The 116,588-nt window shown below is 43.5% G+C and overlaps 4 protein-coding genes across 17 annotated transcripts in view; all 4 read right to left on the bottom strand.

The window, feature by feature from the left end:
* Nucleotides 1-227: 227 nt before the first annotated feature.
* Nucleotides 228-25,338, bottom strand: lipeb (lipase, hormone-sensitive b). 5 transcript variants are annotated; one of them, XM_077012752.1, is made up of 14 exons: nt 25,051-25,338; nt 20,712-22,045; nt 16,535-16,773; nt 15,553-15,837; nt 15,162-15,252; nt 10,020-10,165; nt 9,632-9,817; nt 9,276-9,428; nt 7,871-8,015; nt 6,822-7,049; nt 6,476-6,622; nt 5,835-6,106; nt 5,313-5,573; nt 228-4,266 (listed from the first exon to the last, which is right to left on the bottom strand). In XM_077012752.1, the coding sequence occupies exons 3-14, from the start codon at nt 16,769-16,771 to the stop codon at nt 3,940-3,942; spliced, it is 2,478 nt and encodes an 825-aa protein (XP_076868867.1). In that variant the 5' UTR covers nt 16,772-16,773; nt 20,712-22,045; nt 25,051-25,338; the 3' UTR covers nt 228-3,939. The 5 variants fall into 5 exon arrangements, with proteins under 5 accessions (XP_076868867.1, XP_076868865.1, XP_076868863.1 ...); XM_077012750.1 differs by lacking the exons at nt 20,712-22,045; nt 25,051-25,338 and adding exons at nt 19,634-19,690; nt 19,893-20,676; XM_077012748.1 differs by lacking the exon at nt 20,712-22,045.
* A 152-nt stretch (nt 25,339-25,490) lies between these two features.
* Nucleotides 25,491-28,323, bottom strand: cd79a (CD79a molecule, immunoglobulin-associated alpha). Its single transcript, XM_077012753.1, has 5 exons — nt 28,205-28,323; nt 27,012-27,368; nt 26,410-26,525; nt 26,152-26,211; nt 25,491-25,855 (listed from the first exon to the last, which is right to left on the bottom strand). The coding sequence occupies exons 1-5, from the start codon at nt 28,239-28,241 to the stop codon at nt 25,739-25,741; spliced, it is 687 nt and encodes a 228-aa protein (XP_076868868.1). The 5' UTR covers nt 28,242-28,323; the 3' UTR covers nt 25,491-25,738.
* Nucleotides 28,324-28,733: 410 nt separating this feature from the next.
* On the bottom strand, nt 28,734-77,305 carry arhgef1 (Rho guanine nucleotide exchange factor (GEF) 1). Of its 10 annotated transcripts, none has more exons than XM_077012741.1 (33): nt 76,903-77,305; nt 69,280-69,344; nt 62,750-62,827; nt 62,388-62,501; nt 56,508-56,606; nt 52,088-52,130; nt 51,093-51,198; nt 49,887-50,027; nt 46,961-46,990; nt 45,960-46,059; nt 44,342-44,402; nt 42,346-42,372; nt 41,572-41,763; nt 40,588-40,717; nt 39,503-39,514; nt 38,570-38,728; nt 37,717-37,907; nt 35,682-35,828; nt 35,514-35,596; nt 35,243-35,368; nt 34,963-35,077; nt 34,524-34,624; nt 34,360-34,434; nt 34,006-34,081; nt 33,615-33,779; nt 33,450-33,537; nt 33,222-33,332; nt 32,845-32,906; nt 32,620-32,763; nt 32,383-32,502; nt 31,877-32,031; nt 31,368-31,469; nt 28,734-31,219 (listed from the first exon to the last, which is right to left on the bottom strand). In XM_077012741.1, exons 2-32 carry the CDS (start codon nt 69,304-69,306, stop codon nt 31,395-31,397), a joined length of 3,153 nt encoding a protein of 1,050 aa, XP_076868856.1. In that variant the 5' UTR covers nt 69,307-69,344; nt 76,903-77,305; the 3' UTR covers nt 28,734-31,219; nt 31,368-31,394. The 10 variants fall into 10 exon arrangements, with proteins under 10 accessions (XP_076868856.1, XP_076868852.1, XP_076868855.1 ...); XM_077012737.1 differs by having other exon boundaries at nt 32,845-32,903; nt 33,216-33,332; nt 76,903-77,304; XM_077012740.1 differs by having other exon boundaries at nt 32,845-32,903; nt 33,216-33,332; nt 41,572-41,760; nt 76,903-77,304.
* Nucleotides 77,306-81,536: 4,231 nt separating this feature from the next.
* The window catches only part of erfl1 (Ets2 repressor factor like 1), a 49,059-nt gene continuing 14,007 nt past the window's right edge, over nt 81,537-116,588 (bottom strand). The window contains exons 2-6 of the mRNA XM_077010715.1: nt 90,956-91,051; nt 90,456-90,716; nt 87,471-87,657; nt 86,049-86,184; nt 81,537-84,596 (exon numbers count right to left, since the gene is read on the bottom strand). Coding sequence (XP_076866830.1) covers nt 83,773-84,596; nt 86,049-86,184; nt 87,471-87,657; nt 90,456-90,716; nt 90,956-91,038 — 1,491 coding nt within the window. The 5' untranslated portion in view covers nt 91,039-91,051 and the 3' untranslated portion in view covers nt 81,537-83,772. The remainder of the gene's footprint in view (nt 84,597-86,048; nt 86,185-87,470; nt 87,658-90,455; nt 90,717-90,955; nt 91,052-116,588) is intronic.

Below are 116,588 nucleotides of genomic sequence, written 5' to 3'. Positions count from 1 at the left end.
TGCTTACAGTTAACCAATGAACTCCAACCCAGACACCACTAAATACTTACACAAGTGACAGACATGGAGGATTTTCTATGCAAATAACTGGCAAAAAACGATTATATTTTCAATCCATAATGAATAGAGATTATTCATCCACAATGAAATGGCAATTGTAATCAAATCACAATTTAGGCCTAATGCATGTTGCACAGAAACAATCACACAAACAGCAGGACACAAAATGGATACCAACTGCATTTATTTCATTAACAATAAACACGGAACATATAGTTAACAACAGAATACATATTGAAAATATATAGATGAAAACACCAGGCATTTGAAAACACTACAAATGAGGAGCTTGAGCACATTCTGAATTTAGACTACAGCTATTCATGTTTTAAACTTCCAAAAGTAATCCTCCATGGTCAGAACTGATCCTAGACCAGCACTAGCATTTAGAAATGTAATCACTACCTAGCTTTTTTACTAAGTGGAATAGTGTGTGCAATTTGAAAATTAATAAGAATTATATTTCTTTTTAGTTTTCAAATGATTAAGTATTTTTGTTTTATTAGTGGTTTTGTTATATAGGAATGTATTTAGTACATACCATCTGTCATTTTCTTTCATTATATAGTCTAATATGTATACCCACTAAATCATACAAGTGAATCCAGCATAAAACCACTCAAAAATGATATGGGTTGGAAATTTATATAAAAGTAAATTTCTACCAGGTTATATTATTAGTCCAGTAAAAAATTACTTTCTATAAATTTACAACCAATTTAATTGTTTACACTTATACATGTTAGCACTTGCAGTGTTTTTAACAGGAAAAAATGTGATCACATTTAAAATGTTTGCTTTGGTATTTTAGCTTTTTAACCATAAAGTGCTTGTTTTCTGAATGTCTACAAAAATATCTCCCATCACTGAAAAAATAGTATGGGCAAATACAGTAAAGTCTCAATGACAGAGTTGATTGTTTGACGTTCTAAAAATAAAAAATGGCATGAATTTGCATTATTAAACACACAGTTGTCAACCACATCCATTACCTTAGCAACCGCAGAATGAAAACACCAGCCATGGCCCTTCTGGTTCACAGACTAAACTGTGGTAGCAAATTCTGCTTCAGTGAGTAGCCATTGCAGCAACAAGGATATACTAATTTGCTTTACTAATGCCTGAGCATATCTGTACCCCTAATTAGCAGCAGCTCAGATTTGTGGTCTAAAGTTGAGGGTGGAGTTAATTATTGTACTCTAAAGATGAGGGCGGAGTTAATGCTCAGTGATGTGAGCAGTTCTGCAGAAGGCAGTGTGCAGTCTCCTGAACAGTGGAAGATGCCTTTATGGTGGATTTAACCACGATTATAAGAATGTCACAATATGTCAATGTCATAGTCACAAGAGACTAATCATGAGTAGGGATGGACGAGCAAAAAGAAAGAGCCAGAATCAACCCCATACTAGTCCTACAGGGGCCTAGCATGTCCATCATTAACATATAGGTGTGTAACCTGAGGTGAAGTATCAACATATCTAAATAAGTCACTTACTGAGTTCTAATCTCTAGGAGATGTCGGAATGTATCTGTATAGTAGCAGCGTCAGTAGAATCCAGCAGCTGTCCATGCAAACTCCTGACAGCTGGATACATGACGGCATTAGGTTTGAATGTGCACTGCCTAATAAAACAATGGCATTCCAAAACACATCTAAAGCTGTTCAATCTTTGATTTAGCATTTTGAAGAAACAAGAAGAAAACAAAATCACACATTTGGCTTGATCAACACCCAGTTGCGGAAAGAATTTACTGCAGTTAACCGTGCACCCGAAAGGACCAAAACCTGGTTCTGAAAAAGTAACGGCTTTAAAACTGAGAAAAGTGCCGACCTGATTCCAGGCCTCTCTGCTAGCGTACACAGAGGGAGAAGCACTCATACGAGGTGAAATGGATCACTGGTTCAAGGTGGTTGAGAGATTTGGCTTAAAATATCACCTGGATAAGCAGGGACATGGAAATACTGGAAATGGGTCAGCGTGCAGAGTCTCGGGATGGAGAGAGAGAGAGAGAGAGAGAGAGAGAATGAGAATATGTAGAGGGGAAGTGGTACTATATAAACAAAAAAGGAAGATCAGTGATAAAGTAAAGTGCATAACCACTTGTTCTTGTATCCCCAACAGGAATCTTTACAATCACATTACAGAAATCAAAGTAAGTTAGCTGTTATAAGAGTCAGTATTTTGAGGCAGTACGACTCCTTGCAAGGTCAAATAAATGCAAGTTCACCTTTGCATGACTAATTAGGAAATGCATGACAGTATGATTCCATTGGCAATGGCTGAAATAAAATGTACAAGTCAAGGCACAATGGGAGACATGGCTTTCTTAGCATGAATGTCTGCAAGGCTCTGATGGTCAGTTTGCATTGACTCTGTTTTGTCTCATGACTGTCAGTCTATATCGACTGTAGGACCTTTTGGAGGTGACCGTGGGAGAGAGCCTGTAGGCTTTCCCTGTTCCTCTAATAGACACACAAAGACCCATGTGGCACTAGAAAAAAACATTTAACATCTGCTTTGTGTGTTCCCAATCACATGATGGTCACACTCAGAAAAACACTGGTATAACAACACACATACACACCCCATTAAAACCACTGACAGGTGGATAACATTGATCATGTTGTTACAATGTTCGTTTGCTGCCTAATATACCCAAACCCTTGACATGTGCCAATCAGTTCTTAGAGTTGAGTTGTCAGTCAAACAAATGCTTGCCCTAGAAAAACATAGGCAAGTGTGAGAATCCGAGTGTGACAAGAGCCAAATTATGATGGCTAGATGACTGGAGCATGTCCAAAACCGCAGGTCTTGTGAGGTGTTCCCAGAATTTAGTGGTTACCAAAAGTTGTCCAAGGAAGGATAACGGGCAAACTGAAAAAGTTAAAGCTGCCATGATGGACGAAAGGTATCATGGCGTATTTGACCGTTCTGCAGCTATGCAGTCCCGTTCACAAAGTGACCATGCTGACCCCTTACCTCTAACAAAAGTGCCTATAGCAAGCACATGAGCATCAGAACTAGACCATGCAGCACTGTATGAAGGTGGCCTGGTCACATTGTCTTTAACATCATGTGGGTGCGTGAGATGGAAGAGATGGTACCAGGGTGCCCTATAGGAAGAATGCAAGCCAGCAGAGGCAGAGTGATGCTCTGGGTAAGGCTCTACTAGGACACTTTAGGCCCTGGTATTCAAGTGGATGTGACTGGCACTTCGTCTATCGAAAGGTTGCAGACCAAATGCACGGAAGACCTACATAATATTAGGCAGGGGGTTTTAAATGTTATGGCTGGTCTGTGTGTATGTAATATATAAAGTTTTGGCTGACCTACTAAAAATGAGAAAAAAGGTCGGTAAAGTCTTGAATCAAGCAGTACAGTAACAGAATCCGAGCGTAGCAGCAGAAGTATACAAGGCAGAACACAATACTGTGTGTGTGGGTACCTCCAGTATCTCCACACGTTTTTTTTTACCCAGCAAAGCAACACTGAAAAGGCAAAGTGGTTATATTTCATGTTAAAGGATGTGCACATTTGCGCGTGCTTGCATTTTAACGTGCTGCAGCAGTCTCGAGCAGAAACGCAAGCTGCAGAATAATGGAATAACCAAGCCCACCACACACCCAACACATTTTCGCACATCTTTCCTTCTGCATACTTACAGCTTCAGGTCTCAAGTACAAAACCACATTATTGCACCATTTTACTCCTCGTTGGTCTACCGTATGCTTGCACAGTGATTACAGACCCACCTTCCTCTTTGATTCTGGATTCTGGTTTGATTTTCCACCAGGACAAGCCGTATCTGCTCATCTTAAATCCTTCAAAAATGTAAAAAGTGCTTCAATGCTTGTTGGGAGACAGGATTGGGAGACCTTTAAACAACAGCCTGTTCACCTTCTTCCTTGCTGGTTTTTTCAAGCAGTCTGGCAGGATCTCCTGTAACACCTGAAGCCCCACAATTGGTACGTTCAAGCTTACGGTGTTTACGCATCTCGGGAGGTGGGTCTTTCATGGTGAAGATGTCTCTGATTCGCTCCATGCAGACGTTGGAGGCTTCACGGGTCTCTTTGGACAGCTGCGATAGGCTAAGGAAGCCGTGTGGGAGGTCATCCACCACGCACAAGGTCACAGGCTGCTCCACATTCCGCAGGCGTTTGGCAAACATCACCGAGTCGTCCAGCATGGGGTCCAGAGCACAAGCCTGAAAGCATGCACACAGCGAGGGGCTTCAGTCAGTATTTAGGAGGTCAATCAATCATGTTTATGCATTAAAAAAAGCCACCCCTACCCAGACATCAGTGTCAACATTTTCTCCAACACATTGTCGCAGGCTAGTTATCCACCATTAAACCTAATCAACATCACACAGAGACACCCATAAGAAGGCCAGACGTGCCATTAGCTCCGGCGTGTGTGTGTGTGTGTGTATATACAGTCCCGTGTTTACTCCTGTGCATACTATAAACCTCAGAAGAATGTTTTATTAAATAAAAAGGCTGCACATTTAGTCTTCTCACAAGAACCCGAGCAGTTATGGATGCCCTCACAGCATGGATCAAACATCATGAACCACATAACAGCAGCACGTGGGGAAAAGGCACTGAATGGCAATTAAAATGTACGTTAGTGTTAAAAGGTTTGTGAACCATTATCCAAATTTCCCCATGAGGATGTGTTCTGGTTTTCATCAAGGTCACAATAACAATAAAGTGCGTCTTATGTAGTGTGTTACTGCACAAACACAAGCTGCACTTTACCATCACAGTCACATCTTTATTGGACTAGCGGTGCAAACAGCAGAGACAACTTGTGGAAAAGCTCTTATATTTAGTGGCTATAGAGACCTCCTTTATTGGCAATAACCACTCTAATCCTTTCTGTGTCCACCGCTCAGGCGGAGTCAGTGGTGGCAGATGTTGGCTCTCTTTCCTCTATTGCAAAACTGCTTCAGTTCATGTGTATTTTGGGGATGTTTACCACAATATTTTCTGAGGAGACAGGCTGTTTTAAAGAAGCACTGTATATAACCCATTCATGGGCTTCTACGCTCAGCATCCCTAGATTTGTTCATTTTCTCCCGTGTTTCTTGATTTGTTAACTTCTTACTTGTCATGGTGCATGACTGAAGCTGTGGAGTTGTCAGGTCCCGGTGTTGCGTGACTATCAACACCCACCCCCCCCACCAAACACAGTGACACTCCACCCGGCAGCCCGTGCCATGAAACTCCCCCCACCCGTGGGTCTTACCACTATGTGTACAGGAGGCAGTCCCCTTAACATTCGGTCTGGAGCCAGAAGGGGAGACATGTAGGGATTCTTGTAGATGGGCGAGGGGTCCACCTTCATCTCAGCGCACTGGTCAGAGCGAAGGGGCTCAAAGCCAGCGGGGAACTCCCGTGGAGTCTCGCAGTTTTGCTCGATTTTTGGGGGAGGTATGGCCACGGAGGAGATAGAATCCCACACAGTGGCATCCACATCCTTAGAGATGAAAAAACGTACATCCTCCATCTACAAAGAAAATGGCGCAATTAACGGTAGAGGGTAAGGACAGAAAGAGACGTCATACACACGAGCGTACGCGTGAGAGGACATGAGGGACGCATAAATAACAACTGCAAACCAAAGAAACATTCCTTAATGTTAAAGGCTTAAAGGCTGCAGTTACATGGATTCATTTCAAATCAAAATGACAGCAGCACCACAGACAGGACTGCCATTAAAACACACAGACAGGTCTATATTCATGATTTAGTGAGATTCAGTAGGTACCTCACTCTCAGCATGTGGGGTGGACCCAAGGATGGGATGTGGGTGGGCAGAGAGGTTGGTGTTGTGGTTGGAGAGGGTGGAGTTTTGGTCAAATACAGGGCTGACTGCTGTGGGTTGGCTGGGGCTTGGCATACAGTGCATCAGCAGGCCTTCACAAGTGTGGCTCTTCAGAGAGTCTGTCCTCACTGCGAACTCTGAGGAACTTGATGGAACCGGAGGGTTGGAGTCAGGGGACATCAGAGTGCCCTCAGACACACTCTTCCTCACAGTCTCTGCAAGAAGGGAGGCAGGGAAGTCTGTTAGCATGCAGGTTTTCCTACTGTGGTATTGAAGGTGAAGTTAATGGTCACAAAGGCTGAAGCTCAGATCCTCATTCAGAAAAGTGCAGTTAGTATCACTGCTGTTTTTAAGCAGTAGGAGGACCTGGGTGATATTTGGTTAGTCTGAATAAGCACTGGCGTCCAAAGCATAATGGTACCAGGACACAAGCCACGACAGTTTATAAACATTAGCCTTGGCTAAACCAGCTGGGTGAAGATTATGTTGCCAACACACACACACACACACACACACACACACACACACACACACACACACACACACACACACACACACACACACACACACACACACACACACACCTGCACTTGTCTTGCTGGACTCCAGGATGGAGTGGATCCAGTTGGATGCTCCCTGTTTCAAATCTTTGAACAACAGCGCCGTGTCCCTCCGCACCAACTCCAGGGTGCTGACCTTCTCCACCTGCTTCTCCACCCGTGTTTCCAAACCTACAGATGCGCGCACGCGCGCGCACACACACACACACACACACACACACATTAGAGCAAACATACCCACACCAAACACTGCATAACCACACACACACACAGTAATTATCGCCACGTCATGCTGGTAAATAAAGATGAGGGGGTGTGGCTTAGCTGCATAGGCACTGGCTGGGTGTGTGCGCGTGTGAGAGCGTGAGACCTGCGTAGGCGCTGAGGCAGCGGTAGAGGACGCTGAGAGGCAGGAGAGGGTCCATGAGGCTGAGGAGGCGGGACGGCGAGGCGTATGCGGTCAGCAGGGTGGCCGGGTAGGCGGCCATGATGCCATCTGGAAGGCGAACGCCGTGGGCCACCGCCCTCATTGACACGGTGATGCACAGGTTGCCCCCGGCACTGTCTCCTGCCAAACACACGCGCTCTCCTGTCCAGCCTGAGTGTGTGTGTGTGTGTGTGTATGTGCGAGTGAGTGAGTGAGAGAGAGAGATGCAAACAGGCATAAGGGGAGAGAGGGAGAGAGAATGTGTTACTGCTAATGTAGGATTTATTTACTCGTCATAAATTCCATTCAGTTTCAATGAACGTATTAATCATGGAAGAAATTATAGAATTAGCAGTTCTATCTGAAGGCTTTTACAGCTTCAACTAGGCTGTAAGGAGCCGGTGCTTATTGCGAACGTCCAGACTGTCCGTTTGAGAAGCAGGCTTCAGCAGAGTTTGATCATGGAATAACCAGAGCGTTTGCACATTGGAGATCTGATGTGATGTCTCTAAGCACTTCAGTAAGCGCCACAGAACGCAACCCTAAAGCGTGTGCGACAGGAATCTACGGGTGAGGAAGAATAAAAATGCTCAATATTCGGTAGGGCCTTGAGGTTTGAGGTCTCTCGTAGAAAAATGTTCCTCAGGTGAGATTCCAGAGAGCTTAAGTAACTTTTCCCTTCCTCCTCTGGAGAGGACTGAACACGTCAGCCTGCAGCACAGAGGCTGCACTGGTCCTGCTGAGATTTGGCCTAAATATCCAATAGCATCAGAAACAAGGTCACACACTTATAGGCAGGTGTGTGCGCATATGCCATTAGACTCCACAGGCTTTAGCACAGCTTTGAGTACTGAAACGAAGAGGAGAGAGACAAGGAGAGGAAGGAGAGAGAGAGAGAGAGAGAGAGAGAGAGAGAGAGAGAGAGAGAGAGAGAGAGAGAGAGAGAGAGATCGAGATCAACAGAGACATTGTAGGGGCACTGCTGTAACTACCCAGAAGGTTGTGGTTTTTGATGGCCCAGCAGTAGGCGTAGAAGCACTCCTCCAGGGCTCGGGGGAATGGTGCCTCAGGGGCCAGAGAGTAGTCCACGGACAACACCGGCGCCCCCAGGTCCTGAGACCAGCTCTTCAGGTAGGGCTGCAGGCCAAAACAAGGAACACAACAGCCATGGAGTCTTTATGGGTCGAAGTAGATCTCCTGTGAACAAGGTCACCGTTTCTTCTGTGGAGTGAGATTAATGTCTTTTACGTGAGAGCGCAAACATATGATTACACCGAGCAGGCTAGACACCAGGAGCAAAATCAAGAAAACGGAGCAGAAACGGCAACAGCGAGAGCAGAGAAACAAGACTTGGGCATTTCAGACACAGCACAGCATAGAACTTAATCACTGCAATAAGCAGTAGTCTGCAGACTCCACACAGAGCAAGTCAGACGTTTTTGCCCTGGTAATGTTTTTTTTGTGTTTTGGGGCAAAAGGTAAAAGTTTAAGTTGTTCTAGGTATTTTCCTCTTCTGAGGGTCAAACCTTGCTTTGCCCCATGTACCCTTTTTATACAAAACTGGTAATGAAAATGAATGTGAAAAGTGTGAAAAATTGAAAATGTATTCATGTTCACGTAGCATCTGTACATAGAAAAATATTTACAATGGCCATTTCCTGGTTTAAGGAAGGCAGTGGTGAAGGCTGCTGTGATGTGGTAGCGTGCTGTCCCTGTCTGGCCCTTATTAGCTCTGTGTGGAGTACTGCAGAGTACTGTGCATTTCAGTGATCAAGTGTTGTACTTACTAAATCACTCATATTAACCTTGCAAAATAGCAAAAGCAGTGTTAGCTAACATGTCGAGCACCCAGATCAAGATCTTCAGTCTTAACAAAAGTTACCAAGACATTATTTCCCCTTATTAAATGTATTTTTTTGTATTTGATTTGTTTACCTGTTAGTTACTTTTGTTTTTAAACACATAATAAATGTCCGTGTTTTAATGTCTTTGCCTGTAACCATATTTGGATGCACCTGTACAAAAAACTTTATATAAACAAACATTATTTACTGATTATCGTGTCAGTCAGAAGTTGCCTTACAAAGCAAAACTTGCTGAGAAGGGCTGCAGACTGTATAGATTTATCAGAGGGCAAACCTCAGAGGGCAAATCTGCTGTTGTGAGGACCAGAGCTTCAACTGAGCTCATCAGTTACGTCGCATCTAGATCAATGAGTCAGACGGAAGCAACACCAGTTCCTTCCCTGGGCCAGTTATTACTGCCTCCATCTGCTGCTCTGAGGAGCATCAGACCGGGCTGCTCTGAGCTGCTCTTGATGTGAGACTCTGTTAGAGGGAGGAGCTGACTGAAAACAAGATCACAAGCTCAGTAGGAAGAGGAGGAAAGGTCTGCTACCTCGTGTGATCTGGAGGTCTGCGCCACAAAGCCTCCTCCGTGGTAGTGCACCACAAGCCAGGGGGAGGGAGGATGCTTCTTAGCCTTCAGACCCAGAGAGAGAGAGATGGGACCGCCCTCGGAACGACACAGCGCCATCAGCTTCTCGCTGTCCTGGAGGAGGAAGATGGTTTAGGACAATATGGTTCGAGATGGAAGGGATGAGGACAGCAGGCAAGACGGAGCATGTAGACATAATCACAGTGCAGGGAGTGTAACCTCAGCCAGGAGCCTGAGCAACAACACAACACCACGGACGCGAAATTAAATTCAACAGGCTTGGACGCAGGTGTGTGGAGACAGGTGTGGGTCGTTACCTGCCCTTCCCTCAGTTCACTGGAGATGAGCCTCATCTGGATTGGGGCGTGGCCAATGTGGGCGGCCGGGGGGCAGATCGTAAGCGTATGCGTGGGGTCAGACACCAGCGGCAGGTCAAAGGGCACAGGAGATACAGAGAGGGTGCGGTTCACCTTCACCTGAGTAGAAGTCATACTGGCCAAGCCCTGACGGAGTGCACAGAGTGATCATTACTCGGACGAAGAGATTCAGATCGCCCACATTGTCATGCTTCTGCCTCAAACCATAACGTTGTCTTTACAGATTGCATAAAAGTAGCATCATGTTTAAACGCTATTCCGAATTCATTTCGAGTACTTGCGGTCTCAAAAATCGAGTACAAGACGTGTGGGAAATGTTAACCCTCACCGCCAGAACTTCGGTTTCAGTGATATTCCAAAACGTCTTCCAGAAATGAACGTCCAGGTTCTGAGTAATGCGCTCGTACTCCTGACCCCTGAGCTCCGGATCGATGGCGTACTTCCCAGAAGTGAAGAAGGAACCAGCTGCAACACCTGAGCAAGGGCAAGATGCAGAGAGAGCAGACGTAACACAGAATTAACTCCTGCCTGCTTCCCAGGCCGTTCCAACATCCATCTGTGTCGGCTGCCAGTGAGGCAAAGATGCAAGAGTGTTCGTCATGTTGGAATCACCACCGCCATGTCGTACATGTCCATGACGACTCAAAACCCTCAACCCAAATTGGCTTAATATGCAAAATCCAATACTTTTTAGATTCTCTCGTCTTGCACACCTTTGAACCCACCGCGCTGTATCATATCAGGTCTTTCCCCATTTTAAAACACACCGGATCCAGCTCATTAGCTTACTACCAAAGCCATGCGGAGCTGGATCTGGTGTGGGAGTTGGGTAAGGTAAACCCTGAAAGTGAGCAGGCCGGCTCTCTAAATAATAACTACAGATCAGTCAGGTCCAGAAGCTTCTCTTTATTATAAATGTGTAGCTACATTCTTTCACAGCACACCTTTACAAGTGAATCGCAGTAGTCACGGTGGTAACTCTGCAGTGTGTGGTTTCACATTACATGCACTGCATGGTCAATGGCAGAGGAAAACATTCCTTAGCAGCCAAAGGCTTGAATTTCCAAAGGCTTGAAGTTAAATAGGTCACAGGGATGCTACTTAATGAGACTGCCAAAAAAAACCCAAGTGCAAGATGTGACACTTTGTCATGCACAGAGCTCCAGCTGAACTTACTGACGTAGGGATGACTGGGGGAGTGGAGCAAATTTAGATGAACCAAAAGTCCTTTCATCAGTAAGGGTTTAGATTCAACATTCGTTGATCTTTCAAAAGGTTTTGTTTCACTATGTCCGCCTTGTTGCTTAGCGTGATGGAGGGGAGTCATAAAGAGGGCAGACCGAGTTACAGAAACGGAGGGGTCATTATATCTATAGCTCCTCCATGTAGATCACCTCAGAATCGCAATTATGTAATGTCTGATCCCAGTGGCCCAATGAGCCACACAGCAGAACAATGTTTGGTTGGGTTCTCACAGCACCATTTTGTTGAACCCCAGCTGTCCTAACATACGTAAAGTGTTCTAGTCGTAACCCTTTTTAATTAGAAGACTTAAAAAATACTCATTAGACAGCAGCCACAGTCTACTGTGCACTGAAAGCCTGGCAACTGAGCTACCTACGTGTCCATCGAGAGTACAGAGCAATCATGCCACACTGAAATCACAGCCCTCTGCTGCAGCTGATGTAAACAGTGTCAGAAGCTCCTGCATGAAGGTGGGCAAGATTGCTAATAAAAGTCTGTGAAGCTGATCGGACATCGGTTAGCATGTGCAGGGCAAGCAGTATGGCAGAGGGAGTCGGGGGGAGTCAGGGGGAGCGGTGTCATTGTCACAAGGTCAACTTAGCACCTCCAGAGCAGAAGATATTACTCTTTGTGACAGGATTAAGTTAGCTAGGTACTGTTCTGGGCTATTTGTAAAGTGTTTTGTGTGTGTGTGTGGGTGTGTGTGTTTTTTTTCCCATATAACTGAAGTACGTGGCTATGGTCGTTGTGTTTTTATCTAGCAAGGCACCGTTACTTGAAGAGTGCTAGGTGCTGCTACTTCTGCCCTGGAGGCCAACTGCTGATGATGAAGACAAATCTTCCGTCAACTCTTCGGGGCAATAAAGGGCAATTCCTTTAGCCAACCAGCTAGTGCTGAACTAAGTAACTACACTGGGCTCAGCATTCACAGTCAAATCTAGAAGCAATCCACAATTCATCAAATCTTCATGGGCGGCTTCACATTCCAAAATCCAAAATCAATACCAGCAATGCACCAGAGTTGGGCAGAGGCCTGAGGCTGCACTCTCACACAGATGAAAAAAACAATACAAGAACTCTGGGGTCATATGAAGAAAGCAACAATGTACTTCAATTAGCTTTAACATGTCGAACGCAACACGCAGTAAGGTACAATGTAGCAGTGTGAATTGATTTTCAAGGCAAGACAACATTCACTTCTGGATTTAGCATTTAACTGAAAAAAAAATATCCAATTCCCCGAGTTTTTCAATGAAGGGACCGAGAGATGAACAGGCACCATCATGAAGGATTTTCTTTTGAGAATGGTCACGTTTTCCTCACATCATAATGAAGTGACTTTATTCACATTTTTTTCCGTCACAAATGCTTCGAGAGGTACCATGGAAACTGCTCCATCTGCTCACTCTACATCAGAACCTGGCATACAACCCAACAGGCTAACTGACCATCTGCTAGCAGTCTCGGGAGGTCACGTCATTTTCAATCTACTGAGAGGGTGTGCGTTACGCTAATAAAAAATAAAAAAAAAACACAGTCAGAAAACCTCAGATAGTTGTTTCACCAACATAGATCATCACATTTGAGGCTGCCAGCCAATACTGTATATCTGGATCTGAATATACAGGCATTGCAGATGAATTTATTGCTCATTATAATGGATTTGTCTCACAGACACTTGCATTAGACCTGAAGAGTACTTAGCATTAATGGTCCCCTGGGCTGCAGCTGTAAACACGGCTCTCATCTCATTGGCTGAGGGGGAGGCATAGAAACTAGCCCATTAGTCCAGACTCTAGTCATTAGTCAGAACCCTCGATACAAAGCTGGAGGTACTGCAGTAGGTTCTGGACATTACTCTGAAAGCAGGACTCTAATGAAACCCTGCCTCGACAATCACCACAGCAATTACACCACTACATTTGCTGATGAAATTATGATCACAGGACGTGTCACCGACAGCGAGGAAGAGAGCGTGTGGAGATCGGTTGCTGTAGCCCTTGCCCAAGGATGAGGTCACGCTTCTGGATATTCAGAGAGACCAACCAGATTGTTGCCGGCAGAATCCGGAAGGTGCACTCTCACTCCACGGTCTGTTTACAGCGCTCCCGTCTGGACTGAGGCTACAGGCCAAGGCCTCCAGGCTCACAAACAGTTTCTTCCCGCAGACAGCCAGACTGCTGAACAGAATCTGCCAGATATTACAAATTCATCCCGAACCCTTAACCTCTGCTGCACTCTATCCATATGCACAACCTACTCCAGCCAGAATCTTTACACTCGTACTTTTAGTCTACACATTTTCAGCTCCTCAGACAACATTCAAGCCGTTAGCCATCAATGTGCACTGTATAACATGCAAAATAGCAATGCAAGCAGCCCATTAGTCATTAGCCTAGTTTTACCATCCTTCATGACTGTGGATCTATGGGAAGTGTAAATATTATATTGTTGTTTTAGAGACATTTTATAGTCTCTATTTATTGTGTCTGTGCGTGTGTCTGCGTTTGTGTGTGCTGGTGACGACCAATACAATAAATATCTCACCAAGAAAAGACATGTTTAAGACTGCAGATATAATACATCTCACCCAAAAATACCTCTAGCTTAAGGAATCACAGCTCCACGGCGGTTTTTTATTTAAAAATATCAAATCAGTATTGAAATTGGCTTACGTTCAAATGCATAATGTTGGTGTTGGATCGATACAACAAAACTCGTTTCATAATTTCTATAGAATTTCGATGACATGCATCCAAAACATTCTGCATCTCTGCACAGCTCCAAAAACAATGAAAGAGTTCTTTGTTGGTGCAGCTATCGGGAATGTCTGAAGCAATTTAGTTTAACCTCTCGGCTAACGATTCTCAGCAAACAGTTAAACTAGATCAACATGAAGCGCCCAAGACCTTCTGTGAGCGTGTGAGCAACAGCAGTTTTGTCTTCTCTAATCTCACATCGTACATCATGGCACCAACAAGTCTCTTGGATTCTGTGGTTAGTATGAACATACAAGAGTGACATTTGACCTTTGTAGACTGTTATTTACTACATGTTGTTAAGATTCCAGTTCCAGTGCTAAAATAAGTAGTAAAGGCTAGAGGTGACATCCCTGGCGTGTTCCACAATCTATACGTCTAGCCGCAGTGTTGTCTATATTTACCTTCTTTGCACCGTTTGCACACAACTGCAAGAATCCCCGTTTGCCCCGTACAACATACTGTGTTTATGTTCAAGACGGTCAGTAGTCTTCCACATCTTAGAAGGACCACAGTGGCCACTGGCCCACAACATGAACCTCTCCTGCAGTTAAGCAGAGTATTTGATTGAAACACTGCTTTGACCATCGGTGTCCCCGATGCCTGTACACCTGTGAATTCAGAGAAAAACCAGAGAAGCCACATCTGAAATAAAGTCCTAAAACCAGAGGACCATTCGGATTACATTGTAGTCATGTGACATGGCTGGATTACTTCAGTAATCATGAAACTCTGAAACTCTCACACAGAGTCTGTGGTTGTGCTGTTAGAGTGCTAATGAAAGGGCTGCTGATTACCTTTTGTGAACTCACAGAAAGCACAAGTCATGAACAAAGGCTCGCTTCTGTAGACGGCCTTCAGATTTAATCCAGCTGGACGTGAATTTAAGGTTTGGCTTCTTGTGTTCTAAAGCAATAAGTACCACACGGCCCGCCCAACAAAGACTCCAAATGGTTCTCCTAAAGTGGATTTCTAGGACATCAGGATGATGTGTGAAATGAACAGAACGTCCGTCTCATCTTGAGAAAGGCTTTTACGGGGCGGATCCAACACTGTGCTGAAGCAGGACCATAAATACTGCAGGGCGAAGAGAGGCATGCAACAATGCCCTATCAGACCCCATATTCTCCACTCCAGCAGGCCGGACTGACACAGCACACTGTGGCCACTTTTAATACGTTTCTGGCAGGACGTTTAACTGATAGTCCGGCAGTTCTTTCAGTTAGCTTTTTTTTCTAACAATACATGCAGGGGAAAAGGTTTCAAAAGATCAGTTCTCTAAAAGCAGGAGGAAAATGCAGGGCAGAGAAATCCTGTGAACTCACCATATGATGTAATAGCATCTGACTCCACTAGAGTGCAGCATTGAGCACAAGACAATATTAGAGCGCCTGTTAAGTGTCCTATTCAGTTAATTTAGGGTTAAAGTGCATGACCAGTTCAGAATGGATTTTAAAGTCACTGACCTATTCCAGACTGATGTTTCTTGTAGTTCTCTCCGAAGGCGACCAGGCCTATTGCAATACTCTGCAAACATGGTCGGATGGCCGGAGTGAACTAAGAGACAAACAAGAGGGGGTTGCAGCCCAAACGTTACTCAGCAGAGAACAGCGGTCCAAGAAAGCCATCACAACCACACATCTGCTCCCATGAATCTGTTCAGGAACATCCTGGTTCCTTTTGTACCATGGGACATCTGCATTCTTACAGTGTGACCAGCATTACCAAAAAAGCATGAAAATATATCCGCTTGTATGCAAAAAAACAAACCCATGTATTACCTAGGTATCGAAATGGCTACAATAACAGAGCAATGGATCAGACAAACACAGAAAGACAACACACACATACACACACCTGGAACCCGACACAGCGGCCATAGAAACAGGCCTTGTGCATGGAGGCGTACTCCCGCAGGAAGCTCTCGCTGAGGCCACTCTCCTCTTGGAAGAAGAGGTTGCCATGGCTATTGTCATGGAGGAGACGCTGGGCCAGGTAGAGCAGAGCCCTGAGCTGACACAGAGCGCTGCAGTACGCCTCCATCTCCCCTGCGCTGTGGGCCGCGCGGAAAAAGATGCTCCGCCTGTTGGAGGTGATGTAGCGTCCCTTGTGGATAATGTGGAGGAGACAGCAGCGCACCACCTAAGAGAATCAGACACCTGGAGATCAGAGCTCATCACTGGGTTTCGTTATGGTTGGTCGGTCAGTCAGCTAAATCCTCCAGTCAAAATCAATACAGTCACGGTCCATGAGATCAATACGGATCACTAAATTAGTACAGTCATTGAAAAGCAATGTAGGGACATTCAGTGAAATTACAAATCAATGAGATCATTGCAGTCACAGTCAGACAAAATGACAAAGTAATCAAGATCACCACAGACAAAAGGCACAGCAAATAACAGCAAAAAGGCACAGAATGTATTTCTAAAGTAGTAGTGCAGACAAGCTAATTAACAAATAAACACGTTCCAGGTCAAGCTCTACATAAAACTGTCCACAACCAAGCAGAACGATCAGGCTCAGTGAGATGCAGTTGTCAAACTAGACATTGGAGGTCTAACTTCTGAGGTGAACTCTTCTCTTGTATTTGAAAGAGGAAGAGGGGAGAAATGGTAGAAGTAACACCATTAGAGAGAATACACAGATTTAATCAGAAACTACCAGTAAATTCTCCTCAGAATCAGCCATAACGCATAAGCTTTAGTTCCTCTTCTGCTTTGGATCTGAACCACAACACAGTTCAAATGAATTTGAAATGAAACATCAATGAGTTCACATATAAAAGACAGAAAAATGAAAATAAACATGATTAATTAGACGAATATTTAATTGCTACCTTCACTAGCGAGCGGTATCCATTAGCAGGGATGTGAGGGTCGAAGTCGAAGTGGTGATAGATGGAGGAGAAGCCGGCCAGAACAGGCTCCAGACTGCGAGCATGTGCCTGGATGGTCAGCATGGCGTCCACAAGCCTCTGAGCGGCATCTGCTGGTTTCTCAGGGCCTCCTCCAAAGAACAACGCATTCTCCTCACACACCTCATACAGGGCTGTAAACACTGCTTTACTGTCCATCACTGCCACAGAAGAAGGAGACAAAACATGAAAAATATGAATCAAAGTGTGTTTGAACCATATATCAAAATGATGGCAATAAGGTAAAAAGTAGGAATAACAGACTTGTGTATGAAACATTCTAACTCAAATGTATGGACCTACAGGTCTCCATAGTGTAGGGATGTTTACTTTGCATTTACGACTAAAACATGACTTTAAAAGCATAGACATGCAGGGAGAGTGTGAGGTGTTACTCTTCAATCTACGGAACAATTTCCAATTACATCTGAACACTGGAGTGTCTAAATGATTAATCAATTTCAATCAGAAATGACTATTTGAAACGTGATTAGAAAATCACAAAGGCTGCAGTTTAGGATTTTTTGGTTATCCAGCACCTCTGACCTAGGATTCACACCACTGATCTCCAATAAAGAACTGTAGAGGTGACACAGTAATGAAACTAGTGAAAGAGTAGACCACTGGAAGTGGGTAATTACCATACTGGTAAGGACAAAACATTGTGCTGCCTCTCAGTGTAAATAAAGTTTTTGTAAAGCAAGATGATTCACTGGTTACACAAGATTACACAAGACAAATAAATTGCTATATTTTGAGATTTAAAAAAAGCAAAATTACGGATCGCACAAAATTGAATCCATGTCGTACTAAAGCAATCTTTGTAACAGAAAAACCTAATGAGCTTCAGATATAACCAAGAAAGCAACGCGTAACCAAATGTTACTAAAAACCTTAATAAAATTAATCCTGCTTTGAAACTAATTACATGACATTAATGCTTATTGGATGCCTAGGCCACTTTTTAAAACAAGGTGATGGACTTAATAAAGTATCAGAAATAGTTGAAATGTTAAATTTCTAGTTATCATTGACATTATTAATTATTGACACATTATTATTGACATTGACTGTGGTTGTAAGATTATTGCATCATTAGCAATATGATTAGATCACAGTCGTGTCGATCGTGTCAAAAAACAGGTACTAGATAAGCACGTTCCTGTGGACCTGAAAATCGTTACCACAGTCCAAAGCGTTATATTATCATTTAGTAAACTGGTGAAGTCATTTATCATTTGAACTATGTGGTGAATTAATTAAGCTCCTCGAGTTACTGTGTTGGAGTAACATACAGGGAGGGTGCAATGTCGGAGAGGGGAGTGTGTGATGTGGGGCTGGAGGGCAGTGTGTGGAGTTGGGGTGGAGAGGTACACTGTAATCGTATAGCATCTGGTGTGTGTGGGCGTGTCTGGATTACTGTATGGAGAGGGAGAGGAGAAAGAGTTATTCATCAACACAATTTCCCACAGGTGTTGCATATTACCGGATTCTCCTCTCAGAGTCAGCACTGCCCTGTCCTCATTGGTCAAATGCTTATCAGTCGTCAGACACAGACACTAACCACCTGAGTCTATGCTAAATGAGGTCTGTTGTTTTTCTCCATGACGTGATGCTCCCTGTTCCCTGGCTTACAAAATGTAAGTGTTTGACTGACCATGTGCTCGTCTCAGAATAGGCACAGTAGGGTTGGAAGACTATAAATATCAGAGCCAGGTTTTTCAGTCATGGCATTGTCATAATATTAAGATTATTAAAAACTTAGTTTGTTGACAATAATGCCCTCTTTGTTTAGTATTACTGACAATGATAATTCCTTACAAAAATGCTAATGTTACAGACCCAAACACACACAGACACAAGAACCACTAGTTTCATGACAAATGCACAAATATAAAAAAAAAATGCTGGACATTCCTTGCCGGGGGTCCAAGCACGACTGCAATTTTGCCAATATGGAATTCCTCACTTTAATAAACAGGCAAAAATAAGATAAGATAAGATAAACCTTTATTGATCCCACGAATGGGAAATTCAGTTTCCCCAGGACCCCAGTTACCCCGGTGTAAAGCACTGAGAACCTAGAGTGGTCACACTTCGGGCACCGCCGTACAGATTAGGGAGAAACATAGAGAGATAAAATTTAGGTTTGTACACTATGGACAAAAATATACTGAAACCTAAATGCTACTAAATGGAACTGTAAAAAATTGAAACTAAAGGGTTAGCTTTTGGCATGTCTAACATGGCATGTCTAAACAGCTCACCAATATTATTTAATTAAAAGTTAGACTCTAAACACGGTGTTGTAATCCAATCCAGAACTTCTCACCTTTTCCATTGTGAACTTTCCAAGGATAAACTTCTGACAGTAACACTTGCCAAGAAAGCCAAACACACTTAATGACAGGCTCAGCAACACAGATATGGATGTTCCCCTTGGCAAGCAGCAATGAACCAAATCAACCACTAATTCACCAAAACATAATACATGGAGAATGGATTCTTCTGGTGTAATGTGATCTAAAATGGCCATCATTCTATACCAGATAAACAGCAATATGACTTTTTTTTCCTGAAGCAAAGCGAAAATAGAATTCCACACAGACAGGTCAGGACTAAGGTGTTAAAGGATTATCCAGATCTTTCTCTACAGAAAAGCTACAGCATTTAGTACATCCTGGTACGATCTCTCAGCTACTCCTACAGTACAAAAGCAGAATGACACAGACAGTAAATTCAATCCGTTAGATAAATATCGACATCCAGCCAGTGTACTTGGATGATAAGTAGGCCAATTCTCCTTAAAATAAAATAAATTCCCATAAAATATATCACAGAAAGCAACAAGCAGGTTGCAAACTAAAAAATAAATTCTTCACGTATGAGGTTCTATTAAACCACTGGGAAAATGTAGCCAAACAACAAAAATTACTGACACACCAGCTCCAGTAAGAGCAACCTTTGTACTTCCCTGGAGTGTTCCATTAATCAGGTTATTCATCGGTGCTCCAACATTACCTGCCATTATTGACAAACGTATCCGGGCCGAGATACGCAAGACGAGACGGACAAAGTCTGTGGGAGCCAAGGAAACATGAAGGAGAGCTTCAGTAAACCAGTGTGTAGGAGCCACGGAAGCTGAACTCTAAACACACACCTGATATTTCTGTCCACACAGAAGAGCAGGAGACAGAAAGCCTCCAGGAAAGTAAGAAGTATACACATGCGGTATAAAGAATGTTTGTGGATGGCTCCAGAAGTGGAGCCAGGGGTTTACCCGCATCTGAACTTCAGCTGCTGGATCAGTCCGTTCCCTTCAAACAGCAAAGTCACAAAACAGAAACAGATGTGGAGGGGGACCAACTAATGGTGGTGGAATGCAAGAGGGCTTCTCCGATTGGACTTCATGCGTCTCTCGTCCTACCTCCCATAGGACATTCAAACTCGGGGCTTCTGTGATTGGACCTTCTGCGTCTCTGCTCCTCCCTCCGGTAGGATGTTCACATGATCAGCTTTCTCTCCCACCGTCCTCATTTTCCCTCCCTCACACCTTTCCTTTTCCTTTTACACCCTTGCTCATGGGATGGCTTGGTGATTTATCAAAAAACACCACACACTACCAGCTCTGCTAATTTGACTTATGACCCACTAAAGGAAGCCAAGCAGAGTCCGTTTGTGTGGCTGAACTATTCCTGGTGGTGTCTCTGACCCATATGCCTGCTAGAATTGATCAATGCCATTGGCTGGTCCATAGATACTGCTAATGACTTTCGCCCTACATGGATGAGTCAGTGTAACAGCATGCACTGTCCGTGTCAGAGTGCCCACACATCTGTCTCAAAAAAAGTCGCCTGGGCAAAAAGTCAAGCCCTCGCAAGACAAGAATAAAACATTCTAACATACTTGATACTTTAATGAGGCAGACATTCAAATGTTACAGAAAATTTTTAAAGGTCTATATAATGGTAGCTAATACCCAGGGTGTCGGGTCTGGTTGGATAAACAGAATATGTCTGTAGCATTACTGAAAATTTGCCATTAGCTAGGAAAGATTCCAAGCTCTGTTTTCCATTTAGGATACAGTACTGCCACTCACGTAACTACTGGATTTGCCCATGTACACAATTCCTTCTCACTCTGCCTGGGAGCTTGAGGGTGCGGTGAAGTATTTTTGCTGTTCCTGGCCTTGCACTCTCCTAGAGATTGAGCTCATTTCCTTGGATCTGCTGAAGCCACTCCTCCAACTTACAAGTCAACAGCTCCATGTACCACCCCCCCCCCCCCCTTACCACCAGGACAACTTTCGACACAAGGTTCCTTATTTCAGTCACTGGTATTTCTTCATATTTTTCATTTGGTTTCCATTACTTCTGTTTTCTTGATCTCATCATGAGAGGTTGGTTTGCAACTATTGTTTATATGTCTGGATCTGGAGGTCCCTCAGGATATTGGTGTTGTTGTTTTCTACCATTCTCTGCAGTTTCCTCCCATGTGGACTTGAGGGGTGTGCAGCTCACATGTCTTGTGCATGTTCCTGTACATGATCCCTGCGAGAGGGGGCACTACTTCACACATGGTTCGTCTTAGTAATTTGAGAACTTAATGTTATGGAATCTGAGGAAAGTGGGTAGAGTAGTATTAAACTGGGAGGCATGAGAGTCCAGTCAAGAGAATCCTACAGCACTACCAACACACTCTCACACACCCATAACAAGAGCACTGCAAGACATGAGGTTGGAAACATGGCACAGGTATAAATGTAGCTCACGGGCAATGTGTCAATAATGAGCTGCTCACCCCCATGCTGTTAGATTAATACCTATACATGCTGTTGGATGGCAAAGAGGATTTATCCATCATGAGTGGTTGCTTAGTTAAAAGCAGCCCACACAGACCTCTAACCCCACCCTACCTCTGCAAAGCTTCGAGATCCGATCGTACATTTTATACCTTTCACATATGATGTTGCTAGGGCAATGTGTTCGATCAAACAGTCAGTGACACACACTGCAACACCCCCTTCCCCACAGACACATACATGTAAAGTCACGTTACGGAAAAGAATTGAAGTGAGAGGATTCAGATTTATTTGAAAAGTAAAACAATGTCTGTGTTGTAAACTAAATAATCAACAGAATATTGAAAGATACTAAAAGGTACATGCAATTCAATTAATCGCAAATGTCTATAAAATGGAGAAATACTAAAATGCTAAATATCACCATTGTGTGTCAATGGAAAGTCTGTAGAAGTTACATATTGATGAAAAAAAGATGAATACTGATGCACGTGAGCACACATCCTGGGGAAGAGAAACACACAGAGCACAGGAGAGAGCCCAGTCATCATCCTGCAGCCCACCATCATCACCCGCCAGATGCCACCACCTCCTTCACCCAGAGCTCCTCACTAACACATGTGAAACAGTTACTTAAAAAAAAAAAAAAAACACAAGACAAGGATTGTCCCATCATCTGGGGTTGACGAGGTGGCCTGTCCAGTCTATTCTCCTTCCCCTAAACAAGCACAATTTTATCCTGCAAAGCTGAAAAGTTAAGGCCATTATAGGTCACGTTTGCAAGTGGAACAATTCAAGGTATTAAACTGTTCAGTCTATGGCAGTTGTTTAAGATTGCATTCTGGGCACACAATGTCACGTCTTACATACACTATATAGCCAAAAGTATTCGCTCATCTTTCATGACTCACATATGATCTTAAGTGATATCCCATTCCTAATCCATAAGGTTCAATATGACGTTGGTCCACCCTTTGCAGCTAGAACAGCTTCAAATCTTCTGGGAAGTCTGTCCACAAGTTTTAGGAATGTGTTTATTCCGATTTTTGACCATTCTTCCAGAAGCGCATTTGTGAGGTCACATATTGGACGAGAACACCTAGCTATCAGTCTCCGTTATAATTCATCCCAAAGGTGTTCTATCGGATTGAGGTCAGGACTCTGTGCAGGCAAGTCAAGTTCATCCACACCAGACTCTGCCATCCATGTCTTTATGGACCTTGTTTTGTGTACTGGTGCACAGTCATGTTGGAAGAGGAAGGGGCCAGCTCCAAACTGTTCCCACAAAGTTGGTAGCATGGAATTGTCTAAAATGTCTTGATATGCTGAAGTATTCAAAGTTCCTTTCACTGGAACCAAGGGGCCAAGCCCAGCACCTGAAAAAGAACCCCACACCATAATGCCCCCTCATACCAAATTTTACACTTGGCACAATGCAGTCAGACAAGTACCGTTCTCCTAGCAACTGCCAAACCCAGAGAACGTGCCTCCACTGCTCTAGAGTTCAGTGCCAGCGTATTTTCACCACTGCTACCAACGTTTTGCATTGCACTCTGTGATGTATGGTTTAGATGCAGCTGCTCAACCACGGAAACCCATTCCATTAAGCTCTCTGCGCACTGGCCACATGTAGTTTGGATGTCTGTAGTGATTGAACGTTGGTGACCTCTTGGCATTATGCGCTTCAACATTGTCTGAACCCACTCCAAAAATTTACGTGGCCTACCACTTCGTGGCAGAGTTGCTGTCGTTCCCAAACACTTTCTTTCCATTTTCTTACAATACAGCTGACAGTTGACTGTGTAATATTTAGGAGCCAGAAAATTTCACGACAGGTGTAATTTCAGGTGGCACAGGTGGCATCCGATCACAGTTCCACACTGGAATTCACTGAGCTCCTGAGAATGACCCATTCTTTCACAAATGTTTGTAAAACTGTCTACATGCCTAGGTGCTTAATTTTATACAACTGTGATTCCGATAATTTGGATGGGTGACTGAACACTTTTGGCAATATAGTGTATGTCTAAGTGATTTAGCAGCTCATTAGGAGTTAGGATTTATAACTTGAAAATTAAATTTCTAAACTACAAAGCACCATATTAAATGAGGTACAAATGATTTTTACAGTTCCATGTAAAAGCAATTATCTGTACAGTGGGTGAAAGGGGACAGTGAGGCAGTTTATTGGTTCAGGGTCCCACACTAGTCTACACAAAGGTGAAGAGGAAGCCCAGAACAATAGATGGCAGCCCCCACAATGCCAGCCAGCTTCCCCTTAGTACACTCTAAACAAGCTTGAGCCTTCAAGCACAACATCACAGACCAGGTCACCATGCCCACAGTTCATGTCACGTTGCTGGAGGCTCATTTTGGGGGACACGGAGTCTTTCTGTACAGGCTGGCCAAGCTGCATTTTTCACATTTTCCTTTCATCCAACATACCACATTTATGAGTGTTTCCCTTGTCCTTTTTAATGGTGTGGGGTGGGTTGGGGGTTATGCCACGTTAATCCATAAAAACATGCCGAAAAGAGTCTCACAAAAACAAGGACGTCTCTCATGAATCAGCAAACTTGGCAAATACTCGTTCCATCTCAAAAACAAGCATTTTGGAGCATTTGCCTGTACTGTTTCAGCCAGAGGTAAAACAGGACAAAGTTCAGTAAGCTGGAGCCTAGCATAGGCGGGACATGGGTGTGGGTGGGTTGCTGTACAAAGCTAGAGGTTTTTCTACCAGTAGGCTATGCCACCAGTGTGGAAGCTATTTGGCATGTTTTGTCTTGTGCAGGGTGTCCTGCTGAATCAGGACAAGGTGTGCTTGGTCTTTGTAAGGCACACTTTACAAACTAGTTTTTCGTGTACTTTGCATTGCACTAAAGGACAGCATTGCTGTATGGTGTATTCTGTTCTATTAACATTTTCACGTGTGGGCTACTTGATCTCAGTGCAACAATAGGGATTGTGAGTGTTACAAAACACATTCATTGTGGGTGGCTAGACTACAAAAACACCATGCATTATATCCCGGGTTCATTAATCCTAACACTCTAAATATTGTTACGGAAATACTGGGAGGTTTTAAATACATGAAGGATTTTAAAGAGGGGCGAGCTACTACAACGCCTAATTACAGCGGCTATGGTAAAACGGCATTCGATTCGTCGAAACCAAGGCAACGTTTCTCGCAACATGCACGTAAAATGAATCATAGGAGTATCAAATGAGTTACATCAGTGGTTTAATATACGCCAGCAAACAGTTGATCTGCAAAAAGGTTTTGAAGATCCAGGTTTGAAAAACAGTACAGTCTACCGACACCGAGACCTACAGCAAGCACACAAACATGCTCATCGTCATAATTTTACTATGGACTCATCGAATAGCTAACTATACTACAGCGCAAATCACTATAAAGGCTTTCCCTTAGTTATTTAATATTTTGTGTCATTAACGGTAAATGGAAACACTTCGATACCTGGATAAGGTTGTATTAGCATTATGCTGTGACATTCCATGTCAGCTTTCAGTGTCTTAATCTTAATTGACAGTTCATACACACCAAAGAAGTGAACAACCATTTTATCAGGCATGTTCAAACAGTACACGTCAAGCTTTGAAAAAGGTGAAAACATACCTATAGGCCCGCCTTTACGTTTTGATGAGCGCCTTCCATGTGCACCTTTTTCAAGAACAATACTTCCAGACTTCTTACGGGACGCCATTTTTAAAGTGAAACATCACTGCCCCCTCTGTTCCTGCCAGGTCATACCTGTCAGCCAGTTTTTTTTTTTTACACGGCCACACCTACGTTCAAATATCTGACCAATCACAGCTCGGTGATTATCAAGATCGCCTATCAAATTTCTTTTCTCCCCTCAAAGGGGCGTTCATTCCTGCCCCCGTGTTGCCTATGGTTACAAACGACGCTTTGTGAGCTAATTGCGCTAAAAAACCAAAAACAAAACATAACAGTTCTCGAGGGCCACATTGTGGAGCTTTTAAGTATTGCTGATATTATTTATCTCCGCGTGTGTTTGTTTATGTAGGTTTATGTAGGTCTCTCTGACAAAAAAATTACACACAACATATTTTATTATATTCACCCAATCAAATTTAAACAGTGAAAACGTTTCCAGAGCATATTATAAATCATACAAAAGGAACAAATAACAAAAACTCTAAAGATCCTTCTTAGATATAATTTGGGTCTTTTGTTTATAATGTTAAAAAATAGCATTCCCAATTTCCAGCTTTTGCTTGTTGGTAATTGATTTTCAGAACGACCATCTTAAGTAACGCCTCTACCACCCCAAGCTCTGTGGTCACGGTTTCTCCAGCTGGATGTCCCCTCTCATCGTGCCCACATCCTGGTATGGTCCCTGCATGAGAGAGCGCTGAATCTGATGGTATGTAGAGTTGCAGTCGTCAAGGTTCAGACCCTGTAGATATAAAGGGTTATTCTTAATGAGCTTTATATTAAAATCACCAGTTACACTATCACAATAGCGCCCTCTACTGTTTGTGCAACTTGCTCTAACTTGCACAAAAGTTAAAATTAAAAGCTTGTAAGGCGTAATAGCAGGATCTGGGACTCTCTACAAGATTGCATGTCACATAGGGAATGATGTTAAGAACATGCAACAAAGCTGATATAACCTAAGCAGTTAAAAAGGCGAACACAGGCCTACTGCACACTGGAGAACTGCACATCGGGGTCTGGAGATAGAAGACGCACCTCATAAATGTTTTCTTCTTCTTTGCCTTTTTTCTTTTGCAGCTCATTCAGACTCTTTGTCTGTTAAAGCAGAGTTAGGTTAAAAGTGAAAACACAAATACTTAACGAATTACTAATGGTGAACAATCAGATCCATAAAACGAATAACTTGTCAGAGCGCACAGCTCAGTTTCGCGCAGGCAAAACGTCACGTGACGGAATTATATATATATATTTAAAGCCCGTTCCGTTTCTGCACGTCTCGTGAGGTTGGCTGACCTTGCAGAGCAGCGAGGCTCCCGGCAGCAGCACGCACAGCAGCAGCAGCACGCCCTCGGCCGTGATGACGCTGTTCTTCGCGCGCTCACTGATGTTCAGCGTCTTGCGGAAAGGCTCTAAAGAGGGACACGTCGGCTCGAGCTTTATATCAGCGGACACGTTAGGGGAAAGAATGCTCAAAGGAAAAATGCATTAAAGCAGACGGTTGTCACTGAGGGAGAGAGTGTCGATGCTTGCTTGTTGCAGTTGCACGATTTTGGTGGGATAAAAAAAAGGTTTCCGGATGGAAAATATTTTAAATGTATTTATTAATAATTATTTGTAATAAATAAATGAATATTTTTAAAAATCATCTATTATAATTAGAATGGCTTATCTTCTAATGTTTGTTTTGAAACACACAAGTATTGTTTTTAATTTTAGAGATTTTATCAATTAGGGGATTATGTTGCAGTCTAAAGACTGCTTCCTGTGTAACCTCCCAGACCACTTAATCCATTTTTTTTTTTTGTTGCAATTTTAATGATGAAGCTTAAGAAATGGTGAATGCTGGCATGATGTTGACACACAAAGCAGAGACCTTTAAACCACTTCCTACTCACTGAACACCTGCAGGTAGGTGCCGGGTGTTAAAAGAGTTCCACGCAGGTCTGTATGGTTTAGGCGGCACTGGTACAGGCCGGTATCGTTGACCGTGACGTTCCTCAGATTCAGACGCATACAGCTAACATCCTTTCCTTTTTTTGGTCCCCCTACCACTTCCATCCGTTTATCCGACAGGATGTTCGGACTGGTATTGTTCAGGCTATGGGAGACCATGATGATGACCATCCATGTGACACTGAGTGTGGCATTACAGCTGTAGCAACAGTCCATAGTGGCATCGTGAAAGACGGGCACCCGTATGGACGTCTTGTCTGCCTGAAGCTGAACCGTCATACTAACTGCTTCAGCAGGAGCTAAGGGGAAATACAGAATGTCAGGCCATGGTTACAGCTAACAGGTGAATTCAGTTCACATCAACAAGATAAGCTATTGACCTCATTTCATCTATGATGCTAAGGTCTCTATCTACATGTGAAAATCTAATTAGCATAGCAGCTCTCGTGTGACATTCAGGGAAAGCGCTTACAGAAGCTCTGGAGAAGACACAAAAAAAGCAAGATTGGCCAAGGTTTTGGATGCATGTAACCCATTTATCATATTTCACAATAACAGCGAAGACATCAAAACTATTAAATAATCAAATAAAGTTGTGAACAGATACAAATATTAATTAGATTCTTCAAAGTGGCTCTGCATTCTCCCAAGCAGTTTCCTGAAGGAGAAATGTTGGACACTCCAACAGACTTTAGATATAATGTCTTAAGATTTCAATAAATATTCATTACAATTGGCCAGGTGTGACCATCCCTTTGACTGGTTCTGTATATAGAGGCTGAGATATGGTAACACTACGTGCCATCTGCTGAAGGAGATGAGCTCCAGTGGAGCATGATGGCCATCTCATACAACAAACACGAAGCACTTTAATAACCTGCCTATGAAGCCAATGAGCTACGAGAATTTGAACTATTCACTAGCTATGCACCAACAGCCTTGAAAAATAGTTCTCCTGATCATGACTTGTGTTATTACAGTAGCATTATTTTCCTGTTTGTATTAGTAAAAAAAAAAAAAAACCTCTGTGAAACTAACCACAAGCCACCTAGCCTGTGTACGGCTCATTTATTAACATTTATCCCATGATCCTAAAGAAATGGAAACCTATTCGAACATTTTAATGCCTACTTACCTGCCAAGAAAACTAAAAGGACCATTCCGATCTCCATCTTCTATGATGGTACTCATACAAGCACAGTAAATGGCCACCTAATGCTCTTTACACATTTCTGGCCTCTCCCACCCTCTGTTCCCCACCCACTGTTGCTCCGCCTCTCACATAGAGCCCTTCTTTTCCTCACTGCTTCACATGTTTTAGGTGGTAAAACTTCTCTGCAAAAGCAGTTGCACCAAAACAGACTTCCATCAATCCATCCATTTACATCCGCTTATCCGGGTCACAGGGGCAGTCCCATATAAGCATGGAGGCCCAGGTTTCCCTCTCCCCGGCCACCTCTTCCAGCTCTTCTGGGCGGATACCGAGGCATTCCCAGGACATCCGAGAGATATAATCTCTCCAGCGTGTCCTTGGTCTTTCCCGGGTCTCAGTTGTACATGCTCAAAAACACCTCAACAAGAAGGTACCAAGGGGGCCATCTGAACCAGATGCCCGAACCACCTCAACTGGCTCCTGTCTACATGTTAAGCTCAAAACAGACATGTGAATTTAAAAGGCAAAATGCTTTATTTAAAAATCAATAAGAGAAATAACAGTCATAATAAAAACAGTACCACATTTCCTTTAAAATATCTTACATAAAACAGAAGCCAAAATACACAAAATAGTTCCTGTATAATAATTTCTAAAACATGAACAGCAGAAGGGGGCCTTGTGTCACTGGTGTGACTGTAACCCTGGAAACAGCATATACATAGCACTAGGTGGCAAAGCCACAGCTGGGACCCAAAGCAGCACCATCAGTAGTGGTGGTGATGGTAAGCACGTATGGGCCTCCCCCCCCAAATGTTTTGTAGGTACATTACAAAAGGACATAAAGTCTTGACTTCAAGTTTGAGAAAGGAAAGAAAGCGTGGTAGGGGAGTGTGGGTTGAACAGCGATGGCAGGAAGAAAGGCTGTGCGAGTTTGGCCCCTCCCCCACCCCCACCCTGCAAGATGAAGAACTGAAACCTCTCATAATAAAGGAGAAGTGGCAGCAGCTTGACTAGATAAACATCAGCGCAAGTCATCTTGCTCTACATACACAACACAAAACATGTGCGTGTGTCTGTCTGCCGTCAAGCATGGTGGAGTGAGAGAGAAAGAAACTTCACTACAATCCATTTTTCCTCTGTGACATCTGAATCTTACAAACAATGTTGTACTTAAAAAGTGCCAAGCCAGAGCTACTGCTGCCCCCCAACACCCCACCCCCTTTGGATGTTACTAACGCATGCAAGTTCTTTCTCTCTCTTACATAATCAGCAATGCATAGTACATAAGGAAACAAAAGTTCATGCTCAATATGAGAAGGGAAAATAAAAAACACTGGATAGGTTCACTGCCCTCACAAATACTTGATCGGGCCGGAGGTGGAGCTGGTCTAAACCAGCCGTGTGACCTACAGTTTGGACTAAAAAGGCAGACACACGATTACAACTCCGAGCATAATGTTACCTGCTGTTCTAAAGTTACATGTTTATGGTACTTGAACAATAATGTGAACAAATACTTTCTGTAAGTGTTTGTCATGGAAACACAATCACCCACTGCTAGGTGATCATAACGCTAACTAGCATCAGTACTCGTGAAAACTCCCACTCTCAAATTCTGATGGTTGTGTTACAAACAGAAACAAATCCCACCCTCTGTGTTCCTGTAAACAACGACAACCTGGAAGGTAGCAGAAAAGACACGAAGGCCCGTTTACGGGAGGAATGCACAGAGGGAAGAACTTCAACAAGCGAGTTCGTTCCGTTCCAGGTGGCACTTTAAGCCATCGGTCCATAGCTACGCGATTGTGTTTGCATACAATCACGGCCACGCGTTAATTAATTAATAATGTTGCATCATTTCATCTATTGCTGGCTAAGGCAAAGAAAGAAGCAATCAGTGTTTGAGAGCAGGTGGAAGTTGGTGTAAGGTTGGTCTCAGCATTTACATATTCTCCATTACAGCCAGTTATCTTCATATAAAAACACAACAGCATGCGGATAATTTTCATACGTGGTGCAGTGGATCTGCTGATATACACTTGCCTCTTTGGTCTTGCTTATAAGATATAAAGGCTGATTTTGCAGAATTACTCTGTAAAATGAATCACAAAATAATCTTAAAAACAAAATAACTGCAACAACACATTCCTGAAAATAAGGAACAAATAAACTAAACAAATATCACTACATATTAAAGACTATATATCCTTTAATCTGATAGAGTATGTATAACCAATATAAGACATAAGAAACAAGCCCTCTTATCACTGCCTACCCAGAATATTCTCAAGAAGTGATAGCGCTACGGATACCGTCTCAATCACAAACACACCTGCTGGAGAAAAGATAAATCTTCAATGGTCAAGTGATCACTATCCACAGTATGCACGTGTAACTTGCAAAACACCACATACACTTTCCATATTGTTTAAAAGATTAACCAAATTGGTAACCCATGTACAATATGGGGTCTGCATCATATTTTTCACATACAGAACGCATCTCTTCCTACAGCCCCTCCGGAATCTACTTCCTCTTCCTCTTCCTCTTCCTCCACCAGGCTTTCATAGCAAGACGAGCTCACCGTTCGTTCCCCCCTCTCAGATGCATTGCACACGTTTCTTTTTTCTGTCTTCAGTGAGGCATGAAATCGATACTAAATATACATGCCACGTTCTTCTGTGTGTACAGATAGCCTTTTGCTACTGCACTACTTGGTATGCAACGTATCACATGCGGACACTGTGATTGAGCATCATCATATCAGCATAACTTTTATATCCAGGGCCTCCTCACCACTCATCCCCTTTAACTAACACACGGGATTCTATACTTTAAGCCAGACTTTCCCCACATCCTGTGTTTAAGGCGTATAGTCTTCAGGAAGGGGTTTGGGTTTGGGGGAGCGGAATGTAGCACAGACAGCAGAAAAATTATGGACGTCCAGGTAAAAAGTGATTCACCAAAGCCAACACCTCCCTCCGGCATAGTGACCTGGCAAAAGAAATGCTTGATTTGCACACAGCATATTCCATACAAGTTAATGCATATAAGGCATATGAAGTATTTTACAAATACATGCTCCTGGTACTACTACAGATCCAGTGCTTTGATGTGTTTTGTGGGGCAGTAGCTGTTATACCTCGTGACCAGCAGGTGGCGTTATTGTTCAGTTGTAGTTGCCTCTTTGAATGGTAAACTTGGCAAGTACTTCCTGCAGTCGATGATAGTCTTCCTCCACATTCTACAAACACAAGTGACAATTAAACTTCCTTGGAAGTTCGCTTCCTTACCATTCTTTAAAAACACAGACAAAAAACTTATCACTCCTTTAAGTGCTAATAAGTCATTTCTAACAGCAAAACGTAAACAATATTTATCAGTGATATTTTAAAAAATACAATAACAAATGTGCATATGAAGAATGAAGATGATGAACTGATATTTAGTCCTCAAACAAACCAGTTTATGTAGAATGCCCACACTCTCCCACCCCCTTACATGGAGACTGGCCGTGTTTAAAATAAATTTTGTATAGAATCTCTGAACCATCCAGGCCACTAGGTGTCAGTATAATGAAAGTTTCAGAATGTGAGGGCTTGTATAAAAATGACTTTCTGCTCCTTTAAATCTACAATAACTTGAGTCTACCTGTAGCTTCTTCAGCTTGTCCTCCAGACTGTAGAGTCTGTGACGGAGCACGTCCATGTGATCCTGGGAAAGTGTCGGAGGAGCCGTGATCCCTCGCTCTTCCTCTTCTCTCACCTCCTCTCCATCCGGCCTCTCCTGGTTGCTCTCCACTTCCACTGGACACAAGGGGAAAGACAGACACCCCTCCTCAGTGGTGGCAAAGACCATAACCAGTAATAAAAACATGTTGGGAAACAATTTTTAAATTTCTTAACAGGAATACTGTATACAGACCTTGGAAATAGGGTTAAGAGTTTTATAGGGTGCTATAATATTGTGGACATCAAACTTTCAACACCACACATTCCACGCTCGACAATACACAACACAATTTGATGTTCCAGAATCACGTTTACACAACAGAAACTGAAGATTCAAATGACATTCCCACAGTATTCCAACAAATTCCCAGTATTTCCCAACGATTTCCTAAGAATATGTGCATACTGTGTTGGTGATGGTGATACCTAGTGATTGGCCATCAGTCTCCTTGTCCTCTTTCTCTAAAGATGCTCCATAGTCTCCGTCAGATTGGGCGTTTTCAGATGGCCTAATATCCCCTTCCAGAAGCTTCTTCATGGCCATCACTGTGGGAGTAGCACATCATGGGTGTCCTGGGTGTGGTACTGACCACACATACTACACACATCTCCTTCACAGTTGTGTGGTGGACTTATGTGAAGAAAAAGATCAACTGCACTGACCTTCATTCAAAGCGTCATTGGCCAGCTTCTCTGGAGGGGCGTTGCTGTGGCCAAGCGGATCAAACCCATTGGCTGCAAGGTAGTCAATCAGCGCGGGTGGAGAGTGCCTACCCTTTTCATCTGTAAGGCGGTCATGGTCTCGAACTGTAAACACACACACACACAAAGACCACTGCAACAATGCCATGTGTTTCTAATGGCTAAAAATGGAAAGTGGGTTCTTACCAGTGTTGTGTTTGAGAGCTTCTGCTCCATTTTCAGCAGGAGAGAGAGGAGGGTTGAAGCTGGAGAGATGAGAGTATAATAAACAGGCTTACATTTACAGCATTTCACTCTTATGCCTTGCTGTATGATTTTATTACCCACAATCACATGGCATGATATGCCATTTTGCTTTAACACTCACAGTCTCTCACACGCACACACACACGCATGCACGCGCACACACATTTTGGTATATTGACAAGTTTTGGCAAACACACAAGTATGACCTGGGGACACATACAAGGCTCTTCAAGACATCATTTGGGACACCATTATGACGGGCCACACACACACACACACACACACACACACACACACACACACACACTTACGGGATGCTATATGACATCATGCTGCTGGCTTGCATGCTGCCATGCCGCTTCTTCTCCAGGGTGGAGCCGCCATTCTTCTTCAGCTCATCCGCTGCTGACTTTATCATGTCTGTCCAACTAGAAGCCACAAATTCACAGGTTACAGCTCTTTTGACCAAGTGCTTAGCAACTGGGAGTGTTGGATTTGAGGCTCTGAGTTGATGGCCACTTAGCTTTCATTTCACATAAACTTACATTTTCTTATCTGCCATAGATGGAGACACGAGCTCATAGATCTGCGCGCCACTGTCCCAGGTGAAGATCAAGTAGAAGGCCTTGCGATCTGACATGGATGGCAAACAGTGTTAGGATCACCCTACAGAGCTACACATGTACACGCACGCATGCACACACACTGACCTGTGGCCACGTCTCGGAGGAAGGCGGAGTCCAGTTTGATGATGGGACTGAGCATCTGTTTGCTCTCCTGAGCACTGATGCTCTTACTCTGACATTTCAGCAGCATCTTATCATCCTGCTTCTGCAGTAGAACCAGCAAGTCACCCAGGAGGACACCTTGCACATCTATAAGCACACACACACACAAACATTCGTATGATGATTGAAAGGCACCAAACCACAGTGAGAAGTTTCTCTCAGAGATAATGTGCAGACCAAACCATTTCTTTCCTCATAAAAAATCCACAAAAATGTACAGAGTTGATAAGGGACACAAATACGGCTTTTATGAATATGGCGGCAGCTGAACAGAGATGGCGTGTGGACGAGGAGTTTGAAGAGAGAGCATTACCGAGAGCTTTCTCCTTCGTTACTCTCCAGGTGAGTGGACCCTCATAAATCATATTTCTGGAAGTCATGTCAAAAGACTGAAACAGAGAGTAACCGTGTCACTCTTACAATGGGGCACACAGTCATAGTCAGTTCACTTCAAATTCATTTCTATAATGCTGCTTTTATTTTACAATATGTATCACAATGCAACAATGGCAAAGGAAAACTCCCTGACAGCAAAAGGAAAACATCTTGAGAGGATCCAAGAACAGACAGGACCTTCTCTGTTCCACACTAGACGCAAAACAAACAAACAACAAAGAATGATCTCACAGTGAGACGTAACCTCGTGCTGTTTGACGCAGTCTCTCACCTTGTACTCCTGGTAAAGCTCATTGCTAGGTTTCAGTCCTGACGTGTCAAGCCTGCGCTGGTAGTCTTTTATAGTCTGAATACAAATACAGGCATTACAGCAGTGTATGTGTGTTTGTGTGTGTGTCTGTGTGTGTCTTTCCCTTAAATTCAAACGCTCCTCACCAGAAGGTTCTCCATGAGCTTCACCTCTTCGTTGACGTGGTTGAGGATCTTACGGCAGCACTCGGCAGCCTGCTGGATGTTCTGTCGCTCCGTGTTGTCCTCTAGAAGAAGAAGCAAACATCAGGTCAGGTCTTCACATCATCAGGTCATCACCTTCACCAGACTACGAGGGGTCACGGCAATCACGAGCATCTTCACACAGTGATCACTGAAGGCTCACCAGATACCCTCCTGCTCTACAAAGAGCGTTCCATACAAAGGCTGGGAAACCATCATTTGTTCTTTGTGTGACGGGTGACATGCTCACACCGCACCAGCTGATCCTGTCATGAATGGATATGAAGGCCGTCGATATTGCAGGCAGGGCACACAGACGCTGCGCACATTGACATGCACGAACACACACACCCACACACACCCACACCCACACGAAACAAACCTGTACTCTTGGCGATGTTCTCCAGAAGAAGGGGGTATTTTGTGAGTCTTTGCATCTCGATTGGAATGATATCTTTCAGCTGCAGTCTCCTGCACTGAGGTTTACTCTCTGCCTCCTAAATGCATGTGCACGCATACCCACCCACACACACCCACACACACACACACACACACACACACACACACACAGATGTTGTTGTGTTATATAATGCTGTGTGTGTGTTTGTGTGTACAGGAGTGTCATGGGTGTGGGGAATGACAAAGAAAAGTAGGAGTGTTACCAGTATATATAAATTGAAACGTGGGTCTTTCCTCTGCCTGTTCTTGATCTGATCCAAGGCCCAGGACTGGTGGCTGCAGAACCGAGCCGTGAGCCTCTGGAACCATTCGCCCTCAGACCCGTTAAACTGGAGAGAAGACCACACGCTATATTATTCCTGCCACCTCCAGACTCTTCAAGTGAATAAACATCTATATGTTCCACTTTAAACACTACAGGATATGTGTACCACACATACCATGGTATTACAGTAGAGGTAAGGCAGTACTCACTCTGTTGAGCAGGGGAGTGCTGATGATTTTGACCACATAGCCATCATCCTGACGGAGCTTCTTTAGGGTCTCGTAGAAAGCATCTAGGAGAAACAAGTGAACAAATTTAACTCCAGCGAACCCCCGATGTTGTTTCAGCCTGTTAGTCTGAGAGGGGGCGGGACTCACAGTGCATCTCTATGATCTCGTCCAGGTTGGGGAAGATGGCTGACACCTCTTCTGAGGTGATGATTGCGTCCCGCTCGAGCGGACGGGAGAACATGGTCTGGAGTACGCTCAGCATGCGCACGTGGGCGTGCTCTGTGGCAAACAGCTCTGGGGGACGGAGAGGGACAAGTGGGGACAGGAAGTGACAGGGAGGGACGGAGAGCGTTACAGAACGAGACAGAGACTGGAACCAATGCTGTCCTAGCAACAACACAACCGCAGCTTCAGCGAAACTCACCAACCAGAAGAAGCTAAGACAGACCTGGGCAAACCATGGCCCGCGGGCCACATCCGGCCCGTTGTGCGTCTCTGTCAGGCCCGCAAGAGGCCAATCATAAATTTAACAAATATCTATGTCGTGCGTGCAATACAACTGTGACGCTTTTATTTTGAAAGGGCTAAGTTTTTGTTAATTCCGTGTGGATGTACGTGCTTGTGTGTGAGCTGTGCAAGAAACACTGTAGGTGATCAGCAACAAGTTAGGGCAAAATTTATACTTTCGCGAGTGAACGTAGCGCGCGACTCCGCACCCCTTGCACGAACCTCTGCGAACGGCGGAACATTTACGTGACAAATTATAATTGTGAATTGTGTTCCAGGTTTGAAAAGTGCTGGAATGTTGGCTAAAGTACTTGAAAATGCTTGAAATTGTAACTATATTTCGATTCACAACAAATAGCTGACTGAACAGGGGGTATTCCAGAAAGCGGATTCAGTGAAGAAACCGGGTAAGTAAACTCAGAGTTAACGAAAACTCAGGGTTTTCCGTTCCAGAAACCGAGCTTAGAGAGAACCTGAGTCAACTGGGAAATATTGAAATGGACCTTGGAAGTGCCATAGAAGTGCTTTAAAGCTAGGCTTAAGCCTGAACGCGGCGCGAGCAGCGCGGGGGTCTGCGCAGCAAAAATGACGTAATCGCGGTGGCTTTGCCCGTGCGCGAGGCTCTCGCGCGCTGTTGATTCGCGAGGTTGTGCACCTCTCGAATTTTGTAACTTCGCGCGCACGCCGCACCTCAGCGCGATGGACAAAGTCATGTTTGCAGGGTTCATACACCTTTACAAGGTGGAATTAAAGCATTTGTACGTCACTTTAAGGTCCATTTCAATATTTCCCAGCACGTTAAACTTAACTAAGTTAAATATTTATACATATACTCGAAATGATTCAAAATAATTCGCTTTTTTATCACATTATTTAATGGTTGTTTAAAGTCTTCACGCTCTCTCATGTTTCGTCCTGAAATTACAAGAGGCTCGTATTTGTTAATGTAATACAAGAAAACTGTTCATTCAGATGGCTATTTGTTGTGAAACGAAGTAGTTACAATTTCAAACATTTTCAAGTATTTAGCCTAAATTCCAGCACTTTTCAAATCTGAAACAAAAAGCAACATTAAAATTGGTCAGGTAAATGTTCCTTCCATTGTTTTTGAGGGGTGTTTCTTTATACTAACACACATCGTTTCGGAGAACACTACACAGAATGTGACGTGGCAAGTATAAACACCTCCACCGTTTGCGGAAGTTCGTGTGAGGTGGGCGGGGCCACCGTAATGACGTCATTTTCGTTTGTGTGGCCCTCTGACACAATTCAGGTTTCTCATGTGGCCCCTTGTAAAAATTAATTGCCCACCCCTGAGCTAAGAGAAGAAGCTAAACATTGTTCACAAGCACAATTTTTCCAGATTTTCAAGATTTGAGATGTTTACTTGAACTTAACTGCAAGCATTTTGTGTAGCGGGCTAATGTGGGATGAGAATGTGGGAGAGAATGTAAAGTATACTAGTAACTTTTTTTAAGTTTTTTAACCAAAACAGATAAATTACTATAGATTCTATTAAAATAAAATACTTTTGTCAGAGTGTAAGAACAACTTTAATGAGACACCAGCCTCATTTATATATGTTATGAAAAAACAGACACAAACTACAGAATGTACAAAGATACAGAAATGACCACAACACACAATTCCTGCAATTGCTCAATCGCACACCTACCATTGATGACTTCCTGTCTCTTTGTCTCCTTCTTGCTGAGTTTGCTCAGAACTTCGCTGGGTGCAATCTCTCTCCAGTTGGGCGGGTCCTGTTCAAGTTCCAAGAGGCGTGGCTCTACCTCCTCCTGCTGTGGTAACGGGCTTAAGGCGGTGCCTGTTGGGCTGTCGGTTGGCAACAGAGGCGCATCCACACTGTAGCCCGCAAAAGGTAGAACAGAAGAGGGAAAATAATTAAAACAGCTTGCTAAAATCCACTGAAGCGGAGACAGGAATCAAAGCACTTAATTATGCGCGTCTGTCACTGTGTACTCAACTAGTTCATGCTAATATCTCTTTCGCCAGTCAGTACATGGTTGATGACCGTGAGATCAGAGTGATGGTCAGTCGTGTAAATGAATCAGGTCAGTTGTGATCAGTGGGTTGAGTCACTGAATCTCTGCTGTGCTGCTTCCTCCCAGGCTGTTTAAGGCAGATGTTTATGAAATGTGTATGTGTGTGTGTGTGTGTGTGTGTGTGTGGATACTGTTAAGAGTTAATGACTGACAATGAAAGGTAGGTTTGGTGACTTAGCTGGTGTATTAGTACACGAGTAACCATCTGTCATATTAGTAAATGCATTTGTGTTGTGTGTATGAGTCTCATTAGTGATAGTGTTGTAATAAGGTTGCTGAATTTGGCATCAGCCTTTGAATGTGTCAAAGCATAATACAGTGTTCATGCTTTTAGATCAGCGTGTACGTGTTAGTGTGTTAAGGCTTTTAGGTTAGAGTGTGTGGGATTTTGTTCAGACTTTAAGGTCAGCGTGTGTTAGTGTTTACGCTTTTAGGTCAGCGTGCGTTTTCATGCAGTCTTACAAGACGGAGTGCTGGGGGGAGGGTGAGAGGGGGTGGGAGGTGGCGGCTGACTGTAGGTCCACATCGCTACGGGAACGCGACTGTTTGGCGCGGGCGGAGCCACCGCGACGAGAGTGACGGCGCTCCACACACAGACTCTCACTGCGTCGCACACCACTCCTGAACATACACCAGGGAGGAGAGGGGTGGAGAGAAGGAGGAGAATGGAACAGAGAGGAGAGGAAATGTAAAGAGGTGAGGATGAGCCGATAGAGGAGTGGAGGGAGAAAGGATGAGGGCAAAGGTCAGGGGAGGAGGGGAGTAGAGGACAGTGGAAAAGAGAACGACGCCGACATCAGATTTGAAAAACAGACATGAAGCATTGACAGATATTAGGAGAAAACCGAGAGAACAGAAGGGAATGAGAGAGGGTGAGATGGGTTTGACAGAAAACGTGATCAGACCAGCAATTTCCCCAGAGTCTCTCCCCACTTCATAATTCAGCTCCCACTCCACTGAGGAAGCTTATTACAGAGGCCTCGAAGCTAAACATGAACAAGCAGTTCTCTGTGCAGTATCAGCAACTGATGAATTAGATTAAGTACTCTTGCTCCCAGGTGCTACGATATTAAACGAGCTTCCCGTCTTGTGCACAGTGCCGAGACGTGCCTTGTTATTCTAGCTGCACACAGCTGAAGTCCGAGAATCATGGCTTATCCAGGGAGCCCTCTTGTGTTGGAACATGAATGTCACATGATCAGAAACTTTGTTACCCAATCTATATTGAGGCTTACAAATGGGGAAAAGGGATTGTATAACATCCGATATATATAAATATAATATAAAGGGAGGATGCACAAGATCTATTCAACCATAAATTATGGTATATGGAGCATGTGCAATCTGGCAGGGCGGAGCTGGTAGAATATCCGCGTCTCAGTCGCGAAGACCCACCTTATCTTGCGTCTGTAAAATATGGGACAGTGTAGAATTACAGGACTAGCAAAAACGGCTCTCGCGGACAACATCACAACAGACACTCGCTGCCAAATTCATCAACAACTACAGCGGAAAACTCCCGAGACTCAGTAAAAATCCTGAGGCCAAAAGACAGCGAAGCCGCACACGTAGCCACGACAGGGCAGCTGAACACGGGGAGCCAAGGGGAAGCAACTCGCTCAACGATACACGGAGGAGGCTGACGGAGGACGACTCGCCGAACGAACCACACAAACACGCGCAGGCAGTGAAGGCACAGAGAGTTGTGCACGCACACAAGGAGACGAGCCTTAAGCAGCGATATATGCTTCTGACTTTAGCCTAGGCACCACCTCAAAACTCCCACACAAGCTCAACATAAGCACCGCTACTGCAAAGGAAAAGCACGTCCACAGAACGATGGTGATGCTGCAAGAGACAAAGGGAAAAGAAAGAAAAGAACAGATAGAGTGGACAGAAGGAGGAGAGAGTTGAAGATGTGAGGGGACATGAGGAAGGGACAGAGGCATAGGCACAGTGTTGGAGTGTGACCAACTGTTTGTTTGTTGTTGTCCACAGGGAGGGGAGCTAGCAGCAGCAGAGAGAGCACTGGGCAGAAACGTAGCACTGATGGAGTTTTACCACGCTCCCTCAGACATGGCAGGTATGCAGCACTGATGGAGTTTTACCACGCTCCCTCAGACATGACAGGTATGTAGCACTGAAGGAGTTTTACCACGCTCCCTCAGTCACAGCAGGTACACAGCACTGAAGGAGTTTTACCACGCTCCCTCAGTCACAGCAGGTACACAGCACTGAAGGAGTTTTACCAAGCTCTTTTAGTCGTGGTAGATATGCAGTACTGAAGGAGTTTCACCATGCTCCATCAATCACAGCACAGTCCAATACTTCAACCTCCTCTTAACCAGAATAATGCCTTTTGCACAATGCCTACCTTCATTAATTAGCTGATGTAATTTCTATCAGCTTCTATATGTAATTAATTCATATTCTACATACAACGTATGCCTGGAGGCTTTGTCCCCCTCTTTTCCCCTCACCTTTCTTTGTCATGGCTTTCCTCTGGAGGGATGTCACTGGGAAGAGTGTTATCCCAGACAGGCACACTCAAAGTGGGGCACAGTGGAGATACATTTCCCCCGTCTGACTCTGACGGACCGCTGGGCAACCCTGAAGGGTGGAAGGCATTACAAACATTTCTAACAGTCCACATGTGTGTTAGGCTTTGGCGATAACGTAAATGTACACAAATGAAACACTATTATTGCATTGCAAATTCAGAAAAGTAGTACCACCCAATGTGAGTGTTATGTAGCCTTTCATAATTTCCGTCATGTAACAATTGTCCCTCTAACGTTTTTATGCCTATTTTAGTCATAGCCAATTCCTACCCCTCAGGACAGCTGCCAATCATGGAGCACTGCCCCGCCCCTTCTGATGAGCGCATGATTGGCCATTGTCAGTATGACTGACAGGGGAGAAAGAGGATGACCAGTTTCGCTCTGATGGGATCCCACCCACAGGTGGATGTAATATCACTGGGGGAGATGATTGTAGCAAGCACGTAAATGAACAGCTGAATCTCAGTGGGAGAGCAATAGAGAATTAAAGGATCAATATTAATTAAGGAGAAAAAACAAGGCTATGTTAAAGAAAATACCTGATTCATGTGCAGTTCATTAGTGGCATTTTGAAGAAAATTATATTGTTTATTGGTCAAAATTAAATGTAGTCTTCTCAATATATTATATATTAGACTGTTTATAAAAAGGTAATAGTTAAGTAAATGTAAAGTCATTAAAGACCAATGCTGTTTCCTGACTGAATGACCCAAGAGTGTGGCTGCCGTCCTCAGCCTTCACTAATGCTAATGCAACATCACTTAATTTATCTCAATATTCATATCATTTAATGGCTACAGTGTTTACGGACCACCCTCACAGCATCCTAGATCATCTGACTTAGCCTTGCTGTCCGTTCACCAGTCTGAAGCCCTAGACAGCCAGATCGTGTGTATCTCCTACCTGCGTCGTCGAGGGGAGTGTCTGGGGTGGAGGTGACCACGCCGCCATGGGGCACCTCGCGCGTCTCCGGGACCTGGATGGTGCTGGGTCCGGTCGGCGGCACCTTGCGGCTTCCGGCCACGCCCTCGTTGATGCGGATGGAAATGGGGATGCCTGTGCCCTTACAATCAGGGTTGCCCTTATCCTTGTCTACTGAGACACAAACAGGGCCCGGACCACAGGAAGAGTGAGTGTACAGATGCCAAAGTCCATTCCTGGTATAAGTCACTACTCCACGTTAGCATGCAGAACCCTGAGGCCTGAGGCCAATGACAAGGGGGCAGATGGGATGAAATGGAGGACTGGGAAAGGGGTTGGATCCACCGGAGGAGGAAAGAAGATGTGATGTAATCAGCTGATCACTCAGGAAGCATCAGTCAATCTCATGTGGTGGATTGGTTAGTAATATAAATCTGCCATCAAAATGTAGCCCCCTAAGGAATGATACCGTGTTAAACTGTCTATTTATGTCTAATGGCAGGGAGTTATAGTTTATTTATGTCCACTCTTTCTTTCTTTGTTATTTAAAATCTACAAATATGCACGCACATGCACACAAATGTATAGTCATAAGCCACCACCTTTGGGGTGTTTGATGTGGGACATGCAGACATGCATTGATTGAGATTAGTGAGACTATTGGAATCATGGGCTGACCACCTACAACAGGGAGCTACAAAACAGAAGCAGACCATCTAAAATGGTTAACTACAGAATGCAAGCAGACTAGGGTACCTTCAGTATTCTTTAGTTTGGTCTCATCTGCAAGAGGAAAAATGGTAACACAAGTTTTCCTTAACATCCAGCAGAACCTTCCTCATTATCACATGATTAATGATTTACATTTACATTTACGGCATTTAGCAGACGCTCTTATCCAGAGCGACTTACAAAGTGCTTTGCTTCTGATCACAGAATACATCCTAGGAAATAGTACAGATAGGCCAGAATTCAAGACACCATTGAGTCAGACTACTACTAAACTACAGGAGTCAAGGAGTCAATGATGATCATGATAACTTTGGGGGGCATTTAACAATGAGCATAAAATCTGAGAATGGGACGCAGTCCCCCTGGGACAAATGTTCCACCCTACAACAAATGGAAACATTCTCGGTTTCATCAAATCTGATAAACTATCACTACTAGCTACTATTCCTGATTGAGACATTTTAGAACATGGAAGAGTAGCACTGGATATTGCTACTAAAACTTCAGATTGTCACAGACTGAACTTAGGACAAGATTTATACAGGTGTTCAAAAGCACCCTGCTGGACCCTTTGTTGGCAAGTTGTTCCCTGCTCATCTCCCCTACCCACATACAACAATCCTAGCCAATCAGGGACAATATCTGCATGGAAGAGAGAAGGCATTCTGGCCCCACCCTCCCAAAACATCATCCCTTTGGATCCCACCCTCCCAGAAATCTCACTTGTTAGCCTTCCCAGCCCCTCACTCATAGGTCAGCACTCTCCCCCACCCTCACCCATAGGTCACCACCCTCCCTGACCCACACCCATTGGTCACCACCATCCTCGACCCACACCCATTGGTCACCACCATCCTCGACCCACACCCATTGGTCACCACCATCCTCGACCCACACCCATTGGTCACCACCATCCTCGACCCTCACCCATTGGTCACCACCATTCTCGACCCTCACCCATTGGTCACCACCATCCTCGACCCTCACCCATTGGTCACCACCATCCTCGACCCACACCCATTGGTCACCACCATCCTCGACCCACACCCATTGGTCACCACCATCCTCGACCCACACCCATTGGTCACCACCATCCTCGACCCTCACCCATTGGTCACCACCATCCTCGACCCTCACCCATTGGTCACCACCATCCTCGACCCTCACCCATTGGTCACCACCATCCTCGACCCTCACCCATTGGTCACCACCATCCTCGACCCACACCCATTGGTCACCACCATCCTCGACCCTCACCCATTGGTCACCACCATCCCCGACCTACACCCATTGGTCACCACCATCCTCGACCCACACCCATTGGTCACCACCATCCCCGACCTACACCCATTGGTCACCACCATCCTCGACCCACACCCATTGGTCACCACCATCCCCGACCTTCACCCTCCCAAAACGCTTACTTGTTGGCTCCACCAGGGTATCTGCACATTTTTTAATCTCAAATTCAATGCCTTTTAAGACCTTTTTAATACCTCTCACAAGAAAAGATAATACTATTACCGGGGATGCAGGTGTGTTCCACATCGTTGACCGGGGGGGGGGTGGGTTTGGCGAACGAAAATTGTTGACGTTGTTGAGGCCGTATACTTCAACGCTAGAAATCTAGCACTAGGACCCTGGAGCGGTTATTTTCTGCATTAGCGCTAGATTCGGCAAAGTTCACATCGCGCCAGAACAACTGAACAACACACACTTATAATAATTTAATGCCTCCCCTCATAAAATTCCAGACATTTTAAGACATTTTTAGGCCTTGAATATGGAAAACTCAATTTAAGACATTTTAAGACTTTTTAAGGACCCGCGGGTACCCTGTCCACCCTTCCCAACACTCACCCTTTGGCCAACACCCCCCTAGACTTTCACCTGTTGCCCTTATCAGCAGTAATAAACATCTCCCAGCTGAAAATTTCAATACATGGTATTATACAGATCATGTGTAGTTTGTGCTGTGATGGCGCGAGAACGTGTGTGAAGTTAGAGTAGGGTTACTTACTGCTGTTTCCTGTCCACCAGCCGGTTGCCTCCGTTAAGATGTTGCGCACTTTCATGGGAGGCTAAAGAGCACACACAGAAAAGAGAAAAGAGAATTACTCTCTGATTTGAGACATCACAGCATGCATTTTCATGGCCCTAATCCCACACGGACAATTACAATTACAAAAAGAGGCTGGACTGAATTAGACTGAATACTAGGGATGTATATCTTCACCACTAAGCTTGATTCGATACACATCTCGATACACTGCCACCGATGCGATATAACTGCAATTCTCTGAAACCTCTTGTCGATACGATGCGATACAAATCACTCCTGTTCACGATATGATGCGATTCAAAAATGATTGGTAACGATATGACTTATTATATGAGGATTCGGTTTGATAAGTGATCATTCGATACAGTTATTTGAGGTTTGAGGATGTATTGGCCTAACCCATCAGTTTTCTTAACTCAATAGCACAATTCTACTTTACTCTCTATTAACATAGTGAATATTATGATCTGCAACACTACTGTCTGCTAGACTTACGAGTGGGTAGCGGCCGCAGAGATGTCCACACCTGCCGTCTTTTCATGTGTGTCGCCAGGTTCATTGTACTACTAACGTATTTGATAACTCCACGGCATTGTTTGCAGATTGCGTGCGTCTTGTCAAGTTGACCACATCGCTTAAAAAACCCGAAATATTGCCACACGTTTGATTTGTGTGTCTTTTTTGGTGCCTTAAATATCTTTGTCTTTGCTAATGCTCTCGTTTCCCTCCATCTTTGTTGTGTACGTCTGCGTGTTTGCGTCAGTACCTGAGGACACGGTGGTGCATTTATGTTGCCTCGAATAAAAAAAGAAATAAAAATAAAAAGTATGTTGCCTCTGAAAATGTTAGAATAAGGAATAGATACTGGAAAACAAAACACCCGATTTAATCATGGTATTTGCCGATGCGAAAAGGCTAGAGGCGATGCATCGTGAATTCGCCCGCAAATTAAACCCGATGCACGTTGAATCTACCGGTGCAGTCGAATCGCAGACATGTGTACCGATTCACCGATGTGAATCGGTGAATCTCCACATCCCTACTGAATACATGTTCAGCGGGCTCTTATTAGCTGTGCTGCCACAACGTCCAATCAGACGAACTCTTTGGGAAAGTCTTTACATTTTACATTTACATTTTATGGCATTTGGCAGACGCCCTTATCCAGAGCGACTTACATTTTTATCTCGTTTTTTTATGCAAGTGAGCAATTGAGGGTTAAGGGCCTTGCTCAGGGGCACCTCAGTCATGGCCTCAGGTCTGGGGATCGAACCCACAACCCTCCGGTCACAAGACCAGTTCCCTAACCACCAGGCCATTTACCTGCCTGCTGGAAGGTTCACTGGAAAATACCATGTTGCACTTGTTTTTGGGTTAAAAGTGGGTCTGACAATGTGGTAGGACAAGCACCGTTTTAAGCCAAAATAGGATAAAAAATATCGATGTTGTGGATTTTGATTAAATTAGTTGAACATGGCGAAGACGCTCTGAGCACAGCAACAGACTTGGAGCTTTTTAATTCCAATGTTACTGTTCTACACTAGGGGAATTCCTTCATGAGCCCTTTTGCCTCTACCTTCCTCCTGAAGAACCCTTTGGACTTTTTGCTGTCTTGAGCTCTGCTCTTCACCCCCAGATGTTTCATGTAGATGGCCACCGCACTGAAGATAGCAGAACTGCAGAAAGGAAAGAGCATTCTGTTAAGATCTTGGGAGCCTCAGGCTTCAGAGGGACACCATGCTCTGTCTCCACGGTCCTCATTCTATTTTATTCATAGTTATTTTATTCAAAGTTAATGAAAAGTGTGTGGACTGCGCAGACTAATGAAAAGTGTGAACTACAGACTATTTAAATGAGTGGGGACTGTGTGGACTAATGAAGTGTGTGTGGGCTGTGGTTGTGTTGATTTGGTGTTGTTGATTTGGAAGTGCTGAGGTGAGGAGCTACAAGGTCCCAGAGAGCAAACAAAAAAGAAGGAAGAACAAAGGAGGAGATGGAGAGAAGAACAGGGAGGGTGGAGGCAGAAGGAGACAGAGAGAAAAGGAGGTGGAGACAGACAGAGAAAGTGAGAAAAAGGTGGAGACTCAGGGAGAAAGGAGGAGACTATATATGAGAGATAGAGAGGGAAAGGGAACAGGGCGTGAGAAAAATTGAAAAGACAGAAAGTGAGTGACAGTGGGAGTGGAAGGGGGTCAAGACACCAGAGTGTACACAAACTGACTGAAAGGCAGAATAAAAGTTTCTGAGCTCCTGGATCTGCTATTCGATCAACCTCTACCGACGCTGACCGCAACAACATTTAGAGCCAATATCTACAATGAAAGAATGACCGAGACTACATGACACATTTTCTTTCAGCATCTCTTTGGCCAATGCAGCTAAAACAAGTTTTTGCACTTGGTCAACAAATTTGATACAGTATAGAGGAAATAAGTTACAAAAAGCATCAGTGGTACAAATGTAAAAGCTGCAATGCTCACTTATAAGGACATAAGACATCTCGCTATGTTTACACATGAAGAGGAAGGACAGAAAAGCAACAGCAAACATGCGAAAAACAGCACAGAGAGAACTCACCATTTATCGTCGTCTGCAACGATGGACGGGCTGCAAATGAAACCAGAAAAACATTGAATTTAAAGCATGGTGATAAAAGCTGCAGTGTGGAGCCACTGCCAACTCTGTGGCTTCTCTCACCGTTTAAGTAACATCGTTCCTCTCTCGCTCTCGGACGGCCCTTATTAACACTGTTTTAGGACGGTGAAATCTGAAATGACTGCGTTCCTGATGCAACCTCAAACTGACTGTAGTGATATTGTGCTCAGAGCTCAAACTAATGAACATATTCTACAATCTGCAAACCTAAGGAAAAAAAACCAAACAAAACAAAAAAAATAAAAAAAAGCCCTAAAGGATTTGAAGTTGCATTAAAACGCAGATAAGCAGCAAACTTTGAAAACTGAGAACTCAGCAAGAACAAAAACAAAAACTACACGCAAAACGGTCTCTGGCTTCTCCGTAAAACTTGTTTGTAAAGTTGAGTCTTTCTGCAGATGCACTGGTGCCGTGTTCCACCTGGATCCAAACGGGACAAACAGAGCACTAGCTCAGCGGAAACAGCTATTTAAATTGTGTTTCTGCCTGATGCAACAAGCTTGCAAGAAAATGGAAATTGGATCCTTAGGTTTTTTTTCTATGAACATAAATGATTGGTGGGGCTTGATAGGGAATCCCAGAGTCCTGGCCAATGAAAAGCATGAGTGCCTTCCAACATTTAGGCTGGGGCTTTCGCTGTGTGCATGTGAGCACGTGCGTGTGTGTCGTGTGACAAAAGCCCAGCTGAGAAAGAGTACAGCGATTGTGAGTGTACGTGAACAGAGTCCATTGAGGAACTGACTCCAGAAGTAAAAGCTTCATTGTCGTCTCCGAGCACGTGTTTCAAAGGGCTTTTTAACATCTAGCCATCAGTCGGGTTTCAGAGTTCATGTTGCAGAAGCCTGTTCGGACAGGGGGCACATGAACTGAACCCCTTTCCTTTAGAATGAAGGAAACTGCATTAATGGAGATGCAGCTGCTGTGTGTGGTGTGTTAAACTGCCCAGCGAAGAGCACGAGACTCCCAACCCCCCCCCCCCCCCCCCCCCCCCCCCTCCTCCTCCCGCTGCTCACTGGCCCACAGCCAGAGTGGAGACTTCCTGCCAGCGTGGCACTGCTGACTCCATCCTCTATGGTGAACTGCTGCCAACAACCCTTCCTCTCCGCCATGACACTCCTCTCCGCCATGACACTCCTCTCCGCCATGACACTCCTCTCCCGGGAGCTCTGCTCTCAACTCCTCCGTTTCATTTGTTCCTCCATGAACTTCGAGGAGAATGCGCACATCGGGTGGGTTTTCTTGATGTGGCATTTAGTTCGGTTCTGGCGGACAGGCCGTCTGGGCGATTGCTGTAGGGTCATTCGGAGGAAACTTTAGTGTTTCCCATCGCACTGCAACCGAAAATATCAAAATGCAAAGGGTCTGATCTCCAAGCATGCTTTATACTATAATAATGCAACAAAATATGAAAGAAAGCTCAATGTTTGATTAATGCTACAAAACATCGCTCATAATAATTGTCATATTCCACTGTTCAAGTAAAACCAGAACAAAAGGAGTGTGGGCTTTTGGATTTGGCTATGATTTAATAAGAAAAGAACTCAAGTTTTAGCCATCGACTTCAGACATTAACCTTTCAAATACAGACTTTGCAAAGTTGTATCAGGCTTGATAAATTACTTCCAGAACACTCATAAAAACTCTAACTCTGTGGGACTCTGTGTGTGTGTGTGTGTGTGTGTGTGTGTGTGTGTGTGTGTGTGTGTGTGTGTGTGTGTGTGTGTAAGATGTGCTTTTAGTCAAGGAAGAAGTGAGGATTTTTGAGAAAACAGGTCAGCGTGGCGAGGAAACGTGTGGAAGCTGTACAAGCACTACATACAGAACCATCATGTCTTTAAGCGGCTTACTCTGGCAGCCTGAAGGTGGCACTTTCACTGTGTTCATGTTCGATTAAAAATGGCCGCCTCACACCACACACTCTCCCTCGCTATGGCTTAACAGTAAAGATATAGCGATTAAATGAAGGCAGCGAATTGCTGCTGACCCCTAAAAGTGATGAAGAAAGCCAGTAAGGCAGAAGAGGAGCTCAGAGGAGCGTGAGGTACATGAGCGACAAGAAGTTTGACTGGAAGAAAGCAACACACACTTAACAGCTGAGTGCAAAAAGCCAGCAAGAACCACCTCACACTGGTGGGAACCGCCTCACACTGGTGGGAACCGCCTCACGCCACACACAGGACTGAAGGACCATTTACAATTCATGACACACAGGGAAACGCTGGCCTCGACCCGTTTGAAGGAAGAGCCATGTTCTTATTACAGACGCCTTTAAAAGTCTTGAAGAAATGGGGTCCAAGCACCAATCCAGAATAGTGCACAAAGAAACCAGCTGACATCCCTCTTCTCAACATCGCAGTCTTTCCTCCACAATTGATGGTGTGGCGGCAGTTGTCAAAAATGTCGGAAGGTGACCCAGAAACAACACATCTACAAAACGCCTTCACAACACTACAGCACAAAAAAGTACTTCATGCTGAAAGGCTTCGTGATATGGTTCATTACTGGGGCTCTGTTCAAAAAGCACAGTGCAGTCGAGGCTATGTTCACTTTCATTCATAATTCCTTCACAATCTCTGACAATGATGTTGAAAAACACTGCCACGCGTGACATCACAGAAGTCCAAAGACATGTCTGTACCCTATCAGCACTCCACGCTGTGGTGAAACTATTTCAACAGGGTTGCCTCATCACTGGACATGGTTCAAATATACCGGTACAATTGTTTAAAAACTGTTTACCTTTAGATTCCTTAGATTACATTTAAAATTGCACCAAAGAATCATATGATATTAGGTTGTTTCCTTAATTGGGGCAGATGTATTTGAGCTACAGCCTTGACAGACTCACTTGCTTTCAGACAGCCTCTCTAGAAGCATCTCAGCCACAGCTTTCTCCTTCATCTCCGTGGGGACGCGATCAGTGGGGTAGTGATTCTCCACCTCGATCAGCTCGTGCTCGTTAGGGGTCATTCCCATCATCCTCTTCTGCCTAACAAGGTATACGATTGGACAAATGGCCAGTAAAGTCATGCATGTCAGTGAGCTTGTTGATGTACAGCATCAAACAGGAGGTGTGAAGGAGCTACTGAGCGAAGTAAAACTTCACAGAGGTTCTGAACTACAGTGGTGCTTCAAAGTTTGTAAACCCTTTTAGACGTTTATAGATTTCTGCAGAAATCTGAACTAAAACTTTATCAGATTGAAGTCATACAAGTAGGTAATGCAGTGATTTTCTTTCTCCAAACATACCGCTTCGCATTTCAACCAATAGGATCTATTTTGGTCTCAACGATACATTGTTCCACTAGCCTTCTGGCTTATCCACGTGATCTTCAGCAAACTTCAGACAGACACAACGCACACTATTGTTGCTCAGTGCTCTCCTGGTGGACTCATGAACATTGACCTTAGCCAATGTAAGAAAGGCCTTTAGTTACTTCGATGTTACCTTGAGTTTTTTGGTGACCTCATGAGCTATTATAGGCCTTGTTGTTGACGTGACCTTTCTTGGTTGACCACTCTCGGGGAAGGTAATTATAGTCTTGAATTTCCTCCATTTGTACATAACCTGTCTGACCATGTATTGGCGGACTCTCCAGAGACGGTTTGATTTCCAGCCTAATGATCCGGCTATTGATCCAACACCTGACTCAAATTTTATCTTCAAATTATTATCTGCTAATCCTAAAGGTTCACATACTTTTGCCACTCACATGTGTAATATTGGCTCATTTCCTCAATAAATGAGTACAGTATTCTTGTCTCGTTTGGTTGATTTGGTTCTCTTAAAAGTTTTAGGTCAAATTTATGCAGTGATATAGAAAATTCTAAAGGTTTCACTAACTTTCAAACACCACTGTAGCAATCCCTGGTTTTCCCTGGGATCCCTGGTCAAAAGACTTAATATGTTAACCCGACTGCAGTGTGTGTGGTTCACCATCGTGTTCTAGCCCACGTGTAATGTGTGGTGTGTCTGTGTGTGTGTGCGTGTGTGTGTGTGTGTATTTTTGGGTGTCCATGCAGTGCTGAATGGAAGAAGGTGGCCCTGTATGACCTGAAGTCCAGGAGTTGTCGCTGCACCTCTGGGGCCTGCATGTTCTGGACTTCCTGAGCAAATCGTTTTTGGGCCTCCTCAGTGATCAGGTCTGGGCGAGTGCGGTCTGGAACACAGAGAATACAACCTCAAACACACACTGAAGGATTACTTATACACACCAAGCTCACAGACCTGGGGGGCAACTGCCTATATATAAAAAAATTGCAGTGCCATAAAAATATGTTTAGTGTGTTAGTCATTTCATTTGCAGTTGTAACCATCATTACATTTTTAGCCAATTGAGCTATTATTTTTTTTAACTATTATTGAATGCTCACAAAAAGTTCACAAGCTCCCGTTCATTATTAGGGCTTTGCTCAGTGGCGGTAGAAGTCAGATCTGTGATGCGACATGCAGTTTCCTTAGCTGATGTTAAATGGATTGTAACCATGAGTATTTCCACACTATTGCTCACATTGGCAGATGGCCAGGGCAAACCTACAGGGCTAAAAATGTTTGGAGCAATAAACTGTATATGAATGGATCATTAGTAACTGAACACCACAGGATCATTAGTAACTAGACACCACGGGAACTTCAGAAACTGTACAACACTAACATCAACATTAGTAACAAGAATTTGCTACACATTAAATGCATTAACCATTTCATGAAATGAATGGAAGATAACATGTGAACTTTGACAGTTCTATAACATAATACTAATAGCATGACGTGTGCCTGGGTCGACACATATCATCACAGTGTTGTCTGACTTGACTTATACACTTGGTGCCATTTAAAATCTACCCTTTCCACAGTATTCCTGTGTGGGTTTATTGTCTCCCTACTAAAGTCTTTGTTGTTACTGTTATCACCCCACCAGCAAGGTCAGAGCCTAGCAGTGGGACCGTAACAAATAGTTTTAGCAATTAATATACATATGACAGTAGTGTGCACAAAGCTTTTGTTATAGTAAAAAAGTTCTACTACAAAAAATGGAGACAGCTTACCTAATTCAACTGATATATGAGGAGGTACAGAGACTCGGAGGATCTAAAAGAGGAAGACAAATACACAAAGCAGAGAACAATCACAAACTTTCCCCCAGTATCCAATGCAACAGGCTGCAATCTCAAGCCCTCGCCACTAGATGGCCCACTAATATTGAGATAATTACTCCAAACAAAAACAAAGCAGATTTGTTCCCAGCTAAATTCCCAGAGGCACAAAAATCACTTCACAATACTGCTTCCTCAACAAATACAAAGGATGGAAATCCCTTGTATTAAATAACAGGTAGAAATAACACTGCACTAGAGGATAGGTGAGAGCCATGATACTTCTCTATAGAATACTGCGCTGAATCACAGAGGTAGAAATAACACTGCACTAGAGGATAGGTGAGAGCCATGATACTTCTCTATAGAATACTGCGCTGAATCACAGAGGTAGAAATAACACTGCACTAGAGGATAGGTGAGAGCCATGATACTTCTCTATAGAATACTGCGCTGAATCACAGAGGTAGAAATAACACTGCACTAGAGGATAGGTGAGAGCCATGATACTTCTCTATACAATACTGCGCTGAATCACAGAGGTAGAAATAACACTGCACTAGAGGATAGGTGAGAGCCATGATACTTCTCTATACAATACTGCGCTGAATCACAGAGGTAGAAATAACACTGCACTAGAGGATAGGTGAGAGCCATGATACTTCTCTATACAATACTGCGCTGAATCACAGAGGTAGAAATAACACTGCACTAGAGGATAGGTGAGAGCCATGATACTTCTCTATACAATACTGCGCTGAATCACAGAGGTAGAAATAACACTGCTCTAGAGGATAGGTGAGAGCCATGATACTTCTCTATACAATACTGCGCTGAATCACAGAGGTAGAAATAACACTGCTCTAGAGGATAGGTGAGAGCCATGATACTTCTCTATACAATACTGCGCTGAATCACAGAGGTAGAAATAACACTGCTCTAGAGGATAGGTGAGAGCCATGATACTTCTCTATACAATACTGCGCTGAATCACAGAGGTAGAAATAACACTGCACTAGAGGATAGGTGAGAGCCATGATACTTCTCTATACAATACTGCGCTGAATCACAGAGGTAGAAATAACACTGCTCTAGAGGATAGGTGAGAGCCATGATACTTCTCTATACAATACTGCGCTGAATCACAGAGGTAGAAATAACACTGCACTAGAGGATAGGTGAGAGCCATGATACTTCTCTATACAATACTGCGCTGAATCACAGAGGTAGAAATAACACTGCACTAGAGGATAGGTGAGAGCCATGATACTTCTCTATACAATACTGCGCTGAATCACAGAGGTAGAAATAACACTGCACTAGAGGATAGGTGAGAGCCATGATACTTCTCTATACAATACTGCGCTGAATCACAGAGGTAGAAATAACACTGCACTAGAGGATAGGTGAGAGCCATGATACTTCTCTATAGAATACTGCGCTGAATCACAGAGGTAGAAATAACACTGCACTAGAGGATAGGTGAGAGCCATGATACTTCTCTATACAATACTGCGCTGAATCACAGAGGTAGAAATAACACTGCACTAGAGGATAGGTGAGAGCCATGATACTTCTCTATACAATACTGCGCTGAATCACAGAGGTAGAAATAACACTGCACTAGAGGATAGGTGAGAGCCATGATACTTCTCTATACAATACTGCGCTGAATCACAGAGGTAGAAATAACACTGCACTAGAGGATAGGTGAGAGCCATGATACTTCTCTATAGAATACTGCGCTGAATCACAGAGGTAGAAATAACACTGCACTAGAGGATAGGTGAGAGCCATGATACTTCTCTATACAATACTGCGCTGAATCACAGAGGTAGAAATAACACTGCACTAGAGGATAGGTGAGAGCCATGATACTTCTCTATAGAATACTGCGCTGAATCACAGAGGTAGAAATAACACTGCACTAGAGGATAGGTGAGAGCCATGATACTTCTCTATAGAATACTGCGCTGAATCACAGAGGTAGAAATAACACTGCTCTAGAGGATAGGTGAGAGCCATGATACTTCTCTATAGAATACTGCGCTGAATCACAGAGGTAGAAATAACACTGCTCTAGAGGATAGGTGAGAGCCATGATACTTCTCTATAGAATACTGCGCTGAATCACAGAGGTAGAAATAACACTGCTCTAGAGGATAGGTGAGAGCCATGATACTTCTCTATACAATACTGCGCTGAATCACAGAGGTAGAAATAACACTGCTCTAGAGGATAGGTGAGAGCCATGATACTTCTCTATACAATACTGCGCTGAATCACAGAGGTAGAAATAACACTGCACTAGAGGATAGGTGAGAGCCATGATACTTCTCTATACAATACTGCGCTGAATCACAGAGGTAGAAATAACACTGCACTAGAGGATAGGTGAGAGCCATGATACTTCTCTATACAATACTGCGCTGAATCACAGAGGTAGAAATAACACTGCACTAGAGGATAGGTGAGAGCCATGATACTTCTCTATAGAATACTGCGCTGAATCACAGAGGTAGAAATAACACTGCACTAGAGGATAGGTGAGAGCCATGATACTTCTCTATACAATACTGCGCTGAATCACAGAGGTAGAAATAACACTGCACTAGAGGATAGGTGAGAGCCATGATACTTCTCTATAGAATACTGCGCTGAATCACAGAGGTAGAAATAACACTGCACTAGAGGATAGGTGAGAGCCATGATACTTCTCTATAGAATACTGCGCTGAATCACAGAGGTAGAAATAACACTGCTCTAGAGGATAGGTGAGAGCCATGATACTTCTCTATAGAATACTGCGCTGAATCACAGAGGTAGAAATAACACTGCTCTAGAGGATAGGTGAGAGCCATGATACTTCTCTATAGAATACTGCGCTGAATCACAGAGGTAGAAATAACACTGCACTAGAGGATAGGTGAGAGCCATGATACTTCTCTATAGAATACTGCGCTGAATCACAGAGGTAGAAATAACACTGCACTAGAGGATAGGTGAGAGCCATGATACTTCTCTATAGAATACTGCGCTGAATCACAGAGGTAGAAATAACACTGCTCTAGAGGATAGGTGAGAGCCATGATACTTCTCTATAGAATACTGCGCTGAATCACAGAGGTAGAAATAACACTGCACTAGAGGATAGGTGAGAGCCATGATACTTCTCTATAGAATACTGCGCTGAATCACAGAGGTAGAAATAACACTGCACTAGAGGATAGGTGAGAGCCATGATACTTCTCTATACAATACTGCGCTGAATCACAGAGGTAGAAATAACACTGCACTAGAGGATAGGTGAGAGCCATGATTTTTCTATATAGAATACTGCGCTGAATCACAGAGGTAGAAATAACACTGCTCTAGAGGATAGGTGAGAGCCATGATACTTCTCTATACAATACTGCGCTGAATCACAGAGGTAGAAATAACACTGCACTAGAGGATAGGTGAGAGCCATGATACTTCTCTATAGAATACTGCGCTGAATCACAGAGGTAGAAATAACACTGCACTAGAGGATAGGTGAGAGCCATGATACTTCTCTATAGAATACTGCGCTGAATCACAGAGGTAGAAATAACACTGCACTGGAACACAGGTGTAGTTAAAATAATGCACTGGAACACAGGTGTAGTTAAAATAATGCACTGGAACACTGGGGTAGATATTATACTGCACTGGAACACAGGTGTAGTTAAAATAATGCACTGGAACACTGGGGTAGATATTATACTGCACTGGAACACAGGGGTAGTTACAACACTGCACTGGAACACAGGTGTAGTTAAAATACTGCACTGGAACACAGGTGTAGATACAATACTGCACTGGAACACAGGGGTAGATACAATACTGCACTGGAACACAGGGGTAGATACAATACTGCACTGGAACACAGGGGTAGATACAATACTGCACTGGAACACAGGGGTAGATACAATACTGCACTGGAACACAGGGGTAGATACAATACTGCACTGGAACACAGGGGTAGATACAATACTGCACTGGAACACAGGGGTAGATACAATACTGCACTGGAACACAGGGGTAGATATAATACTGCACTGCTCTAGAGCAAAATAAAAGCCATAGGACAAAAGTCAAAGGGGGTGTGTCAGCAAGGTCATTCCCATGACCCATACAGGAAGCACAGGATCAGACAACTGGCTGGTAATGAACGAAACAACCAAGTAGAAGAAGAAACAGACAGCAGGAGCGAGATCACATACTCAAACACAAACAAGAGACCAGAAGACCGGAGGAGAAGACCAACAGTGTGACAGATGGAACACAAACCGTCCAAACTCACCAACATGGCAAACAAACCCAAGTTCTGTCATCTACGTAAACCACTCACCGCTCCTTTGTCCAAGAAGTTGTTGTAGAAATCCACAAATTGCTTCTTGGCCTCTTTGGCACTGAGGCGCCTCATGAGGTCAGCATGCAGGTAGCACAACTGCCAATTCAGAGAGAGCCATGGACAGACAGAGAGATAAATTACAAAATAATACTTGTATGTTTTTTGTTTTTTAAAAAAAACAAGCGCTTTGCAGAAATTAGTTTTTTTTTTTTTACACACATGAACCAATTATTTCACCTTTCACACCAAAAGACTTGCTTTAGCTTAGACAAAACTGCAGTGTTGTTGAGATCATTATGGTGCACTGAAGCAAGTCTTGCCATTGTTCTTCTGAATGTAAGCTGTCAGGCTGCACGTAGTGAGCAGAGCTAAACCATTTTGCTATATGTGTGTATATGTACAACGACAAACTTGGATTGAAGTGATATAGTAATCTCTGATTTTCAGTTATTAAGATGTCTCAGGGGTCTGACAGTGGAACATTGAAACCTGATCATAGCTGAGGTGAAAGGGTAATAGTGAGGGTAAATGGTCACAGTTAGAATGAAACAAGCCTGTAGTTCAACATCAATTATGCAAATCCCCCACCCTACACATCACCAAAAAAGGTAAAATGCAGACATGTGTAGTTCAGCTTTTCAAGCACCAGAGGACATAAGAGTGCACAAGCCAATTCATAAGAAAATGTCTGAGAGTTACACCGTGCAATCACATTTTGGGAGAGTATCAGTCAGCCGATCTCTCTGCAACTCAGACTCTATAGTTCTCTGAGGGGAATCTGCAAGGTTTCAAAGATCAAAAGTTAATTTATGGTAACCTTCTTCGTGTGTCCTCAAAAGTTTACACTGAAAAACCTCCACAAAATATACAGGGTGTGTTGTGTTTAGGCAGTACAGAGATGACCAGGGTGTGTTGTGTTTAGGCAGTACAGAGATGACCAGGGTGTGCTGTGTTCAGGGCGTACAGAGATGACCAGGGTGTGCTGTGTTCAGGGCGTACAGAGATGACCAGGGTGTGCTGTGTTCAGGGCATACAGAAATTACCAGGGTGTGCTGTGTTTAGGGCATACAGAGATGACCAGGGTATGTTGTGTTCAGGGAGTGCAGAGAAGACCAGAGTGTGTTATGTTCATGGAGTACAGAGAAGACCAGGGTGTGTTATATTCATGGAGTACAGAGAAGACCAGGGTGTGTTATGTTCATGGAGTACAGAGAAGACCAGGGTGTGTTATGTTCATGGAGTACAGAGATGACCAGGGTGTGTGTTCAGGGAGTACAGAGAAGACCAGGGTGTGTGTTCGGGGAGTACAGGGTGTATTGGGTTGAGGGAGGACAATTCAGGGAGAACAGAGAGTGTTGAGTTCAGGGAATAATACCTGTGGAGTGTCACACTGGCTGCATGCAAAATAAAGGCAGAGAGACTCATGCTTCATATTATAAAAAGGGTCTCAAAACGCATATTCTATAGCAACGCAGATTCTATAGTAACGCAGACTCTATAGTAAACGCATACTCTATAGTAAACGCATACTCTACAGCAGAGGTCCTCAACTGGCGGACCGCGGTCCGGATCCGAACGCAGTCCTGTCCGGACCCAATCTCATTCCTGATTAACTGGATACGGACCCAAAAAAATATTTATTAATTTTGACGGGAGAATAAATTTTAAACCGAAGCATTTATTTCAGGGCTATTGAAAAAAACACTCCGTAACGAGTGTTACATTCGACACACGCCCCCCCCCCCCCCCCCCCCCCCCCCCCCCCCCCCGCTCAACAACTTACAGTTGTGATCAAATTTATTCAACCCCCAATGCTGCGAAGGGTTTTATGGAATTCAGTGCACATTTGTAATTGTGTTCATAATGAAATCTTACAAGGACTTGTTAAAGAACTAAATGCAACTAAGATAGCATCAATTTTTTTTGTCATAAAGTATTAAATGGCCTTTTTGTGATTTCTTCATTGACACAATTATTCAACCCCTTTACGACTACCACTCCTAAGAACAGAGGTTCATTCCAGTGTTTTCCATCAGGTATTGAAAACATCTGTGGATGTCAACGAGCAGCAATCAAGCATGATAAGCACCAATTAGGCAGATTTAAAAGGACTGTGATACTCAGCTCCTTCTAGACATCTACTGGTGTGTTTCCAAGCATGGTGAAGGCAAGAGAATGGTCCCAGAAGACAAGAGAAGAGGTTATTGCTCTTCACAAGAATGGCAATGGATATAAAAAGATTGCGAAGTTGTTAAATATTCCAAGAGACACTATCGGAAGTATCATTCGCAAGTTCAAGTTAAAGGGCACAGTGGAAACGTTACCTGGTCGTGGCAGAAAGAAGATCCTGACCGCGACTGCTGTGCGCTACCTGAAGCGTAATGTGGAGAAAAATCCCCGCGTGACTGCTAAGGAACTGAAAAAAGACCTGTCAGATGTGGGCACTGAAGTTTCAGCTCAGACAATAAGGCGCGCACTGCATAACGAAGACCTCCATGCCAGAACGCCCAGACGCACCCCCTTGCTGACTCCAAAGAACAAGAAAAGTCGACTGCAGTATGCCAAAAGTCATGTGGACAAGCCACAAAGGTTTTGGAACAGTGTACTGTGGTCAGATGAAACTAAATTAGAACTGTTTGGGACAATGGACCAGCGCTATGTTTGGAGAAGGAAGAACCAGGCTTATGAACAAAAGAACACCTTGCCTACTGTGAAGCATGGCGGGGGGTCAATTATGCTTTGGGGCTGTTTTGCTTCTAATGGTACAGGAAAGCTTCAACGTGTGCAGGGTACCATGAATTCCCTTCAGTACCAGGAGATCTTGGAGGAAAATGTGATGGAGTCAGTCACAAACCTGCGGCTTGGGAGACGTTGGACCTTCCAACAGGACAATGATCCGAAGCACACATCCAAGTCCACTAGAGCATGGTTGAACATGAAAGGCTGGAACATTCTAGAGTGGCCATCGCAATCACCAGACTTAAATCCAATTGAGAACCTCTGGTGGGACCTAAAGAAGGCAGTTGCAGTGCGCAAGCCTAAGAATGTGACTGAACTGGAGGCTTTTGCCCATGAAGAATGGGCTAAGATACCCATAGGTCGCTGCAAGACACTTGTGTCAAGCTATGCTTCATGCTTGAAAGCTGTCATAACTGGAAAAGGATGTTGTACTAAGTACTAAAAAATAATGTCACTAGGGGGTTGAATAAAACTGATAATGATGTGAGCACAGTAAAGACATTTGTGGTTATTCCATCATAAATATTATGTTATGTTTGTCTAATTTATAAGTGCCTCTTTGATATAATTGTAAATAAGATGACTGAAATGATCAAAATCAATGTCAAACTGGCCAAAACACTTTATTTCAGTGGGGGTTGAATAAATTTGATCACAACTGTATGTTCGCCACCCCCGCTGCCCCGGACCTCAGGTCACAGCTATCTGCCAAAATTGGACCGCGGAAAAATATAGTTGAATACCCCTGCTCTACAGTAACACAGGCAGAGAGCAGTATAATGCCACCTCCTGGCGGGGCCTTTATCTTATTGCAAAGATACTAATGTCTTGCCTCAGTTCATGATTTTAAATATGCTTAAAGACCAAGATGCCATTTTAAAGGCTGACACTGACTGTTATACTCTTGCTGATTCATTCAGAGTAGCAATCTGTAGGATGGTGATCAATCATACACAAACAGTAAACAAGTTATACATGTTAAGCATTAATAAAGCATGTCAAAACACACACCTCATTGTAAAGAACATACCAATACAATCCCAGAAGACAAACCAGCTTACTAACTAGCTAAATGGCTTCATGGTGTTGCTGTTTAAGACAGATGTGCTATTCAGTGGTTCTCTCTCTAATATCCTTAAACACACACACACAATAGAGAAAATAACCTTCCACTATTGCTAATTTAACGTGACATGGTCATTGTCTATGACAATGTACCCCTACAAACAGTATTCAGTAATGCAGTATTCTGCTACTATTTGTACTAAAATACTGAAATCTCTTTCACAGAAGAGACACAAAGTTAGATTAATATCAGAACCTTTTAAGTCAGACAGAAAGGTGATAAATTATGGCATGTTTCATAGGAGATTTGTCTGGACAAAGAGAGAACTATAATTAGTGCTGGGCGGTATACCGGTTTGCACCGGTGTTTATTTTTGTTATTATAAGAATTTTTCATATACCGGCCACATCGGGTTAAATAACCTTCATGTGTCCGGAACGCAGCACGGTTGTTAATTGTTTCTCAAGGGATGCTTTTTATTGCTGTGCCGCTAAGCACAGATGCAACAGAGCGCAAATCTAGCTTGCTGAAAACAAGGGACGTTCTGAACCACAAATTCTACCAAACATTAAAGTAAAACATGATGCTCTAAAGGAACTTTTGCCAAAGAAAGGAGCCGTGTCTGTTGTCAGGAAGTACCGTGTTTTCTCGACTATAGAGCTCACCTCAATATAAGCCACACCTACGAAGTAAAAAAAAAAAGGAAAATGTTGTATAAGCCGCACCGGGCTAAAAGCCGCATATGTACTGAACTGAATACATTTAACCGAACTGACCGGTTTCTGAATGGTGCCTATTGCATTTCATGTACGACAGATTTGGCTTTCAGCTGGTGTTGTGCCGAATTCCGACTCCCCTCGTTTATCGGCATAAAGACGCTACAGTTGATATTGTTGATTTACATTTCTATGCATAAATAAGAGATAGACTTTAATTATCCATCACAGCAAATGGCATTATCTATGTCCAAAGACACACTGGCTCAGGAGTGTTAATTATTTTAAATAAAAAAGACACTGGCTATACTGAAGTTCACCTCTGACCACATGACTGCAGTATTAATCAGTATTATGTCTAAATATCTAAATTAGGACAAAACTAGAGTGCTCAATGAACTAAGTTATAATCACTGTAACTCCCGGATATCATCTGTAGCATCTTTATGCGTGTGCAAACGAGAGGAGTCGGAATTTGGCACAACATATGCTGGTTTGAAAAAAATTCTCCGTCGTGCCTGCTGCTTGCACGTGCTAAATGAAAATGAGCACTTTCTTCTTTGATTTACAACTTTGTCCTACCACCTGATTCACTTTCTGCTCCGCCCCTTGACGGGTGAAGAAACATCTACAGAAAAGCCGCACCTCAATATAAGCCGCATGTTTCAATGTGTGAGGGAATAAGTAGCGGCTTATAGTCCAGAAAATACAGATAGCAATCGCAATCGCGGGGGCTCCGCTGTGGTGTGTCGAGGTCGCGTTCGCACAACGCTTCAGCACTGTGTTTGCAGGGTTCATCCACCTTTACAAGGTGGAATTCAAGCACTTGTATGGCACTTTCAAAGTCCATTTTCAATATTTTCCAGCACCTTCAGCTTAATTAAATTACATATTTATACAAATACATACATGGTCGAAATGATTCGAAATAATTCGCTTTATATCACATTAAAAGAGATTTTTTTTTAATGAAAGGTTTTGTATTTTTACTGCAACTGTCATGCTATATGATTCATTCACTACTTTAGTGCTACCATTTGAAAACTGATCATGTGGGGCCATGCAAATCTGTATTACATGTAATTACATGAGACATTATTCTAACAGTGGAATAGGGTACTCTTAACCACTCTTTTGCAGTAATTATTTTCGTAATCAATGCAGTTAACATCATGCATGGGGGGAATTTTGAAATATATATTTCAAAATATAATTTTGAAAAAATACCGTGATATAGAATTTTGGTCATACCGCCCAGCACTAACTATAATCTTACTAGCAGAAGCACAGAACACACATGCATAGACATACATGCACAACACACGCATATACACACACACACACACACTTTCTTACCGCAGGAGCACAGTCAAACTGCAGTATGACATGATGTAGGAAAACCAGCAGATGGGTGGGTCTCTTCTTCAACATCTCAATACTGGTAAAGAAACTATTCTGATCATCAATGTTCTGAAACAGTCCAAGAGAGGCGGAGCAATACGAGAGGTCAACAAGATCAAAAGTGGAAGACAAACATGGGGGAGGAGTTAACCACACGAGGCAGGGAAGAGTGCAGGAGGAGGAACTAATAAGGCACATCAACACACTATGCCTCATGATGTTTACTCTTTACAAGTAACAGTGATGGGTCTTATTTTTTACTGACTAACAAGTGGTGCTTATAAACATGTCTCGGTGCATGCAAGACAGTGGCTCACCGGGTCCAGGTCATTTTCAAAGTCTTCATCCTCTGCTCCTATTATGCTCTTAGCCATAATGGCTCCTGCTGGTCCACGCTGTGTGTGTGTGTGTGTGTGAGAGAGAGAGAGAGAGAGAGAGAGAAAATGAGTGAGAAAGAAAGAGAAGGGAATGAGTGTGAGAAACATTCTCTATATTTGTCTGCTTACTACAATAGTTTCACGAAGGCCAGTGGAAGACTGAGAGGAAGAGACAGAGATCTAAAAGTGCCTTGTGACACTGTCTTCCAAACTGCTCTAAAGATCAAAGGCTGAATGTTTCATGACGCCACAATATTTATTGAATTTTCACAGAACTTTGTGGTTCTAGGCAAGACAAAGCTAGTTTATTTGTGTTGCCTTAATACCTTTACATACACACTGAGCTTATATCTAATAAGGTTTAAAATGAACCACTGGTCTGTGCTATGCTCTGTGCTCTTGTAAGCCAACATTAAGACCCCCTCTCAACACCCAACCTAAGCACTATTGTATGATCAGGATTACAAATTTGGAAGTGAAGCATTCTTTGCATTTGTTTGACAAGCTCTAATGTGCCATCAGGCAGACATTCCTGACAGATAAAAAGCTTGAAGGACAAGCTAGGTAGGTAAACCTATATCTAGATAAACGAGATAAACTTACACTAGATAAGACTAATTCTAGATACACGAATTAGCTCCTAAGAAGCGCCTGAAAAAACAACCAAGATTTATATAGATTTCATATTTTGCAAATATAACTGAGGAAGCAAATTGTTTTTCTTTTCCTGTGAAAGCAAGTCAACATTGATTCAGCCACCGTAAATTCTCTAAGAACTCCAATATGCTGTCTATGAGATCAACTGACGAATATAATTTGAAACACATTGACCAAACTGTTGTTGAGACACTTGGTAATTATTAACAGACAGGTGTTTTAAGCAAATCAGCAAAATCAAGGTATTTTACAGTGGCTGGTTCCAATTTTGCATTTATTGACTTTACAAGGTTAGTGCATTTGATTGTCATTGTAGTATACGCAAACTAAGTCTGACTGTCATTATCCAAAATCTTGAACCCATGAGAAACCAACACGGCTCTGGAGTGCTACCTCTGAAACACTAGAAATACCACTAGAATACTTGTGAAGCATTTTATGATTTAATTTCAAGATGTGTAAAACTTCATCTTAAACTATATTTCAGAAAACATTGTTATTTTCTATGTATTTCAAGTTGCATCATAAATGATTTTGCTGCAATTTTCCCAAGAAGCTCAATGGCCAATGTTGCCAGATTCTGCAAGCTCTCGGGTCAAACCATGTCTTCAGTTCTGCACCACAGTCACAGGCTTAAGCTTTAGGAGCACAGCACTGGTAGAAGACAAATATTTACAGCTATCCTATTGACATTTTATGAACAAGAGGCTGATCAATCTGACATGATAAGAGAAACATTAATAAGTTATACAGATTACTAATACAGATTAATATGAACAGAACAGAAAACTATATGTTGACAAGCACAGCGTTTCGACATCTGATATGCTTGCTATACACTTTTTTTTGCCACAGAATACATTAGTTTAACAGGGTTGCTGAATAACATACTATTCCTGGATTAAATGCTTCATGGATGAAACTGCAAATACTGAAAACCTTTTGAAGTTTATTGAGTAAAATTACTGATTAAAGCTAAAGAAACATTACATAGTATTGTTGTAATACATTATTTACAACAATACATTCATATTCTATTGTTTAATTTCACTAATAAAAAGTCTAAATTGTCACGGTAACAGCTCCGAACCCTTCCCTGTGGGCGTGTCGTTATGTTGTCTGCGTGCAGTTCTGTCCATGTTTGTACTTCCGTGGGAGTGGGTTGTTTGTGAGTGTGTTCGTAGTCGCACCTGTGCCTTGTCTCGAGATCACGAGGGTCTGTGTTCATCACCTATTTAATGTGCGTTCGCAGTGTCTTGTGCTCGTCTTTGTCTAAGCTCGTGTCGTGCGAGTGTCACTAGTTGCAGTGCTCGCGCTGTACGCGTCGCACTTTCACGTTTGTCCACCACAATAAACGTTTTGTGTCACTGCATCTGTTCGTCGTGCCTGCCTCCTCCCAAGCATTACAAAATACTTAAAAGTTTAGCGTTTAAAGGTGTTAAGCTGTTCTGTCACTCCAGAGAAGACCATCATTCGGTGTCCCACAAATTTGAATGTATTGAGCTGGATTAAAACATAATGCTACAAACACAAACTACATGATTAACAAATTCCCCAAATTCAAATTTCTCTTGAACACATCACAGAATGTTTCTGAAAACCTGCTGTTGATGAGCCATTCGATTAGGTAATGAACCTCTACAGAGTGCTGTCCATCACATGTTCCTCGCTGCCTTACAGCGTTTATAGTCGCACCATTTTTAAGAGGCCTGTCTGCTAGGATGAGTGATGGATGTATAAGGGAGAGTCCACCCTCTGGGCAAGGGGATTAGGTTGTGGAACATTGGGGCTCACAGCACAGAGGCTGAGTGAAGAGCCAGCTGTGTGAGTGTTGCGGCCCCCGGTCTTCCGGCTGTCGTGGCACATTCCAGAATTTATTAAGTGTCAGCATGTGTTTATGCATGGACAGACGTCATGCTTCAGCAGGTGTGTGAGATTCAAAGGCGAGGACGTAACTGTTATCTGTTATGAAGCCACTGGCAGAAATCACAAAAATGCCCTGCACACATGATAAGAACTGGACATAAAGTACCAACAACTGGTGAACAAGAAGAGTAGTAATGTACCTGAGGGTTTGGTGATTAGTTAGAGTAGTAATGTACCTGAGGGTTTGGTGATTAGTTAGAGTAGTAATGTACCTGAGGGTTTGGTGATTAGTTAGAGTAGTAATGTTACTGAGGGTTTGGTGATTAGTTAGAGTAGTAATGTACCTGAGGGTGTCAGGGCTGGGTCCAGGACCATTCCCCCTGTCGCCACAGGAGGGCGCGCTCTACCTACTACAGTCAGTGCTGGGTCCAGGACCGCCCCTCCTGTCGTCACGAGGAGGAGTGCGCGACTTAATGCGCAAACGAGACGCAATCAGCAGTGAGGACCTGCAGCTGTGCCTTCCCCTATTTAACAGGCACAGTTGCAGTGCCTCACTGCTGAGTTGTTCGTTGCCTCTCGCTCGTACTGCCAGCCGGTATTCTCTCCAGGTTCTGTGTTGGTCTTCGCTACCACGCTTTTCTTTTCGAGTTTTTTCTCCTGCGCCTTCCCTGGCCTACCTCAAGTTTTCCCCCCTCTTTATCCTTCCTATCGTTTGTTTCTTTGAAGGGTTGTCTTAGTTATTTTTTCAAGCGTCACGCTTCAGCCAGCTGCCCCTCACTGGCGTTTGTTACTTTGTTCGTTTGTGCATCTGAGTTTTGCTGACACGTTGAGTCTTTCCTCCGTGTGTTTTTCATTTCTGAAGTTTATTATTTTGTTCGTTTGTTCTCCTTTTTGCCGACACGTCGAGTTTTCTCCTCCGTGTATTTTCTGTTGGTTTTCAGAGTTTTTATCTCTGCTTTTGTTTTCTGCTTTTCCCGCTTATCGCGGAGGTCTCAGTTCATTATCAGTCCTTTGAGTTTGCTCCTGAGTCCATCTAATACAAACCCCGTGAGTCCTCTGTGTTCGGAGTTCTCACGTTACAGAACAACTCAGCCTTACTATGGACTCAGCAGACTCTCAGGGCGTCGATGAGCTGAGGGTTGCTCTGGCTGCTCAAGGGCAGGCTATAGGCAGACATGAACAGGTTTTGCAGCAAATACTGACCCAACTCCAGACCATGTCCGCTACTATCCAGGAGGCGGGTCAGTCTGCCGCTCGCCCTGGGTCGTCTGCCGCCTCTATGGCACCTGAACCGCCGAGCGTCTCACGTGGGGAGCCTACATTACCCGCTCCCGCTCGTTATACCGGAGAACCCGAAGAGTGTAGAGGGTTTTTACTTCAGTGCTCTCTTGTCTTTGAGCAGCAGCCCTCCAGATTCCCCACCGAGAGAGCTAAGGTGGCTTAAGTTATGGCATTGCTCTCGGGCAAAGCGTTACAATGGGCTACGCCGGTGTGGGAGAAGCAGCCTGAGACCTGCGCTTCGTTTGACCGCTTCTCCTACGCCATGCGTCAGGCTTTTTACCATCCCGTAGCCGACGGTTTGGCAGGCTCCAGATTGCTGCGGATGCGCCAGGGTCGGCTTACGGTGGCCGAGTACTCATTGAAGTTCCGTACTCTGGCTGCCGAAAGTTCTTGGGGATCAGAGGCGCTAGGGGCTATATATATGGAGGGGCTAAGTGAGGAGATCAAAGACGAGCTCTCCCTCAGAGAGCCACCCACCACGCTAGACGCTATGATCGAACTCACAATAAGGATAGACAACCGCTTGCGTGATCGCAAAGTGCAGCGGCGTTCGCAGAGCAGGTCGGTCTCGCTCTCTGACATACCCGATAGCAAGGCTGTGTCCGGTCCTACTGAGGCCGGTGAACAGCCTATGCAACTAGGTCATACGCGCCTTTCAAGGCAAGAAAGGGAGAACCGCCTGCGAGGAGGCAAATGCCTGTATTGTGGAGGATCTGAGCACAATATCGCGGAATGCCCCGAGCTGCAGGGAAAAGGGCAGACCCGTCGGTAACCGGGGAAGTTCCGACGGGTCAGAACACTTATTCCCCTGCCATGGGTTTGACGTCACAGGTGGTTTTATCATGGAGGGGATCCGAGGAGCATCGGTTATTGGCTCTGATTGACTCTGGGGCCGCGGATAATTTCATTGACGCGTCTCTGGCCTCGTCCCTCGCGATACCCCTTCACCCGTTAGACAAACACCTCTCTGTGTCCGCGGTCGACGGCCGCATACTCACCTCCGGCATGATCACGCATCAGACCGTTCCCCTGTTGGTTCAAATAGGTAACCACCACGAGCAGATCACTCCTTACGTGATAGCCGCACCCCGTCTGCAGCTCATTTTAGGCTTCCCATGGCTCCAACGCCACAACCCAGAAATTGACTGGCTCAATCTCACCATTAGTCGATGGAGCAAGGTCTGCGACAAGGCCTGTCTTACTCCTCTCTGTCCCAAGCCTGGTGAAGGCCTGGAGGAGATCAAGGGGTTCGGAAGGGTTCCAACGGAATACCACGACCTCAGGGAGGTGTTCAGCAAGCGTAAGGCAGGGTTCCTACCCCCTCATAGAGCCAACGACATCGCCATCGACCTCCTCCCTGGTACGTCTCCCCCTAGGGGGCGTCTGTTCTCATTGGCGTTGCCCGAGCGTAGAGCCATGGAGGACTATATACAGGAGTCCCTGGCGGCCGGGATCATCCGGCCCTCCACTTCCCCTGCTGGAGCTGGCTTCTTTTTCGTTGGGAAAAAAGATGGGGGCCTCAGGCCCTGTATTGACTATCGCGAGCTGAACAAAATAACCGTTAAGGACCGTCACGTTTGCTTCAGCCAGCTGCCCCTCACTGGCGTTTGTTACTTTGTTCGTTTGTGCATCTGAGTTTTGCTGACACGTTGAGTCTTTCCTCCGTGTGTTTTTCATTTCTGAAGTTTATTATTTTGTTCGTTTGTTCTCCTTTTTGCCGACACGTCGAGTTTTCTCCTCCGTGTATTTTCTGTTGGTTTTCAGAGTTTTTATCTCTGCTTTTGTTTTCTGCTTTTCCCGCTTATCGCGGAGGTCTCAGTTCATTATCAGTCCTTTGAGTTTGCTCCTGAGTCCATCTAATACAAACCCCGTGAGTCCTCTGTGTTCGGAGGTCTCACGTTACAGAGGGTTTGGTGATTAGTTAGAGTAGTAATGTACCTGAGGGTTTGGTGATTAGTTAGAGTAGTAATGTACCTGAAGGTTTTGTGATTAGGGGGAGTATTATTGTGCGTCATGGTTTGGTGATTAGGGAGAGTATTAGTTGCCTCAGGTTTGATGTTTAGGGAGAGCACTAAGGAGTGTCAGGGTTTGGTGGTTAGTTAAGAGTATTAGTGTACCTCAGGGTTTGGTGAATAATGGGAGTAGTAATGTGCCTCAAGAGGTGCCACCCTACTGCACTGAGCTAATAAAGGTTTTCTCTTTTTGTTTCATGCTTCCATTCTTTCTTTAAGAAGTTATTAATAATGTTCAGTTTGTATAACTATCCTGGAGCACACATACACCCACAGGTTGCTGAATGTAATATTTCTTGTCACAAGCTTCATACAGCTCCTGTACTGCCACACAGCACTGAGGTCAAATGTCTAATCCTACTGATAAGTAGAAAGATAAAACAGACTTAAGATTAACTGACAATTCAATTATTTAACACGGTTGTCAGCATATACAACTAAGCACAAATTGGCAATAAGCTTCCATTTAAAGTAATATGGTTGCCAGTTACTAAGTTTAAAATTTAATTTACTATCACTACCATTGCACATATCTTCATAAATCTGGCTTTAGCTTAATACATACAGAAAACATTGTTTACTCCATCTAAAAGACATATTCATTTTGCATTAATGAAAAAAACAAACAAAACAAGAACCTCCCACCATCCTTACCCCATCAAGGGCGTCTTCACAATCCATGCTGTTGTTGGTGGAGCCAATGTGTGTCAATCACTCTCCTGTAAAGACATCAAACCACCATTAAAAGGGTTAAAACATTCCCAGTTTAACAAAGACCATCTAATGCAGTGAAGCCTTCAGGCCTGGTGGAGCTATCTAGACCTTCCTCTCAAAGGCATGGGAAAGACATGAACAATCAATAACAGACTGAACCGTAATGGAAGACTAGAGCAGGATAATGAGCATAAAGCTTTGTACTGATAAGCCATCAGTTGCTCTGCATATAAGCAGAAAATGACTTGATGCTAAGCTGTTTTTAACATGCGTTTTGGTTTCAGTTGTGACCTGTGGATTGATGTAACTGAACACCACATACTGCAAAAATTCAGAACAATTTTAGACAGTCAGAACAATGAGTCAGAACATCTGCTGGTCTCCACGTCCATACTCCTCCTCAACATCTCAAACTGCAAAGAATACAACGAACAAAATACAACAATAACTACATAAATAAATAATGAAAAGATATTAACAAATAGCCAAAATGTTAATTGTCATTTTTGCACCTAATATGATTACGTAAAATTAATTTTATCTATTTTGTAACATACTGCATTATATTTTTAGTTTTCGAAGTGTTTAATGCATTTTTGAAGTCAAAGATATCTGGTCAAATCCTCTCTTTCCCTTTCTACAAGTATTTCTATCTAATCCCATACAGCACCACAATATGAAATATCGCACCGAGATGCACTTGGCACCAAGGGACAAACCCCATTACAGCAATAGTTTTACTACCAGTGCAGCCTAACGCAACGGCATCTTAAAGCGGGGTTTCTGTTTCTGCCTTGAGAAGATGGATGTTCAGTTGATGTATCAAGGGATCACAGCTGGAAAAGGACAACAGCGGAGTTCTCTGCTGTGCACTAGGATTGAGGGAGAGTGGCGGCAGCTACTTAATGCACAGTGACCAAGCTCTTTACAGTGAGGAACAGTGACTGCACAGGCCTGTAGTCACTAAGGGCAGTGTGTTTATCACCCACTTTAATCAGTCTCCTAGCCCTGTCTCTAGGGTCCCCAAGTCCCAACTGTACACCGAGGACTGCCTCTACACATGTCTGAAAAAAGGAAGAAAAAAAAAACAGCATGGGTGAGAGAGAGATCAAGACAGACAGAGAGGGAGAGCGAATGAGAGCAAGACAGAGTGAGAGAAAAAAGTGAGAGAGCGAGAGAGGAAATGGGTGTAATTTCCGATCTGTCATTTCCTGTCGCTATGTCTGCAAAAGCTTTGCCCAAATTGGCAAAAGAAAGACAAAAGATACAAGCACACGTGACTGATCCAACCAGACAAAATGACCTGAAGGTTGGGGTCAGAGGTTAAAGCTAAGGGCTAGGGTTGTGAAAGGTTGGGTGACGTACGTGGTCAACAGCAGTTCAGATGTTGTCACTTAAGGGTGATGCAGTTGATGCACCGTCTACCCCCAGTTTCACTAATCAGTCTCTGAGAGGAAGCTACACCACAAACACCACAAAAAGGAGCAAATGTGAAAAGCTATTTCACACGAACTCAATCTGAGGGAGATAACAGGATCAAAAGGACCAGCGAGAAAGCCATGTGAACACCAAGAAGTTAAACCTAGATCTCAAGCCAGAGAGACAGCAATGTCCTTAAATAAACATACAATCACAAACAGTAAAATACCAGTTCCACAAATGTGAAGGATGTGATGGGAATGGCATTAAAAGGTGATTCGATACAGACTCGACTCACTTCAGCCCAGCTCTCCCTTAGATGATGTAGTAAAAGTGTGATGCACAATTCCAGCATGTGTCAAAGCTGCCACGGAAACCGCAGAGATACAGCAGGCGGTGTCTGCAGCAACTGCCCACAACAGTGAGAACTGCTCAGAACAGCCAAGAGGCTTATGGGTAATGGAGTCATATAGTCCCCTTTAATAGAATGGTAGGATGGTTCTTTGATTCAGTCAAGGTATTTTAATACCATAGGAGATAGAGATAGCTGAAAGAGACTAATAGTAAAAAGCACTGATAGTACAGTGATGGTATTTATAGTACGATCTTGGCCCAAATGTTATATTTAGCTGCATTTAGCTGCTGCACTCTTTCAGCATTTCAGATTTTTATATTTAACATTTACTGTAAAAAGCAGTTTTCTTTTCATTAAACTAAATAATTTAAATTGGATTTTGCTCACATTAATGTATTAGTAATTATTACAAATGAATGTACATCTAACAAATCAAATGAACCTGGGTTCAATGATAGCAGGATTTAAGGAAGAAGTATGACAAAGAACCGCTGTGCACAGAGGGTGTGTGTAAGGTCGCGTGCGGCTAGCAGGCTAGCAGGCTAGCCTAAACACATTGGCCAGATCCTCACTGCCAGACCCTGAGGAACCTCGGGCTGTTCACAATCATCCAACTATGCATTAAGCACAATACGGTTTCAATTTGAACTCGTCAGTGCACTAGTTATCTGGTTCCTGTAGGTTCCAAGTCCAATGATCTCTGCAGCGTGTGCCATGAATATAAACTCCTGAACAAGTACACACCACCGTCCTCACACATCATTAATCTGTCCAAATACATAGAGCACATTTGTGCAGCATTAATATGGCACCACACAGGTAGATTGAGCGGTTATGACATTTTTAAATTAAGACAGTATAAGACTGAGAGGCCTGCATTAATAATCTGAGCTGATTAATGCCACTATGATGCCAACATATTTGCTTAAAAATCCAAGTGCTAGCAAGGCCTTTTTATGTGTGCAAGCAGTGGTAAATTTCACAAAGGCTTCTACAGAGAACTATACTTAGTACACATCTGTTTTTGCTAGAGTGCAACACGTGGTGTTGTCACTCCCAATCTCACAACATCACAGTTGTCCTGAGGCAAAGCATAGGTTACACTCGGACATTTAATCTGATGGTGGTAGTAAGGACAGTGCATGACATTTACATATACCACCGGCACATGCAGGCTACTGAAACATTCAGCAATGGTGCACGCAGGCTACTGAAACATTCAGCAATGGCGCACGCAGGCTACTGAAACATTCAGCAATGGCGCACGCAGGCTACTGAAACATTCAGCAATGGCGCACGCAGGCTACTGAAACATTCAGCAATGGTGCACGCAGGCTACTGAAACATTCAGCAATGGTGCACGCAGGCTACTGAAACAATTACCACTGGCACTACTGTAACTGGCCTTCCACTATGTTGCATAAATTGTGGACAAATAAACCAAAAAACAGTAACAATAGTTAAACTGATTTTTTTTTTGTAGTTTTAAAAGCTCTAATTTTACATAATGTGACAATCTCATTACAATCTCATTGATTATATTAAATATAATAAACATGGATTTCTTGAAGAATCCATTGCACCAATAACCCCTCAGCAAAAATTAAAATTCAATAATTGTAGCACTATGTAAGTAATACCAACACCATATATTTAGCACCTTATTTTACCAATATACTGCAAATACCATTTACATAGACAATAGCAACACCGTTTATATATATTATAGCAACCCCAAAGATGTACATTACGTAATACCTAGTTTGCATAACCGAATTGCAAACAAGCAGCTTTTCATTTCTCCTTTTGTGCCTCCTCCGGCCTGCCCTCTCGGCTGGCTCCGTTACATCCTGCCATTAGCTACATCACACCTTGTCTGCCTCCGATAGTCTGGCTGGGATCTGGTCTCCAGCCCCTGTTGAAGACAGGCCAGGAGGAGCCTCCTGATTGGTCAGCGTCCACTTCCGCAGCTACGCGTCCTTTATCTTCAAGGGCCGTGTGCACACATTTCATACAGTAGCGTAATCATCATGGTAAATCGGTCCACCACTGGCTTAATCCATGGAAGAAGTAAGTGACGCTTTCTTAGTAACAGAAGCATTTTGGCCGTTTGGGACCAAACCCATTCCGGAATGGCACGGACGACTAGAGGGACGGACTGAGCTCACTCCAGAGTCCGTGAACGTGCACGCAGCCTGGAACGCAAGCGGATTTTCCCAGCTTCCCTCTGATATTCATGACCCCACCCCCCGTTTTTAAAAGCTTAGAAAGCGAGGCAAATTATTATAAAAATCCTATAACATTCCCTGCCAACTCAAGAGAGGATCTTTCTGGATCATTGAGAAAAAGGGGGGTTATCACTACCCACATCCAAACCTTAAGCCCACTGAGCAGAAGCTCCCAAAGGTTTCGCCTATCCGCTGGAACGCCCAACGCTTTTTCCTCTTCTCTCTGGCTCTGCACAGGAGTGGCCGGAGACGGCCGGAAGCCAGGGAGGGAGGGTCGGACAGAGGCCTGGTCACACGGAGACCTGGATCTCCTGCAGCCCGGAGCCGGGACGCCAGGCAGTAATTACACAGCCTGAAACACAGAGCTCTTTGACTGCACACAGACCTGGTCTATGTGTTGGCCACACACACCCACACCTCTGCCCATTTCACTGTGTGTGTGTGTGTGTGTGTGTGTGTGTGTGTGTGTGTGTGTGTGTGTGCGCACACGTTCTTGGTGGTAACTTCTAGTGAATACGCTTGTTGATCTCTGATATGTGTGTGTAGGAAAAACTGTGTGTAGAGAGAGAAAGTGCTTAAGAAAGACTAGAAGACATGCGTGCCTGTCTTCAGCAGCCAGCAGTATTCTTCGCACAGCAGAAAGAGTTGAAGGCAGGATGTTTTGGAAGCATTACATCATATCCCATTTGTGTCCAGTGGCAGAAGTCTGCAGAGGCCCGGAGCAACAGGAAGCACAAGCACTTTGTCCAATCCACAGCTGCCACACGGTAAGCCACACCCCCTGCCAGTTGGGTACAAGCAGTGCTTGTTACCCAAGGGCAGTACAGCAGGCTGAGCCATCTGCCCCACTTCAACCTAGTGTCAAAACAGTGAGGCAGCCAGGACACTTTCAATGGCTTGTTTGTGCATGGTCTGCTTTGTAAAGCTCTGACCACACCCTTGCTGCTCAGGTGACACACACACACACACACACACACACACACACACACACAGGCCAGTGTGCGGACTCACACAGAGGCCAAGGCAACACACACGGGCCTACGCACATGCACAGGTCCAGGACCAGGCCCACCTACTGATCCTGCAAGGCACTGTTCAACGAAATGATGGAGACCGTTGTCCCAAGCCTTAAAAAACTTTCAGTTCAGCAATTTCTCAGGGTCACAGAGAAGAAGAGTGTAAAACTTCTTTTGCACTGGCACATCTTTGACAGCACGGGTTTAGTTTCCTTTTCATTTTACTGTCTGCTTTGTGCCCAGCTGTAGCCGTTAAAGACAGCAGCAGTTCCTTCATAACTGGGCCTTCATCTTCTATCACAGTCACCAAGTCGTAATGTACCGCAAGATTAAATCAAGCAGATCACACCCGAGATGGGAAACACATGAGTCTGACCTCTATAGCTTTTCAAATTCAACATCACTATAGCAACCAGCCATTACTGTGGCAGTTTTTTCTGCCTTAGACTAAAGAAAAAATATTTTGATCTTATATTCTATAGTTTAAATGTAGGTTATTTATTCTTTAGGTATTTTATGATTAGGTAGTCCCATTGTAGTTCAGTTGTGTAAGAGAATCATGAAGTGCAGCACAATCTATGTGCAGTTGGACGCGTTTTGTGCAGAATATAAACAGAAACGCACGTTTCGCCAAGTCATGCACAAACGTGAAGCCACACCAAGACGGAGAGGCTGCCACACAGTTGGAGCAGGTCTCATGTTCTGATAAAGCAGCCGCCATGTTCCCCTGGGCTGTATGAGAAAACTACACTCTTTCTTGGAAGACGGTGCAGCTGCTTTTTGTATGGAGCCATGGAGTTTTTGTAACAGCAGGACTCATGTGCATGTGTAACACACACACACGCATGCGCACGTATACAGGTGCATGCATACACGTGCACAAACGCGCGCACGCACACGCAGAGCTCGGTGAGTGACGCATCAGTGTGAACTGTTCCTGCATGCACCCAGGAGCCTTCACCCACATTCTCACGCACTTGCACAACTGCACTGGAAACATACAGCTCAGCATGACCGGCTCGTCAAACGCTCCCTCCGAGGCCACGGACGTCCCGGACGGTCACGTGCAGTTATGCTTACCTCTGGATGAATGAAAAAAAATAATACTTCAAAGCCTCATGACATAAAAGAAATTCTTCATTTTGAAGAGAATAGTGGGAAAACCACAGGAGAAGGGCTGGAGTTTGCGCCAGGACCCCCGCAGTTGAGTACAATGGAGGGTGGCCAATGAGAGGACGGGCGCAAGAGTCCCGTCCCCCCCCATGGAAAAACAGGCTATGTAGAATCAACCAACCCTCATCGGAATGACTGCCAAGGGGAGTCATTTGATGAGGATTTCAACTATGCACACTGTTCCAGAAACACCTGTCCAGGCTCTGAAGCCAGTCTAAGACAACACATACGTCCTGCACCGCAGCTTTCCACTGGGCCTGGGTGCAAACACGGTGCAACCAAACGCACGCGTGCAAGAATGTGACACAGAAAGGATAGCTTACAAACACACACACACAACGGAGTGAAACAGTGAGAAGAGAGTACAAAGCATGTGCAGCATTTCAGAACGAAAAGAAAATATTACCACAAAAGGAGGAGTTGGTAGCTTTCGGCCAGACAAGACTGTACTTGCCTGTGTGTGTGTGTGTGTGTGTGTGTGTGTGTGTGTGTGTGTGTGTGTGTGTGTTTAAGTGACTGACTCAGTGAGTGAGAGAAACTTGGAAGGAGGGAATAAGAAACAGGGTAGAAAAGCAGAGTCAGAACAGGAAAAGGAAATGTCACGGTCTTCCATTCACACACTTCAGACAGAGTCCACCCAAATATCAGTTTATGGAGCACCTCCTCCAATGCCAAATCCCTTACCACTTATTTCACAGCAATCTAAACAAGTGCACACTGACTCCAGACTTGCCAATACACAATATCATTTCAATTAGGAAATTTCTAACACAGCAATAAAGCTGTATTATCTTGCTGTTTCGTACCTGAAGAGTACTGTTGCTGGACAGATACCTGATTGTCTCTGCGTATCGTAACCAGCAATACCATGAAAGTAATCCCAAATTACAAAGTAAAAGCTCTTTTGTTCCTTTTTTTAACCTACATGTATTCGTGTTTTAATTTTAATTACGCATTAAATGTTTCTTACATGAACAACGGTAACAAAAATACTTTAAATACATTAGGAATGTTTTTGTCTATCGTAACTCTTACGTAAATTGTATTTCGTGTTATTTAAAGATAAACGGCACTGATGTTTCATCTGATAATTTCATGGCGATATATCATATTTTTGTCACAAGTAACTCAGTTAGCAATAGTATTATGTTCGTTACCAATACAATACTGGAGCAAAACATTGAAATATGCATTTTTTAACTACAATGTAGCTACATTCCTCTCGACAATCGCTGGCTAACTGCTCCAGCTAAACAACCAGAGCCTTATGACAGGACATTTCAGTTCCTCAAACAAATAACGAAAACTTAGGCTTCTTAAAAACGATATTGCATCTCATGGTACATAACAAAGTGTGTGCTAATAAACTTACCTTACGTTGTGAAACGTTGTGACAGACACCTATTAAGATGTACTGTTCGAAAGTTGTGGTAGGTCTATGGAAAAAACTACGCGGAAGTCGAAGAACGTTACATGTGTCTACTTAGGAAAAGGCACACAGATACTATCACTCCAAACATGCACTTTATTCCACTGAAGATACAGTATATACACGTATTTGAGAGTCTCCACTCAAATACGTGTATAGTCTGCCCCTTTCTAGTTGTTTTCGAATATGTTTTGCAAACATAACCTTTAGGCACTCTCTTCCTGTTTGATATAGCAACAAGGAGGGACTGACAAATTCTGAATTTGAGATCGCTCTCGTCTGGTTACAGCTTTGGTTCCGCAAGTGCTACAAAAAATGTGTTCCCCTCCGCTCCGCCGACCAAGGTCAGACGACACGCAGGCCAGTCGCTGACCACACGGGTGCCCAAGAGACCGCGTCACGTGGTGAACTTGTGCTAGTTTGTAACGCTCATCTCTGCGACATGCTAGTGTAATATACGTAGCTATTCTGGAGAAACAAGAATAATACCCAATTCCAAGTAAAGTTCGTGGTATTTAGGAAATACTGTCTTTAATCGAGATATATATATATATATATATATATATATATATATATATATATATATATATATATATATATATATATATATATATATATATATATATTCATAATTTATTTGTGTTACTGCTGCAAATAAGTATTTGAACACCTGCCAATCAGCAAACATTCTGGCCCTCAAAGCTCAAAGACCTGTTAGTCCGCTTCTAAAAAGTCCACCTCCACTCCAGTTATTATTCTAAATTAGAAGCACCTGTATGAGGTCGTTAGCTGCATAAAGACAACTGTCCACCCCACACAATCAGTAAGGCTCCAACTACTAACATGGCTAAGACCAAAGAGCTGTCCGTAAACACCAGAGACTAAATTGTAGACCTCCACAAGGCTGGAAAGGACTATGAGACAAAATGAGGCAAAGTATCCTGGTGAAAAAAGACCAACTGGTGGAGCAATTATTAGAAAATGGAAGAAGCTAAACATGACTGTACATCTCCCCCGCCACCGTCATTTGATACCAGGCTGCACAGAATATATTTATATAATAATAATAATAATTATTATTATTATTATTATTATTATTGTTATTATTATTATTATCGATGAGCAGAGTCTGAGTGATGTTTTATTTTGAAAAATATAAAATATTTTGGGATTCTCTCCCAATTACATCGGTCGGTGCGTCTGGTGAGTTTTATTTTTATGTGGTTTATATTTGGTTTTATGCCAGTCGTATAATTTTATTTCGTCGTATTTACCCCCACACTTTAAAGGCCGGTCCGTGAAAATATTGTCTGTCATGAAACCGGTTCATGGTGCAAAAAATGTGGGGACCGCTGGACTAGGAGACCTGGCTGTGATTGTACCTGGACCAGCGGTGTGAGACTGAAATCAGCTGCAGAACTTGATACGACCGTGGGCAAGGCTAAAGAAGATCAAAGCCTGTATGCACAATCGGATAAGCCCAGATTTGCAAATAAGATCTACCACCCAGCAATCTCCTACCACTGCTCCACTCAGTGTTTACAGTGAGCACATCAGGGGTAAGGATGGTCCAGTCTCATCAGCCCTGACCACAGTTCCACAAAGCCAGAGCAGATATCGCTTCAGGTCTCTGAAACCCACCCATCACTGTACAAATGAAATGACAGATGAAAAATTGCAAACCATGCTAATGCATACTGATGGCATAGCAGAAGTGGAATGTCGCCGTACTGGAAACTTGGTGACATTTATCCATCAGATAGTAGAAGAAGGGACCGTCCCTCAGGTGTGGACAACCAGCTAATTTGGAAAATGAGATACTACCAACCTTATTAGTCACTTCCCCATTCATTTGATGTGATGTAATGAAGATTTTCGATTGTGCTGTTGAACGTTAACTCTATGACGCAGTCACAGTCTACTAAACAAATACACTTATGTCCAGGGATATGGTGCTACACATGCCCAACACTCTCTCATGGACAGATTGCTTCACATTGCCTTCCCGGATCTGGAGGAGCCTTTAAATAAGATGAAGTGATCTGGCATGCCCTAAAGTCACACGGCATGACAGAAGCATACATGAGATCCAGCCAACAGCTACAGTACATGACAATGCCAGCCCTGAGGTATGGTGCCTAGTTGGAGTCTCAACATGCTTCCCTATCCAAATAGGAGTGCAACAGGGATCAGCCCTCTCACCGTTATTACTCATCCCATGTGGCCATGGCAACAGAAGACATCCAAAGTTCTACGGTATGCTGACAATGTACTGTTAACCAAATACACATGCCAGAAACTAATGGAAGACGAGTAGAAGAGATTGGACTCTGCCTCAGCATCAGTAAAGACAGGGTTCCTGGAATACAGAGGACAATAAGTGTAGACAGCCAGGAGTTTCCAAAATCTACCAGTCGCTCTTGTTCTCTGGTGTTGGTGCCGTCGCTGACACAGGCCAGAGCTCACTGGCACTTCATCCCTCTGTGGAGCCTGCTGAGATGTTTGCTCACTTTAGGTGTTTGGAGACATTTTCTGAAGATGACACTTCCTTACGTTTAACCACATTGAACCAAAGTGGCACATTTTTGATCACATGTTTTTTTAACCCTAAATGTATTAACAAATTGTTCATGTATCAGTTGTCTTGAGTTGTTATTGATCACGTTTTGTGTCCTTTCCTTGATGAGTCATTAGCTCTTGACTCCATCTACTGGACAATTCTAATATAGACTGTTGTCACTCCAGTGTTCTTAGCCCCTGGGCATTAAAAAGAGCAAACCCCCAAATTGTGTAATATTAAGCCTTTAATGATTTTGACAGCAGAAAGGTTTAACATTTTAATCATCCAATTATGTATTTTTTTGAATTTCATATAAAATATTTCAATATTTTCATCATATTATCTTGTGCAAGAGTTCACAACGGTGACGAGCGTTGAGTGAATCGGCACACATTTTCTGAGTAATGATTTGTTAGGACCTTTAAATCAAATGTACTGTGTTTGGCCCATTTTAAGGCCTAGGAGTGTATGTGACAGTTGTATTGGTTCTGTAGGACCAATTACCACGGCTAGGACATGCTCGTGGAATGTGTGCAAAAGCCAAAGCTGCGTGTGTTAAAATGATCACATGACTAGAACTCTGCTGCTCAAAGCAGATCACTATTGGCACAGCTCAGATTAAATTAATGTTCTTATTAGTCCTGTAAAATATGGAGAGAGTGAGCGGTTGGCTTCTCCTTCGCCTCAGAACGACCTGGTTTCATTCTTGCACATGTACAGATCTCCATCTTCCCCTCCCGCCTGTGTCTGAGTAATAACATCAAAATCTACCATGACTGGTGCAATAATACTCCCAGATTGAATGAGCATAAATGAAGCAGTTTCCTCCAGTTACAGGTATCATATATAACGCTTTCGTAGGTGTGTAATTACAGAGGTGTGTGTCGGACACCTGCTCTGATCACCACTGTTCACACAGGACTCGTGCTAACTGGGTGCAAGGCCATTGTCAACACAGAGAACCTGATATAGTGGTAAGGTAGTGGGTGTTGATATGAGTGTATCACAACTCATATGGGCTTATAAGGATATAATTGAGGCAAATAAGTATATAACTGACATTCTTGACACTGTCACTGCTAGTCTGCCACCCCAAAGACAGAGTCTTACCAGTGGTCCTTTTTGTCCAAAAGACTGACCATTAATAGAGAGTTAGGAGATCACTATCACAAACTGGACAAGGCTATTGCAGGCTGCAAGGTGCCTTAAAGCTGTTGTAAATGGTTTCACATTTCTTAATCTCCAAGGAGTCCATTCCCTCATCTTCTTACTCCCTACCCACACCTTTCTCCAAATCCCCTCACTTCAAAGTCATGCACTTAACGTAACCATGTCCTCTGTCTGTTTAGCCCGTGTGTTTTAAAAATAAAAAAAACTAAACTGCAGTTTTTTTTAGCTCACCTGTCTAAAATATACCTGACCTATGCATAGTTCACCTAGTAGTGCAAATGATGATAGTGATAGTATGTCTGGCATGTCAACGGAAGCATGGAGAAGCAGTATTAAGAATTTGGTTAAATTGGAATATGACATCTGTTTGAATTTGAAGGGTGTGGTTAAATTTGATGGGTGTGTTTATATCAGAGGGGTGGAGTTGCAGACTCATATAGACGTGAAAGTGGACAATCACTCACTGTCTGCACACTTAAACAAGCCCGTCGTTTTCCAGTGACTTTATGTGCGTTAAGCACGTTTGTGTCAGATGTACTAAGTCTAAATGTCCAGACAGAACCTGAACTTTTGAAAAGCCTCATTTCTAAAAGCATCGTAGTGCTAAGATGGCCTTAAATGAGAGAGGAACGTTTAACATGACATTCATGCTACCAATTAACGATGGTCTTTGAGTGGAGGCACTTTTAGGACACTCAGCCCTGTCTGGGAAGCAAAGCAGATTAATCTCCATCTGTAGCATCACTTCCATTTTATATCAAACAGTACAGTGGAAGCCTTGTACAGTGACAAATATACACTCTCACATCTCAGAATAACGTTTATTGCTTTTGAAGATATTATTTTAGCTCTTTTTTCATTTTGTTCAATTTCCAATTTTACATTAAAACACAAAAAAAAATACTGCAAAGAAAATGCTGTTTTTGTTTTTTGTTTTTCAATGTGTACACACAAATACACAAAGGAAAATCTATGTACATTGGTAGTTTTATATAATACACTGATGTAACAAATGTATTTTGTCTAAATTGTGGGTATATTATTGTGTTTGCTGTCCCAGAAAACATTTGCATTACAGTTATGCTCCATTCTCATTAGACCTTACCTTTAGCAGTCAGAGTTCTGGTATTTTGTCTTAGAAAAAGCTTAGATTTTTTGTGTTATTCTCAAGTTTTCTACAGTTTTCGGCTGTAACTATCAAAAACAAACATTCAATCAGTCAAAATATTTGACTTATTTCTCCCAAAATGTGCAAAACCCAATATCACTCACATTTGACTCATTACAGTAATCTATCACTCAGTGAATCTGAGAATATAAACTATCAAACATAACTGGCAGCAGGGTACTCTGGCATTGCAGAAGCATTCTGCAAAGTGGCTGCAAGATGAGGAAAGGGTGTGAACAGATGGTGTTGAGAAAATGTTATACATTTGAACCTCAACCACATCCACATCTAACCTCCCAGAAAACAAGTGCTTTCTTTTTATACTTCTGAAACACGATATCCCACAGCTGACTATACTCCAGCATCAGTTCTCATTTTTAAATACAGAATTAAATCACACCAATACATCAATCTCATATAGTAATAATAGCAATTGGATGTAATATACACAAAATATATACAAGGAAATATAGGTGTGAATTTAAGCACTTCCTTACTCAGTCTCTCATACTCTGTCTGAATGTTTTACAGTAGTTTTAAATAAGACATTTTAGCACAGAATAACCATGATAACTCTACAAGGGAACAAATAGGTAAAAGCAAACAGATGAAATATAAAGCCCAGCGTAATAAACATATTATGCAACAATGTGCAAAAAGGGGACACCCTTCCTTGAAAAGACAATTTGAGAAAGTTACATTCAAATGCAACTTCTGTCTGCAGGAGTCATATCTCACCACTAGATGGCAATGTTTGACAACGTTTCTATTTCCAGCTTTCCAGCGCAGAACAAGTAGGTGCGTTACTGCAATACAACTAATTTTCTAATAAAAGAGTTCCACAAAAATTACATTTATTGCAGGTTTAAATTATGCAGCTCAAATCTTGCATTGAAGAGATTAACACTGGACATATGAGCTGTAAAAGTTGTGCAAATACAAACCCTGTTCAAACGCTCCTGTCAGAAGAAGTAAAATTACTCTGCGTGACTAAGATGTAACCTAAACTACAAAACGCGAAAACAGTAGTAACTGCAGGCTTCAGTAATTAATTCATTGCAACAAAATCAACATACTTCATATTTAATATGTGGAACCCAGTTCGCTGCCGAGACTAACGATGTGTAGTTGTTGAATGTTTTGATAACACCGTCAGTAGAGGGAGTTACTGTTTACATTTTACAAGTATAAAAAAACAATGAATGAAACTACATTATATATTTTTAAAAGTTTCTAGCTTACGAACTTAATAGTTATCTTGTCAGTAGTTATCTTTTAAAGATAATCTTATATTTTAACATCAAAGGTTAGTAATGGTTTCCTAAATAATGTATTTAAAACGGATTCTCGGTGGACATTTGCATCTACGATTGGTTCACACTAAAGCCAGGATGAAAAATTTGAAAACAGTTTCATAGCTGAAAAATCTCTTAGTTAATTATTAGTTTTTAGTGATTTCACACATAAGCTGGTCCTGATTTTGCATGTGCAGTTTAAATATTTCACATTTCAAACAGAAAAATAATGGAATTGCAATTAACAAATAATTACATTTTCAGAATATAAAAACATTAGATAAATTAAGTGTAATAACTTAATCACTAAAACATAAAAATGACACTTATAAATGCTGGACTGTAAATGTAAAAGGCTGCACATAGTATGTAAATGATTGGTATAAAAATAATATATGTAATAAATAAATAAATAAATAAATAATCCCAGCGTTTCAACACTGAGACCAAGACAAAAATATGCAGAACAGGTAACGAGAGCAAAACATTAAAAACACAAGAAGATGTATCATTTTCTTTGAAAAAAACAAAAAAAAAAAATTATCTGGTGAGGAAACAGGACAAAGAGAAAGAGACAGAGAGTGCTTGATATAGCCAGAATGTGAAGAGAACAGAGCCCATTAACTATGACTGAGTTTGAGAGTGTCTGTTTCTCTATGCTGGTCAACCAGAGTAAGGGAAGGAGACAGGGGTGGAGGCAGAGAGGGGGGTGGTGGAGACAAGGGCACCAGGCTTTTGAGAGGATGGGGGGATACAGGTGGAGGAAGAGAGGAAAGGGGTGGTAGGGCTCCCCCCAGGCCTCCTGTCTTTGCTTCCAGCATGTGAGGTCGTCCTCCCAGTCTGTGCTCTTTTGCCGAGGGGAAGTCCAGCTCATTCTCCGAGCTGCAGTCGCTCAGGTCTGTGATCTCCAGCTCCGAGTCCGACTCCGGGTCCTGTTTCAAACTAGCGCGGCGGTCGGCCGGGCTCTGCACACTCCCCGCACTGGCCAGCCCCAGACCTCCGAGACCCAGGCCCAGGCCCAGCCCGACCCCCGCGCCCGGGAGGCCAGGGTGGGCTTCGGCCCGCTCCCTCTCAGCCGCCCCCAGGCCCACGCCGCCGGCCTCAGTCCGGCCCTGCAGCAGGCCGCTGTGGTAGGGTGGGAGGCAGAGCCGCGCAGAGGGAACGCCCGCTGAACCGTTGGTTCCTCCCGTTTGGGCCCGCTCTGCTCCACCTGTGTCTCCAGGGGGCAGCAGAGAGGAGAAGGGGTGTGGCAGCTGGGACAGGCTGGACTGAAGTGGGTTGGGATAGAAGTGGGAGGGGTAAAGGGAACTTGGGGGCAGTTTGGGGCAGTTGTTTAGGGAGAAAGCCCCAGGGAGATATGGGTTGAAGCCCCAGGAGTAGTCAAATGGAGGATTGCGGGGGTAAGCACCCAACATGGACTGGGGTTTGGAGTAACACGGGGTGGCTAGGAAGGAAAGAGATGGAAAAAATAATTTAGAAAAAATACAGATATCAGAAATATGTGTAAAGCTCTAAATACACAATTTGTACATTTCAAAAAATGTTTAATGTTGAACAAATAACTTCTATTCATGGTTACATAAAAAATAGAAACTTCTTAATGTATCTGAACTGAAACCATTTGTTGTTTCCTAAAGTTTCTATGTTGGCTGAACTTGTTTTTCTATAAACTAAAAAAAAAATAAAAATCCTTCCTGGAATTTCCCGAAACTGTAGATTTGTCAAACTCGAGGACCGTCTTCTCACATTTGTCTTTTCTCTCTCATTCTGTCACTTTCTGTCTCTCACGCTCCCTCTCTGTCTCTCACTCTGTCTCTCATTCTCACTCTCTGTCTCTCATTCTCCCTCTCTCTGTTTCTCACTCTCACTCTCCCTGTTTCTCACTCTCCCTCTCTCTGACTTCTTCTTCTTCATCTTCTTCTTCTCTCTGTCTCACACCATATCGCTGTTATTTACTATGCAGGCCTAATTTGACAGTGCTGCAGTCTCTCTGTGTGCTGGGCCAGGAGTAGCTAGGAGACACATGAATATTGAATCAGTCAGGCAGTCCTCACTTGCTTATGAAAACACAGTAATGGGTGCCCACAGGCCACAAAATGAAGCCTGCACCCTCAATTAGGGCCTTCCTGCCTGGGAAGGGATTAGGACAGGGGGGACACATGGGAGTGAGATCAGGGGAGAAGAGGAGGAGGGAGGAATAGGACCTCAGGACAAACAAGTAAGGGGGGGTCTCACACACACACACCAAACAAACAAACACGCACACACACACACTAAAACAAACACACATGTGGCCAAACAAACATACATTCTGATACCATAATGCACTGATACCATCCTGCACTGATACCATAACGCACAAATGGAGGAGAGACAAAGGAATGGTAGTCAAGTACTTCAACATACACACACACACACACACACACACACACACACACACACACACACACACACACACACACACACACACACACACACACACACAGAAACACACACACTAATAGAGAGCTTTATGTCTTTTCACAGAGGAAGTGCTGAAGCATATCCATCAATATGCAAATGTGCAAAGTGATATGCAAATGTTCACAGTAATATGCAAATGGTAACTAACACTCACAAAGATAAAGTGAATACATGGATCCAATCACCTCTCATGCTGCTCAGTGACTGAAACACAAGTCTGGGTCTCAGTGTGGATATTTATCTCCCATATTTACTCTGTGGGCGTCAACATCCTGGTGAGACCCCTCAGGCTGCTTACACAACAGCCACCAACACAGACATCCCATCAGCTCTCCACTCAATCTCCTCCCCGTTTCTAAAACCCTTCCGTCGGGCCCGGTCTCCTTCCGCACACCCCGCCCAGCATCCTCGCGCCGGCCGGGTCGGGACTCACCTGGGCTGAGGAAAGGGAAGGTGTCCAGTCGGAGTTTGTCTGCGTCTGGTCCCGGAGCAGCCGTGGAGCTCCCGCGTTCGAACAGCGCACCTCCCCGCCCGGACTCGGGCAGCCGCGGGAACAAGGACTGCAGGGCCTGAGACAATTCCAGCGATGGAGATGAAAAGTTGGATGAAAGGAAAAAGTGAGGGCAGGAGAGAGAGAAAGAGAGAGAGAGAGAGAGAAAGAGAGCGAGAGGAAGAGGGAAAGGGATTGGAGAGAAAGAAAAGCCAAGAAGCAGAGAGAAAAAGAGTTTAGACTTAGAGTTTAGGTTAATGAATTGATGCACTTCATTATATATGTTATATAAGACATGTTAAAAATGTGGGAAAATGTAAAGAGAGAGTTATTTCCAATACGGCACATGGCATGGAAAAACTGTTGGAAAGTTGTTTCACTAACTGTTGTAAAATGAGAGGCAGGGTTAGTGTAGCACTTCAAACGTCAAGGACGAAGGTAAATCACGGAAACTGAAATGTCTTTGTGTCTGAGGTACAGGAGGCAGGACACGGTGCCGCGTAGAGAACAGGACTTGCCGTTAGGGTTCACTTCTGAGTGACTCCGAGTGATCTGGGTTTTCTATCAAGCCTGCATTAATTATGTTGAACTGCTCTGATATTCTCCTTCTTAAATTTCGTACATTTCTTTCATTTTGAGTTAATGCCATCAATGAATGCAGCAGACAAGGTGACAATGAGCGGAAGGGGATAAATGTGTCTTTTCGTTTAAGACCCCTTAACACCCTCCTTGACATTTCTCTCTTCTTTCTGCTTCACCTTGGCAGAATCCGACCCCCCCCTCCCCCCACCCGTCTTCTCTCTTTAACTAAACTACTCTAACTACAGAACTTTCTCACACTGTAACTATTCAAAGTTGGCAGATGATCCGATTCAGCTAAAGTTACAGCTACAGTGAGTTATGTCTCACTGACAAAGGTTGTGAAATGAGGTGATACTCCACAAATTTCATGCTTTTCATGTTGAGCAATTCAACAGAGTAACACTCCCCGATGGATTATTGCTCGAGTAAATCTAACTGACATCTTTGCTGTCCAATGTCTGAGTCCTTCCTCGTTTAAAGACATTGTGCACAAGGCTCGTGTTTTCACGTCCTTACAAGGTGCAAGACACTGCTATGACCAACTTCTGCTTTCTGCTTTACCTTTATTAACACGGGGCTTCGGGCTGTGAGTGAAAAGGCGTATGAAAGTTTGGGTTAATATCCTCTCTTTAGTCACATTCTGCCTATAAGTAGCTATACGCCTATTTTCGGTCAATTTATATTTGACAGGACATATGTTGTATCTTATATAACAAGTATGTAACGTTAGTGTCCTTCGATCAAATTCCCGCAAATTTCCCCCACACACCCATTCCCTCATACCTCGGGGGTGACCGGGTTGCAGTCCGGGGCGGCGGCGCCTCCGCTGAAGTGGTTTGGGGTCAGCAGGAACGGAGAGCTCGCCATGTCCAGCAGGGGATAATTCACCAGAACCACCTTGCTGAAGTTAAACTTATAGGTGAAGCGTTTCCCTTTTGTTTTGTGCAAAATACGTTTGTTGTAGTAGTACCTGCAGAGTTACAGGGCAGAAGGAGAGAGAGAGAGAGAGATAGAGAGAGAGAAGGGAAGAGAAGTCAGAGATGAGGAGTAGGAAGACTGGAAAAAGCAGGAAGACACCCCCCACACCCTTTTTTCCCCAGTTTTTTGGAATTGCATCCATGGATTCCTGTTACAATCATTAGTGATGCTGAATTTGTAAAATATACAAAATTATGTAATTGAGTTATTTATAAAGAAATCTGATTCACTCTAAACGCTTTTGTACAGTGCGTGACAGTGAACGCCCCTGAAGCTCCAGGGCTATGGGAGAGAGCAGGAAGGTTTGGTTTGAAGACCACGGTCCATGAACGTCCATGTGCAAACACCACCATCTGGGTTAGTCTCTAATAAGGTGACTATAACATTTAGCACTTTTTAGGTAGCTGAGCCATTACTCTGAGAAGGTAGTCAAGTCTCCACTATCCTCATTCACATGAATCACAAACATCGTTATAACACAGCGGTCATCCCAGCATCCTTTGCCCCTACATGACTCCACATGGAGAATCAGTCCGACCTATGTGATTTATCTCCATATACATCCTTACTGTGAGCTTACACGTAGCTTAGAGTGGCATACACACACTCAAATTTCAAACACTACATGCTTGGTTTCCTTCTACCCAGTTCAGTAGTTCAACACAAGTACCCATAATGCAACCCGCTATACCAGTGATTTGCACGCTTTTGCTTTGCATGGCAATCGTGCTTTGCCCCTTAATTGAGCAATTAAGAAAGGCTAATCAAAAAGGCCAATTACGGCCCGCACCAATTCATAACAATTAGCAGGGAGCGACAGCGTCTATTAAAGAGAAGGTGGGGGAGCAGGGAGGGGCGGGGGAGGGGGCGGTAGCAAGGCTGAAAGATGGAGGATTGTGGGAAACGATTTGCATAAGTAAGAAGAAGATTAGTGAGGGTGTTTAGCACACAAAGGACTACTTGCATGACAAGGGCCGATACGTCAAATCCTTAAAAAGTTTCACGCCTTGCGGCCTTCGAAAGCAGAGATGATATATGTCTGATGATGGAAAGATCAATCTGAGACTTAATTTCAAAATCCTTATTGACAAATATTGTCTGTAAGAGCCTCTTGCAATAGTTATTTGGACATTTAAAGATGCCACAGAATTGAACGTATTGACCTTCTTTGGAGGAAAAACAGCTTTCAAAATGTCCCCAAACAAAATATTGCTTCTACAGATAAGCAATAGCAAATCATCTGCAGTGAAACTGTTGAAAATGTTTCAATATTTCAGAGTGTGTTTCTCATCCGATGGTGAGATGTTAATACATTTCAGAGTGTGGTTCTCATCCAATGGTGAGATGTTAATACATTTCAGAGTGTGGTTCTCATCCGATCGTGAGATGTTAAGACATTTTAGAGTGTGGTTCTCATCCGATGGTGAGATGTTAATACATTTCAGAGTGTGGTTCTCATCCGATTGTGAGATGTTAATACATTTCAGAGTGTGGTTCTCATCCGATGGTGAGATGTTAATACATTTCAGAGTGTGGTTCTCATCTGATGGTGAGATGTTAATACATTTCAGAGTGTGGTTCTCATCCGATGGTGAGATGTTAAGATATTTCAGAGTGTGGTTCTTATCCGATGGTGAGATGTTAAGATATATCAGAGTACGTGGCTCTCATCCAACATACTTTTTTTAAATATTGCTCTGAAGGCTTCACTTTAGCTGATGTAGACATCAAAGATCAAAGCATGGACATGTTTAGAGAGTGGACGAAAAGGAGATCTGGAATTCTGCATCATAATTTCACACAGAGGTTTTATAATAGCTGATTTAAATCAATAAAGCAATTAAATCAGTAAATTTGGAATGAATAGCAGTTAATAATGAATTAACAGCACACGAGTTTTCATCCAAATAATGAAACTGCCACAAGTGTGTGAAAGTATGTAGTGTGTGAAAATGTTAAGCAGGTTCTGGTCTCTTTTTCTTGTTTAAACATTTTTTATGTTTTATCACAGGTTAGTCCATGTCTTCATTCAGTCTAAGCCCTCAAGCACACCTGTAGCTGGCATTTCTGTTTCCCATGGCTTTAGGAGCTGGGACATAGACAAAATGGAGGCTGTACATGAGTCCAGGGACCAGGATGGGACACACTGGCCTGGTTTAATGAAGATGTCAGACAGCTGATTAGTCATATAGCTTCATGTTCATTGTTTATTCACCTAATCAATTTCCTTTTAGTTTAACACAATTATTTTATTTCAATTGTAAAATGTTATTTTACTCTTTTTGTCTTTTTTTCTTTCGCTTTTCTTGGGATTGATTGAAATATAACTAGTCATGACATCAGAGTCCACTTTGGAGCCATTATAGGGCACGTGTGGAACATTAAGTATGAGATTAACTGAGTTAAAAACACAGTGTGTGACTCAGTTAATCAACAAAGTTTAATAAGCATCCAATAACAGGAATGAATGCTACAGGTTTGCTTCCAGTACCTTCCAACCTACTTCTGGCTGCCTGAATATATGTTTTCAACACCCTGTGACCTGATTTATTTATTAATGACATATATATTTCATGATATATTTTAGGACCAACTACATCGAATGCTGATCTTATCCAGCTATTAAATATAATAATCATATGCTGACAAATATTTAGAAATACCCAGAAATAACAGTTGGCATGGTTGACATTTGCCTCATCTTCAACATGGAAAAGCGGCACCATTAATGGCTGTGGTGTGGGCGGCTACGTAATGAGGAGATGAGAGCGGCCGGGCTGTGTTCCCCACCTCAGTGCTCGACTCAGCTTGTCATAGTTCATGTGGGGCTTGCATTTGCGGATGCCCCACAGTCGGGCCACCTCATCGGGGTCTTTGATGACAAACTCGCCATAGTCGCCCTGCCAGGCGATCACTCCCTGGTACTCTTCCTTCTGCAGGAGCTCCAGGATGAAGTGCCACAGCTGGATCTGCCGTGAACCGGGGCTGGACTCCGGCTTGTAGGCCCAGTCCGGGAATGCGAAGCCTGGGGGTGAGGTGCAGAGCAGTTGGAGGATGTATGTGAGGCCTGCTGCGTTTGAATACTGGTTAAGGAACACAAGGGGCTGGCTGTGCTCCAGCCAGGAAACCAGGAACCAACGCTCTAGCATTAGCTGTGATGCTAACAGGGGCTGTGACAAGAATCACTGTCAGATTAATTAGGTTCCTAGGAGGTTCCTAATCCAATTATTAATGATGGAGACCTTGGTACAGTTACCTTCATCTAGAATATTAATGTTACATTGACGTTTGACGTGTTCGTGTACTCGCCTGGTGTCCAGAGAGCAGGGACAGGTGGAGTGAGCAGAAGCTCACTAACACAGTTACAGTCCATGCCTCCACTGCACCTATACACACACACACACACACACACACACACACACACACACACACACACACACACACACACACACACAAACACACAGGCACAAAGAGAGGTGTAAGATAAACAGACTCAGAGCCAAAGATGCGAGCTATAGCCGAGCTGACGGCTTCAGCACTGTCTCCGAGGGTATCAGCAGAGAGCTGTCTCACAGGGTAGGGCATTGCAGCAGTAACAAATGGTCACCATATAAATATCCATTCCACAGCAGGAGCACTAGCTGCAGGCTCCTTCATATGTAGGCCTTACCGTCTTCGTTGCCTTTAAATAGCCAATATCTGCAATAGCCAAGTAAAAGATCCCTGAGAGCTGTTCACTGAGAGAAATAGTGAAGAGCACCTCTTGAAGGTCTAGTAGCTATGAAGTGGGGACAGTCTGTGAGATTTTTTGAGTTATTATCTGTACAGACACTCAGAAGAATTTGTTGAATATACACATGCTGGACTTACAAATGCTGAACTGGGGGGGACAGAATGAACAACATGGAACAGACCAAAAATAAAGAAGACACATCTAACTATGTAATACTGTCATTAGGACTATCATTAATTAAAAACAACTGATATAACTGATTGCTGCTATTTGGGGTAAAAACGGGGACCTTGGGTTCTAAATTTTGTTCCACCTCATGTACCACATGTGATGTGAATGACAATAAAGTTTCCTTGAATTCTTGAATCATTGAATATCTGCAAATTAATCTAGTAAAATCACATTAAATGTGTACTAAAAAAGTTAATAAATTCAAATTAAAATGAAAAACATTCAAGCAGACAGTAGCACAGACAGTGCCACTATGCACATCCAATTCTGAGGCAGGATATTAAAAATCATTAAAAACAGAGTTTTATCTGGCATGAGAAGAGCTACATAACTCAGTAAACACCCATCTTTCTGCAATAGCACTATATAGAGCTGATATTCACTCTTACTTTGGACATCACAATTTCATAAAGGTTGTTTTACAAAGCTTGGGTGGAAGAAAAAATGTCGGTACATGGTATCTTTAATGCTGGTCTCTCTCCCACTCTCCCTCATATGCACATCCAATTCTGAGGCAGGATATTAAAAATCATTAAAAACAGAGTTTTATCTGGCATGAGAAGAGCTACATAACTCAGTAAACACCCATCTTTCTGCAATAGCACTATATAGAGCTGATATTCACTCTTACTTTGGACATCACAATTTCATAAAGGTTGTTTTACAAAGCTTGGGTGGAAGAAAAAATGTCGGTACATGGTATCTTTAATGCTGGTCTCTCTCCCACTCTCCCTCTCGCCTCTCTCTTCTCTCCTACACTATTTAATTATGCTCTGTGAATTCTGGATCTTCCCTGCAGCATTGAAATGGAACGTGAATTATTAAGGTGTGTTTGTATAAATTATTATTGCTAACTCCAGGCACTTCTTTCTTTCACTCAGTAACCCACACGCTCACACACTTGCGCACACACAGGCTCTCTCTCTCTCTCTCTCTCTCTCTCTCTCTCTCTCTCTCTCTCTCTCACACACACACACACACACACACACACACACACACACTTTTGCCTTTAGTCCTTGGACTGTCCACTCTCTTCTTCTTTTCTGTCTCTTCTTCATCTTGTTTTTTTTTCCTTTGGAATTCATCTCCTATTCCGTCTTTATGCTTTGACATAAATTCTTTCCTTATCCCTGCAGCCAGCTAATGCTAATTATCTTCAGGTGACCCATGTAAAGAATGGGGAGAAGTTTTGTGACTCAGACCACAGGGCTGTGGGATGGATATTTTTTGTGGGGAAAAATATTAACCCACTCTATTAACCCAGCAGTGACACTGACCTGTGTAAACACTCCAGCAACACTGCTGTGTCTCATACACACCGGTGGAGCAGCCACATATTCACACACACACACACACACACACACACACACACACACACACACACACACACACACACACACACATCATTGACGCACCCACTGCCACATCACTAGCATATCACTACAATGTCAGTGTCACTGTTGGGCTTGGAACAGTCTGCCACTCAAAATAAGATCATGTCCCCAGTGGTCCTGCGCACAGAAAGGGTTTGCGGATTGCTGAAAAATCACACCTGCCATGAGAAGGACCACAGTGTATCATACACATCATACCCCATGATAGTCACGGTAACTAACGAAGGGGACTGAAGGAAAAACTGCCTTTTTGACTGCCTGTTGCTATATGACTCCACCCATATCTCTAGGGCTTTGAATGCTGGCCATCTCTCTTATTAATGCTAGTGCTAACCTGGGAGACACTGCACAAGACACAGTGTGAACCCCCTGCGTTACATGTATAGGACAGGTGAATTCCCCCCCCCCCCAAATCCCCATGCTTTTTGTACATTCATCAAAATGTAATCAGGCTTTTCTTGTCTTCTTTCTTAACAGGTGGTATGCACACTGTGGCTAAATCCTCTAAGGTCACACTGGTGGGTTCTGGTTCTGGTGACAGTTTTTGGTACCTCTGTGCCTCTACAATCCGTTCAGCAGTTTCAGTAGGGAACTGAAATCCACCAAGCGCTGTGGATATGCCTGTTTGTCTGCATTTGCTCTCCAGTGTTCCTGCTTCTTGAACAACATACCAAATGTCTCATTTTGACCCAGCTCATGCACGTAATGACTTATTAGCAATTTTCAGTTTCACGATGGCATGCTTGATAGACACAGAGACTTCACTGTCATACTCCAGATTCAAGGGTCACTTCTAGAATAATCTCTGCACTTCTGAATTCGGCTGTGCATATCTGGCCAAAAACTACTGAGCAGCCACCTGACCAATTACACACACTTTCAAATGAACTTTGCCTCAAATTAACATTAATGGGCTATGGACCCAGTACTGATTTAAATACCCTGACATTAAAGCTGACATTCTGCCTGTTAGTGACTGTTCATAGTGATTCATAGTGTTTCTTCCTGAATTCAGTAGTATGAACTTATACTGAATGCTGGTATCAAACCATGTTTTAACTGTGATAGGTTTATCAATATATTGCATAGTTTTGGACTGGTGTTACTGAGATATTGAGTCTGGGGTCTTGTTCAAGGGCAAAGGTCAAGACCGAGACTGCTTGTCAAGACCAAGACAACAACATCAAGACTTCAGCTCTGCTACTCATACATTTATTTATTCTCTCTCTCTCTCTCTCACTCAGTAATTTTCCGTTTGATTTCGGAGGTAATGCATTTTTTACAAATCAAAGAGGAAGCCAGTCCACCCCCCCTCCTCACTCCTCTCCTTTCCCCCGCCCCCTCCCCCACCTCCCCCAGGCAGGTGAGGAGATAAAGGCGCCTCCATCATTTCCTTGTTAGTTTTGATTTGGGCAGCACGGGGCTTTCAAGTTCCTCCCATCACCCCCAGAAACATTATAACTAGCAGCCCAGGGAATACATCTACTCACCCACTCCTCTATATGGAGACACTGATGTAGGGAGCGCACACTGCATGCAATCACTCGCACATACAAACATCCTCGCCTGCATATACGCACAGAAACGCAAAAAACAGTCACGTATGACAAACAAGTTCGAAAAACGTTCAGAATGAGCAGAAGGATAACTGCATACTCTCACGCTGGCGAGACAAACGTTAGCAGAAGGCTAACTCCATAATCTCGTACTGACCACAAAAGGCATGTTGAAGACTAACTACATACTCTCACACTGACAAACAGAAGAGTAACTACATACTCTCACACTGACAAACAGAAGACTAACTACATACTCTCACACTGACAAGCAGAAGACTAACTACATACTCTCACACTGACAAGAAGAAGACTAACTACATACTCTCACACTGACAAGAAGAAGACTAACTACATACTCTCACACTGACAAGCAAAAGACTAACTACATACTCTCACACTGACAAACAGAAGACTAACTACATACTCTCACACTGACAAGAAGAAGACTAACTACATACTCTCACACTGACAAACAGAAGACTAACTACATACTCTCACACTGACAAGCAGAAGACTAACTACATACTCTCACACTGACAAGAAGAAGACTAACTACATACTCTCACACTGACAAACAGAAGACTAACTACATACTCTCACACTGACAAGCAGAAGACTAACTACATACTCTCACGCTGACAAGAAGAAGACTAACTACATACTCTCACACTGACAAACAGAAGACTGACTACATACTCTCACACTGACAAGAAGAAGACTACATACTCTCACACTGACAAGAAGAAGACTAACTACATACTCTCACACTGACAAGAAGAAGACTAACTACATACTCTCACACTGACAAACAGAAGACTAACTACATACTCTCACACTGACAAGCAAAAGACTAACTACATACTCTCACACTGACAAGAAGAAGACTAACTACATACTCTCACACTGACAAACAGAAGACTAACTACATACTCTCACACTGACAAGCAAAAGACTAACTACATACTCTCACACTGACAAACAGAAGACTAACTACATACTCTCACACTGACAAGCAGAAGACTAACTACATACTCTCACACTGACAAATGATAGCATGTACAAGCATACAAAGAGGTCTTAGCCTAAAAGTAATAGGGTGCAAAAAATCTCCACAAATAGAACACACATTATTTAGTCTGATTGTCACACAGTATGTATGTAGCATCTTTACAAGAATGACTAGAGATCAACCCCCCTGAAACACACTAAATGGAGGCAGCATGAAGCACACATGAATCTTAAAACATTGAATGAGAAGCTTGAGACTTGCGTGAAACCTACAACACATACAGTTATCAATGTTCTTGAATTTCTTACGTAAACTTTTAAATACATTGTTGGCAATTATTCACACAGAGCACTTTTGCTATGTAGTTATTTAATCATACCCCATCCTCATGTGACACCAACTGTCACATTCTCTGTCTTTATGTCAGATATTAATACATAAACCTAATAACCCAGTGGTGCACTGACAGTTCCGAGCTGTGCTTTCTCAGACTCATCAGGATGAGTTAGATCTGAGCTTTAGTCATAACTAAAGTGATCAATGGAGCTGAAATGAACTGGTGCTAGGCCTGGGTCTTCTATAGACTTCCAATCAAAGACACACAGTGAGGAGATGGATTTGTTGGGGAGCAACATGATATGAATGGAGGGGCAACAGTGGATCAGACGAGAGACTGACACAGAGGTATGAAGTGTGTGTGTGTGTGTGTGTGTGTGTGTGTGGGGGGGGGGGGTGACGCGTGGGTGACACTTTGTCTCCAGCAGTGTGGCGAGATGGATGTGGAGCGAGAGCTCTGAGCAAAAACATGAAAACTCGACTGTGATGGGACTCTCACACCCTCTCCTCCCATAACATGAAACGTACTCTCAGTATCCGTCTCATCTTCATATGTTGAGACGCCAGAGAGAACGTGGCTATAAACTCTCTATATGCGCCCTCTCTATCTGCAGTCCGTCAAAAACAGACTCTCTTTTCTCCACTCTTTCTTTTCCTGCTTTCTCTCTCTTTCTATCTATCCCTTCCCCACTCTTGTCTGCACTGACACTCCTCTGCCCAGCCCCAGGGTCAGAGAACAGAGGAACTGCCTTGTGTGGTGTGCCGTGTTTGTTGGGAGGGGTGGAGAGTAGGAGCAGCAGGGAGAAGTGATTTTTGGAGACACGACATGCCTGACAAACTGGGAATGTGGAAGAGGGAGTTGAACCAAACATCAACATTAGTGGACAAAAAAAAACTGAAGCCATTCAAATTTCACATCTATCTCAAATATTTGAGGTTATATCACATTTGTCTCTTTTAACACAAATAAATCTATTAAATGCTGGTCAGAGTGTGAATGTTGAGACAAATAAGATATTAATAACTCTAGCCTATCTAAACCTTATGAACTAATATCCCCATGCTACCCATCCAAACATATCCACTGTTAATGCATTCAGCCTAAGTAAAGTTTTTTATGAAAATGAGTAATTAAATGTTGAGCTATGAAGAGAACGTGAAGTTTCGCCTTGGACGGGAAGACTGGGGAAACTTGGTGAAAAGATGGTGCAGAGCTCAACGCCCAAAGAGGCGGTGATGGGCGCGAGTAAGCACGCGCTATCAGTAGCCTATCTTACAGAACATCGGCCTTAAGATATAAGGAAAAAAAAGGGGGAAAGAGGAAGAAAAAGTATCAATCGATAGGGTTAAATTATTCATCGTCATTAATTATCGATCGCTCTCCGCTGCCGGCTCGTCCGCCTCGCGCCAGAGTTGAAAGCAGGGAAAGCGCGCTTTATTAAAACCGGCTCGAGCCTCATTGTTTCATGTCCCGCGGCAAAGAAAAAGCTCGAGCTTGGTTCTACCAGAGCCAGAGAAACACACACGCACACACGCACACACGCACACACACACACACACACACACACACACACACACACACACACACACACACACACACACACACACACACACTGGCGCGCATAGACTCGCACGCACGCACGCATACGCACACACATCACCACCCCCTTGCGCGCCCCCTCTCTCTCTCTCTCCGCTCTGCCTTTCCGCGCGGGAGAGCTTTGGGGAGTCTCGTTCGGTGTTCACGGGGCGGCTGTGTCTCGCATGGATCGATGTGGGATCAATGGCTCGCGCTGACTAATAGCCAGAGAGCGCCTTTGATCTCGCGACTGAGAGATCAAAACCTGCGCGAGAGGGAAGAGAGAGGGGAAAGAAAGAGGAACAGAAACTGCGCCGGCGAGCGGACCTTAAACTTTACACACACACACACACACACACACACACACGCTCCTGTCGTGATATGACATTACACCACCTATCACGACTTCGGTAATTTACTTAGACTAAAACTCACAAACTCACCAATTTCTTTCTCATCAACTCACAGTCCAATAAAAAATTGCTCAGTAACACGTCTTTTAGTTCTGTAGATACTCCCAATTTTGAGATTTCAGTCTGCATTATAAATAACTTGTGAGGTCCAAATATATATATATATATATATATATATATATATATATATATATATATATATATATATATATATATATATATATATATGGTCATAACTGAAAATAAATTAAACAGAAAATCAAAAGTACATTTACATTGTTAGCAGTTTAATCTAAATCCTTAAATAATATTATTAATACACTGATCATTGCATGGGAGCACTGGAGTGAGTGTCCTGTGGACCTTGATTTGTGTCACAGTATTTGGGCCAGTCTGTGTCCTTGTGTCACACCTCAGACTAGAACTTTAAGTCCTCGGTACACATTACAATCATTACTATTTGATCAGCATTGGGCTTTTTCCCTGTTTTAATTGTATTCAGACACCCACTACCCCAGTCAGTGTAAGAGATCTTTTTACATGCAAGTTTGCAAGCAAGCTTTCACTGAAATAATTAGTTTGGTGTATATTATAGGTCCTTTTCACTTTGCTCTGCAATGTGGACCAAAGTCAGCACACTTTAAACACTTTTCCACTCTGTGCTTTGAAGGAAGACCTCTTCAGGCTGCTGCCATGCACGTTTGTTCAGTGGAGTACACAGGAGCGTTTTGGCTTGGGTTCACACCATGGAGAGCTACAAGTACTGAGTACACTGGAGAACACTTAAGCACTGTCCAACTGAAGTGAAAGGCTCTCCCGTTTTCCGATTTTCTGCCAGCAAACACATACAGTTACATCTCACCCCAACTGTACGTGATTGGTCTGGATCAAGTGTGTTACTGAGCTTTGCCAAGGGAGCATTGATGTTTTTATTTATCTGGAATGAAAAAATGGAATGATTACGGCATCACACAGAGACAGAGAGACGCAGGGGGAGGGAGAGAAACACAGAGGGAGAGTGAGAAAGGAGAGAGGGAGAGAGAGAGAGAGAGAGAGAGAGAGAGAGAGAGAGAGAGAGAGAGAGAGAGAGTTAACAAACACTGATTTGGCTAAGACTATGAGAGAGAGAGAGAAATATTAAAGATTGGTTTCTCTTTTCCTGTCTTTTTTTCTTCACTCAGTTACACGTCACATATATGAATCAAGAAGAAGCAGCTCAAACGATATGCTCACTCTTGGCAAAGGACATCCATTGCTCGAATCGCACTACTCTTCATCTTCCTCCTCTTTATCCCCCTTTCTCTTTATCCCCCTTTCTCTTTATCCCTCCTCCCTCTGGCCGGCGAGTTACTCTCTCTATCACTCTCACTTCCCGAATTAACCACTCAAGAAGTCACCACCGCCTCGATCAATAACTCATACATAAACCCTGTTATAATCGCTCCACGCTCCCGTCTGTCTGGCCCCATCTCTGCCAGTGTTCCTCTATGTTCCTCTCAAAGCTTCCCACACCGCACACACATTTGAACATCGCACTGTTTGCACATATGCAGATTTCTCAGCTTCGAAAATCTCCTCTTTATCTCTTATTTGGGTTTTTTGTCCAAATGACAGGGTATTCATTTAAATGGTTCTGTCTGTCATACTTAAACACTCTCCATTTCTCATCGTACGTCTCTATACATTATCTCTTTTAAACCTTCAACTTTACAATTCTGTCTGAACCAGGAGTTAGACAACTTTGGCAAGTTTTGAGGAAGGTGAAATAAATTCTGAACATCTTGTCCACCCAAAATATTCAATATTGTCTGCACATCTTTAGAATATAATTCATGAAATGATAGCTCATGTGTGACATAAGACGAAATAATTCGAAAATGATAGCTTGCATTAATGTGTCAGTCAAAATCATTTAGAAGGAATCTAGGTGTTTAATTTCTTATACTACATTTTCCTAAACGTTCTGGGTTTTCTTTCAGCCTTTCTAATATCTCACCTTGTTGGCCAGCTGGCTTCCACAAAAACATATACCATTACAAATAATAACAAAACACAGTGAACCTGTACACACACGAGAAGGCACGCACGCACACACACACACACACACACACACACACACACACACACAAACAAACGCCCGCACGCACGCACACACTCACAGGATTTGAAGATTACAGCAAACCCTTTCTTGCTCTCTTCTCTCTGGCCTCTATCTCTCTGTCTCTCTTTCAAACTCTTTGATTCGGTGGAGCGGTTTGATCTGAGCGCGAGTGAGTTTTGTAAACACATTTTTCACGATCATATAGCCATGGGCGAGGGGAGAGAGAAGCGCGTATAAATGAGAAGGAGAGACAGGCATCGCGCTGAAGAGAGGGAGAGAGGGAGAGAAGGAGAGAGGGAGAGAGGGACGTCTAATGAGCTGCTCCAGTGGAATGACAGGAACTCGGACAGACCAAAACTCTAACGCAAACAAGAAATAAGACTTTCCCCTCGGATAAGTTGATGAAATATAATGTAACAGTGGAGCGCCCTCCACAAAAGGGTGGCTGGCTACAGCGTGTCTAAAGCGACATTCCCCGTCACTATGCTTCATACGACTGTATGGCAGTTTGGAAAGAGAGAGAGAGAGACAGAGAGAATGGAGTGTAGACACAAGCAGATTACGGTGTGAGCAAATAAAGAGAACAGCGGCGGAAAACAGATTCGGCGCGAGCTGAGCTAATAAATGTGCGCACTTCTATTCTCTTCTCGCTCCCACTACTCCTCAGCGGCGTCTGGGGTTCCTAATTCGTTTAACTTCGATTGGTACAGCAGTAATAGGGCTAACCCGGCGCCTCTATCGCCTCCTCTCCACGGAACGCGCCGAACAGAAGACCTTTACACTGATTCTGATAGTGGGAAGTATAGACGATGCGCTTTAGGGTATTTTCAAACAGATTTCCAAGGATAGGCCCACACCTCTGTAAATTACACGCTATGTGCCATTTCAGTGTTGCAGTGTAGGAATACTGCAGTACGAATACTTGACTATGCATGACAATTCAGTTACGGTGCTGTGTAATTCCGTGAGTCCAGGACCCACAAATAAAGCTGTAGCGGAATACCCTCTTCAGGGTTCCAGTGGTAGGACAGTTTATTAAAATGCCGTTATGCATTTCCAAATTGTTCTGTGTCCCTTGAACTGGGACGTGTGCGCGCTGTTTGCATAGAGCATGTATAGTCTGATGAAGCATCTCAAATATGTTATGGCCCAGACTCTTGCAAACTTTGTATACTCTTGCAAACCTGGTCTTGCAGACTAAAATAATTATTTTAATTTATCCTTTGCAATGGCCTCTGTGTTGTCTTCTGGTCCGTGTTAAGACAAATAGCTTTGAGCGGTGGCGTTGCGATTCGCGGGTGCATGTGCTAAGCGCATGTGGCATAATGATGCTGCCAAATGTTTGTGTGTGTGTTTGTGTGTGTGCGAGGGAGAGAGAGAGAGAGAGAGAGAGAGAGAGAGAGAGAGACAGAGAGCGCGTTCGCAAGCTCTTTTTTCTTTCCATTCTATCCTCCCCTGTTGTCCGGGGAATTGTTCTCAACGTTCACAAACACATTGCAAATACCCGCCGGCCTCACACTATCGATTTCTAATTAGAATTGAGGATAATCGTTGGAGAGAGAGAGAGATGAAAAAGGAAGGAAGGTTGGCCAGATGAGATAGATAAATAAAGAAATAAATAAATCTGCATGCATTCAGTAAATATAATATGAATACAGGAAGAGTATTGAAAAAATATTCAGATCCATCACAAACAGTAATACTATCCGCGTATGGACCTAGGCGGTACCGTTATAGAAACCGACCCAGCGCCAAAGGCAAACGGGAACGCTGCAGAATGACCGATACTGATCGCATGCGGACTGGAGAATTAACTGTCATTAACATTATACGGGCATTTTATTGTAGTTATTACACTACTGTGTATTAAAGCGCTCCAAATTTTATAACTACAATGATCTTGATTTTAAAACTCTTTTAACAGGTGACCGATTTAAAGTAGATTGTAACACTGCATTTGAAAGAAATGACAGCTGAGATACTATACGAGCGCGGCATGTATCCTAAATGTTGTGTGTTTATGCACTAATCACAACTGGTCTGATACAGTAAATGCGTCTTGAAATTAGTATCGGACAATCCAGGATTTATTGTGACTGCTGACTTTACCAGTAGCATAATTAATGCCAGTTCATGCCGCTATACCAAATAATAACTCAATTGGTGTATTCAATGTTTTAATAAACACCCATTAAAATTAACTGTTTTTTTTCTTCACCTTTTACGAATTCTCCCCTTTAACCTTCCTTGCGTTTCTTTCACGCTTGGCCCTGAAATTCTCTCCACCTCTTAGACTGTATGTGACATGGTTTAGTCTGGGGACTCAGGTAACTAATTTTCTCTCATCAAGCTTTCATCACGCGGCCAGTGCGTTGCGTGGCGTCGGTCAGGCCTTTGTCTCATACATTTCACACTGTTCACCCCCTCTCCACACATACACCCACACAGCCAACGTATATCTCAAGCATGGGCCTCTTGCAATCTCTCTCTCTCTCTCTCTCTCTCTCTCTCTCTCTCTCTCTCTCTCTCTCACTCTCCTCAAGCATATGCTAATAACTCAGGCGAATCTACATCCACTTAACCCACCTCTCCTTTTGGCTTCCCTCCCTCCCTTTCACGCGCTCTCTGCCATAATGATGGTGATTAAGTGTAGAATTACTCTAAGGGCTAAAACAGTGACTGCCCTGACCCGGATTCAACACACGCTATCAATCTTTCAGCCGCCTCGCCGTGGCTATCCTATCTTACACACCACTGCCTGTGTTGCCCTCTGTCTCTAAATTTATCTCGCTTGATATCTCTGTCTATCGCTCTCATACCCTTCATCCTCTTATCTTCCTCATACGTTCACAGTGTAGGCTATTTCTCAGGTTACTTGACCGTTATCTTGGTTTTGAATTCACTACCTGGCTGGTATGCTCCAGTGGACCACAAATTATCTTCAGCTAGTTGTCCACACACTCCATTTTAGTCTTTGAAGAAGACACTATGAATAAAGGTGAAACTTCTTTCTAAAATTACAGAATCCAAAAAGTTGCTTGGCGCACGTGGACGGATGATTGATTCAGTGCCCCCCCCCCCCCCTCCGTCGGTCTCTCTATCTCACTCTCTCTATCCGATTCCACACACACAATATTACACACATCACTTAGGATTATTGGAGATGCGTATAAACATATTTGTTTTCGTTTGCTGAACTCTTTTGTACGTCTCATTATCCGAATCCTTGAATCTTCTGATGAGGTGAACGGCGGATAATACAGATTTCCTACTCAACCAGCCCATGGACAGAGACTAATGACTCAGGTTTACCTTCGTTCTATTTAGAGATGTAAATAATTGTAATAAATAATTGATTCAATTGATAATTGATCATTATTATTGTTATGGTTATTATTAGAGTAATGAAGAGCCTTTGATGGCAGCAACTTTGTTATTATCTTGTTTTGTGTAGTTGTAATAATAATAATAATAATAATAATAATAATAATAATAATAATAATTATTATTATTATTATTATTATTATTAGTCTAATAGTACTGAAAGAGATGGCAATATCCTCAACACTGGTTGAGAAATATTAATCGGTATATTTCATTTTTCATTTCTTAGATTTTTAATTTTATTTATTTTACCTCAGTTCATTTTCCGCTGCATCATCCTTGCAAGTGTCTTCGCCTTTATGAAATAATCAGCATTTTAACCAATGGCCTACTCAATTCACACGGAGCGAAGTTTGAAAATGACGCATGCAGGATACGGATTTCGTAGCCCTCATCTTCGACATGGCTTTGATCCACTGTGATCGCAAAGTCGTTGCTCACTTTGAGTTGACGATTTGCTTATTTAAAATTTACACAAGCAAATTATTGGATTAAAACCCCCCTTCAGTATAGTAAATAGAAAAATTTACAAGCATGGGTCAATAAAAATAAGGCCCATTACAGGTCTATAAATAAATCTGTGTTATCCTTTTGTTTAAAAAAAAACCTTCATCAAAGTTACATAAACTTCACCATTTGGAATTCAACAATGTGTTCATATTTTCAGGCTAATCGACCTACAAAATGCTTTAAGCAATCTGCATGGACTATCCAGAAAGACTGGAGCAAGCCGAGAGTATTACCAAGCACACGACTTTTCACGGGCTGGGAGGGTTACAAAGATGAACCCCGTGATATAACTCCGAGTCTCTATTTTAGCTGTTGTACCTTGTATTCGACCACTTTAAACTATTTAAAACACTTTGCAGTGGTAGGTGGGTTTAAGGTCTTGTGTGGAGTTGAGAAGTTTAAAACCCCAGGATCCCGTTAGGAGCGGAGAGACTCGAGGGCTCCCATACAAATTGCCATTGACAAAGCAAGGGAGGAAAACAGGGATAACCCTCACTAACTGCGTATCCACCCGAAACGAGCCCTTAACACGAGACCGTTATCCTCCCGGCGCGCCCAAGGTGAGTCTCTTTACACTTCAGAGAGGCCGCTTTCCTGACCGGCACCCAGTAGGCCTCAAACGATATTCTACTCAGATTCGCCCTCTTTAGTCTCGCCTATGTGTGGTCGTTCTTGACGATATCGCGAGTCTAAAGAATGATCTTTGATGTCGACAATTTTAGACTTCGTGTACTGTTTGTATAATTTCCTTATCAGCTGAATTAAAGGCCAGTGGTCTGGCTCGCGAAAGACAAGCGATCTATTGCTGTCTATTTCATCAAGTGTGGTGACGTTTCTCTTAGACTACAGTCTATAGATCTCAACATTAACATCTGGATTTAAAAGCCTTTTATAAGAATGACACCCAGAGGATTAGACACTGCCAAATAGACAAGTAGCAAGTAGACTTCACAAACATAGATAAGAATGAGATATACCAAATAGATCTTTACTGCATGGAATTAAAGCCACGTGCCACTAGTCTCGTGTCAGATCTCTTTTCACCATAATGCTACAAATTAGGTTTTGTTAAATAAACAAATTGTGTTTCTATTTGCCAGCACTCTACATTGTTTGCTCCAAAATTCCAAAGTGTGAAAGTGCAAAACTCGATCCCGTCTCTCACCACCCTTATCTCAACGTGCCTTTGTCTCCAGCCAAACTCAAGACCTTGTATCCACTTTTGTGAGACCCCTCAACCCCTCCAACACGAGCCCACCACTGTGCGTGTCAAATCGAATCTCCAGCTAGGCGTCCACCGCACGCGCTGCGTCCGTGCATAACACGCCATTCGCGCGCGGACTGTGCGATGACGGATTACTGAATTAGACGAATAATGACACGTGACACTTCTGTTACCGCTCCCTGACTCACCACAGCCAGCACCGCTGCGCTGGTAAATAAACACCAGAGATGAGGAAACACAGAGGGACAGACTGAGACGGAAAGGGGGAGAGGGTGGATGAGGACGGGGAATGGTTGAATGTGTGTATAAAGATTGGAAGAAGGGAAAGACTGAAGAGTGAAAGATCACCATTGAGCCAAGTTGATAGATGGGGAGACGCTTCTCGAGGAGTTCTGTTGACTTTAGAAATACCCGAAAATGACTTAGCCTACTTCTGGTTTCTTAAACAGTGAATACACTGATATTTCAATGTAACATCAGAGGCCCTTCAATGTTGTGGTACGAGCTAGACCCAAGCACGAACCCGCCCACCGTTTATACACGTAGCTCGTATATTCCAAATGCACAGCGCAAGTTCTGATCCAGAAGCAACGTTCATTAATGTAGTGAGGCGTTGTGAAGAACATTTTAGATACTAGAGTCTCTCAACCCCACAAGTTGTTTTGGCAAATATCTAATAATTGCAACAACACGAGCCAAGAAACTATCCTGTAGTAGAACCCTAGGTATTTAGCACACCTAAGTGCAATCGTGATAAAACACAAATGTAGACCGAACTAGGTGTTTTGAGCGGTATTCATCACGGCTATTTTAGAACAGAAACTGGTGACTAAATCTGACCCCTTTACAGCATGACAAAATAGACACATGAATCGATTGGGTTGTAAGGCCCATGTTCGACGTAAAATGCCGCAAGAGAAATCGGAAATCAAAAAGTTTCGAAAAATATATTCTTAACAGATCTCATTTATAAAGTAATAATTCTCATCAATTTGTATGTTTTTGAAAAGGTGTGAATCAACAGTTTATTGTGGGAGTGGGGGGAGGGGCTTTCACGTAAGATTTGGACGTTTCAACGATAAACACACTTTACACAAACTGCTGGGAGCTAATGATGAATGTTGAAGACGCAGGAGACAGTGTGGACAAACACGATCTTACGGCAGGGGGGATATTATGTGGAAAAATATCCATCTAGATAAATGATCAAAATCCCTTGATCTGTTAACGCGTATGATGTATAAACCGGTACAATAATGAACCTTTAAATGTTACAGACTAATATTAAGGGTTCATTGCCTTTAATCTCGTGTGTAGTAGACCTTAATCCACTGTCTGTTTCTTCCGGGGGGAAATGGAAATGTTTTATTTTTTTAATGCCTGAGAGACAAACAGTCTTTCATTGAGAAAACGATTCTAACTGAAAAGCGATGTGAATAAATTTTATCTCTCTTCCTACTGAACTGAACCACTTAGGCGGTCTTAGGCTAGTGCCACCCTAAGTACGATTCAGACCTAGGCTTTATCATCAGTAGTGAGAGGTGTTTTTTGTTTATTTGTTTGTTTGTTTGTTTTGTCTTATACCTATCGGTAGTATGCATAAATTAGCATAAAATAGCACCCATTTACAACTTTCCTTTGTTATTTGTTGCATATAAATGAGAAATTATTAAATACTAACATGTGTCCTCTGTACCTAAAGGTATAAATGCTGTGCTTTTTTCAAACCCAGAGAGCATTAGGAAAGCATAAATATGCTAAAAGCCAGTTATCAGATTTCACACCATAACGCGATCCAAGCTCTGGTCTATTTTGGTAAATAATAAATTCATAAACATATAGCTAATGTTAATAACTTTTTACAATTTGAGGTAGTTTCCCATTTTCAAAGGCATTAAAACACTTAAGATTTCGAAGCACAATTACACTGCTGTAGTCTCACCAACACACACTGTTGTCTTGTACCCCTTCCAGCACAGTAATGCAGTCATGCAGTCAAAAAATATTGCCTCATCTAATTATGCACTAACAACCACGTCAGCCTCCATAGATCAAAGCCCTTCAGAAACCACTCACTGTTCCATCCACTTGGGTGGGTTCAGTAAAAAGATGTTTCCGCATGTGTCTCACAATCCACAAGCCAAAATGAAAACGCGACAGGAAATATAGTTATAAACAAGCTGCAGCAGATTAACCATCTAGCAAATTAACTACTGTCATCTTGGTTTTCTATGGGTTTTAGACTTGAATAAATAAATCACAGGTGATTTCACTGGATTTCATGTGATTAAACTCTCTTCTCAACTGCAATCAATTTCTGACATTTTTTTAACCAGTTTCTAAAGAATTTTCCAGTGAGATCTTGTTCAGAGACAATTGTCCAGTGACTGAGATTCTATGGGGAAAAGCTTATAATCCAAGAACATCTACATCACTTTGACAGACAACACACTGTATAATATTCATGTACCCCATGTGCTGTTTGTTTTAGAATAGGTGCATGTGCCAGGCCTGGAGCTTGGGGCTTGTGCATGAGTGGACCGTTGTTCAAACCAATACTGTATGCAAATGAGTCGTTTTGGTCAGGAAATAGAATGAGCATTCCCATAACAATCCTTACCTCTACATAACGAGCTATAACTGTGCTCCTGTGTGTACTGCCAACTTGGCTTCCACAGTTCTCACCACATACCGTCACCTGTTTCATTTCCTAACTTGCACAACAGTGGTGTAACAAGCTGCTATAATGAATCTTTTGAGCTTCTGTATACTGACTGCAATATTCACATACTGTATAACATTGACCAGTTTCCTGAACAAACACTAAGTCCTGGACTAAAATTTTACTCTACACTATTATTAAAATAATAATTTTCAGCAGATTCATGACCAAACAATAAATTAAGTGCATTTGATTCTACTGAATCAGGCCGTTGTACCATCAGTTTAATTCTTAATGTCCACAACATGCTTCTTTCTATAAGCCCCTGAAATATCCATCTATGAATATTCTGCATAATCTCAAAATCTATCCTTGTCCAATGTCATATCAATTGTCTTATTCTAGATACCAGGTTGCACTACAAACACTACAAACCTAGCTTAGTCATATGGTTCCTGATAATGAAAAAATATCCTATTTCTATTCAAGGAAAAAAAAACAAGGAAAGAAAGATGGAGCTCATTCCTCCATACTGAATCTCTCCAGATCTTTCAGAGTCCTGGGTTCTCACCTGTGGTGGATCCTATTCAGCCAGTCGACATGATTTCAGTGGCTTCAGGTCAGGGAACTGGGGTGGTCACAAAAGCTTGATTCTGTGGTCAGTGAACCATTTTTGTGTGGATTTGGTAGTTTACTTTGGACAGTTTTAACCTTCTGACAGCCGGAGTCAGATTCTGATCTGAAATCGCCCGGTGATTAATGGAGTTCATGATTCTGTCTATCTTAACAACATTCCTGAGGACATAGGAAATAAAACTGCCCTACAACAGATCCAGCACCATTCAGATCCAGCACCATACTGATTCAGCACCATACATATCCAGCACCATTCAGATTCAGCACCATACTGATTCAGCACCATACATATCCAGCACCATTCAGATTCAGCACCATACATATCCAGCACCATTCAGATCCAGCACCATACTGATTCAGCACCATACATATCCAGCACCATTCAGATTCAGCACCATACTCATTCAGCACCATTCAGATCCAGCACCATACTCATTCAGCACCATACTGATTCAGCACCATACACATCCAGCACCATTCAGCTCCAGCACCATACTGATTCAGCACCATACATATCCAGCACCATTCAGATTCAGCACCATACAGATCCAGCACCATACTGATTCAGCACCATACATATCCAGCACCACACAGATCCAGCACCATACTGATTCAGCACCATTCAGATCCAGCACCACACAGATCCAGCACCATACTGATTCAGCACCATTCAGATCCAGCACCATACTGATCCAGCACCATTCAGATCCAGCACAATACTGATACAGCACCATACTGATTCAGCACCATACTGATTCAGCACCATACTGATCCAGCACCATTCAGATCCAGCACCAAACTTTCACAGGGAAGAATGTGATTTTATGAATTACTTTGTCAACCCACGTCTTTGTCAACCTCCCAATCACCTCAACTTTGATCTTCTCTGTCCAAAGAACACAGTTCCAATCAATGTTCCAGTGATCTGTAGCAAACTCCAGTCACTTACAGTTTGATGGCAGCAGAGGCCTCCTAATTGAAACACTTCCAAACCGATTGCTAGCATGGAGGCTAATTGTAGCTTTAGAAGTTTGGCATCTCCAGGATGTGATCCTTGAATAAGATTTTGTCTCTTGAACATTAGTGTGTATAGAGACAGAACACCCGCAAGAAGTCTATGTGTATCATATATTCACTAAATAGATTCCCGACCTAAAGGTATCTGTAGGTATATAGCTATTTCTTGCAGCTATTGTTTGATTTTTGAAGATTAATTCAAACATTTTGCACAGTTTCAATTTTGTATTCTATGTTGGCCTCAATATTGATGGGGGACCAGGGATGATTGGTCTGTATATCACTCCAAATTATTACATTTTACCTCATATTTATAAACCCATGATAAACAAAGATACCTAAGCACTCCTTAAAACACAGGAATGCCAAAAAGGCAATATAAGCCATTCATGGTTTTATAAGCTCATGTATACATTTTATAAGACTTTCTGCCAATAAATGTGACATTTTGTTAAAATAATATTTTTTTACTTCTTAGAGAGAGGTTAGCTTTTTCTCATATTGTGAATGTAAGATCAATCTGAGCAAGAAAAAATATGGCTTTTCATAGCCTTTCAGCTTGTTTTGCTTACTTTTATCAGAGTGCCAATATTTCTGGAGTGCACTGCATGTAGTTGTAATGGTATAACATCCACCAACCCCAGAAGTTTTGATACATTCCAGTAACAACAATTCATCACTGTGGGTTGTATTATTAAATGAATAGGGCTGAATAGCTTAAGTTTGTTACATTATCTGTAGTATATTATCACTGAAACAGTAATAATGTCTGACTTTCAGTCTGTCTGTTTTCTCTGTCTCTCCATCACACTGAGGTTTAGGCATAGGCTTTAGTTAGGCTTACATACAAGTCCTAAAAACCTAAGAAAAACTTGTGCGTGTGTGTGTGTGTGAGAGAGAGAGAGAGAGAGAGAGAGAGAGAGAGAGGGAGAGACAGAAAGAAATATTGACAGAGCCTAGATATACACATAAGTCATCCTCTCTGGCCTGCCCAACTCTCGTATTTTATAGCTCCACTCTCTGCTGGCGGAACAAGGTGACAGGCACTTTCCTTCAACAGAAAATATGGTTCTTCTTTGTCTCTCCTCCTCTTTCCCATCCCTCCCCCCCCCATATCAGTGGTGCACCCCTTATTCCTTTTTCTCTCCTCAACCAATCCCCCCCCCCCCCGCCTTTGCCTTTTCCCCTTTTATTGTTGTCCTCTGTTCTCTTGCCATGTTTCTTGTCTTTTGCTTTTTATCTTTATGTCACTTGCTCTTAATCCAGCTCATTGTCTGTCTGGGATCCATATCCTTCAGCCTGCCTGTCTATGTTGCATTCCTCTCTCTCTAAACATGCCATTTCCTGCATTCTGTCCTCGTTCTGTATCATGTTCACCATTTATCTTTCTCCCATCCCACTTTCCCCTCCATCTCTTATCCTCTCCGTCTACTTGACGGTTTCTTTTGACCCCACTGCCAGCCGTTAGTACCGTTTTGTCCACGTGCTTCTTTACTCGCTAAATCCCGCGTCACATGACCCATAAAAGTTTCTTTTGCTATTTCCACATTGCTCACCCGCTGATGTTTAAAATCGCCAGGACTGCCTCTCTGTTCTTATTCACGCTCATGCGTTCGCGCTCATTCTCATCTGCTCGGTCCTTTCCATTTCCCTCGCACGCGCTCTATATTCCAACCACCCCTCCCGCCTACTTCCGCAACCCGAGCACAGAGCCCCAAGTGTCGGAATCAATTAAGAGTGAGCGTCGGAGCGGCCGTTCCTTCACGGAGGTAAATATTAAACTGCACGGAGCAGCGAAGGGAGAGAGAGAGAGAGAGAGAGAGAGAGAGAGAGGGAGAGGGGGAGAGAGAGGACCCTCCGTCCCTAATCCACCGCATCGATCAGCTGGGGATGAGGGTAATATATTATTTTGACAAGATACGATCCTCCGACGCGCACCACTGTCCCTGGCGATCGATTTCTTTTTTCTCTCGCTTTTTCTTTTTCCCCCTCAGCAAGAGGGACACCGTGCGCAAGCCTCGTTTTGTTGTTACGTGCTGTGGGTGTGTGTGTGTGTGTGTGTGTGTGTGTGTGTGTGTGTGTGTGTGTGTGTGTGTGTGTGTGTGTGTCAGCGAGCGAGAGTGTGGACAGCCCTAGTTCACTGTGTACAGAAATAATCTTAAAAGTCCCCGACCACAACCTCAGAATCTGTCCAAAATTATGTTTGCCCCTATTTTTAATAAACCGTTTTGTATGAACTGTAGAATCTTAGAAAACACAAATCAAAGTTACTACTGATTGCAGTGAAGACACTGGGCCTATTTCATGTTAGACATTGATCTTCCCTTTACTGTATATGCTCTTTGCTGTCATCCTCTCATCCACTCATTTTCTCATCCTCCCATCCACTCATCCTCTTCTTAAGCTCTCCATCCTATCATCCACTCATCTTCTCATCCACTCATCTTCTCATCCTCTCATCCTATCAACTTATCATCCACTCATCTTCTCATCTACTCGTCTTCTCATCCTATCATCCACTCATCCTCTCATCCTATCATCCACTCATCGTATCATCCACTCATCTTCTCATCCTATCATCCACTCATCCTCTCATCCTATCATCCACTCATCGTATCATCCACTCATCTTCTCATCCACTCATCTTCTCATCTACTCATCCTATCACCCACTCATCCTCTCATCCTATCATCCACTCATCGTATCATCCACTCATAAAGTCATATTTGATGTTTCGTATCTCCCTGTCCCAGTGGGGCTCCACTACACTGGCCCACTTCATGCAGGGCCCCAAATACACAGTGCACTCTGGTAGTGTCTGGTAGTGTTTCAGCAGCACAACAATGGTAACTGCTCTGATGTGTTGTACATGACCATCTCTCTCTCTCTCTCTCTCTCTCTCTCTCTCTCTCTCTCTCTCTCTCTCTCTCTCTCTCTCTCTCTCTCTCTCTCTCTCTCTCTCTCTCTCTCTCTCTCTGGAACATAGGACACATGAAATCACCATTTAGTCTCAAACATCAGAACAGCTGAACTGTGTTTTTATATGCTGACACACACACACACACACACACACACACACACACCTGACTCCATCCCCTTTTTATTCTGCCATTTTCTGCTGCTTTGGTCACAGAGTGTGGCGCGGTAATGCGGTCTGTCCACCGTGTGGCACCCTGCAGTGGGGGTGAGCGCTGTGGCCTGTGAGGCAGGACCAGCAGAGGGGGGACACGTGGGGTCAAGGTGAGCTCTAATACACTATTGATCCGCCCCAATTGAAAAACTGATGGAAATTGTGCCCCTCCCTCCCCCCACCAGCACTTCAGTATATTTTGCACCCTCTTTCCCTCCTAGCCTGTGTTCTTTGTCTTTCTCTTATGTCTCCCTTACGTCTCCCCTGTGTGGGTCTTCTTTAGCATACCCCCTTTTGTGCAAATTATATCCTACTTAAAGGTTGCCTTTGAGCTGTTACTCCGCTTCTCTCTCTCTCTCTCTCTCTCTCCCTCCCTCCCTTTCTGTTTCATTCTTTCCAGACCTCCCTCTGACACAGTGCTGCCAGCTCCTCCCTTTGCTCCTACCACTCCAGCGTGCGTCGTGTCTCGCGTCTCTACCTCCTTCTGGAGTGTCCTGATGTTCTTTTCCACCCAGAGCCATTTCATATTGATCGAGGCGGGCGCAGCTGAAGACTGTGAGTGGACTCGCCAGTCAGGGACGCGTGCGGGCAGTAAGTGAGGAGTCGGCAGGGCAGTGTATTAAACGCCACCTCAGCGGTGGCCCCAGGACAGTACTCTCATCCCCCAGCAGGGGGAGCCAGTCGATAGCGCCTAGTCCTGGGCAGCAATAAGTAACTCTACTACGACATGGCGTGTGTCTTCTCTCCCAATCGCCTACAATAAGGTTTGGGGAGGTGATTTCTTGTTTCCCTCACACATATCTACAATATTAACATCACACTATGTATGATGGTATGAGAGCTTTCACATGACTATGAGCCATTTACATGTTGTCTGACATACAGCCAGTGTTCAACCAATGAACCTCCAGGGCTATTGACCCAACCAGGGCATGAACAAATACATGAATAAATGGTAACTAAGAGGCCTGTAGTGGTAATTTATGCAGAATTGAACAATGTACAGGAGATGGAGGGAGAAGAAGAGAGGACAGAGGAAGAGGAGTGGTGTGTGAGAGGTGGAGAGGCCATGCCATACTCAGATGAAGTACACTAATGTGACATTCACCAACCATGTTTTGAGAAATAGAGAAGTTGAATGTGTATAAGAAACACATTTCATTTGATTGTTTTTTCTCAGTGTTGGAGAAGCTTAAGATACTAAGGAGTACAACAGAGGATGGAGGATGATGAAGAGTGGGAAGACCTCACACAAGCAGACAGACAGCCCAAAAAAGAAGCAGGTGAAAAAGCATGAAAAGTGGTCAGTCAAGAATCTGAGGTTACTGCTGGGCTGTGCAGTCTTACTGCTGTTGTGCTGAATTTGCTGTTGTGATATTGCTGTTGATACAATAGAGGAGGTAGAGGGGATGGAGGAGGCAGAGGGGATGGAGGAGGTAGAGGAGATGGAGGAGGTAGAGGAGATGGAGGATGTAGAGGGGATGGAGGAGGTAGAGGAGATGGAGGAGGTAGAGGAGATGGAGGAGGTAGAGGGGATGGAGGAGGTAGAGGAGATGGAGGAGGTAGAGGAGATGGAGGAGGTAGAAGGGATGGTGGGGTAGAGGGGATGGAGGAGGTAGAGGGGATGGAGGAGGTAGAGGGGATGGAGGAGGTAGAGGAGATGGAGGAGGTAGAGGGGATGGAGGAGATAGAGGAGATGGAGGAGGTAGAGGAGATGGTGGGGTAGAGGAGATGGAGGAGGTAGAGGGGATGAAGGAGGTAGAGGAGATGGAGGAGGTAGAGGAGATGGTGGAGGTAGAGGAGATGGAGGAGGTAGAGGAGATGGAGGAGGTAGAGGGGATGGAGGAGGTAGAGGAGATGGAGGAGGTAGAGGAGATGGAGGAGGTAGAAGGGATGGTGGGGTAGAGGAGATGGAGGAGGTAGAGGAGATGGAGGAGGTAAAGGGGATGGAGGAGGTAGAGGAGATGGTGGGGTAGAGGAGATGGAGGAGGTAGAGGGGATGAAGGAGGTAGAGGAGATGGAGGAGGTAGAGGAGATGGAGGAGGTAGAGGAGATGGAGGAGGTAGAGGGGATGGTGGAGGTAGAGGAGATGGAGGAGGTAGAGGAGATGGAGGAGGTAGAGGGGATGGAGGAGGTAGAGGAGATGGAGGAGGTAGAGGGGATGGTGGAGGTAGAGGAGATGGAGGAGGTAGAGGGGATGGTGGAGGTAGAGGAGATGGAGGAGGTAGAGGAGATGGAGGAGGTAGAAGGGATGGTGGGGTAGAGGGGATGGAGGAGGTAGAGGGGATGGAGGAGGTAGAGGAGATGGAGGAGGTAGAGGGGATGGAGGAGATAGAGGAGATAGAGGGGATGGTGGGGTAGAGGAGATGGAGGAGGTAGAGGAGATGGAGGAGGTAAAGGGGATGGAGGAGGTAGAGGAGATGGTGGGGTAGAGGGGATGGTGGGGTAGAGGGGATGAAGGAGGTAGAGGAGATGGAGGAGGTAGAGGAGATGGTGGAGGTAGAGGAGATGGAGGAGGTAGAGGAGATGGAGGAGGTAGAAGGGATGGTGGGGTAGATGGGATGGAGGAGGTAGAGGAGATGGAGGAGGTAGAGGAGATGGAGGAGGTAGAGGGGATGGAGGAGGTAGAGGAGATGGAGGAGGTAGAGGGGATGGAGGAGGTAGAGGAGATGGTGGAGGTAGAGGAGATGGAGGAGGTAGAGGAGATGGCTGAGGTAGAGGGGATGGAGGAGGTAGAGGAGATGGTGGAGGTAGAGGAGATGGAGGAGGTAGAGGGGATGGAGGAGGTAGAGGAGATGGAGGAGGTAGAGGGGATGGAGGAGGTAGAGGAGATGGAGGAGGTAGAGGGGATGGAGGAGGTAGAGGAGATGGAGGAGGTAGAGGGGATGGAGGAGGTAGAGGAGATGGTGGAGGTAGAGGAGATGGAGGAGGTAGAGGGGATGGAGGAGGTAGAGGAGATGGAGGAGGTAGAGGGGATGGAGGAGGTAGAGGAGATGGAGGAGGTAGAGGGGATGGTGGGGTAGAGGGGATGAAGGAGGTAGAGGAGATGGAGGAGGTAAAGGAAATTGAGGAGGTAGAGGAGATGCTGAGGTAGAAAGAATTGTGGAGCTAGAGTAGAGTTGGAGAAGATAGATGAGAACAGAGCCGGAGTGGTTAATCAGGAGATTCGGGAGTATTCCCGATGGGCCGGCTCATGTCAATCTCTAGTTTGGGCCGATTGGCGGGAAAATAATTTTGGGACCGGCCCTGGATGAGAGAAAGTAGAAAGTCTAAAGAAAGTAGGATAGATGATGTATTGAGGTGTAGAAGGAAGATGAAATTGTGGAGGTAGAAGAGGTAGAAAACAGAACAGATTGAGGACTGTATCAACAGTGAAACAAACTGGATCTACCTGTCATTCTGAACCACTTGTAGTTCGTTTTGTGATAAATTAACTTACACATAATTCGCTATTGGATGGTCACTAGTCATATGTGTGAAGGTCCCATGTAGCTATTGATTTAAAACTTTTTAAAATAGTGCACAGGGCTTCTGTTCACGCCCGATCACTAGCCCTCCATTAGCTTTCATCTCACCTCTCTCTCTCTCTCTCTCACTCTCACGACCATTTCCCCTTCCCCTGTGGGAAGGGATCAGTCCTACCTTAATTGCCCTTAGATCGGATTAATGACTGGCCAGGGACATGGTTGGCTTAATCTCTGCTCTTGTAAGAGTCCCCACATCCTGGCGGGGCCTGGGTTCTTTCAGAACTTGTCTCATCAGCATCTCTCAACCACGGTAGCCTTCACTCTCCTCTCCTCGCCGGAACCCGGGCGAATGCTCACTCAGGCTATTCTCCCGCTCGAAGGCGAGCGAGCACGCCTCGTACAGGCGTCGAGACCACAGATATACAGGAGTCCCTTCTACTCCCTCACTCCTCTCTCTCTCTCCTCACTCACCTGGTCTAACTCTCCCTCACGTCCCTTCTACTCTCCCTCACTCGCCTTCTCTCTCTCCCTCACTTC

The sequence above is a fragment of the Brachyhypopomus gauderio genome, chromosome 7 (assembly GCF_052324685.1).
Source record: "Brachyhypopomus gauderio isolate BG-103 chromosome 7, BGAUD_0.2, whole genome shotgun sequence".
Classification (NCBI taxonomy): domain Eukaryota; kingdom Metazoa; phylum Chordata; class Actinopteri; order Gymnotiformes; family Hypopomidae; genus Brachyhypopomus; species Brachyhypopomus gauderio.
This window is presented reverse-complemented; position numbering and strand designations above follow the sequence as displayed.

Coding starts and splice junctions, on each gene's coding strand:
- lipeb (XM_077012748.1), bottom strand. CDS start 25,138: ATGGCGTCCCGTAAGAAGTCTGGAAGTATTGTTCTTGAAAAAGGTGCA. Junction 9,818..10,019: donor CTGAAACCGAAGTTCTGGCG/GTGAGGGTTAAC, acceptor GCACTCCGTCAG/GGCTTGGCCAGTATGACTTC. Junction 7,050..7,870: donor CAAAAACCACAACCTTCTGG/GTAGTTACAGCA, acceptor ACACACACTCAG/GCTGGACAGGAGAGCGCGTG.
- cd79a (XM_077012753.1), bottom strand. CDS start 28,241: ATGGAGATCGGAATGGTCCTTTTAGTTTTCTTGGCAG. Junction 26,212..26,409: donor GAGCCTCGCTGCTCTGCAAG/GTCAGCCAACCT, acceptor CTGCTTTAACAG/ACAAAGAGTCTGAATGAGCT. Junction 25,856..26,151: donor AAGAAGAAAACATTTATGAG/GTGCGTCTTCTA, acceptor TTATATCTACAG/GGTCTGAACCTTGACGACTG.
- arhgef1 (XM_077012737.1), bottom strand. CDS start 69,306: ATGGATTGTGAAGACGCCCTTGATGGG. Junction 62,828..69,279: donor GTGAAGACGCCCTTGATGGG/GTAAGGATGGTG, acceptor ACACACACACAG/CGTGGACCAGCAGGAGCCAT. Junction 32,764..32,844: donor AGCTCTCAAACACAACACTG/GTAAGAACCCAC, acceptor GTGTGTTTACAG/TTCGAGACCATGACCGCCTT.